Below are 134,957 nucleotides of genomic sequence, written 5' to 3' on the forward strand. Positions count from 1 at the left end.
CCACCACCATTTGCTGAAAATGCTATCTTTTTTCCATTGGATGGTTTTGGCTCCTTTGTCAAAAATCAAGTGACCATAGGTGTGTGGGTTCATTTCTGGGTCTTCAATTCTATTCCATTGGTCTATCTGTCTGTCTCTGTACCAATACCATGCAGTTTTTATCACTATTGCTCTGTAATACTGCTTGAGTTCAGGGATAGTGATTCCCCCTGAAGTCCTTTTATTGTTGAGGATAGCTTTAGCTATCCTGGGTTTTTTGTTATTCCAGATGAATTTGCAAATTGTTCTGTCTAATTCTTTGAAGAATTGGATTGGTATTTTGATGGGGATTGCATTGAATCTGTAGATTGCTTTTGGTAAAATGGCCATTTTTACTATATTAATCCTGCCAATCCATGAGCATGGGAGATCTTTCCATCTTCTGAGGTCTTCTTCAATTTCTTTCCTCAGTGTCTTGAAGTTCTTATTGTACAGATCTTTTACTTGCTTGGTTAAAGTCACACCGAGGTACTTTATATTATTTGGGTCTATTATGAAGGGTGTCGTTTCCCTAATTTCTTTCTCGGCTTGTTTCTCTTTTGTATAGAGGAAGGCAACTGATTTATTTGAGTTAATTTTATACCCAGCCACTTTGCTGAAGTTGTTTATCAGCTTTAGTAGTTCTCTGGTGGAACTTTTGGGATCACTTAAATATACTATCATGTCATCTGCAAATAGTGATATTTTGACCTCTTCTTTTCCGATCTGTATCCCTTTGATCTCCTTTTGTTGTCTGATTGCTCTGGCTAGAACTTCAAGAACTATATTGAATAAGTAGGGAGAGAGTGGGCAGCCTTGTCTAGTCCCTGATTTTAGTGGGATTGCTTCAAGTTTCTCTCCATTTAGTTTAATGTTAGCAACTGGTTTGCTGTATATGGCTTTTACTATGTTTAGGTATGGGCCTTGAATTCCTATTCTTTCCAGGACTTTTATCATGAAGGGGTGTTGAATTTTGTCAAATGCTTTCTCAGCATCTAATGAAATGATCATGTGGTTCTGTTCTTTCAGTTTGTTTATATAATGGATCACGTTGATGGTTTTCCGTATATTAAACCATCCCTGCATGCCTGGGATGAAGCCTACTTGATCATGGTGGATGATTGTTTTGATGTGCTCTTGAATTCGGTTTGCCAGAATTTTATTGAGTATTTTTGCGTCGATATTCATAAGGGAAATTGGTCTGAAGTTCTCTTTCTTTGTTGTGTCTTTGTGTGGTTTAGGTATAAGAGTAATTGTGGCTTCGTAGAAGGAATTCGGTAGGGCTCCATCTGTTTCAATTTTGTGGAATAGTTTGGATAATATTGGTATGAGGTCTTCTATGAAGGTTTGATAGAATTCTGCGCTAAACCCGTCTGGTCCTGGGCTCTTTTTGGTTGGGAGACCTTTAATGACTGCTTCTATTTCCTTAGGAGTTATGGGGTTGTTTAACTGGTTTATCTGTTCCTGATTTAACTTCGATACCTGGTATCTGTCTAGGAAATTGTCCATTTCCTGAAGATTTTCAAATTTTGTTGAATATAGATTTTTATAGTAAGATCTGATGATTTTTTGAATTTCCTCCGAATCTGTAGTTATGTCTCCCTTTTCATTTCTGATTTTGTTAATTTGGACGCACTCTCTGTGTCCTCTCGTTAGTCTGGCTAAGGGTTTATCTATCTTGTTGATTTTCTCAAAGAACCAACTTTTGGTTCTGTTGATTCTTTCTATGGTCCTTTTTGTTTCTACTTGGTTGATTTCAGCTCTGAGTTTGATTCTTTCCTGCCTTCTACTCCTCCTGGGTGTATTTGCTTCTTTTTGTTCTAGAGCTTTTAGGTGTGCTGTCAAGCTGCTGACATATGCTCTTTCCTGTTTCTTTCTGCAGGCACTCAGCGCTATGAATTTTCCTCTTAGCACAGCTTTCATTGTGTCCCATAAGTTTGAGTATGTTGTATCTTCATTTTCATTAAATTCTAAAAAGTTTTTAATTTCTTTCTTTATTTCTTCCTTGACCAGGTTATCATTGAGTAGAGCATTGTTCAATTTCCACGTATATGTGGGCATTCTTCCCTTATTGTTATTGAAGACCAGTTTTAGGCCGTGGTGGTCCGATAGCACGCATGGGATTATTTCTATCTTTCTGTACCTGTTGAGGCCCGTTTTTTGACCAATTATATGGTCAATTTTGGAGAAAGTACCATGAGGAGCTGAGAAGAAGGTATATCCTTTTGCTTTAGGATAGAATGTTCTATAAATATCCGTTAAGTCCATTTGGCTCATGACTTCTCTTAGTCTGTCGACATCACTGTTTAATTTCTGTTTCCATGATCTGTCCATTGATGAGAGTGGGGTGTTGAAATCTCCCACTATTATTGTGTGAGGTGCAATGTGTGTTTTGAGCTTTAGTAAGGTTTCTTTTACGTATGTAGGTGCCCTTGTATTTGGGGCATAGATATTTAGGATTGAGAGTTCATCTTGGTTGATTTTTCCTTTGATGAATATGAAGTGTCCTTCCTTATCTTTTTTGATGACTTTTAATTGAAAATTGATTTTATTTGATATTAGAATGGCTACTCCAGCTTGCTTCTTCTGACCATTTGCTTGGAAAGTTGTTTTCCAGCCTTTCACTCTGAGGTAGTGTCTGTCTTTGTCTCTGAGGTGTGTTTCCTGTAGGCAGCAGAATGCAGGGTCCTCGTTGCGTATCCAGTTTGTTAATCTATGTCTTTTTATTGGGGAGTTGAGGCCATTGATATTGAGAGATATTAAGGAATAGTGATTATTGCTTCCCGTTATATTCATATTTGGATGTGAGGTTATGTTTGTGTGCTTTCATTCTCTTTGTTTTGTTGCCAAGACGATTAGTTTCTTGCTTCTTCTAGGGTATAGCTTGCCTCCTTATGTTGGGCTTTACCATTTATTATCCTTTGTAGTGATGGATTTGTAGAAAGATATTGTGTAAATTTGGTTTTGTCATGGAATATCTTGGTTTCTCCATCAATGTTAATTGAGAGTTTTGCTGGATACAGTAACCTGGGCTGGCATTTGTGTTCTCTTAGGGTCTGTATAACATCAGTCCAGGATCTTCTGGCCTTCATAGTTTCTGGCGAGAAGTCTGGTGTGATTCTGATAGGTCTCCCTTTATATGTTACTTGACCTTTTTCCCTTACTGCTTTTAATATTCTTTCTTTATTTTGTGTGTTTGGTGTTTTGACAATTATGTGACGGGAGGTGTTTCTTTTCTGGTCCAATCTATTTGGAGTTCTGTAGGCTTCTTGTATGTCTATGGGTATCTCTTTTTTTAGGTTAGGGAAGTTTTCTTCTATGATTTTGTTGAAGATATTTACTGGTCCTTTGAGCTGGGAGTCTTCACTCTCTTCTATACCTATTATCCTTAGGTTTGATCTTCTCATTGAGTCCTGGATTTCCTGTATGTTTTGGACCAGTAGCTTTTTCCGCTTTACATTATCTTTGACAGTTGAGTCAATGATTTCTATGGAATCTTCTGCTCCTGAGATTCTCTCTTCCATCTCTTGTATTCTGTTGGTGAAGCTTGTATCTACAGCTCCTTGTCTCTTCTTTTGGTTTTCTATATCCAGGGTTGTTTCCATGTGTTCTTTCTTGATTGCTTCTATTTCCATTTTTAATTCCTTCAACTGTTTGATTGTGTTTTCCTGGAATTCTTTCAGGGATTTTTGCGATTCCTCTCTGTAGGCTTCTACTTGTTTATTAATGTTTTCCTGTGTTTCCCTAAGTGTGTTCATGTCTTTCTTGAAGTCCTCCAGCATCATGATCAAATATGATTTTGAAACTAGATCTTGCTTTTCTGGTGTGTTTGGATATTCCATGTTTGTTTTGGTGGGAGAATTGGGCTCCGATGATGGCATGTAGTCTTGGTTTCTGTTGCTTGGGTTCCTGCGCTTGCCTCTCGCCATCAGATTATCTCTAGTGTTACTTTGTTCTGCTATTTCTGACAGTGGCTAGACTGTCCTATAAGCCTGTGTGTCAGGAGTGCTGTAGACCTGTTTTCCTCTCTTTCAGTCAGTTATGGGGACAGAGTGTTCTGCTTTCGGGCGTGTAGTTTTTCCTCTCTACAGGTCTTCAGCTGTTCCTGTGGGCCTGTGTCTTGAGTTCACCAGGCAGCTTTCTTGCAGCAGAAAATTTGGTCTTACCTGTGGTCCCGAGGCTCAGGTTCGCTCGTGGGGTGCTGCCCAGGGGCTCTCTGCAGTGGCAGCAACCAGGAAGACCTGTGCCGCCCCTTCCGGGAGCTTCAGTGCACCAGGGTTCCAGATGGTCTTTGGCTTTTTCCTCTGGCATCCGAGATGTGTGTGCAGGGAGCAGTCTCTTCTGGTTTCCCAGGCTTGTCTGCCTCTCTGAAGGTTTAGCTCTCCCTCCCACGGGATTTGGGTGCAGAGAACTGTTTATCAGGTCTGTTTCTTGCAGGTTCCCGCGGTGTCTCAGGCAGGGGTCCTGCCGCTCCTGGTCCCTCCCCCACGGGAGCCCAGAGGCCTTATACAGTTTCCTCTTGGGCCAGGGATGTGGGCAGGGGTGAGCAGTGTTGGTGGTCTCTTCCGCTCTGCAGCCTCAGGAGTGCCCACCTGACCAGGCGGTTGGGTCTCTCTCTCACCGGGTCTGGGAGCAGAGAGCTGCTGCGGGCCTGCAACGTTCAATTTTTTGAGGAACCTCCAGACTGGTTTCCCGAGTGGTTGTACCAGTCTTCAATCCCACGAACAATGGAGGAGTGAAATTGAGTCCATTGATGTTAAGAGATATTAAGGAATAGTGATTGTTGTTTCCTGTTATTTTTGTTGTTGGAAGTGGAATTATGTTTGAGTGTATCTCTTCTTTTGGTTTTGTTGCAAGGAGATTACTTTCTTGCTTTTTCTAGGGTGTAGTTTCCTTCCTTGTGTTGGAGTTTTCCATCTATTATCCGTTGTAGGGCTGGATTTGTGTAAATTTGGTTTTGTCATGGAATATCTTGTTTTCTCCATCTATGTTAATTGAGAGTTTTGCTGGATATAGTAGCCTGGCCTGGCATTTGTATTCTCTTAGGGTCTGTATGACATCTGTCCAGGATCTTCTGATTTTCATAGTCTCTGATGAGAACTCTGGTATAATTCTCATAGGTCTGCCTTTATAAGTTATTTGACCTTTTTCCCTTACTGCTTTTAATATTCTTTCTTTGTCTTGTGCATTCGGGGTTTTGACTATTATGTGACAGGAGGAATTTCTTTTCTGGTCCAATCTATTTGGGGTTCTGTAGGCTTCCTGTATGTTTATGGGCATCTCTTTCTTTAGGTTAGGTAAGTTTTATTCTATAATATTGTTAAAGATATTTACTGGCCCTTTAAGTTAGGAGTTTTTACTCTCTTCTATACCTATTATCCTTAGGTTTGATCTTTTCATTGTGTCCTAGATTTCCTGGATGTTTGGGGCTAAGAGCTTTTTGTATTTTATATTATCTTTGATGGTTGTGTCAATGTTTTCTGTAGTATCTTCTGCCCCTGAGATTCTCTCTTCTATCTCTTGTATTCCATTGGTGATTCATGCATCTATGACTCCTGATCTCTTCCCTAGGTTTTCTATCTCCAGGGTTGTCTCCCTTTGTTATTTGTTCTTTGTTTATTGTTTCTATTTTCATTTTTAAATCCTGGATGGTTTTGTTCAATCTTTACCTGTTTGGTTGTGCTTTCCTGTAATTCTTTAAGGGATTTTTGTGTTTCCTCTTTAAGGGCTTCTACTTTTTTACTTGTGTTCTCCTTTATTTCTTTTTTTTTTTTTTGGTTCTTTTTTTTTTTTTCGGAGCTGGGGACCGAACCCAGGGCCTTGCGCTTCCTAGGCAAGCGCTCTACCAACTGAGCTAAATCCCCAACCCCTTCTCCTTTATTTCTTTAAGGGAGTTATTCATGTCCTCCTTAAGTCCCCCATCATCATCATAAAATGTGATTTTAAATCCAAATCTTGCTTTTCTGGTGTGTTTAGATATGCAGTATTTGCTGTTGTGAGAGAACTGGGCTTTGATGATGCCAGTAGCCTTGATTTCTGTTGCCTAGGTTCCTGCGCTTGCCTCTTCCCATCAGATTGTCTCTAGTGTTAACTTGTCTTGCTTTCTCTGGCAATGGCTTGACCCTCCTGTAGGCCTGTGTGTCAGCACTCCTGTAGACCTGTTTTCTTTCAGTCATATCCAGGAGCAGAGAGCTGTTTGTGTGACCTCAAGCCTCTAGGCAAGTTTCTTGGTGCAGAAGAGTTGGTCTTACCTCTGCTCTCAGGTGTGTAAATGCTCCTGGTGACTGGCTTTCAGCTCTTGGCACATGCAGAAACCTGAAGGGTCCTGCCCTTACTGCTCCTAGGTCTCTGTGCCCAGAGGGCACAGATGGCACTACGTGGTTTTCTCTTGGGTTAGAAATATCTGCAGAAAGTAGTTGTCTCCTCTGAGTTCTCAGGATTGTCTGCACTTCTGGGAGTTCAATTCTCTCCCTCACAGGATTTGAGTGCAGTGAACTGTGGGACTGGTTCAGTTCAGTTCTGGGCACAGGCAGAAGTTCTTGCTGCTGACTGCTCCTATATTACTGTATCCAGAGGTCACCATGAAGGTTCCTCTTGGGTTAGGAATGTGAGCAGAAGTGGGCAGAAGTGGTGGTCTGCCCTGAGGTCTCAGGATTGTCTGCACTTCTGGGAGTTCAGCTCTCTCCACCACGGGATTTGGGTGTCAAAAGATTTCTTTAGTGTAGGATAACATATGTAGCCTCTCCTATTTGCATGAAGTGCAGAAGAAGAACAGAAAACATTGTGGTCTGCCTCAAAAGATGGAAGGAAATGTCAGAGATGCCTGCCTGCTTCTGATCTTTCCTCAAATTCAGAGGTGCCATAAAAATACACACACACACACACACACACACACACACACACACACACACAATCCGATCCTAAATTTATAGTAGAACCTCAATTAAACACAGAGACATTGAAAAGGCCAAGGTCAACTACAAGTTAGAGGTCATTCCGGCCTACATTAGAGAGTTCCATATCAGCTTGTGTAAGATCCCATCTCACAGAAAACGCATAAAAGAAATGGAGAAACAGAAGCACAAAGTACATCCATCCCTTACCTCTGACCACTCTCAGTTCCCCAGTCTCTTATTAGTTCAAGGGACTCATGTGAGCAGCAGAAACTGATTGTATTATTACAATTAAAATATAACTGATGGCCCTTCTATTTAAACATGACAGTTTAAGAAGTATGTTTCTCTTCACTTCTCCCCAAATCCTATTAAAATGATGGTCACGCTTAAATTGTGGGAAGTGGGAGGTAGATGGCCTGTGACAAATGACCAGAAAAAGTTAAACCTTAAACTGATAGGAAAGGTGAATGTGTCACTGACTCCAGAAAATTTTAAGAATGAGAGTCATAAGCTGGGCGTAATGGTATGTACATACCTATAGTTCAAGCACTCAGAACTGTGTGAGAGGCAAAGAACTTTTAGTGATTCTGCAAAAGGAAGTGCCATCTTAAAGCCTAAGATCGTCCTGTGTGTCCTCAGCTTAAGATTGAGGAAATCACAAATCCCTTCAAAATCCTGATACTGACAGTCATGGTAGTTCAAATGCCACTTACTAACTAACAGTCTTTTCTTTCAATTAATTAATTAATTATGGATTTCTTGATCAAGGGTTTCTCTGTGCAGCCCTGAATTCGCTCCATAGACCAGGATGGCCTCAAACTCAGAGATCTGCCTGCCTCTGATTACTGAATGCTAGGATAAAGAGCATCACCGATTCCCAGCACCAGTCTTTTCAAAGCCAGCTCAAAGGAGCAGGACACCTCCTTCAACAGGGTGGGAATATCACCAGAACACAGCTCAAAGGAGCAGAACATCTCCCTTCAACAGTGTGGAGTCATCACCCGAACACAGCATAAAATCTATCAGGCACTCAGCATGGAAAGCAAATTCATAAAGCAAATTCCCAGGTCTCTAAATATGCTGTTCAACCTCAAATAAGGTCTGAAATTACACTCCCCATGCTTGATCTTAGTCAAAGAAAACACACACACACACACACACACACACACACACACACGGGGTGCCATGTAGCCCAAACTGGCCTTGAACTTGCTCTGTAGTGATGATGACCTTAAATTTCTGATTCTACTTCTTCAACCTACAGGGGATTGCAGCCTTGCTTTATGTGGTGCTAGCAATCAAAGCCAAGACTTCATATTCAATTGCTATGAAGAGACACCATGACCAAGGCAACTGATTAAAGGAAGCATTTAACTGGGGACTTGTTTACAGTTTCAGAGGGTAAGTCAATGATCATTATGGTAGGGAGGGTAGTGGCACACAGACAGACATGATACTAGAACAGTAGCTTAGAGTTCATATCTGGTAAACAGGTTGCAGGCAGAGAGATTGGTCTTGGTATAGGTTTTTGAAATTCAAGTGCATTCCTATTACCCACTTCCTCCAACAAAGCCATACCCACTTCAACAAAGCCATGACCCTGTGCCTTCCCAGACAGTCCACTAACTGGGGACAAAGTATTCAAATATATGAACCAATTGGGCCACTTTCATTAAAACCACCACAGGGTCAAAGCTAGCCTAGTTTCCAAGTTCTAGGATTAGAGGTAGGTACCACCACACCAGCAATTTTTGCTTCTGTTTCCTATGTCTAAAGACCTATGTCAGCCCAGACACCAGTTGAAGCATGAAGGTCCCTAAGGCCACCCTCACTCAAACACCTCATTATAAAAACAGCAATATTCACCATTATCCTTGAGTTCCATGGTCTCTAACCTACAACAGAACTCTGGAAAGCTCTTACAACCACTATTGTGCTAACACCAGGACTCTAATTAGAGTTGGCTGAGTCTGTGTGCAAAGCTCTGATCTCCAGAGACTCAAAACCCTAGTCACCCAGCATCAATGCAGCAACTCAGTGGACTTCTGTGAGGGGAATGATGGCCCAATTTTCAGTGTCCAGAGTTTTAGAGGTCTCATCATGCTAGAATGACTGCATCAGGGAATTGCACCATCCACCAACAGTGCCTGTCTTTCTGATTAGACGGATCCCCATTTGGTGTCATCTCATTAGCATGAACTATCAGGTCAAGTACGGAGAGAATAGACCACCTGCAACAGCAAAGACATTTCCTCCGAGGCAGAAACAGAGACAATGACCAGACCCTTTTTAAGGGAATTCTGATTCTCACTCCAATGAGTCTAGAGCATGGTTAAAAGATACAGGTCATTGGAAGCACATATGGACTCAGTTACACAGCCATTGGCTTTACACTAGGGCCTTGACGAATGACAGACGTGTATTCAGATGAAGTGGAGGGCTCCACTGCTTACGCAGGGTCTGGGGAAGGAAAGACAAATTGCTTAAGCAAATTATAAGCTGGACTTTTAAAAAAGGTGTCACAGCTAATCCTTCAGTACTGATCTAGCAGTTAGTGGAAAGTATGAGTGTGGCAAATGAGGTAAGTATTGTCTCCTTCGAACCAATGGTTGGCGGTGATACAACTAAGCGCCAATTTAAAAAAAAAAAAAACCTTCTAAAATATCCAAGGACATCATCTTCTATTCCTGAGGAGGGGGAGAGAGGACTCAAAAAGTATGAAGTATAAAAAAATCTAATTGCACACCCTGTATGGAAGCTGAAAAAAGATACCAATGTGTGCTCTGTGAAGTCGTGGAAAGTGCAATTTCACAGCTCGACCTCTGCCCAGGCGGAGGTCAGGCTCCCCCGAGGGCCATCTAAAATATCGCGCGCCATATAGCCCTCTCCCATCCGATGATTCCACAGAACGACAGTGGGAGGTCTTAACATGACAGATCCTCAACTTAGACATAGAATTGTTTTGTAAGAACTGAAGAGCTCTGAGAAATCTCCTCTAAAGATTTTAAAAGGTATACTTGTGTGTGTGTGATGTATGCACATGTGTTCATGACTCTGTGTGTGTGTGCATGTATGCACATGTGTTCATGACTCTGTGTGTGTGTGTGCATGTATGCACATGTGTTCATGACTCTGTGTGTGTGTGCATGTATGCACATGTGTTCATGACTCTGTGTGTGTGTGTGCATGTATGCACATGTGTTCATGACTCTGTGTGTGTGCATGTATGCACATGTGTTCATGACTCTGTGTGTGTGTGTGTGTGTGCGCACACGCACGCGCGTGTGTGTCCGGAGTGTATGTGCATGGGTGGGTATACATGTATCTGTGAGTATGTGTGTACACATGTGTTTGTCAGGATGTGTGTCTGTGTGTGTGTGTGTGTGTGTGTGTGTGTGTGTGTGTGTGTAAAGAAAAATTATGATGCCTTGTCCTGCTTCCTAATATCTGCTTCCTTTTCCTTTCTGTGATTTTTCTGAAATGTCAGCTCAACTAAATCAATATGATCTACTTAGAACTCTAAGAGAAGACTGAGGAAGGACTTTCATAGGACAACAAAACCTAGACTCCTTCTCTCGACAGTTTACAATCTATATCATGTTGTTTTAAAGTTGGTAACATAATGAATATCCTAGGAATCCCAGGTGAATGGAAACTGAGACTCAACTGAATCTAGAGAAAGGATGTGAAATTTAAGTTGAGTTAAAGAAAAAAAATCTATAGAAACTTTAGCCCATAGAGATTGGGAGAGGGAGAGACTTCTTATAGACAAGAGGGAAGACTCACATGTAAGAGAAAATGTTCACCAAGGGAGTTTGTAGGATGAAGGAAGTCTGGGTGAGGAGTATTAATCTATTTCGTGTTATAATGAAAAATGCTTGAGAGAAGCCATTTTAAAAATGGAGCTTGATCTCACGGTTTTGGAGGTTGAGGGCTGTCTTGCTGGCAGAATCTCATAGCAATGTAGAGAGTAGTGTAGCAATGACAAGAGACAGAGACTCAATACCAGCCACAGATCTATGTGATCGCTCTCTCTCTCTCTCAAAGTCCTTGAGGATTAAATTAAAGAAGCCCCTCCTATGATCCAAAGCTAAGCACTTTGCTTATCTTTACTTTCCTATCTTTGAAAACTACAGGCAGTTCACCCTCTTTCTACCTCACAAAGAGGTTTGAAGTTCCATATATGATGACTTGGAGACAACAAAAACCACAGCAAGTACAAAGCAAGGTCTACGTGTCTGAGAACATTTCCATAGCAGGTATGAACCATGGCCGGTGCCCCTGCATAGATGTCACAGATTTTAAAACTGTTCAGATAGACAAAGAGAATCTGATAAGAGTTGTGTTGTTGTAAAACTATTTTAAAAATTAAAAGGCTGTCTTTTACCCCCACTAGATCCATCACTGCAGTGCCCCAAGATATCTGGTAGATATCTTGCCAGAAACACACATCCCAATTCCATGGCAGCTTAGTGACTCTCGCTGCCACACACTCTCTTAAACGTAAATCACTACATGAAAGAACACACAACACAATAACCTCTAATCCAATGATAAGATATAATTGCCCACCTAAACATACAAAGCCCTGTACACATCCATCCCTTAAGAATATTCATAACAACCTATAAATACACAGAGTGGAATATTAACGTCAGCCTCCATGTTCTCTCCGCAGCTTCTCTTCCAGTCTCTTCCAGTCTCTTACTCTTCCCTCAAACCTTTCTCCTGCCCATCCTTCCTTCTTGTCCAATGATAGCCCTCATTCTATCCTGTACCCACCCTCACCTGTATGACATCCTACAGAGTTGTCTGGTTTCTAATGACAACCTCAAATGTTTAAATGATAGAAAAACAGAGGGTAAATATTTGAGTAGGTATCTGAATAGGACAGTGGCCTCTATTCTAGGATGAACAAAGTATTATTTCTTTCTCTTTTTTTAAAGATTTATTTATTATATGTAAGTACATTGTCGCTGTCTTCAGACACACCAGAAGAGGGCATCAGATCTCATTACAGATAGTTGTGAGCCACCATGTGGTTGCTGGGATTTGAACTCAGGACCTCTGGAAGAGCAGTCAGTGCTCTTAACCACTGAGCCATCTCTCCAGCCCCCCAAAGTATTGTTGCTTAGAGAAACTATATTACTTAATTATGTGGTGGTTCAGAAGGTACTTTTCTGACCCCATATTTCTTTCCGCGATCCATATCACTGGGTGAAATTCAAACATATAAGCAGATGTGCTAGGACACACCATCAGAAGCAAAATAGCCTGAAGAGAGAATTCAACTCTAACAAATGGAATTCTTCAAATTCCAGTCACACTGAGTACAGACTGATAATTTAAACTAACATTATTTTAATGTCACAAATCTGAGAGGGCTGGAAGATTCACTAGATAGACAGAATTGGTATTTACAGCAGAATGTAAGATTACATGATGCTTACAAGCTAAGACGATGTATTAAAACAAGAATAAGCCCAGTGTTCCAGTATAAGGTGTGGAACATGTAGCCTGGTATCATAAGAAGCAAGAACTAGAAATCGCAAATGTCCTTCCCCCACATAGAACAGAAGTAGATTTGGGCTGTGCTTAAAGAAATCACTGTCCACAGGTTGAGAAGGTAAAGTTAGGTCTTTTCTGCCCATCCTGTGGTGTTGCCACACACCCTAGATAAGAATATAAGCTTCCAGGGTGGGGACAAGGACAATCTACAGAGCTTAGCCTGAAAAACAGCAATGTAGGTATATAATGGTTAACTTCACGATGTGGAGGTCTTACCAAGCAGAGGGGTTGTGCTGCATGTAATTTTAAAGATCCACACTAGTTCCTGCTAGGCTCTGGGACTAGCAGTCGACCGCTGGCTAGTCAGCCCCATGCTAGCTTGGCCAATTTGCTCTGGTGTCTGCTTGTTCCTCCTGAGAATGACTGCTCACATTCCTCAGGCTGACTGTCCAGGTGGTTGGCCACACCGACTGCCCACCAATGACTGCGCCACAGTTTTGCCCTCTCTATGGCCCATCTAAATCATCACAAATTGAAAACACCAGACAGTCTTAATATTTAATACCAGCCAGATTTGTATAGGTAAATCTCCAACCCCAACATGCCCATACAAAGAACATACAATTCAGTTTATATTTATAAGCTGCATGCCTACATTGGGCAGATGAACTACTATACTACTCTATTCCTCAGCTATGAGATTCCTTGCAACTTGCAGCTCCTCCAAGCCATGTGGCTTTGCTCCACCTTCTCTCTTCTTCCTCCATCTTCCTCTCTCTTCATCTATCCATCTCATCATTTCTCCTTTGTCCTTCCTCTCTCCTCCCCTAAAACTTCCAGCCCCACCTTTTTCTTCCACTGCCTAATCACAAGCTTTATTTAACCAGTTAAAATAGGGAGCAGATTTACATGAAATCACCTATGTGATCTGCTCCTAGCCTGGGACAGGTTTAGTATCAAAATACAAACACACCAAGGCAATCCACAATAGGATTAGATTGATTTTATAACTTTGTAACTTCCAAACGTTCCAAATCCCAGAACATGCGATGTGACAAAGAACCTTTATGATATTTCAAAGTACATGAGGCAACCTATGATGTTTTGAACACCAAGAGAAACTTTCAGGACTCAGAAGCTTGGAAAATAATGTTTGAAATCCAATATGATGTTCTAGGAAATCTGGGTCTTAAATCAATAGAACATAATCAAAACAAATGAGTAGAAATGTGGAGATAACTTCCACCTCCATATAGGAAAAAATATTCCAAAAGAAAAAACAGAGGTTAGGCATAGAACAAATGCTGCTCCATGCTCGGCCTAGCAATATTAAACAGACATTTCTGCAATATTTATTGTGGATTTAATGTGTAACAACTACTATTCACCCATCAAGTCACTTGGAACATGAAGTAGAAGATGAACAAGGGAGCTGTATAATACCCAGGGTCAGAGGGGAAATGTTTAATAGAGATAATAAAAGTTTAAACTCAGAGTCTAGAGAGGAGATGGTACAGAGGGTGACACTTGTACTTTTCTCAGAATTGACTGCAGTAGAAATAATGAGATTCACTTGGAATAATTTTTTACAAGTACTAGAGGCATTGACAAAACGCAAGAAGGATATTGTAGTGGCCTAAGTCAGAAAAGAAGTAAAAACAACAACGACAATAGTGGGTGTATTTAACAGTCATTGTTTAATAATGTCAGAATAAACAAGTCTTAAATTTCAGAATACATAAGACTGTTGTTGGTGATAGTTGGATTTCCTTGACAGAGAAAATGCAATTTTGTTAATGATTAATTTGGTCCTAGACAAGAATTTAAGGAATGTGAAGAATAATCACATGGAGAAATCAAGAAGGCAACTGGATCTGACTTAGAGTTTCAGAGGTTTAGTCCATTATCATAAGGGAAGGAAGCATGTAGTCTGTAGGTAGACAGACATGATGCTGGGAAAGGAGCTGAGAGTTCTACATCCAGATCATCAGGCAGTAGGAAGAGACTTGAGATACACTTCCTCCAAGAACACCACGCCTACTCCAACAAGGCCACACCTAATAATAATGCCACTCCCTTTGGGCCTATGGGTACCATTTTTATTCAAAACACTACAGCGACCAAAAATTAATTTACATCATGACCTGACTGAATTTTAAGAATTCTGAAAATAAGGAAAAGATCCTTTCAAAAGACAAATATTAAAGAATTGCAAAAAGTAGCAAAAGTTTTTTTCAACAACAGCAACATTGTTCATGACAAGGCAAGCCCATAAGGCTATCCTCTGAGGAAATTACACCGAATTTATAATTTTATACCCAGCCAAACTGTATATTGAGAATAAAGGTAGATGTCCTAGTAAGATGGAGGACTAGATGCTGCCTATGAGTGACAAAGTGAAGAATCAAAATGTCAAAGGAAAAAATTGACTTCATTACCAAAAAAAGAGAGAGAAAGCCTCAGATAACCAGCAAATGGATGGTAGAACAACTGAAAATTGCAGAGAAACAGAAAAGCAAAAAGCAACAAAAAAAGAAAGAAAGGGAAGCCTTGCCCAACTCCACCATGGTGCCTGGAGGCAGAAGCCTCATCTGTAAGAAAACCTTTATGACAAGAAGTTGGCATTGCCACCCACAAGACAAGCCCATAGCTGGAACTGACTGTAGTCTCACTGAGTCTCCGGACTGTTCCAGCCAGCAATGGATCACTAGTAGAGAGATATTCCCTCAGCCCTGAGGGTAACTGCCAGGCACCATCTTGAGAGAGAGCCTGCTGTTTAACACTTGAGCTACCCTAGGGGCCTGAAAACTAGGAACACTGTAGTAAGAGAGCCAGAATTCAACCTGCCAAAACCCCAGGGTGAAAAACTGCCTTGGGAAATTAAAAACAAAAAGTCAGAAGCTAACAAGCCGGAGTAAAGGAAGCAAGAGATGTGACCCAGACAACAGTGTCCAGAGGGAATCAAGCCGACCTCTGGTGCATGGGAACAGTAGTCATCAGCTGGGAATAGTGCAACAATTCAATAGCCTTGAGCCTGAAATCAACAGGTGTATCAGCCTCCTGGACCCAACTGCCAGACAGGAAACTCACTGCTGTGGAGTCCATAAACTTGGAACCTTCTACAGCTCCATCTCTCCATTGATGTTCAGATCTCAGTACTGTGGTTGCTTTCCAAACCCCAGCTAGAACATTGGTCACGTTAGAGACTACAACCAGGGAAAGTGGGAGAGCCTGCATACTCTACAGAGAGGAAAAGAAGTGTGGCCAGTGGTGGTTCCCATTATAAGAGAAAGGAGTGGGGGAAGAATCTGCTAAAGATAACATCAGACACTTGTCCAGTTCAGTACAGGTTAATCAGGAGGAGCTGTAAACATTACATATAAAAGAATTAAAAATTCTCCAGGTCCTGTGAGAGAACTTGCTTACCAATGTTGTCTTTTGATCTCCACATACATGACATGGCATGTAGGCCTACAGACAGAGAGATGGGGCTGAAAAATAAATTCTTTTTTTTTTAAGATTTATTTATTTATATGTAAGTACACTGTAGCTGTCTTCAGACACACCAGAAGAGGGCATCGGATCCCATTACAGATGGTTGTGAGCCACCATGTGGTTGCTGGGAATTGAACTCAGGACCTCTGGAAGAGCAGTCAGTGCTCTTAACCACTGAGCCATCTCTCCAGCCCCAAAAAATAAATTCTTAAAAATGTTTAAAACCATCATTGATAAATGAGCTAAGGAATTGACTAGATAGGTATTGAAGGAAAAATATGTGAGTGGCTAATAAATATTTGGAAAAGTTATTCAACCTCCTAGCCATAAAAGAACAGCAAATTAAATCTATCTTGAAATTCCATCAGCCCGTCAGTATTGTTAGCACCAAGAGAAGAGAAGACAGCAAATGCCGGTGGTAACATGGGGAAGAAAACTCCTCACACAGCACTAGTGGGATGGAAAGCAAGCAGGTCAATATGGAGATTACTCAGTAACCTAGACATAAATTTTCATGGTATAGTTACACCACTCCCAAGTATTCACCCTCAAGGGTTCTCTGTCAGCACACAAAGAAGGTGTTCGCATGTCCATTGTAGTGCTCACCATAACAGCTGAGATACAAAACCAAGCAACACACAATCTGCACGTGGGTGTGTGTAAAGAGAATGTGGAACGCATACACAGTGGACTTTACTCATCTGTAAAGAAAGTCAAATGACAACCTTTACAGTGGATGAGACTAGAGATCACTCTGCTAAACGAAGTAAGCTGGACTCCGAAAAACAAATACCATGTTTTTCCTCCTAGACAACATGTGGCTGAAAATCATGTATGTTTATATATTTTATGACATCTACGACAGGAAAGTAGAAAGGATGCTACAAGAAGGAAGAAAGGTATTCTAAAGGGGAGAGCATGGAATATATGCACCAGAAAAGCAGACAGGGGTAGTTAGTACTGAGGAGGAGGGGTGAGGGGAGGAAGAGGGGAAGGGCAAAGGAGCCAAAAAGAACAGGGAGAAAGACATGTGCATGCAACTGTCACAGTGAGACCCATTCCTCGTACACTAACAAAAAAGGCGACATAAACATAAAAGAAGTGCCAGTTTCTTACATGCAAAACATTTTTAAATATATTCCCCATGTTTGCTTTCTCAGGAAACTTCTTGAAGATAAACTTCTAGAAGAAAACAAGAGTTACCGGAGAAGAAAAGGTAAGCGTAGGTGGTACTTAACAGGAGACTCAAGGCAAAAGAGCTAAAAAGGAAAGAGTGAGTCTCTGAGCAACAACTGCCACCATTTCCGTTTAGAGCACTATAGGGCCACCATTCCAGGTTAAAGCAGGACAGCAAAAGGCCCTGAGACAGAGGGTTCCAGAAAAAACAACAAAAATGATAGACCATATGGCAGGTTCATAGTGAAGAGGAATGGATTGTGAGACATTTTACAGAGTTATAAAGGAAGTAGAAAATTTTAGCTAGAGACTGGAAGAAAGCTAAATAAAATGTGTTAAGAGGCAAAAGGAACTTCTGTGAACTTCTGGAAAACCAAAAGGAGCATGATAGGGAAAACATAATGTAGTTCTGGGCTCTGCGTTGAACTAGTGTCAACATAGTTACTAACTACAAAAAGAATGAATATGCATCTCATCAAAGGCATGACAGAGACACAAGGGGTGAGACACGTGTGAGTTGATCGCATGTCATTTCACAAATCTATTTCTGTAACGCACCACTCCCAAACCGTGCATCAAAACACAGCAGTCTTACCTCTGCACAGCTTAGCTATTTACACTGGCCTCAGATGGGCAGGCCTTCAGTTATGGCTGCTACTACCTGGGGGACTCTGTAAAGAGAAACTGTATGGAATGGTTTCACATTCATATTGAGGACTGACTGGCTGGCAGCTGGCAGGCCTAATGGCCTCAGCGAGGGCATTGAGCTTCTGTGTCTCATGTGGGCTAACACACTATCAGGGAGAAGCCTGAGCTTATCTCTGAGAAAGCCTCAGGACAAGGGCAAGGGCGAAGGTGAAGGTTCTCTCCACCTAGTTTTAGAAATATCATTGTGGAAGAGAAACAAATCCTATCTCTTGATCAGGGCTGTTACAAGAATGGATGGGATGATTTGTTGCAGGCTTACATCACACCCTCTACTATAATGGCAGATAAGACTGTGTACTCCATAATGGGAAAGCAGTGGGAAACATAAAATGAAAAATCAGTAAACAATCACTTGGCAAGTAATGCAAATGACTATGGAGTCTAAGGTACTGACTCTGAAGAAATGGTGGAGTAGAGAAAGGCAGAGGAGGGCTGCTGTTCTGCAAGTCACTTACAGCACTCATACATTTAAAACTGGGCATGTGATTACTGTAGAAAGCAGAGATAGACATTACGTTAGCTGAATTAATCATTCTAAGTGTAACCTATATTCCAAACAATTGAAAACAGGGTCTTGAACAGACAAATATACCAATATTCATTTATCTCCATGTTAGTCAATATAGCCAAAGGCAGAAACCCAAGTATTCCAACCCAAACAAAGTGAGATATTTACGTACTGGAGAATAGAAGGTAAATCCCGACTGGTTCTACAGCACGGACAACCCTTGAAGACAATCTGCTGAGATAATGAGACCCTGAAGACCACTACTTCGTGAGTACACTTCATTCAAACCAGAGTGGATAGTCAAGTTCATAAGAACGAGAAAAAGATGCTGGGGCTGGGAGAAAGAAGGAGTTATTAAAATTTAATAAATATTGGTTTGGGCTTTGGAAAACATTTTAAAAATTGAAAATAGAAGCTGCTAATGGTTGCATGATAATACAGAAGCACACATAATGCCACTGAGTCAGGTGCCAAAAAGGTGAAATGATGTTTCTTATGTATTTACTACAACAGAAATGCAAATGTGATCCCGCTTCTTTCTCCAGAATAGATTTGTTTATGGAAGGATGGGAATCTCTGTCTTCGTTGGAGTTTCTATTGCTGCAATGAAATATAACGAACAAAAAGCAAGTTGGGAAGAAAGTGGTTTACTTGGCTTACACTTCCGTATTGGTGTTCACCATTGGAGGAAGTCAGGACAGGGACACAAACAGTAGAAACCCTGAGGCAGGAGCTGATTCTGAAGTCATGGAGGGGTGCTGCTTACTAGCTTGCTCCTCATGCCTTGTTCAGTCTGCTGTCTTATAGAACTTAGGACCAGCAGCCCAGGGATGGCACCACCCACAGTGGGCTGGGCCTTCCCAATCACTAAATAAGAAAATGCCCCACCAGCTTGCCCACAGCCTGATCGTATGGAGGCGTTTTCTTAGTTGAGCTCCCTTTCTCTCAAATAACTTTAGCTGGTGTCTGTTGGCATAAAACTAGCCAGAACAGACTCTTCCAGGAAGATATAATTCTTAGGACTGTCTGTTCGCTCTCCTTGTTTGTTTGTTTGTTTGTTTGTTTGTTTGTTTGTTTTACTTTTCTTTCTATGAAGAGAAGACTTGAGCACATTCAAAAGCTGAGCCAACTACTAGTACAGACCTGAAGTTCCTTAGGGCTGAGAGGAAGACTACCGGGGTGAGTATCTGCCAAAGATCTAAGAGGGAGTAAACCAAGCCTTCTCCCACAGATCTGATAAAAGACACAACAGGATTAGCCCCTCCCATCATGGGATTGCCAGAGATGACAGCAGCGCCTCCCTCCATTCCTGAAAAATCTGTGTACAGTCATACATGTCTCAAAAAACCCTACAAGGAAATACATCAACTGACAGGAGCATTTACCAAGCTCCTTTCTATTTATCACTCTCTCTGACTGGTGAACAAGTCAGGGGAAAGAATATGTTTTATACAGAATATCGGAATCAAAATTTCTGCATATTGTCAATGGCGTTTCTCTAAGAGGTGAGCTATAAATACTTTCCTGGTTTCAAGGGCAAAATTTGTTGACATCACAGAAGAGTTGGTCTCTCAGACAATGTGACTTGTGGTTGGTATTCAGGGTCCTCTAAGTCTACTAGGAATGAATGACAGGAGAACCCACCTCGGGGGTTAGAGAGGAACAGCCCAGAGCAGCCACACGAGAGAAGATCATCCTTGTCTTGCTTGGGGTTTCTGCTGTGAAGAAACACCATGACTGTGGCAACTATTATGAGGGGAAAAAAGTAACTGGGGCTGGCTTGCAGTTCAGAGGTTTAGTCCATTATCAGCACAACAGAAAGCATGCCAGCATACAAGCAGAAAGGGTCCTGGAGAAGGTGGTGAAAATCGGATCAGCAGGCAGCAGAAATGAATACTACTCTGGATGAGGCTCGAGTATCTAAGACTTCAAAGCCCACACCTTAGTGACACCTACTCCAACAAGGCCTTACCTCCTAATAGTGCACTCCCTGTGGACTTATGGGGGCCATTTTCTTTCAAACCACCCCATTCCAATACCAGTCCACACAGGCTTGTAATCAAAAACTAATGCAAAATGCATTTAGTCCAACTTCAAAAGTCCCCCCATAGTCTACAAGTCTGAATCTTGTTTAAAAGTCCAAAGTTCGAAGTCTCTTCTGGGACTCACTCACTACCTTAACTGTAACCCCTGTAAAATCAAAGTTAGAAGCAGATCACATACTCCAATATGCAATGGTGCAGAATATACATCACCATTCTGAAAGGGAGCATAGTTAGGAAATACTGGACCAAAGCAAGACCGAAAACCAGTTTGGCGAACTCCAAAAGCTGCATCTCTGTCTGATGTCTAAGCACTCAAATCTCCGACTCCTTTCAGCTTTATCGACCACAACCCACTTCTCTCTCTTGGGCTGGTTCCACTTCCTGTTAGCAGCTTTACTCAGCAGGAAACTCACAACTCTTTCATCTCCAACATCCGGGTCTACAAGGCAATCCAGGCTTCACCCTCACAACTTCACACAGTGGCCTCTCTTAGCTTCCAATGCAGTGACAGCACGGATACAACTGGCCACGGTGGCTTTTCTTGGTCTTGAGATTCCACAACCACTTTCCTCTATCTTTACCTCAAAAGCCAGAGCTATGTGGCTGAAGCTGCCAAGTTCTCCAGTGTGCTGGGGCTGGAACATGATTCCTGGTTCAGGTACATCTTCATCAGCTGTTTGGTTTTGATGGTTTTCTTCACTGGCTAAGCCTAGCTGTTCTGAAACTTGATCTGTTGTAGACTAGGCTGGCCTTTACCTCCGAGATCCACCTGCCTCTGCTTCTGGAGTGCTGGCATTAAAGGTTCTGAGCTTTTCCTTAACTTCTTTTCACAGGTTGGGATATGAGCTGGCTGGCATCTTGGCCTGGGGTCACCACGCCCTTATCCATTTAGCACCAGGTTTTTCTTTAGTCTGTTTATCTCCCTGAACACGGCATTTAGCTCCATCCCACTTCCTACGCCTCTTTTACCTTTAAACCATAAATTTTGTTTTTTTCACTGCTCAGCTTGCTCCTTCTCATCATAGATTTATATAAATGTGGCCACTAACAAACACACAACACAGTCAATACTAGGCTGTATTGGCATTTTCTCTGCCAACGCAACTAATTCAAAACTCCTTAAAATTCTTGGACAAGGGCAAAAAGCAGTATATTCTCTACCAAAATATAGCAAGAACAATCTCTAGGCCACATGTTAATCTTCTCTGAAACCTTTGAGCCAGGTTTCCACAGTTCAAGTAACCTTAAGCACCACCGGGTTCCATGCTCCTACTAGGATGGTTGATTAAGCCCTGCTTAAAATGTCCAATTAATTCCCTTTCTAGTCCAAAGTTCCAAATTGTTCCATATTCCTCCCAACAAGAGTCTGGTCAGGCCTATTGCAGCAATACTCCACTCCTAGTACCAAAGTCACCACACTGCCCAACAAGAAAGGTCAGGCGTTACATCCTGTCCAGTATTCGCCTAATAGGTTCATGCCTCCCACCCATGCAGGATGCCTCCAAAGGGAGAAGAAGCTCCCATATCAGAGAGGAAAAGAGTGACCTGGAGATGTACTCTGAGGCAGAATTAGCACCCTGCCAGCCAGGTTCAAATATTGGGATAATCTGAAATTAGCTCATTAAAATTTGACGGGCTATATAAAAGTGTAGCGTTAGTAATTTGGAAAAAAATGAAAAGAAGGTACTGGTACCCATATAACCACCTGAGGCAAAGGAATAGCTCAGGGGTGGCCCCCTTCTCTGGCCTGAGCTTTGTATTCTTTTGGAATAACAACTCAGCACATTTTATACAGGAAGGTTGGCAACATTTCTTCAAACTGTGACCATTCCTCAAAGACATGAACTTTATCAATTTATAAGTAAAGAACAGTAATAAAACACGTCTACTATTCTAATTTTCCAAGCCCTTACATTGACAGCTACATTCATCTATCTCCCTACAGGAGATGGTCTGAAATAGGAGCAGCAACTACTTAGACTCCATCCCTCCAGCCTTTCTCTATGGACACCAACCCAAGCCACAAAAGACTCTCTGCCCCCCCCCCAGACTCCCTCGCCCTGAAATTCCAGGGACAGTCTTAGCCTCTGATCCATCTGAGGTCTGATCTTAGATCATTTTGGCAGGTCTCAGGTTTTGGAATCTGTGTGTTTCCATGACAACTGTGCACCGTTATAGAATCTGTCTCTTCAGGCAGCATTTTATAGATTCTTTCTGGAGGAACTAGAAGCAGGGGAAGAGGGGGTGGGGATAGTGAAAGGGGGAAAGGGATAGGTGAGAAAATCAGAATCAAGAGGAAGGGGCTTTGGTGGGAAAGGAAGTGTCAATAGATAGGAAGCTAGAGAACCCCACAGCCTAAGGATATGAGCATCCACTGCTCAGGGTCTGAAAGACATTGAAATCTTCTAGTGGGGTTTATATTTTTCTCTGTCTTTCTCTCTCTTCCTCCCTCTGTTCCTCTCTCCTTTCTTCCCTTTCATCTCCCCCCTCCCCTCTTCCCCCTCCTCCCCTCTTCCCCCTCCTTCCCTCTCTTCCCCCTCCTTCCCTCTCTCTCTCCCTCTTTCTCCCTCTCTCTCCACTACCTCCCTCTCCTCCCCGGATGCGGAAACTCCCAACACCAAACTAGATTTCCTCAGTGTGTTTTGGGATTTTGATCAATAGGCACTCTGAAGTTTTCTCTCTTCCCTTTTGAATGTTTAATATACAAAAGTAAACAGGGTGTCAGCTTCTAGTGGTGAAGTCACTAATCACGACAACACTCAAATTGCAGACCCCTGGCATATGGGAAATTGATTTTTACCATGGCCAAGACTGTATGAGCTACAACCAGGACCTCACTCTGAAGGGGAGCACAGATAGCCACCATGCCACAAGCTTCCACCATGCCACATGAATTTTACGAAATTCATGAAGCTACAGTGATCTTCAAGGTGCTGAAGAGATAGCATATGGGTGTGCATCACACACACACACACACACACACACACACACACACACACACACTAAGTAGTCTCCCTATCACTTTATAACACCCACTCTTCCCACCTTTAATTTACTGAAAATGACACCAAAATGTTTCAAAGTTCTTCACTTTTTCTTACAAGTAATTACTTCGAAAACTGTTTTAAAAAATTACAATAAACATTGCTTGTTTTAGAGAATCCGCTACAACTCTTCTGGGGAAGGTCAGAAGGTAGGAGTATGAAATGCAGTGTCATCATTTTCTTCAGAAAACTCTGTGCTAATGGAGATGAGGAAACAAATAAACAAACAAACAAACAAACAAACAGTGCACCGTGTATTTTCTAACAATTAATATTCTCTGTAACGGCCTACTTCAATACCCAAAGAAACAACAACACAGTTTTGTCAGTGTACTTAGATTTGATTTTACAGAGAAATCTGAGTCTGTGCAATTCAATGATAAAACCAAAATTTTAAGACCAATCTTTCTGGTTGCTTTACACTTTAACCCACTGATTTTCTTAGCCATCCCAAAATGCTGAAAGGAATGTAAAGAAGACAAAGTTTCGGTGAATCTGCCCCACAGAGCTGTACTCGAGAGGAAGAAGATACCAGATTTTGTAGGACAACTATGAAATCAGTGGGAGACCAGAGTAAGGAAGAGGAAATAGACAAGACCGTTATAGCTCAGTGGTAGTAGCAGTTTCCAAACAGGGAATTTGGCAGACCAAATAGGTAGGGTTACTAGAGCAAAGCATCTGCATGACAAGTTAGTCATAATAACCTCCCAGAAGGAAGACATGATCACAAGGCGGTCATAACAGCGAGGTAGGGTTGAAAGATGGTTACTAACTTTGTTAAACAAAGACATGCTGCCATTCCTGAAACCAACAGTATAGAACCATTTGTAGTGAAGGCTACAGGTGAACATAGCCCAACCCTTAAGAATCAGAGGCTTAATCATAAACACATATAAACATAGTTGGTAGTTACAACGGCTTTTAGGCCTAAGATTGAGGCTGGCCGGCTCTTCACCAGGTTACTCTCATCTGAGATGACAGCCACCAGAGCCACCTTTCCTGAGTTCTTGGATGACTTGAGCCATCGCCCTGAGAATAAACTCATTACTACATGTGGACAGGACCTCACTGCAAGATAACAATTCAGGATTTTCCAGTCACCTCTTGCCTGTGTTTGTGGATATTTTATTTGCTTTATCTGTGGAACCAAATGAACCCCTGTAAAGTCTTGATAACAGTTGTCTTGCCACTTAAATCTTCCCCCTGATCCTATTTACCAGAGTTTGCAGGTCACAGTGCTGGGTGTTAAATTATGTTCTTACAACCATCACTAAATGCTGACTTTGGAAAGCAGTTATGTTGCAAAGAGGACAGTCCCTAGTAAGGGATAAGTAGAACCTGGTGGATAGGTAACACTTCCTTCTTTCTTCCACATGCTGTGTCTGCCCTTCTAGATACTTGCATGCACTGGGGGCTCTCCTGGGAGCTCGGCTTGGTAATTCTCTCAGTGGGTAGACAGGGAAATAGACAGCCAGAATCCTAAATTATGTCCCAGTCTTGATCTGACTAGCCAGGTGAGTTTGGCAAGTTCTTCAAGCTCCTTGGCTGTGACTCTCACAGCTGTGCATTAAGAGCAGTGTTTCTGCCTCTTCTGCACCAGTGTTGAGAAGGAAATATGATATAAGTACATATAAAAGGTCAGGTGGTGCACAAGGAGCCCCTACGTACAAAACTGGAGACAGGTAGATAGCTGAAGTCAAGTAAGAGACATCTTGAAGCTCCCAGATTCCTCTCGGTCCCCACCTGTAAAAAGGGTAGACATTTTACACAAGGAGCCAAAATTCTTCAAAATCAATTTAGTTATTTAGATTAAAAGGTACTAAGGAGGGCTAGAGAAATGGCTCAGCAGTTAAGAGCACTGACTGCTCTTCCAGAGGTCCTGAATTCAATTCCCAGCAACCACATGGTGGCTCACAAACATCTGTAATGGGATATGATGCCCTCTTCTGAGGTGTCTGAAGACAGCTACAGTGTACTCACATATATAAAGTAAATAAATCTTTTTTTAAGGTGCTAAGAAAATCTGGGGTCCAGCAAGGTAGCTCAGTGGGTAAAAGTGCTTGCCACCAAGTCTGAGTTTCATCCTCAAACCCTACATGTTTGAAGGCAAGAACCAACTCCCGCTGCCATCCTCCAACTACACACACACACACACACACACACACACACACACACACATCTTTTAAATCAAATACTAAGAAGCCAGTAGTGGTGGTGCTCGCCTTTAATCCCTGAATGTGGAAGACAGAGGCAGATGTATCCCTGTGAGTTTGAAGTCAGCCAGAGCTATGCAGAGAAACACTGCTCATCCCAGAAAAAAGAAAGAGAGAGAGGGGGGGGCAGAGAGACAGACAGAGAACAAACTAAACAATTCTAAGTGCTGTCTCTCTTGCAATCTTTGAGCCCATTTTGCAGCTCCAATTCCTCACTGTGTCCAAATCCCCCTAGTTCTGTGCATGACCCTATCTCTTGTTTTGGCTGGAGTCACCACAGGGAAATCCCAGGCGACTTGCAGGATAGGACAAGTCATTTTCTCATGGAGCCCTGTTCCTTAGAATCATGCCAAATGGCATCTCCAGCCAGTTGCTTTGCTACAAAAACAGAGGCCTATTAAGACAGTCGCCCTTGGGGAGAGCTCCTCATGCTATCTTTCCTGGGTCTCTCACCCTGTCCTGCTTTCAGAGATGGTGGTACACTCCATCCTGGTGCCCTTTTTAGGCATTTCCCCAATCGTGTATGTAGTATGAGATACTACACACATACAACACCATCGTGTATGTAGTATGAGATACTACACACATACAACACCATCGTGTATGTAGTATGAGATACTACACACATACAACACCATCGTGTATGTAGTATGAGATACTATACACATACAACACAATCGTGTATGTAGTATGAGATACTATACACATACAACACCATCGTGTATGTAGTATGAGATACTACACACATACAATACCATCGTGTATGTAGTATGAGATACTATACACATACAATACCATCGTGTATGTAGTATGAGATACTACACACATACAACACCATCGTGTATGTAGTATGAGATACTATACACATACAATACCATCGTGTATGTAGTATGAGATACTACACACATACAACACCATCGTGTATGTAGTATGAGATACTATACACATACGATACCATCGTGTATGTAGTATGAGATACTACACACATACAACACAATCGTGTATGTAGTATAAGATACTATACACATACAATACCATCGTGTATGTAGTATGAGATACTACACACATACAACACAATCGTGTATGTAGTATAAGATACTATACACATACAATACCATCGTGTATGTAGTATGAGATACTATACACATACAATACCATCGTGTATGTAGTATGAGATACTATACACATACAATACCATCGTGTATGTAGTATGAGATACTATACACATACAATACCATCGTGTATATAGTATGAGATACTATACACGTACAATACAATCATGTATGTAGTGTGAGATACTATACGCATACAATACAATCGTGTATGTAGTATTAGATACTATACACATACAACACAATTGTGTATGTAGTATCAGATACTATATACATACAACACAATTGTGTATGTAATATGAGATACTATATACATTTGGATGACTGAGTGTTTTGCCAGGTAAATGGATTTTAGTCCAAACTGCTGGATAAGATTTCAAAATTATCTGACCCAAATGCTAATTACTGATTTTTTAATTGTTAAGGTTGGAACATAGAGAGAACCACAAAAGTATGTGTGTGTGTGTGTGTGTACACATATATATGACATTGCAAGACCACACAAATTACTTAAAGCAAAATGCAAAGATCCCAATGAATGATAACTCATTAAATATGATGACTAATCTTTAATTTTTAAATTTTATTTATGTGTGTGTACGTATGTATGTGTGTGTGTGTATGTGTGTATGTGGCACCAGGATGTACCAAAAGAGGACATTAGATCTCCCTTGAGCAGAGATTACAGGAGGTTGTGAGCTGCTGAGCACAGGTGCTGGGAACCAAACTCAGGATTTCTGGAATCGAGGCAAGCATTCTCAGCCACAGAGCCACCTCACCAGCCTTAACGTCACATAAGATCAAACTTTTAAGGTCAGTAAATGGAAAATAAATAAATAATTACTGAGGATGTACTAGGTATACTGAGGTTACGGCAGGGACATTGGACACACTGTTATGTCGGATTCTAACTATCACAGTGACCCAGGAGGTCGGTAATATCGTGCTTATGTTGATTTGGGGGAGAGAGCACATGACTTGCCAAGGGTAACAAAGTTTATTAAAATGGTGAGATGTAAGAGGGTAGCAAGTATGTAGAACAAGGAGTGACAAGAAGATGCTATCATGAGCTCAGCCCGGGCACTAACCCACCCAAAAGATGGCTCTAAGAAATGTAATACGCTTGGAGGGTTGCCCTGCAAGCTTTTTCTCCTACTTTCACAGCACTGATGTGTCCATTCAGACTGTAAGCAATTAATGAATGCCTACTACATACACCCCAGGCAGCGTATCGTCTATTGCAAGTGGCGGTCAGTGTGGAAGACTGGATTCTGTTCTCCACAGGTGCAGAGCCCCGCAGCGGTAACCAGGCGAGCCCAGAATCCTGTTCCTTTAATATGAAGTGGATGGGTAGGCTTGATGAGAGGTATGCAGACGGAGCTCTGTGGCCATCTGTAGGGAAGAGAGAGGGATTTAGATGGTGAGGATTTAGGAAGGCTTCGTGAAGTAGACCACACAGCAGTGCGGCTATGTTTTAGACACAGAGAACAGGGAAAGCGAGTCTGAGTGGGAGATGCAGGGGCGATGGCAGACAGTACAGAGACTGCATGTGGAGGAAAGTGACTTCACTGTTAAAAGATAAAGAAGTATGACAGCTGTGGAGCTCCAGCACACTACCTTATGAATAAGGGCACCATGGCACATAAGATAATTCAAAATAAAGGCAAGCAAACCTGCGGCTATGGCGAGGCCCTTTTTAGGTTTGTTTGTTTTTATTTTGGTTTTTGTAAAAGTGTTTTGCCTCTATGCACATCTATGAACCACATGCACAAGTGTCTGTGGAGGCCAGAAGAGAATAACAGATCCCCAAGAAACGGAATTACAAAAGCCTGTGAGCTGCCAAGTGAGTGCTGGAAATTGAATCCCAGTCCTCTGGAACCAGTGCTGTTAGCTGCTAAGCCATTTTTCTAGCCCGTTTTCTGACTTCTTGAAGTAGATCATAGGCTGTCACATGGGAGGTACTCATCTGAAACCCAGAGGAAAGAAATCCGTCCTTTCCAAACACACAGGACACCAAAGAAATCTGAATACGCAGGCCTTTCCTTGGTCGGCTGTTCATCACGCTCCCTCTCACTCTGTCTCTCCACAACCTTCTGTTCTTTGTCGACACAGGGCTTTGGGCTTGCTTTCTGAACAAACTCTCTGAGGTATGGAAACCTTGTGTACACGTTTCCTTTTTTCCCCTGGCTTTTGTTATATAGATCCTTCAGTAGGTGGAGGAAAAGAATTTTTCCTTTCCTACAAAAGAAAAGGCAAAATAGGAAATGGAAAATGTAGCATGGGCCCAGTTCCGCCTAAGATCCAAACAAACCTGGTGATGGTGATGACAGTAAGTAAAACTCTTTTGGGATCTGAGTACAAAGTAAAGCCAATAGAATCCCACGTTTCAGGCTGGTTTTAACATTCAATGGGGTATTCAACACATAGCAGAGTCTGCACACCGGAAACGCTCTGTGATCATTTGAGGATGTTCTGGGATCTTTAGGAAGAAGTATTTTACATACACCTAGAAAATCAATTTGACACTGCACCACACATAAAGTTGCAAACTCATCTGTTCAGAGATCGATCGTCTCTAAGTTGTACAGCTGAGTAGAGACACAACTGGCCAGAGAGGGTGGAGCAGGGTGCACAGAGAACCTGTCCTTGAGGAACCTCTGTATGTAGGGCTCACAAAAGGAAGAGGAAAGCAGACACAAACAGTCGGGAAGCTAAAGGAGCCAGGAGAGGGACTGAAGTAGAAATGCAAGGGTTCTTCAGAAAGTTGTGTAGACGGTGTTCTGCTGGGCAAACATGTGAAGGAACATTTCTTTAAAGTGGACACAGGTGTGAAAGCTAAAGGAGACTCGTGAAGGAACGTTTCACCTAAGCAGACACAGAAGAGAGGATGAAGGATTCTTTGCTAACAACACTTGTGTGTTCGTCCACCTTACATTGCGTAGTTCAGCTGCATTTATCAAGACTCCATAGAGAGAAATGCACCAAAGCCTTCTGGTGGTGCGCTGCAGTTTCTTGCTGCTGATTGGATGCATATGCTGAGGCAAGGCACGTGGAGGACACACAATGTTTGGAGATTATCGATAGGACCCAATGGAGTGAAGGGGACTCGACGGCTTGCTGGTACAGCTAGCTGTGCAACACTTGTGGGTCTCGCATCTTCCCTAGTCTTCATTTCCCCCAGAGAGGAACAGCTGAGAACTTCTTCTGTGTCCCTCCAGGTCCCTCCTGCTGACTCCTACTGAGTCCTACAGGCCTGGCTGTTTCTGCTAGGTAGTGCCACCACTGTGGCTGACCTGACTCTACCAAACTGGACTGCTGGTGTATCCGTGAAGTGTTTGCAAGTGGATCGAACTGCTGCTGCCTGCCAACCTGTGAACTGAACTGCCTATTTCCAAAAAACACAGACAGTAGTTGCTCCAAAGAACCTTTCTAAACAAATCTACTTACCCTCTATCCTTTCTTTTCTACTACCTCTGGTGGGTGGTGGGTTACAAGGGAGGTTAAAGTGTTTAAGAGTCATCATTAAAAATAAGATTTGAAAAACTTCAAGTTTCAAGGTGCTGCTCTCATATCTAAGGGAACAAAGGAGATGCACAACCAGGGAAAAGGACTGGCTTAGGCAAAGATGACTCTGTATCTTCAGGAGCAAATCTATCAGTGCTGGGTAAATAATAGGAAAGCAAGAGGAAACCACGGGGAAGCTGATCTACCACTGATCAAAATAGGGATGCTAGGACACCAAAGTTACCTAGGCATCTTCCGGAACAGAGAGGGACATTTGAAAGTCTATGGGAAAGAGAAACTGGCCACCTTCACAAAATGACCAGCACATAATGAACTTAACAGGCAAGCCATCCTGTAACGTCAAGCGAGTGCTATGGTTTAGATCTTCACTGTACCTCCCAGACCTATGGGAAGACTTAGTTCTCCCAGACTGTGGTTCAACTGAGGGTTGGAGGTATAGCTTGAGGGAGAAACAGTCACTGGGGACACATCTTTGAAAGGGCTATTAAAGTCCCAGACTCCTCCTACTTCTCCCTACACTTCCCAGTTACCCAGACATAAACAATTTTGTTCAGCTACAGAGTCTCAGGACATGATGCTTGGCCTTGCCACAGATTCCAAAGTAACCGAAACAACCACCATACCATCTTACAAACACACACACACACACACACACACACACACACACACACACATACACACATACACACACACACACACACACACACACACACACACACACACACACAAAACCAGAGTCCTTCCGTGTACCCCTGGCTGGTCTGAAACCCACTCCATAGACTAGGCTCACCTGGAACCCAGGGATCCACCTGCCTCTGCTTCAGGGGTGCTGGGATTAGAGGTGAGTACCACAACAGCTCAGGAAGCAACCACTATCTTAATCCTCCAAAACAATGAGCCACCGTGTATCTTTCTCCCTTAAAAGTGGATCATCTCAGGCATTTTGTCATCATAATAACAAAATGACTACCACAAGTAATGGTTAACTTGAAAATATTAAATTTTCTGAGGAATGCATATTTCCTAACACAAATATGCCAACCCAGTAAGGTTTTAATATGGCAATACAGGGGTATCTTTGCAAACAACAACATATTTCCTAGCTCTTGTCTTGAGAACCTAGGGTCCTGAATAACTCAATCATCATCAAAGCCATTCCAGCCAGAGCTTCTTGTCTAGAAAATTTGAAGAATGAAATTTCTGGGAGGCAGAGTGAGTTTTAGAAAGAGGTTCATTTCAGATTCATAGGTGGGACTGAGAAAGAGAGAAAGACAGACAGACAGACAGACAGACAGACAGACAGAGACTGACATATAGAGAGAAAATAGAGCTCCCATAGACCAGGAGGAAAATAGGGTACCATTGAGATACTATTCTGCAAGCTTTTTAGAGACCATATGGAAGAAACTGGGGTGAGGTCTGAGGAGAGAGAAAAGCTGGGTCATCCCATAGAGCCAAACTCCAGATGTCCAGTTGCTTCCTTTTCAGTTGGGTCATGAGGTTACCTATACCCTCTAGGAGAGGCCGTCATTTAAGAAACAGAAAAGCACAGGAGCCAGCACTCTCTTTTGGCTCCCAGCCTCCAGCAAGGACATCCTCAGAACCGCCATGTGCTTCCCTAGCCTCAGCTAGACAGTTTGTGTTTCTTATTCTCATTAGTTTGATGTTTTAGCCACTGAAGGGCCACATATTGAGATGGTATAAGAAATCTCCATAGACAGAGTGGAGGAGACAGTAGGCCCTAAACAAGGCAGAGCACTCCTATCCTGTAAGCAGCTGTAGTAACTGGCCAGCACCTACGTATGTGCCTGTGTTGACTGTTTAATCATACACAAGTACAACAGAACAAGACTGACAGGGGACCAGCCAACTCAAAGGACCCTTTTTGTAAGAATATGTGACCATCCCATGATCATCAGAGGGTTTTTTTGAATGAAACTTTAAGTATCTCAATGAAAAAATAATAGTCTTTGCTGAGGTATCTGGAAGGTAAATCCGTATTCTTCATTAGAGAGAGACAAAGACAAAGCACACAGATGCTCCTGTTCAAACACCACCAATAACCTAATTGCTTTAATCTCATTGTGGCTCCACAAATGATCATCTTAAATGTGTGGGACTCCAAGTTTTATTAATTTAAACCCAGTGTTTTCATGTGGACATTTACTTTTAATCAACCTCGATAAAGAGCCTGATTACCTTGTGTATTAATAATAATAATCAATTTGCTAATGTCTTCTTTTCCCTCTAAGTTGCAGGATTAAGCATCACCATTTAATCATTCACATTAGCATTTTCTTCACTGGAGAAACTAAATAAAATGTTCCCTTTCTGGGTACATACACGCCGACCTGTCAACATATTTTCCTACTCTTCCCTGGGTTTCTTACTTTCAGCCCCAGGCTAGAAAGCCACTTACTTTACTCTTCAGATGAGCTGAACTCAAAATCAGATAATTACCATGAAGCCAGGGGTAGTGCCTGCCTACAGCACCAACTCTTGAGAGGCAGAGAAAGAGGGATTCATAGGGCCAGGCCAGCTTCAGCTATGTGGCAAGTCTGTGACCAGTATGGGCTTCATGAGACTGTGTCTCATAAAACAAAAACCAGGGCTGTGGAGATGGCTCAGTTGATAAAGTGCTTGGTATGCAACCATGAAGACCTGAGTTCAATTCCCAGAGCCACCTAAAGAAGCCATATATGATAACTGTATTCCAGTTCAGGGATTTGGAAACAAGTAAGGCCTGGGTCTAGCTAATCAGTTAAACCTGGTCCAGGTTACTGGTTCACTCTGTTTCAAAAAAACAAGGTGGACAGCACCTGAGGAATGATACCCAAGGTTCTCCTCTGCTTTTATACATACACAGAGATATGTGTACATGTTGGGGGGGGATGAGAATCATTGATGGAGCACTTTACCATAGTCACCGTTAGTTCTAACAACAGCTACAGGTGAGGAGTCAGGCTGGGCAGCACTTACACTCTCCGTATACATCTCTTTTAAAATCCTATGCGATTCATACTTCAGCACCTCACTTTCACGTAAGGAAGCTGAGACCTACAGTGGATAAGGAGTGAGCAGCTTTCGAGGTACCTAGCGCTGTTCAGAGCAGGCTACATTTAGAGTAAACCGAGGAAAATGAAAAGGCTACCTACCTACTGACCTGTGAACCAGTTTGCACACAGCTGATTTCCCAACAGGAACTATCTGCTTAAAGGGTCTTATTGTCATTCCCCGTGATCCCTCAAAGGCCAGGGGACACTTAGCTCCTATGTCAGGAGGGCGCCTTTCCTTTTCAGTGACAGCTTTACTGAGCCCCGATCTACCACAGACCTCACATTTGCAGAGTGCATATAATTTGATGAGGTTTAGTGTTTTCACTCCACATCCCACAACTATGCAATTCCAAAACACTTTATCACCCTAAAAAGAAACCCCGCAGCACACTCCCCACGTCTTCCTTCCTCTGCCCCTGCCATCCACTAATCTACCTTCTCTCTATATAAATTTGCCTATCTTAAACATTACTGCAAACAGGATAATTTCACATCCTAGCTTATCTCCCTAAATAACGTATTCAAGATTTACTGCCCACCGATACCCCATTTCATAGATATGCCACACACTGCTTTTACGTTCAGCGGCTGATGGGCACGTGGGTTGTTTCTGGTCTTAGCTCTTATGCACACACCGTTGGCGTGAGAACGCATGTGTAAGTCAGTCCCAGTTCTTTGGGCATTTACCTTTCTCCTGAATTATGCTCCTCACCAGCTGAATGAACCTACGATAAGCAATAGGTCTTCCCGAGGCTACCCTGGAGCTTTCCTCATTGTGTGCATCTGCAAGGGCTGGGTTCACGCTCTCCCCCTGGCCATCCTGTCTCTGAGCTTTCATAAGCTTAAATCACACATCTTGCTTTCTTTTTCTTGGAACTGACCTTCCCGGAAGCCATTCTGTACATGAGACCCCTGGCTATCCTCAAGTTTGGCATCTTTCTACAGCATCAGCTCCACACCATCCAGATTTTCCCCTAGTATCTGAATTGAAAGCCTTGACCCACTCATTTAACTCTATTCAATCTCATCCAACTAGAAGTCACTTGGTACATCTTTCTGCCATTTTATACCTCCCTTATCACACATCCACAAACATTGTTGAACTCCTGTGACACACCTCCACATGGTACTGGGCACTGGAGACACCAAGATAATTACAAAGTCTGTGGTCTTAAAGACTTCATGCTGGGGTCTGAGTCAGTGAGGAGAGCAGGGGGTAAATAGATACAGTCACAGAGCATAAAAAAGACAGTGTGTGTGCAGAAATGAGCTATTTGTCCAGTCCTGTGATGATTTGGAGTACTTTTTTTCTACTACAGATGAATTTTTTGATGAAGATTTTTTTAACCCAGGGTTTTTGGTAATAAATGTTGAAGCTTAGGTTTTTTTACACAAAGATTATAGAAAAATAAAGGGGGGAAACAAAATATTATACCCCACCACCACATACCACCACCACCACCACCCAGCCGCTTCTGAGACTGGAGAAGCACTCTCTGATAACCACTGATAGCCAAGCCTGCACATTAGCATTATCAGGATCACCATGACAATGACCCCAGGGCCCTTCCTCAGATAAGGCCTGCAAGCACACAGCTGACTTCAGCCAGATCCAACTTCCATGCCCTTGAGGTTTGTGGTCTAGTTAAAAAAAAATCAGAGAGATGGAAAAAAGGAGAGGCAGGGAACACACCAGAGAAGCAGCCATGGAAGTCTGTACAAGCTTGGAGTTACGCAGCTCAAATGTGAGGAGAACTCCCTTGACACGTGACTATCTTCATTTTTGAAGACTGAGGTAGAGCCACAAGACCAATTATGGGTATCTTAAGGTCTTAGCGTTCCCTAACTACTGACACAGGAGAGGGAGCCCATGAAGAAGAAAGTTACCTGCTTACTGCTGTTTCATATTCTGGACTATTCCAGTCAGACAATCTAACTAAGGCCAAGCCCTGCCAAACTGAGATGTCATTGAATTTAGTATTCAGAGACAACAGGCATTTCCTTCTGAACCCTCAGAGAAACCATCTAGGTTCCACACTGACACTGCAGACCAGTTCCTCTTTACAATAGTGCTTCACAGATGAGCACACAGAGATCCAGAACACGGAGGGACTAGAAACTCATCAGTTAGTGGTATCATTGTCAAAATACAAAAGCAAGGGAATACACAGTCAGATGACTCTTAAGTCCACCCAATACAAGGCATTCCGACACTTGGCCGAACCAACACAGCAACAGAAAAAAAAATCTGGATGAGAGCTCAGGTCTCCTCGATCCAATCCCGTTTGGGGACCTCAACAGGATTGTAAATTTTCAGTTCAGCTCTTCAACATCTGTCAAGCACCATGTGAGTGTGGCCTTTGTAGGTCTCACAGAGAGAGAAGAACTGGGCAGAGAGTTAGGAAAGGACAGGGCAAGAGGGCATGAGTTCCCCTTCACGGCTAACGTTTTCCTTAAAAGGTGAAAGTATGTACCATACGAACCAAATTCTGCCAGTTAAAGAAAGCCCAAATACCCTGTAATTAAGACAAGACCTTTTTCGCCAAGTGAATAACCACTTGTTAATGTGTTAATGTAGGCTATTTAGAGCTTTGAGTCAGTCTCCATGAAACAAGACCAAGACCAGCTCCAAAGAGCTGTATATTGTCTCCAAAATCCCTAAGGCCCAGCATCAGATTCTGACAACTGAGACTCCTTCCCTGAATGTTCACCTCCCACCCTAAGGAACTTCAGCCCTCTCCCAGTGACAAGCTCAGAGCCTCTGATAAGCTAGAACTTCAGATTTCTCTTTTCTTAAAGCAAAACTTCCAAATGCCGGATACTGACATAGCAGCAGAGGCCCCTGTCTCTGACACACAAAGCCACTCTTCTGTCCCCTAATCCCTGAGCAATCCCCTGCCTGCTGGGTCTTATTGCTTAAAAGCAACATAAGCTCCTCTGACATTGACCTGGACAAGCACCATACACAGAGTAAAAAGGAAATGCACAAAAGGCCTTGAAGTGTGTTCTTGCTCTGCTTCATTTATGCAGGCCACTCCAGTTGGCCTGACCCCTTCTCTGCAAGAGGGACCTTGAGACTCCCCAGTCTGGCAAAGCCCCAGCCCCTGGGAAGTGACAAACTCCAGGAACAAACTTTTCTTTCCAAAACTGTCGGACCCGCAGACTCACCTTGAGAACAAAAGACAAGAAATTGTTGAAATCGCTGTTTCTCTTTTCTTCCACTTCCCTGCTTATAGGGCCAGGACATGCATTTACCAATTGGGTATACGTGGTAGCTTTAAGCGGTTGACATACTGTTGGTTCTGTCATTTAAGGCTAACTGACTCCCAGCTATTTGGGTCTTCTCACTCGATCAAGGCCAAGTTCTTGAAAGGCTAAAGCAGAACCATTTCAGTACTTCCTTAACCCATAAAGGGTCTTGACAATACATCTCAGTAAATTTGTTACTGTTTATGCCTGAGAATTAAATGTATAGTGGGGCATGCAAAAGAAAATATAGTTTATTTTCATTAAATTAAACTAGTTTCCATTTGGGCATTGCTTCAGTCTCTCCAGAATATGAGACTTCTTATTCAAATGTTCAAACGTTAGGATTACACCTCTCTTCTCTATCATAATCTGTACTGACCATTTGATTCTCCCAGCCAGTGGTGAACCCTTAACATCCAACATCTGCTACAAGAAAAGGAAATTTTGTCATTGGAACGCAGGGCTTTAACTTCTCCTTCCTCCCCCTAAACTTTTGCTGTCAAGCTAGGCAAGGGATGTTCATATTGCTATATACAGATCATTGCCAGGCTTTCTCATTGTCCTCTCCCAGCCCTGGTGCCCATTTGTACTACTAAAGAAATGGCCTCTCCTCTCCACTTGCTGTTCTCAATAACCTCACTGGATCTGTTCAAATGAATACACCAATGTGACATGAGCTATGGCAGCCTACTGCTAGGGCCACAGGTGGGAAGTCTATTTGTTTGCTTAAAAGTTGTCCTCTCTACTTTGGGGCAACGAAGCAAAGAACCACAAGGGGAGGGTGGGTAGAAAACCTCATAGCCACTGGTTCTTTCTTTGCTTTATAAATTAAAAATGTCTGAAGAGATATATAGACAAAATAATTTGTTGGAAGGACAGAACTCTGGTTAATATCTTATTATTAAAGGGAGAATGATCGGCCTTCAAAAGGGACAAGAAAAGTGCAATTCTACTAATTCAATCAGGATCTCACAGAAGAAAGATGAATGAGTCTCTTGTAACAACCTTTATCACAAATCATTCCAGCAGACACAACTCCCAGGAGAAAACTGAGCGTCTAATTAGGGATTGAGCACCCCACCTACTCAGTAAAGACCAGGAGCTCTTTGAATGATAAGCTAACTAAATCCATTAATGAAGGGATAGAAACCCTCCTATCTGACCAAATGAAAAGGCAACAAGTAGGCAAAAGAAGCAGTGCCCATCAGGCTGACAGCACGGGAAGGGAACACCTTCAGACTCATGAATCACACCCAGAACTTAAAAGGACCATGAAGCACATGCAGATGCAAATGCTACAGCTGAGTGAAGAAAAACAAGTCAGCACTAAACAAATGCTAGCATCCTGGAGCCAGTGCAGAGGGAGGAGAGAGAGGACCAGACATACCCTGTGGGGCCAGGTTAATGGGAGAGAATTGTGGGGCTCTGGGACCTGGGGCTTTCCCATGGTGATCTCCCTCCTGGCTAGGTTCATGAGTCCGGCAAATGGGGAGAGAATTCAGGCAAGGAGGGGAAACAGCTTTTGCTGCCCCCGCTGCCAGTCCTTCTCTTTTCCTCCATGGCTGCTGGAGCTGGGCTAAGCAAGCAGGAGATTGGCTAGCGGGCAAGGGGTGCAGGGGAGCTTTCAGGAGAGCAGATCTCTTCCCCAAGCAGTTACAGCTCTTATGACAGAAGCTCTCAGACGATGGGGTAATTCCTGTACACTTTTAATCCTGAACAAGATTCTTAAATACAGTTTTTGGATGGGTCCGTGTCCAACAGCAGGTACTTCCTATTGGTTTGGCCTGAGAGCTTGGGAAGACCTCATTTACATATTCAGGGGCGTGGTCCTATTTCTACAACTGATCTGTCTTGAGCCTTTGTGACCTGTGGTCACATCCTCACCTGTGGACGAGGGGACTGGGGCATTGCCCTACGTGACTGGTCTGTTTCAAACCTCTCTACAGCGGTCTGTGGGGGCTGCAGCTAGTGAGGCCTTGATCTACCAGGAGACTGGGAATGAACTTGTCATCCCTTTTAGGGTCTCTGGGGAATTCAACCTATCTCAACCAAGACTCAGGGTACCTTTCATAGCCAGCCCCACAGAGAATGATTATGGGACAGATGACACTCGGAACTGTTTTCTTAGGGATAAATATTTTACCAGTTACCTTTAAAAGAGCAATTTGAAGTTTATTCAAGAATCTTATTCCCAAACCATATATCATTGTCCTACAAAAATACATTCAAGTTAACATTGTAGTAAAACATAAATAAACCTCTTAATAATGTATGATTTTAGTTCTCACTTTTTTTTTGTCTTTACAAAGTTCCCAATCACTATCAAACACTTACCCTTAGCTGGATAGCATTCCAGAAAAATACATTGCACATGATCAGTACCTCACTTCAGTTCTCAGTGGACCACACATAATGACAGGAATATAGGGTTTTTTTCCTAAGTAATTCTGTTAAGGTACCATTTGCCAAATGGCACACCAAAAATGAACTCTGATAAGGGGTTAAAAAAATACACTAGAGTTGTCTGAGTGGGCAGAAGTAAGAGACCATGGAGACAGATGATCAGGGCCATGATAAAGAAAGTGACCATGGAAATAAAACAAAATTAAAACAAAAACATGGAAGAGCTAAGTGACGTATCTTGCCCAGGAAGTAGCAATTATCAAGAACTCAGAAGTCACAGCCTGTGTTCCTCACCATAGCTCATCTCAAGCATATTTCAAAAATTGGTTTGTCAATGACAAGGATAAACTTCAGAAGGATCATGCTGAGCATAAGAAACCAAACGAAAGAGAGCACATGTCCCAAATGATTCAAACACTCTACAGCGACAGAAAAAACTCACTAACAAATCGGGGATGGTAACAGGGGTGTGGAGAGACCATGGCAGAGCTCCAAAAGGACAAAGGGGTGCTCTGGGAGCAATGGGCACATTGACTTTCTTGATTGTTAGGATGACCTCACATATGCAAATGTCAAATTTAACAGAATTATATTGCTTATTACTGCATAGCAGCTATGCCTTTATGCCTGATAAAGAGTTTTAAGTGGTAAAAAGAGTATGTTGTTCATTGAGCTTGAACATATACAAGAAGATCTCAGTCTCAGTGGTGATATATCAGTACTAGGTGAGAAGGACTGTGTATTGTAAGGTATCTGTCTCTAACCAATATTACCAACAGCACCACCAATGACAACCAAAGATGATGCCAGACACTACCAAATTTCCCTATGGTGAAGGAAGACTGGGAGAAAGCTCAGTTGGGAACCTGTCTGTACTGAGAGGGTTACATCCTGTGCTCTAGGAGAGGAGAGTTAAGCAAAGCAGGATTCAGGGAGAAAGGTGAGAAAGACTTGCTTCTCTACTTATTTCCCAGGCACATTCATTCATCCCACCTCAGTGAGATATATGTAAAATATCTCACTGTCCAGATGTGGAAACCAAGATCCAAGAGAGGCTCCCACAGTTGCTGCAGCCCTAGGTCTCCACTGTGAGCTCTGAATCTCACAGGTAGGAAGTTTTGCCCAAATAAAACTTCCAAGTAAAAGCTCCAGAGGACCAGAATAGAAGGTTCTTCATTTCCGTGGCAATCTAACAAGACAAGGTGCTATACGCTGAGGAACTGAGGGCATTCAGGTTGAGACAGTATACTAGCATGAGTCATGTCAGACACACAAGTGAGTGCGTTGAAGAATACGCTCTTCTGACACTTAAAGATGGAAGGAATTTGTTTCCCAAAATGACCCAAAGTACTAATATAGGACAGGGAGATAAACCGGAGGCCAGCTCCAGACCTGCAGTTCTCAGCATGAGAGAGACTTCAGAGAAACGGCAGCAACCATGTGAACCTCAGCCCCTTTAAAAAGCAAGGTTCCTGTGTAGCCAACATCCCTTCTCTGCACCTTTGTCCTCCTATAGAAAGGGATTGTCGGGGACTCAAGTGTGAAGGTCACAAAATCCTCTCCCCAAACAATGGGAGAGACCTGGCAAAGGGACCTTTAGAACCCAGATAGATGATGTCACCCAGTCCAGCCCCTTCCCAGCCCTAAGAAATCTAAACTAGTCCTCAATGAAGGCTGACCACCCAAAAACACACTTGAGACGCTTCAATCACAACATTCTGATTGGTACCTTAGGTATCAGAATTTTATGACCATCTGTATGTCGGGGAGAGAGACAGAGCCAGAGAGAGAGAGAGAGAGAGAGAGACAGAGACAGAGACAGAGACAGAGACAGAGACAGAGAGACAGAGAGAGAGACAGAGAGACAGAGAGACAGAGAGACAGAGAGACAGAGAGACAGAGAGACAGGCAGAGATAAAGAGGCAGAGAGAGAGAATTATGTGTGTGCATGTGCTTACAAGGCAATAATATTTTAATAACCAAGGCTTGCGTTTTTGAAGTGCCTTTCTCCTTTAGATCTCAAGAAATGTTCCATATGGGCCTTTAAATTTTGTAATTATATATTTTAACAACTTTATAGTGAATAATAAACAGAACCATCAAAGAGGGATAAAAGTTCCTTCCCATAAAACCTGAACTAGTGTCAGGACACCATGGCCTCTCTTGTCTCTCATGTTCTACAGACATAAATTTTCATAACTGCTATTAATATCCCCATATTACCTTAAAGTTTTACTTCACTTGACATTACATAATCTACATATGGTTTATATCCTAGCTCATTTACATCTTTTAAAGTGAGTGGAGATTCAAATTGTTAACAAAGTTGTCGAAAGGATTGTGCATTCACATTGGCGTTCACAGGAATATCACGGTTACCTTCTGACATTTTGTTTGTTTGCCTGCCTGCCTGCCTGCCTGCCTGCCTGCCTGCTGCCTGCCTGCCTGCCTGCCTGCCTGCCTGCTGTCTGCTGCCTGCTGCCTGCCTGCCTGCCTGCCTGCCTGCTGCCTGCCTGCCTGCCTGCCTGCCTGCTGTCTGCTGCCTGCTGTCTGCTGCCTGCTGCCTGCCTGCCTGCCTGCCTGCCTGCCTGCCTGCCTGTCTGCCTGCCTGCCTGCCTGCCTGCTGCCTGCCTGCCTGCCTGCCTGCTGCCTGCTTGCTTTTGAGAGTCTCACCATGTGATTGTGGCTGGCCTGTAGCTCACGATGGAAACCAGGCGGGACTTGAACTCACAGGTGGCCTCCACTGCCACCATCTTCCTGCTTCGTGTGCTAGAATAAAGGTATGCACTACCACACAAGGCTACTGGCTCATTCATATTTCCATTCATTCATTTTACCCACGTATTCAAGACGGATCAGAAAGATGGTGGCATTCTGAGTACTAGGAAGAGCACCACTGCTCACACTGACTGACCTGCCTGCTACCTGGACACTGTCTACATAAGCCATGACAGTGAAAGTCCTTCTTGCGGCCAAAAGCCACCCCTAGCTGCCGCCTTTGGACCCTCTTGGATCTCTGAGGGAGTACAGCCCTTGCTTAATGCACTAGGCCACCCAGGGCAGGCTGCATTTCTTCTCCTCTCCGGGCTCCTTTTAGGTCAGGTCCTGTTTTACATCATTTCTCCATCCCCTGTCCTCCCTTCAAACTCTCCCGCATGCTCCCTTTTTTCCCCATTAATTTATGTATTCATTCACTTTACATATGGATTGCAGCTCCACTCCTCTCAGTCCCCACCCATGTGGCCCATCCCCCACTCCTTTCTTCTCTTCACCTCTGAGAAGACAGTGGTTCCCTCTGGGTATCAACCTACCCTGGCACCTCAAGTCATTACAGGATTCCCACTGAAGCCAGCCAAGGCAACCCAGTTTGTGGAATAGGATCCACAGGCAGGCAATGGAGTCAGGGACAGCCCATGCTCCCGTTGTTGGGGGACTCGCATGAAGACCAGGCTGCACATCTGCTACGTATGATGTACGTACGTACGCAGGGGGCCTAGGTCCAGCCTGTGTATTCCTTTTGGTTGGTGGTTCAGTCTCTGGAGCCCCCAAGGGTTCAGATTAGTTGACTCTGTTGGTCTTGAGGAGTGGCCATCTCCTATGACCAGGCAAAACTCCCATTGGAGAGATAAAGACATCAACCCACCCACAAAACCTTTGACCCAAAATTTGCCCTGCCTACAAGAAATACAAGACAGAGATGGAGCAAAGACTGAGGGAATGGCCAACCAATGGCTGGCCCAAGTTGAGACCTACCCCACAGACAAGAACCAATCCCTGACACTATTAACGATACTCTGCCATGCTTGCAGACAGGAGCCTAGCAAACTGTCCTCTGAGAGGTTCCACCCAGCAGCTGACTGAAAAAGATGCAGAGACCCAAGCCAGGAGCTCAGGAGTCTTGTGGGAGAGTTAGGAGAAGGATCGAGGGACGCAAAGAAGAAGGGACTCCAGAGGTTCTTAAAGAGTCTCCCTTATCTGCACCCTCGCTCTCTCCCTCTGTACCTTCTGCCACCTGCTAAAGAAATCCTTAAAACTAATGACTGCAGCGCAGGGAGGCAGGGAGGCCTGTTCTCAGAGAGCACAGACTTTCTCTAGTTTGCCAAGTTTGCCTCCAGAATTTCCTGCCAGCCTGCTGGATTCTCTTCAGACTGCACTGGGGGCCAGGAAGTTTCTGCCCACTGTTCGTTCCCTCTGTGCATACGTCTCCTCTCAGTCTGAAGCCCTCTTTCCATTTTTACCTAACAAAGTCCTGTATAGGTGATGTTGTCTTGGCACATGTACCTTGAAGAACCCAGAGTAATACACAGCTGTGGGTAAAATAGTTTTCAAAAATGTTTGTAAAGTAATAAGTAGCAGTTGCCTCTAGAGGAGTAAAGCCTGAAGAGCAACACAAAGACACGCTAATACGCATTGGAATAATTTGACTAGAAGGTCCAAAAAGTCTTAGGGTTTTACAGAAAGTGGGGGAAATGTGGGCTGAATACACTGTTATTCCTTGAAAGCCTGTATAGATCAAATATTTCCTCTACAAAGTCCTCAATTCTGGAATCCCTTGGCTAAAGGATGTATTCATAACTCCCGACTCTGGGCGTAAATTACCACACTGATTTCCAGAAAACATTGGTCATTTTACATGCACAAGCAAATGAGCTTCACGATTATTTCTCTGTTTGTGGCTTCCTTTCCATGACTTCTTTCCTGGCTACTTTAGGAGTAAAGTCATATATAAGGTTTTCTTTAATTTCCACGTCTCTCACTCATAGTAGAATGAACCTGCCCTTGGGTTTTGCCTACTGCTCTTTCTGTTCCGTAAGTGAATGTTCTAAGCCCCTGATTGTGTCGTGCTCTCCCTGTGTGTCTCATGTCCCCTACAGCTCTCTGGATGCTGTCTTTAGTCTCTTTCCCTTCTCCATGGGTTTCTCCTACTACTCTAGTGAAGAATTTTATAGAGGACAACCTCTTCCCATGCCACAACAGTCACCTGAGACCTTTAAGGTGTGCATTTCCCAAATGGATGTCAAATGTCAGGCATAGATTCTCCCACAGTAGGTACCCCCAACTCAAACACTCAAGGAACTTCTCCACAGTGGTCATAAAAAGGCTGGTGAGGACCATGAAGTCTTAAGTTCCTTGCATCTGGGGACCATAAGGATTCTCAAGTTCCTTTCCATCGTTTCACTATTTCTTCTGTTCTGACCAGGGTAGACCGATGTCTCTTGGCTATCTTTCCAGGGACATGGCACCTTAGCTCTGCATTGCCACGCTGCATCCCGGGTCACTTCTGTCCCTCATGGCCACTCTCAACACTGCTGCCAAGAAGCTTGCACTGAATCCTTTTTTGCCAAGAACTCAAGCAGAAGTTCTGCATATTACAGTCAGTCAGCCTTAAGTCTCCATCACAGAACTATGTGCTGTTCCCAACTTCCTATTGAAGGAGCACCCTTTTGATTTAAAAAAAAAAAATAAAGCCTTACAAGCCCCAGGAAATAGAGGGCCTCTTTTCCACATTGCACAAGATGCCCAAAAAAACATGACTCAAAGCGATCAATTTTAGCAACATCAGGCAAAGAGATGCCGGCATGAAGCAAGCAGCCCCTGAGAGGATGAGAAGAGGGGGAGAGAAAGGGCTGCCACATCCTGCTCAGTAGCAGAGAGAAACATTTCTTATCACTTCCCCAAATTTTGTTCTGAATACATCTGAGCATGCCATAGGGTAGGGCTTTCTGGAGCCTCGGTGATGAGTGAGATGGAGCTTGCAGTGAAGATGGCTCCCTTCCTCTAGGACTGACTCCGGGGGCCTCCCAGTGTCAGCAGGTCCTCAAGGAGTAGACCATTCACATGAAAATATCATGGGCTCCGATTGATCAAGTTCTGTGGTATATTTTCATTTTCAAAAAGGAACCTGGAAAGGACAAGCTAAAACATTACATAATGAAGGAATATGTCGACCCTGAGGAATGGAAGGAAGAAGATTGACCCAAGGGACCTTCCTGTCCAAAAAGGACTTTCCTGCCCCAAAGGACCAAGTCCACACACCCGTGTGCCATGCAGATATTAATACTGCCAGGACACAGTTCTTTGTCATAAAATCAAGGTGTCAAAAAAAATGAACAAATCCATTTTTTGTATTCTCAAATCAGTTCTCCCAGAGTGTGGGAATACCACCCTTCCTTCTGCATATGGTCATGCTTTTAGCATCCAGGACCAAGAAATCCCATGATAAAGAAAGTTATTTAACTTTTCAAACTAAAATGTCTTGAGTTTTGATATCTTTCCCCTAAATACTGCAGATTAACAAGCGGAAAACTGTATAGTGGGGTCCACTGTGATTCCACATCCATTTCTTTAAATAAAGTCCTCTTTCTCTGTTAACGTTTATCAGCATTTCACACAGCTTCTTCTTCTCTTCTTGACTTTATCTAATATTTTGGCTTGAAACCGATCTTCTAAATCAAGGTCACAGTTTCGCTAGAAAGCCTTATCTGAAATCACAAGAATGTTTGCTGAATTGTTTTCTAAAGTGCAGCTTCCCTAAAACAAGACAACATGGTTCCCAGTGCAACATTTTTCATTCACTCATTCATTCATTCACCCACTCAACTTCCCAGCGGGGAGCGGCACAATGAGAAAAACTTCTAACCTAAAGAGGGGCAAGGGATGATGAATCCTACAACAGAGATAAGAACTAAGAAACTACTTCCCTGACATCTGGTAAAAGGGGGACAAAGTAGATCTTAAACAAAGCCCACAGTGAGGCTCATGGGGGAAGGGAGGTTTGGGGTTGCAGATGACAGGAATTCAATTTCAACAAGCTCAAGCAAAACAGCCAATGTAGTAGCTTATTACCTGGGAGGCCCAAGGATAAAGATGGTGTGTGGTGTGACCATGTTCATACAGAATGATCATCCCAAGGAGGAAGATGCTCTATCCATCAGAGTCCACCCACCCTGTTCTTCTCTCTGTTGTTCTGTACAGAGTTTAATCACTTCTAATGCACACATGAAGCAAGGCAGGTAACATTGCCCACTCCCATTCACATCCCTGCAGAATGACCAAAAGCAGGCTCCCTTTCCAGCCTTCTCTCCTTCAGAGAAGGCTTCTCCTCTCCCAGATGAGTCTTTACATCCCAATCTCCAACCCATCTTAGGACCAGGACCCAGGCACCTGTGGCCTAGAGCTTCTAGGAGTGGCCCTGCGTGTGGCACAACTATTCATATTTCTGATGTCATAGAGTGACATCAAGATGAAATTCCCAACATTTGGGGGTCCTGTTCTGCCTGACTTGCTTGGCTTTTGCTCCAGGTGCAAGGTGAACGGCTCAGGGCTATAGCTCCCTCCCTGGCTTGCCCTTTCTTCGTTCTGATCTATACTTTTCTTTTCATCTGAGGGAATACTGCTCTTTGCATGGGAGAAACAGCAGCCCTGATTAACAGAGTACATACTCAAGAATCAGAACGTTTCAACTGTGCTGGTTTCTGTTTCTTTCAATTAATATTACTTTGCAACTTCTCTAACCCCAAAAACTGTCAGCAAATGCTACCATTCTGATTGAGTGAGGTATAAAAAATAAGTATATAAACTCCACGGTCCTGTGACATTCCAAAAGCAAACTAAAGAAGCAACCCCTCCAGTGCAGCATACTAATTTTAAACACACATTCACCCATGACTGCTTTCATTGTACACACTGGGTTCCTTTGATAGCAAATCAAAGACCTGAGGATCCATTCAAAATCCTTAGGAAGAAGTATTTATTTATTTATTTATTTGGTTTGGCTTTATTTTATTGTATCCCAGGCTGATCTGGTACTCTCAGAAATCCTCCTGCCTCAGCTTCCCAGGTACCGGGTTACAGGCATATATCAGGCATCATATCCAGATGTTAATAAGGATTCTTGAGCTTCCCACGGCAAATTCAGTTCTAGATCTTAAGTTTCAGTGTTTCTCAAATTGTGCCCTGGGAATTTCCAATGTCTGCACCAAGTTGTCAAAGGGCAGACTCTGGGCCTCACTCACTTCTACTGACTTGGAACCTTTGGGGGAAAATCTTGGGAATCTTTGATTTTGAGCTTTGTAAGTGGCGGTTCTAGAACCTGAAATGTAAGAAGTTCTGTTCAGAAACTTTGGGGGGTTTTGCTGAGATTTTTCTTTCTTCTACATTATTTTGCCAGTAAAATGTAACCAGCCATCATATGGATTGTGCTGTTTGAGGTTTTTATAATAAATGTTGACATACCAAACCACAGAGGCCAGAAGCCCCTCAGATCTAAAATTAGCCTCTCCAAGGAGGTCACACATTAATGAAAGGTAAATTCCTCTGTAGCAAATTTTTGAGATTGCAATAAACAACTCAATCACTTGACTCTCTTGGATACATAGCATGAATTAACTGTGATAACATCCAACTGAAATTAATCATAGGCAAACTCTTTTTCTGATACTTTCTTCCATGTTAACAACTTTGCCTTTTGTAAATGGGATTTGTTCCCAAGACAAACTGTCAGGTCATAAGTACAGCGACACATTGGGAGTCCCTCACAAAGTTCATGCATTTTGAGGGGAAAATAGACCTTCATGGGGCGTGAATTCCAACCTTTCTCCTACAGAGGCCAAGTCACAATGCTGAACACAGAGCAGAAGAACTTCCCAGTGTCTCCATTTCCCAGTGCTTTTGCTACTGGAGTACACAGTGAGATCGCTTTTCCTAGAATGTCCACTGCTCCCAATGGGGAGTCGATATATGCTCTAGGACACGCACACACAAAGTGGGAGTAGGAGATAGATATGACACAGATACAGATTAGATATAGATGATAAGCTATGGAATAAAACTAAAAGCCACACTTAAAACACTTAAATGAAATAAATGCCATTCAGCCACTGTTAGTTCCTCATTTACTCTTTCTGCCTTCAAGGTAGAAAAGTTTGAAAGCCTTTACCATCACTACCAAAATCTGGCAAAGCCAAAAGTGGAGACACAACATAACCCCAAGGTATATCTGAGCAGTCACTCGGTACTTATGTAGATAGATAGAGGGTGGCTCGGGACAAGCCAGATAATGCTGAGACGCTCTTGACTTGTGACTCAGAGTATCTGCTCCATTACTGAGCCTGGATTTCACTATTCACTTCATTGTTCAGCAGATACGTATGGAGCAACACCTACAAACTAGAAGCTATGCGGCGCCTCTCAATACTAAGGTTCACTGACAGGGGAAAGCAAAATCCTGTCCTTCTGTGCCATTTTAAGTTACAAGCTTCAGAACCCGGGCCTAGTGAGCTAAGGCTCCCATGGAAGGGGCAGCAGTCTGCCTTGAAATACAAGCAGAAGCTTACCCAGTGGAATACCAGAAAAGGAAGGCAGGATCATGCAAGCCTTGGGAAGTGTGCACAAGGACACGAAAATGTAAATCAGCAAAGATCACATCCCGCAAAATGTGGGCAAAGCTGGGTGATTTCAAAATAAGAGCAATAAAATAATAAGCATCTACCTTACATGGTTAGGCAAACGACTACAAACTGGTGACTGCGGAAGCTGCCCTTGAGAGTGGACTTCAGAAGGAGAACTCTCCCCTGCTTTCTATCTTGGAAGCTTTAGATGTCTTCTCAGTGCTCCAAGTCCACCTCCTCCAGAAAAAAAAAAAAAAGAAATTACTCATATTTCTAGAGTCCAAAATTAGTTCTTGGGAGGAACAGTGCCTAGTGACCACAGTGGAGGGGAAATGACCCATTCCCTGCATTGCTGTAAGATCGGGTCTTCTTCCCATGGGATTTAGAATCACAGATTCTATAGCAGAGGTTTTCCACTAGTGAGAGACAGGTGGGTGACAGGTCAAACAGGAGTCAAACAGGACTTTCATTAGCAAGTTGGGAGATCAGAGAAATTGAGTTCCTGCTGCAAACGCTTTACAACACTGATGCGGTGCTTAGACGTGATGTGCATGTACAGCAAGGCGTCTGTTGCAGTCTTAAAGCGCTGTGAACACCGTTGAGGTCGGATGCTCAATAATACAGTCAAGTCGCCTGTTTACATAGCAAACCTTTGTTAACTAAAGAAAGAATGCAAAGCAAATCCAAATTGAATTTTGCTCTCAGGGGCCTCACAGTGTAGAGGGGATACAGAGGACAGACCCAAATAGCTATGCTGAGGAGAACAGGTACCACCAAGAAAAGCAGAGTGATCAGTGGGGAAGCAGACGGGGAGAGATTACTTGTCAAGTATGGAGGAGCAGAGCCTAGAGCTAAGTGAGACACAGCAGGCCTGGCGTTCCCTCTTCTGATGTGGATAAGGACAGAGACCTCGTAGAACCAAGACAGGTTTCATGGGGACCTTGGCAGTGCATAGTTCAAAGCCTCACTCTAAGCGCTAACCACACATGACTTTATTCTAACCCTCAGTTCATTTGCAGGTTTAGAGTAGAGGATGGGTCGTGGGGAAACAGCAAAGGGGTGGCTGGCCACAATTCCAGGTCAAGGAAAGCAGGGACTCGCGGGGGTGGGGGGCGGAGAGAGGGAAGGGCTGGAGCAGGAGGGGGCCGGAGGGCGGGAAGGCAGGCCGAGGGGCGGGCAGAGGGTGCTGGCAGCCCCCAGGCGGTCCAGCATACTGGCTCAACCTCGGGAGCTCACACTCAGGCTGGCGGGCCATGGGGCGGCGAGTCCCAGCTCTGAGACAGCTGCTGGTGCTGGCAGTGCTGCTGCTGAAGCCTTCACAGCTGCAGTCCCGAGAGCTGTCAGGGTCGCGCTGCCCCGAGCCCTGCGACTGCGCACCGGATGGCGCCCTGCGCTGTCCTGGCCCTCGAGCCGGCCTCGCCAGACTGTGAGTACAGGGTGCCCCAGGTGCCTGCCATTTGTTACTCGGTGTTGGGTCCCTTTGCTGGAAAGCAGGGCGAAAGGCTGCACCTGGTCAGCTCCTCACCCTTACCAATGATGAGGACCCAGAGCCTGAGGCTGTCTTTGCTTACAGCCCAGACCTGCACTTTCCCAGACCTGACTGAGGCAGGTGACTTAAAACTGCCCCCAAACTGCAGGAGGCCTCTCTTTCTGCAACTGCCTAAAGGTTTGGTGAATTAGGTACCCGTCCTTCACTAGTGGTTCTGAGCCTTGGCCAGCCAGGTCTAGGAAGGCTGCTTGGGTTCCAAGCTGTGATGTCTAAGAGCAAAGTACTCAGGCCCAAGGCCTAATTTGTCAGCAGGAATGCCCGCAATCTGGCTTCCGGCCACCAGGTGAGCTCTTGTGTCTGCAACAATGTACTTGCCTCAACCTGACAAGCAGCAGAAGAAACGCCTGTTCTCTAGCTGCTGCTGTTCCACTCACAGACACGATAAAGGCACTGCAAGCATCCGCAAGCAGGGAAATGCCCACTGCCTCCTGACGCCGTGGGATAAAGGCAAGAGGAAACCATTAGTGCTAAAATTCCAGCGGTCCTTCCATGTAGAAAAGGGTTCCTCAGGTTGAATGATCCTGGTTTATGGACGTGGCCAGATGGCCAGAGGAATGGATGGCAGGTAGATTAGTAATCTCTGGGCTTGAGCAAGGGTAAGCAGCAGTGGGTGTCTGCTAATAGTGTTAAGGTTAGGAGTGATGGATTTTTCTAAAATCGGACTGAAGTAATGGTTTCACATAAGGAAACTAAAACCATGGCATTGTATGTTTGAAATGGTGACTTTCCTGTTAAACGACTTAAATCTCAATAGAACCAAAGGGAGTAGGAGGTACCACAAATGGCCCAAGCTGGTGGAGATCTGCCCTGTGCTTTATCTAATCTGATGCTATTTCCCCTTGGGAGGCCAGCATCCTGTCTGTGCCAGCTTCTTGGAGGAATTTTCCTTCCCTGAGTACTTGGTCTGTTCCCTGTGGGCAAGTTAATGGCCTTCTAGGAATAGCTGTGGTAGAGAGAAGCAGTTAAGGGTTGAGGGGTTTCTATTAATTAGCTTCCATTAATTATCTTGTCAGTTCTAGTCCCTGAAGGCGATGATCATGCTGATAGAATTTGTTTCAATCAATCAGCAAATCCATGAAACCTGCCTCCCAAGTCCTGGCCTTGCCTTCTGAGTTGCTCGTGTATGACTGCGTCACTAGCAGCCCTCCTTGTAAAGTTTAGCGGACTCTGAGAGCTAAAATCTTTGGGACTAGATGGAATCACTTGCTCCAGGTCCCTCATTAGCCTATTATGTTGCTAAGGAAAATGTTATCCACTTCCTTCCTGCAGCTGCTTGGCTTTCTAAGAAAATTTCTTTTAATTAAAAAACTTCTCCCAACATCTTCAACTTTGGACCTGGCTGGAAAGTGCCTGTAGCCAAGGAAGAATAGACGAGCAAAGTTCTGTCCCCTTTGATGCTAAGCTGTTCTCGTGTTGCCTCAGGGGGAGACCCCTGACAGGCCCCTTTCCTGAAGAAGCTAAAGTGAAAATATAAGACACTACCTCATTGCCCTAAGGCACAGTTTAAACAAGGCTTCAAAATGGTTGCAGTGCTCACTATGGCTGGGGACTGGGGGAGGGGGGTGGAAACAATAAAATTACAGCTAGAAATTCTAGTTCTTAGGAATGGTTCTGAAGCCTTAGAAGCCCTTCGTTATCCAGGAAATCCTCAACATCCTCTACAAATGGTACCATAGCATCCATCACTGAGACCATGCTCTCCTAGACATTGTCTCCTAGACACGTTCCACACCAAGCACGGCAACTCTTACAAATCATGCTTCCTAAAATCAGATGGCTGAGAGGTGACCTTGCTCTTCAGGCGAGAGCTCAGGGAAGGTAGAGCCATTGTAAGAACAGTACAGAGAAGGCAACATTCATGTAAAAACAGAGCTGCCCATGAGAAGATAGAAAGGCTGTCACACAGAAACAACGTTTCTCCAAGTGTGAATTTCCGCCAGCAGCAGGGGCATCTCCAGGCCAGACTTGGATCTCAGGCTCTGCCCATCATCAGAAATGCTGAGAAATCCCCAGGGAACACTGAGGTTGAAAGCTAGTGTGTTGCTCTTCCTCCAGCTACAAGTGCCCTTCTCCACCCCCTTCGTTCCCATGCCTACTTATAAGAAGAAGAAAGCATAAAATTAAAAAGCCCAAACTCAGAGACAGATGGGGGCCAATAAGGACAATGGACGGGTTTTTGTTTTGTTTTTCTTTAAAAAACAAAAAAGGAGAAGAGGAATAGAGGAAGGATTTCATAGAGAATGACAGAGGACACCAGGGATGAGGGGGACATAGGTGTCAGAATGAGCTCTTGACTGGAGTAGGAGGGAAGCAGTAATCTAAGAACTCACAGGAAGAGCTAGTCTTAGCATCAGGGCGGTCTGCGTGTTGAAGACAGGGGTGAGTAGCAAGGGTGGAAGTCAACGTTGAAGCAAAGGATGGGCAAGTGGAGGGCCACAGGCTGGCATCCCTATCATAAATTTATCATTTGTGATGAGAAATGAATAAGGCAATGGAAAAACCATCCCAGGGCGGAAGAGTGGATAATGAATTCTCAGAAGTTAATAAACCAAAAGGAGCTGAGGTTTTGGAGGAAGACTTCCAGAAGGGAACTGTGGTCTGGCATGAACATGAATGGCAGGGACAGGCTTTGCAGAGGGAGGGAGACACCCAGGCTGTGGAGGTTAAAGGGAGGGAAGACCTTAGAGTGCCTGAGATTTCATCGGCATCCCTCGGTAGATACAATTGAGCTTCAGACATTTCAGATGCTGGAAATCCTGCCTTCTAAGACCTTTGTCTGGAGTTCACTGCTTGGTTTAAAAAGAACAAAAAGTGCACGAGCGATAATCGCTTATCACTGACAACGTGATGCTGGCAATTTTTCAAAGTGGCATTGTTCAAATTATTCATATTTTTCTTCCCCTTCCATTTCTCATTAAAGACATAAGTGTTTAAAACCTAAACTATGACACAAGAAACAGCCTCCTACATTTTCACTTGTTTTAATGGAGGGGGGATAAATAGAAAAAAATGATTTAAATTTCCCTTTTTTCTTATTAGCTCTAGGCAACTGGTAAGAGGGGGGAGAAATCTCACCTTGCAAGTAGTTATATAAAGATCTTAGTCTCTATGACAACAGAAAGGTTGATCTGCTTGATATGGAAACAGTTTCTGAAAACCTGCAAGTAAGTAAATGCTAAGAATAATTGTGGCAATTTATTTTTTGCGTGTTGTGCCTACTTAACAGAGATTAAACTTCTAGATGTTCGCTTATGGCACGATCCGGAGACTCTGTGAGGAGAAACCCTAAGAGCCCAGCAATGCAGGATACCTGAAGCTGAGCATCTGACACTCCATTGTCTCTTGTCACCTGTCCAGCAGGGGTCAGGTCTAGTACAGCATCAGCACAGTGACACCAGACACACGTGGAGAATGCAGTCTACTCTGAGGATCCATCTGAGGAGAGACGAACTCGCCTAGGAGATGAGTGTAGGAGGAGAGGGCGGGCATAAGGCTCAAGGAACTTAGAGATCCAATGAATCCTGAGGGACTGAGTTCTCCAGAGGAAAACTTTGTGGGCCACGGGAGAGGAAGCTGAACCTTGAAATAAAGAAAGAGCAAACATGCAGGAACTGCAGGGGCCACCAGAGGGGCCTGGCAGGAAAGCAAAGAACAAACCAAATGAGTTCTTCCCTCGCTCAGACCCTTCGGAGAAAAACAAATTAAGGGAAGATGGAAAGTCATGGGAAATCTTTGATTAATTACCCAGAGAACTGTACAAAAAATTGTACAGTTGAGTAATTCAAATCATTGTTTGGCACTTGCATGCAAAGAGAAAAGTGCAAACCATGATTAGGAATCCCTTCTCCTTGAAGCATTCACCATGCTAGCTACACACACACACACACACACACACACACACACACACACACACACACAACCTACCCCAGCCTCTCCACATACTTGACTTGATAGCCTGTAGTCACATCTTTCTTCCATATTTTATCAGTTGTTTAAGTGTTCTCTAGTGCAGCAGGTGTTTGAACCCCAGTACCTTGACATTAGGGGGAAGAAGTGGTTTGTTGTGGACTACTGACCGGTATCCCTGACCACTGTCCTCTAGAGGCCAATAGTACTATTTTTCCAAATTTATGACAAACCAAAATAGAGAAGCCTTCTGAGGGCAAATCTTCCATCTGTTTTCGACTTCCAATCAGTGTGCTAGACTGAGAACTATTTGAAGAAATCTGATTTAACATAGCCTTTCATGGGCCTTATGATGATCAGTAATGAGCTATAGATGACTGAATTGAGTAGACAGGCTGGGTGTGCATGTTTACAACCCCAGCATTCAGGAAGCCAGGAAGAGTGTCCTAGGTCCAGGAATGCAAGGTCAACCTTGTTTACAGAGTGAATGCAAAACCAGCCTGGGAAAGCAGAGTGTAGCTGACCAGAAAAATAAACCAACATGAAAACGGAGTGCATGCTGTAACTCATTCCACCACTTGACATCGCTTTCTAAATCTCCATCTACCCAAGAGCAGGAGCAGTGAGGGTTCTTGGGTAGTCAAGGGGTCCTTTGTATCTTTGTGTTGTGTTAGCATCCGGATCCTGCCCTCTGCTGGCTCTCAGTTTGTCCTTTAAATGGTAAATAACAGTTGCATTTCCAGAGAGGCAAGGCCAGGCTGGGAAGGTACATCAGTGACAGTGCTTGCCTGGCAGGCACGAGAACCTGAGATCCAGGGTTGCAATCTGCAACTGTCAATCAACCAATCAATAAAACAAGGGATGATACTCCAGCAGGACACTAAAACACAAACCGCTCCTAAAATCTCAGTGAAAAGCGTGGACTCCAACTGGATCACATAAATAAGAATTCCTTTGGCTTTGGTTGTAGATCCTCTCTAGGAAACAATAATTCCGTGGTTTGTCTGGGGTTTTCATTGTTTAACACCCAAATCTGTGAATTTGGGGCTCATTTCTGCTCATTCACCTGCCACTCTCGGCTTCTCAAGCCCACTAGTCAGACTTCGTTTGTTTTTTCTCTTTTACATTATTTATTTAGGGCTGAAGAGATAACCCCACACACACTGCTCTTGCAAAGGACCCAAGTTTGCTTCCCAGTACCCATAACGGGTGGCTTACAACCGTCTATAACTCTAGTACCAGAGTTCTGACACCCGCCAGCCTCTGTGAGCACTTGCATGCACGTGGTACACATAAATTCATACACACACTCACACACACACACACACACACACACACACACACATACACACACACACAGACATGCACCCAGAGAGAGGGGGAATTAAATAAACATTTTTAAAAGAATACTTTTGTTTTGTATATATAAGTGTTTGTCTGCATGTATGTATGTGGGCCACACAGGTGTCTGGTGCCCAATGAAAGCAGAAGAAAGTGTCAGACGCCTGGAATTGAAACTGCAGATGGTTGGCTGTGAGCGGTCACCAGGATGCTAAGAATCAAACTCGGGTCCCCTGCAAGAGCAGCAAGTGGTCTTCAGTACTGATTCATCTCTCTCTAGCCCAGCCTCCATTTCTTAAAATAAAGTCACAAAACCTCTTTCCAAAATGCTATCTTCCAGAGCGGCAGCCAAGGTGCCTTAACCGTGTGTAATCTGACTGTCCACGAGGTTTGGCAGTTGAGTCAAGATCATAGCGAGAAGCCTTCTTACTCAGTTCCGAAAGGGCGATGGCTCCTTAGAACAGGTGTTCACTGTGCCCGTACTTTCTCTTGGTTGGAGAAAACTGCAGATTCTAATGAAGTTTAGCAAATTTCCTCCCAGATATTTTTTTTAGAATAAAACTAAAATACCATTCACTAGGCTTTGCTTCCACGAGACCCCTCCCAGTCAGCAAACTGCTCCCAGCTGCTCTCTGTGTACATGGCCCGGAACCACAGCCCTTTAATAACACCTGAGCCAAATTTGGAAAAGCTCAGTTCACAAACAAAATGGTATGCACAAGGAAGGCCTTGCCCTTTGTTGCTGTTATAGATGCCCTTGACTCAGATTCCTTGAGGTTAGTCCTGGGTCCCCAACTTCTCCTAATATCATCAGCAGTAGCATCTTTGAGCCCTGGGATAGGGATGCTATGCTGTGATACAGCAGAATCTGCCACAGCCCCTACGTGGTCTGAATAGATCAGGACGACATCCTGGGCAGTCTAGTTTCTAACAGAGGCCCACTTCTCTAATTTTCACTGTGGTTTGGCCTAACAATAAAACTCCGGGCCTTGTATGAAGAGAATGTGGCTCTTGTCTCTGCCTGGGGCTTGGGACAGAAAGAGCAGCAGAGCCAAGAGGATAGAAAAATCAAGGTTTCACATCATGACAAAGTATCACCACAACAAACTGACGACTCAGGAAGACTGAACAGCTCACACCCCAGATACAAAGCTGCACAGCAAAGATCTGTCCTCTAACAGCCAAGCCTGCCCACACAGTAGTGTGCCTAGGAGGGGTTCATTAAGGAACGTAGCCACTGCTTCTACTCAACCTGGGAGGTCAATGAGTCAAAACCTCAAAACACAGAGTTCATTATTGCCTGGAGTCTAATATTCTGACCACCCTGCCGGAGCTGCCTCTGTGAGATGCCTCCCCCAGGGCTAAGCTGACTTCAGACTCAGCTGCCCTGTAGGACAGCCAGGCCCCCTTTGAGTACTTTTCTTTCCTCATTTCCCATCCCAGGGCTTCAACCAGCCACAGAAAACATTCAGGTCAGACGTGCTGACCACTCAATCTGTACACTGAACTGTAGGAGTCAGAGACCCCCATGCCCTACCCTGCAAGGAACTCTCAACCTTCCAGTCAGATGAGAGAAAGGACCAATGCTCAGATGACTGAAGAAAATCCAGGTGGTTACAAACCACATGAATATCATAAACATGGTGGAGTTTAGAGATAGGAACCATCTTAACCAAAGGGACAAAGAAGCTTTCACAAATGGCTAGTTCACAGAGTTAGATTTTGTAATTTCAGGTACTTCAATTCCATTCCCAGATTAATTAACAGAATATCAGCTGCAGCCAGTATGTACATGTTCAGTTCCAAAGAAAATGAGGGGGAAAGACATTTTGAAGTGTTGGGACCAAGAAGCTTGTAATAAATGATGGAGCTTCCTGAAGCATATCCACAGGGTCACTGCCCTGACAACATAATATTCTCTACCTCTGAGAAATATTGTTGAGAAACCATTACAGATGACACAGACATTCCCTGGGGAGAATCCAACATGTTGTTTCATTTGCCAGAGTTATTCTTGTCATGTTATATTATTGCTGGAAGAATTCTAGTTTAGAGGGCAGGTTGAGTTATTTTGCTGTGTGTCTTTAGAAAACTTTAAATGGATTTTGAGTGAGGGCTTAGATGTGTTTACCATTTTCCTCTGAGGCTTTATATTTTTAATTTAGTTGTTGCACAAATGACTTGGAAAAGCCATTATCTACAGAATCTTCTTAACATCTTCATTTACATGGTATTTCATAAACTCCTTGAAGGAGCTTCTTGGGTTCTCTAGAAATGGCAAGTCACTCAAACTACATTTCCCACTGGGGAAGTTCCAACTGGCCGGAATTTTTTAAATCAATGAGCAAATTCAAACTCTTAAAGTGGCTCCCTAGAGTCAAAACATTTCACAGAAAGTTGTTCTATGACATCTCCCTAAAAGGCTATCAAGTGGAGCTTGTGAGAGCTGAGTCCAAGAGAAAAGTACCAAGTTGGATTGCCCATTCTCCCACTTGGTTGTCCTCCCCTAACCAGTGGAGAGGCAAACGGAAGAATGATACACATGTATAGAACTTTATTGACCCAGGACAAACAGAAGACTACTCCATATCATTGAACTTGTCCATACTAGACCCTGCCAAGAAGTTGCCATGTTATATATAGCTTCATTGGTTCATAGTAAGAAGCTGTAAATAAATGCAGATGTGAGTTCTTTTCTTGTGCTAAGTATTGGATTAGTATTATATAAGATTTTTAAATATAATATTTTATCAATTATTTGAGAATTACATATAATATGTCCTAATCGTATTTGCCCCAACTCCTCTCACATCTACCTCATCATACTCCTTGCCAGCTTCACAACTTCACTTTAAGAAAAAAACCTAATAAGTGAAATCTGAACTGCCCGCATACTCATCCACTGGAAAGTGATAAACCCAGTGGGGATCATACCTCTAAAGAAAACTGACTTCCCCTCCTCCAGAAGCCATCAATTGACAGTAGCACCTCAGGAGTGGGGTATAATGACCCTCCCTCCTCAAAATTCTACAATATTGGCAGGCTAGACCTTGTGCAGATTTTGTGCAGACTATCACAGCTGGTATGAGTTCATAAGTATAGCAATCTTTGCTTTTTTTTTTCTTCTTTTTTTTTTTCGGAGCTGGGGACCGAACCCAGGGCCTCGCACCTGTTAGGCAAGCGCTCTACCACTGAGCTAAATCCCCAACCCCAAGTATAGCAATCTTGTTATGTCCAAAAGACACTATGGTTCTCCCCAATCTCTGGTACCTACAATATTTCCTCTCCCTCTTCTGCAATAGTCCTTTAGCCTTGATGTGGAGAGGAGGAATATACAGATGTCCCGTTTCTGTCTGAACATTCCATGACACTTATTCTCTGTCCTTTGGTCAGTTACGAGTTTCTGCATTCACTACCATTAGACAAAGAAACTTCACTGATACCTAAGAGCTGCACCAGTGTATCGGCATTGAGATAGGAGTTTTTGAGAGCATTTGATACTATGTTAATTTAGGAAATTAATAGTACTATACTCACCTTAAGGACCTGTGAGATCCCCAACCATGTGTCCTCAGCCAAATTGGTAATATTAAATGTGCATTTCCTCCTGTGAAGTGGGCCTTAAATACAACCAGCAAGCAGTTGATGACCTCCTAGCATTCATGCCATTATTGCGCCTTTGTCATATCTTGCCACACCAGTCATTATTGTAATTCATAGATTTTACAGTTAAGGAAGACTGTAGATTACTTTCGTTTACTGCTAGCGGCCTACATAACACCTTCCAGTACTATGAAATCTAGCCAACAGAAAGGAAATCAACTCAGTTAGCACCAACTCAATTTCCCCATGTTCTACAACCAGAGAATATAGTATCTTCAGCAACAGGGTCTTTTGTGGGCAACTAAGAGCAGTGACGATAGCCTGTATTAGTTTGGGGTTCTTCATGACACCCCTGATGAACAACTTGAGGGTTGTATCCCACACCTGACATTGGGTTTTTCATTTAACAAACTAGAGCTTCTGGGAAAGACATTATATTAGTCACTGTTGTATTGTCATGAAGGGACACCATGACCAAAGAAACTTAGAAAGAAAGCATTTAGTTGGGGATTTGCTTGCAGTTTCAGAGGATTAGCACATTGTGATCATTGCAGAAAGCATGGGCATGTGGGCAGGCACTGGAGCAGTAGGTGAGAGTGTTACTAATCTTCAAACGGAGAGACAAAAAAAGAGACTGGGCCAGGAACAGGTGTTTGAAACCTCAAAGCCTCCTCCCAGTGTCACATTTCCTCCAAAACAGCCCACCTACTTCAACAAGACCACACTACTAATCCTTCTAATCCTTTCAAATAATTACACTCCAAGATGACTAAGCCATTCTTATTCAAACCACCATAGACATTATCTCTCTCTCCTGTGTAAGATAATTTGAATTAAACTCTATTATATTTATATATATATATATATGAAGCTTATAAAGTACTAGATTTCCAGAAGACACTTTCAAACATCCTTAATGTTGATTATCTCTTCCCCCACCCACCCTTTATATTGGTATTTTTAAATTTTGTATCAAACCTGTGGATCTTACAGGTGATATGCATTCTATTGATCTGAAACAAATCTATAAATTGAAGCTGAGTTCTTTGGTTCCAGTACAAGTCCCATGCATTTCATACTGCTCATAGACGAAAGCATACAGTTACAAGGGAAGGTACATTCCTTTGAGTGCATAGTCTGAGACCTACAAGTAAGGGTAGAATTTAGTCGGTGAAGCAGACTGTAGATATGCCAGATGGTAGAAACAATATGAATGATGTCAGGGATACATGAGGCAAGTTCAAGAAGCACAAACAATCATATCTGTCTAAGAAGACATTATCCAAAAGGAAGATGTGAGCCACAGGCATAATTTAAATTTTTCTAACAGTCACATGCAAGAAGTTTTCTGAAGGTAAATGAGTTTTAATAAACTATTTAATTTAGTATATGTAAAATGTTATCATCTCAATTAGCAAGCAATTCAAAACTTATCGAGCTATTTTACAGTTTTTCTTCTAAGTCTTCAATGATTATTATATTTCTGAGACTTGCAAGCCATTACAATTCACACACATTTCTAGCCAATTCAAGACCAGTCACATGTGGGCTAGTGACTGTCATATTGGACAGTACATGTTTATGTATAAGTACAGTCCATCTAAGACATTTGTGGATTGTTAAGTTGCCCAAGGGCCATCACAGAAGATGCTTGAGCACTAGAGTGGTTTAATGGGAGCTATCAGGAAGAGAAATTGACAGGACATGAAGAAATCCAAGTGCAATGGAGAAAGAACCTTTTAGGACACTCCAAAATGTTCAATGTAAATAACATCCAGGAGTAGTGATTAGGGAACAAAGAGACTGGAAGACAAGACTAGGCAGAAGCCAGCAGAAACTAGCTGTTAATGATGGAAGGGAAGAAGTGTTTATAAAAGAAGTGAAGTCAGTTGGCCCAGAACAGGACAGAAAAAAGGAGAGAAACCCATTCCCATGGGCTCTAAGTTTCAGCTACACCTTTAAATTAAAGACTGTGAGTGTGCCCTCAAAAACACCAAGGGCAATAGCAAGGGCATCTCACAGATGGTGAGATTTTCACAGGAAATGCAAAAGACAGTATAGTTGTGTGACTGGAGAGTACTGCATTGGACCACAGATGTGGTGACCATACTTGAGATCTGTCCTTGAATTACCACATGCTTCAGGAAGTCACTGCTCATTTTTTTAGCATGAGTTTGCCTCTGTGTAGTAAGAAGTTGAGACAAATAACCTGTAAGGGAGGCCCTCACTCTGGCTAACAGACATAACACAGCAAACATCTCCAGCAACCATCAGATCACTGAAGTAATCACGTAGCCACTGTTCACGAGGGCCCTCCAAAGTTTCCTGCTGTAAAGCATAGCCAGCAGATGCCCCACCTATACCTACCTCTCGTGGAGTTAGCATGTAAGCCTCAGCTCGCTCCAGGTAAAATCTAAAGCCTAGAGAACACAATGGAGCTATCCCCAGTGATGACATCACCTTAACAGTGCCATTCCTTGGAAGGTTTAACATGTAAATCATTTAAATGGAGAAAAACTATTTCCATGTCATTCTAAACAAAAGCAAGTGTTGTTGTAATTACTAAGAAGGTACAAAAAGAGCAGGGAAATCTGTGTCTGTTAACTGTAGAATAAAACCTTATTTAATAAACACGAGAGCATTAATGTTCTTTGAATTTAAATACACATGCCCACTTTTCAACAAGTTTATCTATGAAAAGTTTAAAAAATCAAAATCTTTGACCTCTGAGCTCTCCCTTTTAAAATTCAAGCTGCAGCTCTAGCAATAAGCTAATGGTCTGTAGAAAATATATGTGTGTTTATAGCTAGCTTGACTGAATAATGTGGGTAGCATTCTTACACAGTTAGAAGGTGGCTAATAATATTATTTCTCTCCTGCTCCACACTGGGCAGAAGGAGCAGTAAGAGCTCCCAAAAGATGACCTAAGACTCTACCCAGACTTTGGGGACTTCAGATGAATGCTGGATTTCTCCTTGGAGCCTGCCCTGCTCTGGTGTAGCTCTGCCTAGGGCTCTCAGAAGCTCTGCCTAGGGCTTTCAGAAGGCAGGGCTGCCTGGGGAAGCAGCCTGCACTCTGAGAAACCTCAGGGAGGTGAGAACCCTATAGCTATCATTTGCTTTATGCAACCAGAACCTGTCTTTTTAAAAGACTGTCAATTGAAGTCTATTTTTTTCATTCACCTAGAGAGTTTGCTATTTAAAGGAACCATGTGGTGAATCCTTCTGTAGAACAAAGACCCTTTGATAATTCAAATGTATCTCAATTGATAGGTTTTCTTAACCAAGAATTTCTAAATCTATCTCCTTCCTTAAAGGCAGGGCACTGGAGGCTCCCTGAAGTTCTCCAAACTAACCTTACTTTGAGAGCTGACTTAGCAAGCTGGTGAAGAGAACAAACTAGCTCCTCCCACGACTGTCAAACTCAAAACAAAGAAAGAGGAACCTAAGCCCCTCTCTGAGGGTCCAAGAGACATCAGAACCACTAGGGCGGCACAGTAACCCACCTTGTTTTCTTCAAGGGAATTGGGTTTATCTGAATGACAAGAACTTTGAGTTGCTTAACTCTGCCACATGGTGCGCTCAGAGCTTGGCAATTGGGGTAAGTTAAAATCAGGGTACAGTTAGTAGCCCAGGTTTTTAAAAGGGCTGTCGTAGCCTGAGCTTTGGGTATAGAATGGTCCTTCTGAAATGCCCACCACAAGAAAGGAGTGGTGCCTTCCTCTACAACCCCCAAGAGAAGAGTGAGGTATAATGGTAGGATGAGGGCCTATGCCCTGAAGCACCATTCCATGGATGTCACAGATAGAGAATGAGCCTATGTCTTAAAGGATAATTTTGACAGCCCACCAGAACATTCTAGAACATTTACTGAAAGAACTAACTGCACGGCAGAAGACAGCCCAATACAGGGTCCCCATCTGTGCCCAGAGGCCTACTTTGACCACCAGACCTCAACAGTATGAGCTACTGAGTTACACAGAGAGCTGAGAAACTGTGCTGGGGCAGCAGTGTTCCCTCAAGAATGCAGATCCGGTGTTCATGATAACAGGACTCGATGGGGTCTAAGGTTAACAAGCAGACTCCAGGATAAGGAAATTGAGTAAAACCAGCACCAAAATGGCATGGACATGGGCACTAGGGGGCAACCCTGCATCCAGAGATGGCTGTGCCACACTTCAAACAGATGCAGAGTGCATCTGGTCCTCTCTAGCTTATATACTGTACAGTGGGCATCATGGAGTTCTAGGACTGTGTCTGCTTGGGTGAGTGAGTGACGTCACTGGATGCTGGTTATCAGGGGCAGCCTTGGGGGTAGTGGGGATCTGACTATGCTGCTTTTACATGTCTAAAAGGTATGTTTTTACTATTATATTACACTCTGACAGTTCCCATTTTGATTCTTCATCATGGCAGCTGCCTGGTAGCCCCAGAAGTCATCTAGGAATGAGGCCCTATCTGCTGCTGGTGTTCCTTGTCCCCACTCCTGCGTCCCTCTCCCCTAGGGATAGATATATAGTTAGGGGTGTCATCCACTTGCTTTGACAGAACATAGCTTCTCTGCTATGTGCATAGTATCCGTTCTTATCTAGATGCTGCCCTTAGGAGCTGCTGTCCTAGCCTCACTCTGGACTCTTGCCCCCTTTCTCCTAGAACTCTGCCCTATATTAACTTTTCTACAGGGGTTATTTTGGAATGAAAGCACGTCTAACCGCAAAATACAAATGAATGGGAAGGAAAAGAATGGAAACAGATTTTTCTTCTTTTATTCCTCAGGTACAAGGACTGAATTGAGCGTATTTCTTCACTGTGATAACATGATCATTGATCAACTAGTCTGGTTTGAGTTAACTTTTAAGTCCCTTTCTGTGGTTTCTGCTCTTCTTTATTCAGCATTGATAATAATCCTAAGGTATGCTCATGTGTTCAGTGTTTGTGAGAGTAAGATTGTTAGACTTGTTTGCAAAATTGTTCCTATTTCTAAAAATTCCTGGCACCAAGGAATGAATAATCGAGACATCCCATCAAAAGAGGAGGCTTTCAAATGGCTTTCAACAAACCCCAGCCAGATTGGAGGAGTAACTCCAACAACAGTGTCAGTCAGGAAGGGACTCAAAGGGAGGCTGTCCGAATGGGTACTAACAAACCGTGGGTGGACAGGAAGAGGAATTCCACCCTCCTACAACAGGGTAGGTTAACTATCGTGACAAGTAATTGACTGCTTCGCAATAGCAAGGAGAGAGGATTTTGAACGCTTCCCAGTTTCCAGCACAAAGAAACGCCTGCCGAGGTGGTGGTTGTACCAATTACTCCATCTGCCCGTTACACGTTGTATCTTTTCAGGAAAATGTCACCGTGCCCCTTAAAACTATTGGTCAATATATTTTTTTAAATTGTTGGTCACTTGTGAAAGCCACTTGAGTGCACAGAAACAGCTGTCACTTGAAGGCAAATCAGAAAAGAAGACATAACATTTGGAATGGAATGTGTGGCAGTGGGAAACCATTTTGAATCTGTTTTGGAGCCACAGGACCGAGCTCCTCATGCTGCTTCCTAGGAGTACATCTGTTGTGAGAGCACCAGGCACCTCCTTGCTTCAGCTCTCTCTTTATCCTCTGGCCCCAGGCCTCTCTCTTGACCTCGTCACAGCCACAAAGCCACCGGCTATTCTCTCCTTCTGGTGGTGGGGACTCCATATTCTCTTCTCAGCTGCCTCTCCTGCTCCACAGAACCCACATCAACTGGAAAATTTCATCTTGCACTTGGGACAGCCAGTGCATGATCTACAGCTCTCTCACTTCAGCCCAACCTTTGCCCCTCAGCCCTCAGCCCTCCATCAATCAAGAGTTCAGGCAACCTCCCTGGTCAAATCTAAACCAAACTGCTCCTGTGGGAACCACAGCGTGCAGCTCCTGTTTGGAAGAGGATGCTGTCTACCCAGAGACTTGGGCTGTGAGCTCCATTTGCATGAATAAACAGCTCTGAAGGGTTCGGCTGAAGCTTTTACGGAAACACTCTCCAAAACATGTTCTGCACTGCATTATCCGCAGCAATAAAGATTCTGGAATCAGAATTTGGCTGTCAGTTTTATTGATGCTGCATGGAGTACAGTAGAATATGGCTTTCTCTTTCGGAAATTTATTGGCATGGCAGTGCAGAGAGCAATAAAACTGTGTTTTTAATCAGTAAGCCAAGCAGACATGATTCCAGGAGAAATATAGGAAGCAAACACACCACAGCAAAAAGCCCTCTCCCTCCACTGCCCCCTGGGTTTCCAAGAGCTCTGATTAAATAATGGTGGGGAAAGGTGCTTGCTGGGATTGTCCTCAAAAATAGAACCAGAGAACCTTGTTTGCATTACTCCTTCTGCGTGCTCTCTAAGAAACTGTTGAGTTAAAGCATTGTTCAGCAATGAAGTTTCTGAAATTCCTCTACCTTACCTGCAAGAAATGAACTGCTGGCGGGTGGCTTTGTGAGAAGAATAGAGAGGGTAGCGTTTTCTCCAAAAGAAGCGAGGTGTGCTGCCCTGCTTCCCAACACAGGGCTGAGGATTCCAAGGCCCACTTCCGGGCAATATTGGCCAGAGGAAAAGGCATTCTAGGTCAGTTGGCTTGGTTGTTGCTGTGGTTGATTTACTCCATCTCTTTGTGACCCAGTGTCTTTTGTTGCCAAAAGGAAGTACTCATAGCACTCCATTGTCCTTCTGTCATGTAGAATAATTAAAGTCACAGGTGGCTCTGTGTAACTCTCACAGCCACTTGTGAAAGCAGCGAGTCCCCTCTGTCACCTGCTGACTGAAGTCTGCTCTCAGAGAGAAGGTGTGTTTTCTTCCTGGTGGCAAGGGCAATTCCTTCTATTCAGAAGACTATATTTCTCACATGAATGCGTTCACTGGATGTGATGGATTGTATATGCTTGGCCAAGAGAGTGGCACTATAAGAAAGTGTGGCCCTGTTGGAGTAGGTGTGTCACTGTGGTGTGGGCTTTAAGACCCTCATCCTAGCTGCCTGGAAGTCAGTATTCTGCTAGCAGCCTTCAGATGAAGGTGTAGACCTCTCAGCTCCTCCTGAACCATGCCTGCCTGGATGGTGCGATGGACTGAACCTCTGAACCTATAAGCCAGTCCCAGTTAAACATTGTCCTTATAAGAGTTGCCTTGGTCATGGTGTCTGTTCACGGCAGTAAAACCTAAACTAAGATACCTATAATGTCCTGATTCACTTCCTTCAGAGCCTTTGGTCCAGAAGTCTTGAGTCATTGTGAGTACTCAACCAATGTTGAGTATTGACTCTTTCCTTGAAGAAGCATGTCCTAAGCTATCTCAATGCTCACACACCACTTGGCACTGGTTTTGCTATGGCTGACTGTTACTCTTTTCTCAATTCTTAAGTCCTACAAGTTTTTGGGACAACTGTAAGAATACTTACGTAGTGGCTTTGAGTGTCTGAAGGAAACCCTCTCATAAATACTCCCTCAAACAACATGAAATGGCCATGAATTAATCATAGGAGGAAAATGATTAGTTCAGACACTGGAATCAGCTACATGCAGAAAGTGACGACAATTAAGAAAGATCTTCTGAGTGACATGGAAACACTATCATTCAGTATCATTCAGCTTTCTCTCTCCTCACATGCTTTCTGACTGGCATTTGCCAACTTATTTTCTCACAACTCCCAATAGCTTCTTGCTCATTTTCAAAACCAAGCCAAGATCACTTCAGAACTATTGGTAACTATTTACTTGGTGTCCTGCCCTAGCTTGATGAAATCTCTCTAGAACATTTGAGAGAATTGTTATTCCAGTTGTATTAATGAAGAAAACTGAAACAGAGCTGGGGGAAGAATTGAGGGCCCAAAGGGCATAGGAACTCTACAGGAAGACCAACAGTGTCAACTCACCTGGACCCTTGGGCTCTCAGAGACTGAACCACCAACCAAAGAGCATGCCGTAACCGGACCTAGACCCCCTGGACATGTGTAGAAGATGTGCATCTAGGTCTTCATGTGGGTCCCCTAACAACTGGAGCAGGGGCTGTCCATAGAGCTGTTGTCTATCTTTAGAGTACGGTCCCCTAACTGGGCTGCCTTGTCTGGCCTCAATGGGAGAGGATGTGCCTATCCCTGATGTGCCAGGGTGGGGGATACCCAGGGAGGGGCTTCCAACCTCTCAGAGGACAAGGGGAGGGAGGTGGGGAATAGGAGCTGTGTAAAGGGGAAGACTTGGAGGGGTCAGCAATTGGGATGTAAAATGAATAAATAAGTTAATTAATTAAAAAAGAATGACACCTGAATAAATAACTTAATTAATTAAAAAAGAATGATACCTGGCATAATCTCCTACTGATATAAGTTCTATTAAACCAGAATCTAGTTATTAATCTTATAGTGGCGAGCACACACAAATGCACACACAAAAAATACAATACACACACATACAAACTACACACAAAATACACACTACATGCACACACTGCACACCCATTCTACACTCACACATCATACACACACTACATACGCATACCATACACACACACTATAAACACATATACACTACATGCACATACCATACACATACAACACATACACTTACACACTGTACACATATAACACACACATATACATTATACATATGTATACTATACATACAATACACACAACATGCACATACTAAACATACATACACTATACACACACTGCACACACATACATACTACACACACTGCACACACATACATACTACACACACTACACACACATACTACATGCATACACTACACACACATACTACATGCATACACTACACACACACTACACACACATACTACATGCATATACTACACACACACTACACACACATACTACATGCATACACTACACACACACTACACACACATACTACATGCATACACTACACACACACTACACACACATACTACATGCATACACTACACACACACACACACACACACACACACACACACACATTCATGAACTTGGAAAACAGCCAGTCCTAACCCTTAAGCTTTTACCTTTTCCTTTTTCTTTTCCAGATCTCTCACCTATCTCCCTGTCAAAGTAATTCCATCACAAGCTTTCAGGGGACTTAATGAGGTCGTAAAAATGTAAGTAAGATACTTCATATCAAAAGCCATTTATAATTGAAACAATGAATTTTTTTCTAAGAGAAAATGTAGTTGCAAGGGGATAATTTTTTTAGGAGAGAAACTGTGTTTAGAAAATCCAACTATCTTTATCTTTATAATACAAATAATATCTAGCAGCCTTGGAAGAAATGGTATGATTTTCAAGAGTCATTAAAATCCAGATAATTAACCTTGCTTCAAAGAATTGAATACGTTTTGATAAGTGATGATATTCTTTTTAAGTAGAAAAGAGATAGATTTCAATCATAAAAGTTCCTCTCTGCTACAGCAGCTATTCCCTAATGTCACTCCTTTTTGATAATTCCCGCATTGATGAAAACATGTTAGAAGTTTATTGTGCATCATAAGATAATCATTGTATCTAAAATAGAGTACGTGCAGGACAAAAGCACAGTATTTCTAGCTGTGCTGATGAAAAGCATGAACCAAAAGCAGGAAGCGGCCCCATGATGCTTTATGATCTCCTGTTCCTCTGAGGGCCTCTTGTTCCTGGGTCTCAGCTTCTAGAGCCTCAGAGACCTCATATTCAGAGAGAAGCCTCTCTAGGAAAGAGAATGCTGTCTCATCCCCATTAACATTAGCCTGAGCCAAACTGGCTCAGCTGCTGGCTTATTCTTCCCCAACAGCCATCACTAAACTATCCCAAGTGATGGTTAGAGCAAATTCATATGCCCTAGAAAGACTGTATTGACCGCCTTGGCTCTGCAGGGAACGTCTGCTGTTGCTTAAGGTATTAGCAAGCGATGATAGCATTGAAAATATTATTAGTATCAAGAGAACTTCCTGCTCTGGCTGAGGAGTGGAGTTCAGTTCCCAGCATCCACGTTCTGTGACTGCCTGTAACTCCAGCTCCAGGGAGTCGGGGGTGGGGGACCCGATGCCATCTTCTGGCCGCTGAGGGTATCATCACACACATTCACAGAGAGAAATACACATGCCACATAAAATAAATCTTAAAAACTCTAAGTGTTGAATAACAGCATGGTTACAGGAAACTCACTGTGGGTTTGTGTGTGAGCTCTTCTGCTTTGAAATCTAGATGTTGAGGGTTTGTAACTTTCAATGCATTGAGAGCTCCTACCAAAGGCAGGCGCAGTTAAATAAGCAAACTATGAGGTACGGATGAGATGAAACAGCCCAGGAGCTATCCAGTAGAATGTCGTTGCCTTAGGCACTGCCTTCTGTGAGCTAAAGCTCTCGTGGAGTCTGAGCATTAACCTTAGGAATACCCAAACCCACACTTGTGGGTTGGAGACTTTTTTTCTCAGCTGCCAGCAAATGGCAGCTATTGTGGGGATTTTGACATTACCACCATGCCTGGGCTCGATCTAGGCCAAAACCAATTCATTTGCTTTTGTGCCTTTCTTAAGAAATAAATTAAACCAGTAGTTCACTTGCACCCTTCTTCATTCAATCTGTAGCTATGTGCCGGGCAATATGAAGCCACTAGGTACTCAGATGAGAATAGAAGGGATTCCTAGTCATAACTTTGTTGACAGACTGTGACACTAGAGGAAAAGGATGCTCAGAATCTATAGCGTGATTCGACCATCCGTGCTATAACTACCTTGAAAGAGCTCAGAAATGGGTTTTGAGAAATCAAGAGTTAAATTATAGAACAGCTAATTCAATCCAAATTAAAGCCTCACTGAAGTGATGCGTGGGTACCTCAGAGATCTCAACTGTAGCCTGGCACTGTCACGTAATTAGCATATTGCTTTCCAGAGCTGTCAAGCAAGGGAACCTGAGCAGACATTTTTTAAAGGTCCTATGCACTTCCAACAGCGGATGGTTCAGAGTCAGACAAGCAAGAGAACAGGCTTTTATATAAATGGGGGAAGGGAACTTATATTTCAATTGCATTGGAGTTATAGATATCATATATAATATATATAATATATATATTATATATATATATATATCTCCTACAGAGAAACAGAGAAACATTAGCCTTTAATGATGTAGGGATAAATTCTGCAATTCTGGTTTTTCTCAGAGGACACAGAGTCTCTCTCTCTCTCTCTCTCTCTCTCTCTCTCTCTCTCTCTCTCTCACACACACACACACACACACACACACAGAGAGAGAGAGAGAGAGAGAGAGAGATCATTATCACAAGGACATGTTTGTGTCTCTCATTTGTACTTTTTTTCCTCTTCCCTAGTGAAATCTCTCAGAGTGATTCCCTGGAAAGGATAGAAGCTAATGCCTTTGACAACCTCCTCAATTTGTCTGAACTGTAAGCATCAGCTAACGGATAGCTTATTGCTGTACACTATTACCCTGGCTGCTGGGAGCCCACTTGGTATTTGTGTTCAAGCATCCAATGCTAGGAATCCAAGAGGCAAAGACTACAACAATTACTAGGTCTGGGCAGGCACTAATCTCTCTCACTGCAGTGGCCTGAAAGTTGCCATGGTGACAACTGCTTCTCCCTAGGAACTGTGTAAACTCTGAAACATCAACAACACAATGCTGGAAATTAAAATTGACATTGTGAAGTCCTACCAAGTAGCTCTTGCCTCATGGGGGTTGGGGGAGGGGTATAGAATACTTGGAGTAGGTGGGAAGTTAAAAGGAGTTTAGAGATCTTAAGTTGGCTCATTGGGATCTGTTCAGGCGCAGTCATTCTTTTAAGTAAGTGCTTCGTTAATAGTAACCATGACAAGCCTTGTGTTAAGCCTGTGAACATTGGGCTAATTAGGTTTTATTAGTGTTATTATTGTTAGAGTTAGTCTTAAAAGTACACATTTCCAATGATCATACACAGACATGCCCAACTCAAAAAGAGATGAGAGATGAATGGCTCAGTTCAGCTTCCAAGTGATAAACCTATATTAAGTCACTTGCCCGATATCCTACAGCAGGCTAGTTTCAGAGCTGGACTAGACACTAGGTCACATGACTTACACACCAGGCTTCTTATGCTACCACAGAGGGCTCCCACCAGGGCTTCCTGCAGGACCCTCAAATTCCCCTGTAGGCAAGTCAAAAGGAAGGGAAGGGACATACATCAATATTTGTACACTCTTGTGCTTGGCATTTCCTCTAGGTTGTATCACTACTGCCATGGCTGCCCAGAATAGTTAGACAGTTACCATTTTGTCCAGAGAATGGAATGGAAAGTATGTGGATACTTTAGACGCATACTTGTCTGGGTTGGGACTGAACTCCAGCGCCGTCTTTCTCCAAAATTTGTGTGTTTTCCATTACACCAGAAGGACTCCATCAATGGTCCAGTGAGTAACTATCTAAGCAGATTAATTGATAAGCACACAAGCACCTACTCTATTGCCTGCCTTGGCCTAAGAGCTGCTAGAGCACAGAGAGGCTGAATACAAATATCCACAAGGACATGACAGCACAGCCAGAGAATTGAGAGCAATCCATCAAACAAACATAGAAAAAGCCAAGCAATGGATATCTAAATTCCAAAGAAATTGTCTGGACTTACTGTGTCTTGTGCATAGGGTTCATCCTTTGGTGGATGGCTGTACAATCCCAGACCTGAAATTCTGCAGCATTAACAGGCTTCCCAGATAGTGCTGCAGCAGTATCAGGACAGCAAGTGATAAACAAAGTAAGACGTCAACTGAAAGAAAAATGACACCTTCTCCCAGGGAAGTTTGTGCGCTTCTAAACGAGGCCCTGAGACTTGCATGCTGGCTTCATGCAGTCTCTGTGCTTTGTTCACGGTGGTACCCTGCATAGCTAGGGCAGTGCTTGACAGGAATAGACAATAAATATTGATAGAATGTGTGACTGTATGAGTAAATGTTCTATGGTTAGACCTCAAGGGATTTTTATGAGGGGACAATCCCTGCCCCTCGCTTGTCTGATGCATGCTTGATTCAGTTATTAGAAGAATCAATACCGCAGAATAACTCATATCTAAAGATTACAACCGTATGTCCATGGTCCAGGTGTCAACAGTCACTGTAGTATGGTAGAATGAACATTATTCTTGGAATCAGAAAAACTAGATCCTGTTCAAGCCCTGTTACTCTTCAACTGAATGATGAGAAAAGCCATTCACCATTAACATTGGCAGAGACTTTAGTGTAAACCAGTCACATTTATTCCCCAGAACACTATTCATGGATTATTATAAAGGAAACCAGAAGGGAGAAAAATAAACCAGTGGAGGGTTGTAAGAGTAATGTGGGAGGGTATCACCACCCCCCTCCCACCACCCACCAGTCACCACCCACCACCCACCACCCACCACCCACCACCCACCACCCACCACCCACCACCCACCACTACCATCATCTAAGAAGGGCACACTAACTCAGGGAAGCTAGGAGGATGGGAATCGTACATAGATAATCATCTATAGAATGTGCATAAGATTCCAGAAATCTGAATCCCAAGGCATATGTCCTGTGCTACTCTGGATGTGTGTCTATCTGGATAACTTCCCAGTATGCTTACCAACTCAGTATGAACTGACCTGATTTGCCTCCGACGGGCTGTATCTATTTGTTCATTCTCCTGGGAACATCACTTCCTATCATGCCCAGTGTGCAGGCTCCATAGCGGGCAAGCTCTACTTGGCCAGGAGCCCTGGACCTTGGTGTTATCTGGTGTGTAGGAGCAGAAGTAGAGATACGCACAGATAAACTCCCAGCTAAGATGCCTACACCTGTCGTTTTGGAAGGGAGGACACAGCTTCTTGGAAATAGCTGGCAGGAGCCTCAGGACACCCCAGAATTCCAGGAACTTGTGTTAGGCATTGAAAGTACTTGATGTCATTGGTGGGATTTTAGTCAAGAATGCCTGGTGGCCAGTGTCATGCATCCCAACATCTACTAAACTACTGCCCATTCCCCCTTCTCTCTTCACAGACTGATCCAGAACACCAAAAACCTGCTATACATTGAACCTGGTGCTTTTACAAACCTCCCTCGGTTAAAATACCTGTGAGAAAATGTTCCTTTATAAACATGGGGAAAATGGGTTATCTATGAAGTTGAAAGTGATCGAAATGTCAAAAGACATTTGGGGAGTTTGTTTTTAAGATCTTGCTTCAACTTTTTATTCTGTGTAATATGTGTGTCTGAGTGTGGGTTTGTACACAAGTGGAGTGTCCACGATGGGCACAGAGGACATAGGATGCTCTGAAGCTTGAATTACAGGCAGTTGTGAGCTGCTGTGTGGGTGCTGGGAACTAAACTCTGGTCACCTGGAAGAACAGCGGGCATTATTAACGACTCTCCACTGAGCCATCTCTACAGCGCCCTGAACAAGGTTTTTGACCAATAGCCAACTTCTGGTTTAAATTTAGTCAGTATTTCTTGTATTTACTATTCTGGGAGTTTTTACACACATATAAGGGGCTCCCCACATTCCCTCTGCCCAGGACACCAGAGGAGAGCATTTCTCCTTTGCAGTGAGTTTCAGAATTGTAAATGGGAATGGGGGATTCACAACATGTCAGAAAGGACCAAGGAGAACTTCTAAGGTGAGTGGTAGCGAGCAAAGCTGGGGAAGCAATTCCGATTTGGTTTCCCCCACTGCACAAGAGAGTCTCCTCTCTTTCTTCTCATCAGTTCATTCATTCATCAAGGGAAAACTTTCTAGGTGGTGCCTGAGGTAGGCACTGTACCATGTAAACTCAATCTTTATTTTCTGTTTCCCATTAATTCCTACCAAGGCTACTGGCTAGCACAACAAATCATGTCCCACCATAATCCAACAGCAACCCGTCCTAGCAGCAGTGCAAGATACCCAAAATTCCCTACAGTCTTCGCTGTGTTGGTGATGGATCTTCCCCCATAACAAGTCACCCCTACCACACAAAAAAGTTTACATCCTCCTAACAGAGTCTCTCTTCTCTCTACTTCATAATAAACTGCGTTTCAGGAGTCCCCAGGGGAGTACCACCTCCACCACTATCCAAATGAAAAACCAAAGGAAAGCAGAGGATGAGGAAGGGGCCTGTCTGTTATGACGCACACAGTCAGTCTTGTTCCAAGGAGCCATACAGAAGCTGTAGATAGATGTGGTGTAGTTCTCTCTATGAATAGTTGTAAACCCAAGGTATTTCCCAACCTCCAAGGTTGGGCACATAAGCATCTACCACTTTAGAAGTCATTATGGATAACCCAGGCCCAAATTTGACCAGCACAGCCTCTTATTAGCCCATTGACTTTCTTTTTTTCTTTTTTTTTTTTTTTTTTTGCCCATTGACTTTCTTAACTAGCACTTTAGCCAAAAATGTAGGATTCCCCAATTCAAGTCCACACTACAGTCTGAATCTCCTGCTAACCCTAGTGTAGACAAGGCATGAATTTACTCCGAATGCCTTTATCCCTGTAGCATATTCATTCATATGAATTAATAGAAACATGGAAATGAAAGGGATGGAGAGAAGCCCGCTGGGTGTCATTGTCATCAGAGGGCCAAGCAGCTCCTATCAGTTGTCTGGAGCCCATGTCTACTGGGCTTAAAACTCCACTGGTAGAAGTCCAGATGCCTGCATGCCTCTGAAGGAGTCTCATTTTTATAATGAAGTATCCTTCAATTTCATCTGTCTTGTGAGCTGCTCTCTTCTTTAGAGGTTAAGTAAAAAGCAGGAGCCTTGAGTGTCTCCAACCACAAAAGGAATGTTCAATGGTTTCAATGAGATACTAGGAAGAACTTCCTGAACCACAAGTAGCTAAGTAAAGTTTCTAATAATGAAGGGTATAGGTTTCTCAAAATGTTAATCTTCCTGCAAAGTTCAAGTTAAAGCCTGCTCCAAAAGGAGAAGGTTCCTTTCTGGAACTATCAATAATATGGATCTAGTACAGTAGTTATCAGGAGAAAATGGGCTGCAATCCAACAGGAAAATGCAGTGGTTTTAAAGGAAAGATGAGCTGGAAATGCAAAGGCAAAAGACCCAGACCATGGTCTCATCCCTAAATGTCTAAACAGGAACCCTTATGGGAACTTCTCCTAGCAATGGAGCCTTTTCAAGTCTGACAGTCTTCCTCACCTAAAAGTGTAACTCATAAAGTCAAACTCAATATTTTAAAGTTTAATGTGAAAGCGGTGTTTGCAGAGCGCCTTCCTCCTCGCTTTCATATTTATAACATAACGATAATTGCTTATACTCTCTGCCCACATCACCACCCTGCCCTGAATCAAAGGAGCATCTGTAACACAGGCATCCGAACCCTTCCAGATGTTACGAAGATCTCCTCCTCTGAATTTAATTTCATTCTGTAAGTATCAGGCTGATTGCTATGCATAACCATTTCCTATTTGCAGCTAAAATTTAGAAAGTAAATATTTCTCATTTCTTTCCCCTAGGGAAATCTGTGATAACTTACACATAACCACCATACCCGGGAATGCTTTCCAAGGGATGAATAACGAGTCTGTCACACTGTGAGTACAGCCTCTGGAGTCCTGCTCAGCCACACAGCCTGCTGCAACCCTCACTGCTAGTCTGAGGTCAGCGCTAGGCTCTGTGTTTCACTGCATCCCTTAGTCTCTGAGCATTTACCCTAGACTGCCAACTGAGGAAGGAGTTGTATGGGACAGCTGCAGGGCCATATGCTAACATAGCAACAGACTGCTGGGTCCTGAGGGTGGGCAGCATTGACCTCCTGTGGGTGATATTCTTCCGGCACCAGGCTAATTCTTTGAGGCTGGACCTTTATTCAAAGATTAAAACTCTCAGCAATTTCGACGTAAACATAATCAGGAACTGAGAGTTACCGCTCATAAGTATGCAAGTATGATGGAGATGGAGTCAAACAGGAGCGGGAGGGTGGAGACGTTCAAGACGTGATGGGACAGTCCCTGGGGAGCCGTGAGCTCCCAGAACATTCCCACAGAACAGCATTCTGCGAGTATGCAAAACAGCTGCATAGTATTGGTTCCGCAGAGCCATTACCTGATGTTGGCTGTGATTTTAAGAGGAACAGTGCACACGGCTGGGGTGTAATTGCCCCTCCTCTGAAGCTAATGGGGACTCCTGGGATCCATTCCTCCCAGAGTGCCCGTGAGCCATTGTGCTCCATGTCCCTCCCTGTTCTTGGCCCTTCATCTCAAAGGGGTGTGATTAGTCATTTGCCCGGCACTTGTTCTCCGTTGAATGGACCCTTGTGTAAGTGAAGGGTCATGTGGAGCACCCCGCTGGACAAAAGGTATTACACTTGCTGAGGAAAGCCTTATTTTCCCAGCTATAAAGTTCAACTGCTTAATTAGAAAATAATGAAAGCAAGCCTTCTCTTTTCATTAGTAGCTGGATTTGTGATTTTGCTCTTGATGGAACCGGTCTGGCCCACCCCCACCCAAATCTTTACCAACCGTGAGCTCATTTAGTGAAAACAAAACGCTTCACATGGTACAGGAAAAGCTCTGAGGGGCTAAGGTTCAAACTATGCATTACGTGCGTATGTCCCTTCACAGCCACTGTGGCTTTTCATTAGGTCTCAAGAGGCCACCCCATCATGTTCCAACCCACCCAACCCGCCCCCAGTGAGCAGAAATTAGCTGTGCAACTTTGTAAATATTCTGGATGATGATGGATTCAGCCAATCACACAAAACAAACAACAAACAACCTTGATCGCCACTTGAACTCCTCGGGTCAGGGGAAGGTCATGCCAATTGCCTTTCCTAAGACCCTGTAAAATGTGACAAGATTTATGGCTGCACCTACGACAAACCACAGTGTAAAGGCAAGTAGGTATGGTGCCTCAAGGTTAGTCCCAGCTCCAAATATAGCCAACAAAACCATGTCAGTCTGGTTAGGCTTCCAAAGCCTGGGTCCCGTGTCTGTTCAGTGGGATTACTGATGCCTCTTTTCACAGATCTAATCACGCTCGCACTGTGTCAACCACATAGTTATCACAATTGCCGCAATTACCCACAATTAACAACTAAAACTAACAACCCAGAGCAAGTCAGTTGGTGAGAGCATCCCCAACAGTTCACCACATTTTAAATGTTTGGGTTTTGTTAATGCTGTTCTAGTTTGATTTTCTGTTGCTGTGATAAAGCACTCTGAACAAAAGCAATTTGGGGAAGAAAGGTTTATTTTCTTACACTTCTGGGTCTCAATCAATTACTAAGGAAACTCAGAGCAGGATCAGAAACCATGGAGGAGTGCAGTGTGCTGGCTTTTCTCTGGTTCACTCCCAGGCCTGTGCCCCACTAGCTTTCTTATAGCCCAGGCCTAGGGATGGTGCTGCCAAAGATGGGCTTTGCCCTACCATATCAATCATCAGTCAAGACAATGCCCATAAACATGCTCGCCAACAGATCTGATCTAGACAATTCCTCAGTTGAGTTTTTTCCCTTCCTGGGTATTCCATTTTTCCTTCTACTGCTGTGAAGACCAGAACTCAGGAAGGAAGAAGTTTGACTTATCCCAATCACAGTCAATCTATGAGGAAGTCAGGGCAGAAACTCAACCAGGAATAGAGGCAGCAACCCGGAAGAAATAGACTATTTTTTTTTTAGCTTAGAATTTTGTTTATGCACTCCTCTCCCACTCCTCCTCTCCTCCCTGGGAGGTCCCTCTGTTTTGTTCTGTTCTGTTCTACTCTGGATCCCTCAAGAAGTTCAGGCGAGCTGTCTGAATTCATCTGCCTGCTTTGCTGTGACTAGAGTCAGCCCAAATATTGCCACAGGAGCACTGAGAGGGCCCTGTTATAAACCAAGCAGTACATCTCGTCACACTGTCTCCTGGCCACTGCGTAAGGATGGGTCTATCACATGCACTTTCTCCCTGATCTTCCCAAGTCAACTGTGTTGGGATTCTTGGGTTGTGACATGCCATTGGCCAAACCTTTCAGTACCTGTTGCTTCTTAAGAATTACAAAGAGAATTACACAATGATTATTTGTACATGCCCTCATTTTCCTATACTTACTAAACAACATTTCTATTTTTAAAGGGACTCCTTTGCTGCCGTCTTTTCTCCTGAATGCTCTCTCTTGTTCTCTCTGTCTGTTTTTGAGTATTACTTGGAATGTGGATTTCTCAAAACTGTATCTGCCACATTAGAATCCATTACTGTCATCTTTCTTTATGAAACCTGCCATTTTCTTTAACATGGCATATGGTAAAGTCACGTAAGTTGACATGCACTTGACTGCGGTAGGGGCACATGCAAACAGCTCAGGCCTGCTGAAAGACTGGCAGCTCAGGCAGCTCAGAGCCTGGGAGCCCCATAGAAACTGAGGACCCAGATTATTCAAATCAGGTTCACAGCAGCACATATGAGTCAGACGGCAGCAGTTACCCACACAGCCCCTGCCAGGATGTGTGCTTTGCCCACAGTGACTTATTTAGCTAAAAGAACACAGGCCATGTAAGAGACAAAGGGTAAGTGTGGTGTCCCTCTTCTGTAGGATGCTCTTCCGATGCTCACTTAGTTTAATAGAAAGGCAGTAGGGAGAGAAGGAGGAAGACAGAAAGAAAAAAGAAAGCGCTGTGTTCATGTCTTCCACTGGCAAGCAAAGACCTAAATTGCCAGACATTGTTTTTCCACAAACATAATCTCTCCTCTTTGAAATCAACCAAAAGCTAGGTGGCTACATGATCCAAGAGAATGTCTAACATTGTTAATACAAGCCCAGAAGCACTGTGCAGAACCCCAGAATTATTCAAAGGGAAGGCAACATTCAAAAGTACAGTATCATCTGTGATTAATGTCTAACTCCTGAATCTTGCTTGGAATGAAAAGATGTCATCCTCTCTGTTTGATTTGCAATTACGGATATCTAAACAGAGAATCTAGACAATGCCTTCAATTGTGGGTCTGCAGCTCTGACAGAGAAGCAAGGGGACCTTTGTCTCATCTCTGTGCCAAAGAAGCCCCCCTCCTTTCGTTCTGACACCATGAGTTTTGGGAGGGAAGACAATATCTGAAGTAACACTCCAGATGTTTTCAAAGGCTTTGAAGGGGCTATGTGAGCCTGACAGCATGAGGCCTCCCCCTCATGTCCACAAATTCTCCAAACCAAGGGAGATCTTCTTTTATTCAGGGCAAGACAGCATTCTCCATTGTGTACTGCTGAACACAGTACACTGAGAACAGAGCATTTGCCTCTGAAAGGGAAGCAGGGAGCTACTGTCCAGAAAATTCCAACAAGCGTGACCCAGACTATTCAAATATAAAAACAAGAGATGTAAGACAGCAGCTCCAACAGAGGGGCACTACGGCCAATGCAGCCGGTGCCCAGGCCGCTGACCAGGCCTGCTCTGCAGAACCAGAACCAGAAAGGCCCCACTACAATGGAGGGAAGTAACAACTCATTTAAACATGGGCCTAGAATTCAGAGAAATCCTGTCCAACTCTTGTGAAGGGAGCCCTTTCTTTCTCTCCATTCAGGGAGCTGGAGACCACAGCATTGGTTGAGTTTCAGAGTCTACTTCTAAGTGATTGATACATGTTTACTCATGACAGCTTAAAAAGGATGATACTGTTATTACCATCCCGATTGTTGGATGAAGAAACTGAGGCATGAAAGGTTAAATAACTTATCCAAAGTAATTCAGCCTTAAAGAAGCAGAGTGGTATTGGAGCCCACGAAGCCACATGTACAGCACTGGCTTTATGAGGCCAGAAAGAAGGGACACTATCCTAACATAAGCGCAGAAGCACTGTGCAGCACCCCAGAATTATTCAAAGGGGACGGCAACATTCGGAAGTACAGTATCATCTGCAGTTAATTTCTCACCCCTGAATCTTACTTGGAATTAAATCAACTGTAGCAACAGTGAAAGCACAAGCTGCAGAGCTGGCCCAGCAGTTGAGGCTGCCCTTCCAGAAGACCAGGGTTCGTTTCTTAGCACTTACATGGCAGCTCACAAACTGTCTGCAACTCTAGTTCCAGGGAATCTGATGCCCTCTTCTGGACTCTGTGGGTACCAGGCACATAGTGTTGTACATAGACAAAATAAAATAATAGAAAAATAAAAATGCTAAAGCTAGGGTCAAGGTAGCAAACAGAGCAAAGAGGAAAGGGTTTCCAGGCAAGTACAAACAGCTTTCTTTGCTAACCCCCTGGGCAGGAATGTTTGTCCTAACCCGCCAGAGGTCTAGCTCTACCACTCTGAGTAGAGGAAATGGTGGGAGGACGATACTGTGGACAACATGGTTGACACCAGGGAAAAGGCCCATCACATGTTGATGCACCCTAGGGCAGGGGTTCCCAGTCAGGCAAAGCAGGACTGGGTTACAGGAGCAGTGGGACTGAGTCTGAAGCCACACGTACAGCACTGGCTCATGTGAATCAAGTTCACGTGATTCTGTTTAGGTGGATGGCGACCCATGCTTGGACAATGCTGGTCCAGACTCTGAAAACTCAGATTTCAGAACTACTCAGAGGAAACAGAGCTGTGACTCTTTCACTGTACAGCGATATCTGTAAGAACCCCCGCCATGACAGGAGGTTGACAAAGAGCAGTATTCTAAGTATAACACCTTTTAAAAGGTCTTGAGGGATTTAGCTGCCAACAAGGTGAGAGAGCTGTATGTAATTACCCAAAATGACAGGTCTGAAATAGACCTCCCTATCCCTTCATGTTTTACACTAGAAAATAATAGGGGGAACTACTGGAAAATGGCATCCAACAATCTAATATGGGTCACAGGAGTTCCTGCATGCAACTGTACACAGAAAAGAATCCCGGAAGTCGGGGAAGGCTCTCTTCACCATGGATGCCAAAGCTGGTGGTTTTTATGGTTTAGCTCTTAGCATTCAAGGCTCCTAGTTTGGTGGGAGTTAGTTAACTACAGTATGGTGGGGTTGGGGGTGGGAGTTTGTTAACTACGGTACATTCATTGTACAGGTTATGGAGCATGGCTCGACATTACAATAATGTGCACAATATATACCAATCAGATCAGCGTGATCAGAGTTTCTATTTTATCATTGTTTCTGTGTCAGGGGCCTGTGTGCTCCTTCTTTCCAGTTCTTCATAAAGTGTATAGCAGGGGTTTGACTGTCGGGCTCCTCAGATCTCGCTGAACTCGATCTAATGCGCAGGGATTAGATCTAATGCGCAAGTAATCACAGGGATTACTTGTAATCTCTAATTTAGATGGCCTGAGTTTCCCACTTACTGCATCATACTTCTGCCTGAGCGCCACCTCTGCTGATTGTCAAAGGCTTGCTGGGAAGAAACAACACATCCACATGCTACAGACATGCACGTGAAGCAGGAAGGCAGACATCTATGTTGCCCTGAATCAGCAGAGACTAGAGAAACCTTAGAGACACTGGAGTGTGTCTGAACCATCTTTCCTTGGGCTTCTTTCTGGCTCTGGCATTTTCTAGCCTGGCTGAAGGGAACAGGCCTCTTATGTCTGTTTGAGCAATGTGTGTGAGTGTGTGAGTGTGTGTGTGTGTGTGTGTGTGTGTGTGTGTGTGTAAGAGAGAGAGAGAGAGAAAGAGAGAGAGAGAAAGCAAAAGAGAGAGAGATTACATGTGAGTGTGTATTTATGTGTGTGTGAGTTTATGTATATGTGTATATGAGTGTATATATGTGTGAGTTTATGTGTGTGTGAGTTTGTGTGTGTGTGTGTGTGTGTGTTTCATGTACGGGGGCTGTTTTATAGATGCATATATTTTTATGTAAAATGACAGAACACAAGTTAATAACCATTCATACCCTAAGTGTAGGCCGTATCCTCCAACTCATCCCGCTGGCTCTACTCCACTTCACTCTTTTAAATGCTGGTTGCTCTCAACTGCATTGCTTCCTCTACCTGCTAATGGGGCTTAAAAAACTGTTTGCAGACATTTCGGTTTTGGGGACTATGGAGCCAGTTTGGCATCAACAAAACCATGAGCACACAAACAGAAATAGAGGGTGAGCGGTGACCCAGTGCTGCAGCTTTGCAACCCTTCGAGCCCACAGGACCAGGGATCTACAGAGTGCCTCTGAGCCAGCCTGGCAGCTCAGCCTAGAGCCAGGCCTGCCACCCCCAGCCCACCCCACTGCTCCCAACCCCTACCCTCCATCCCCACCCCCTGCCCTCACCCTGCCCCCAGAAACCATAAACCCGACAATACCAACAGTTGCCTTTCTTATCATAATAATGTAACAGCCATAAGAAGTAAATCAGAACATGGGCGTGTCAGAGCCAGTCAATCACCCAGCACCTAGTAAACATTTTAGAAACTGGTGGTGGTGATGATGGAGGAGCAGTAAGAACAGCTTCATCCCACGCGCCTCCAGAGTCCAGAACGGTGGAGAGACAGCTAGCTGTTGTGAATGCCAGTGGTTATCTTAGCAATAAATGTCACAGGAGGAGAGCGTCTGCTTCCAAAGTGCATTTCTGTCAGCTCCTTCCCATCCCTAAGCCCTCTCTCCTCCCTCCTCCAGAAAACTGTATGGAAATGGATTTGAAGAAGTACAAAGCCATGCATTCAATGGGACGACTCTAATCTCGCTGTAAGTATATGCTGATTTCCCTGGCTCATGAATAACAATGAAGCAGTACTCTGGCTACCAGATCACATTCAATCTTCAGCAACTAACTCTGGGCAAAAATAAACTTTCAAGTGGCTAGTCCTGGGAGTTGCATGCATGTTGCTAGGCAACCGGCTGGCTGGAAACCCCAGAGAACCCTGATTTCAAAGAGGAAGCAGCCTCCTCACATTGAAGTTGACGGTTTGCTGAAATATTCAACACTCTACTTTGTGCCTCATCCACCTTGCAGCTCCCTTCTCGAGCCTGCTCTCACAGGTTGATGGTGTGTTAGAGACAGACTATTTCAGAAAGAGACTCTTCCCCAGACCCCACCGAAGGGAACAGGGTAACACCATTTACCAGCCTAGTCAGCCACTGCTGCACTGCACCTCCCTCCTGCGGGCAGGGAAGAAGGGGAGAAGCACTTCTCCAGAGGAGAGGGAACTCTGGTTATTCCCCCAATTCAGTCCAGCCTCCAGCTGCCCACCCCCACCCCACCCCACCCCACACATCCAATAAAACGCCTTTAATTCAGGGACTCATCCTAAGGATGGCTCCTTCCATCGCTGTCAATCTCCTCTCCCCACAGCCATCCTCAGGAACAGTGGTAAGTAAGTTCACGTATTTATTTGGATGCAGAGATGCATGTGGTCCATGACAACATAGGATGAGGTTCTAAATGCTCATCATGACCAGCAATACCTAAAAGCACCTGAAAAGTTAAACTGAAGATAAAGTTAATAAACACAATCAGAAAGGTCTTTAAAATAAACAGGTTAGTAGCCAGTGAGGTGGCAGCGTTTAAAGAAACTTGTCCCCAAGCAAGCAATCTTGGAGAAAGAACTGACCTCCAAAGAGTTGTCCTGTGAGCTATACAAATACACACACACACACACACACACACACACACACACACACACACACACACACCATGACATGGACACATTTTCTTTCACACACAAATAATGTAACAAAAAAATTTTAATAAAATGTCTGAAGCAAGATCCACACCAATGACCACGCTTTATGGAAAAGCCAGTAAGAGTCACCGCTGCTCACAGCTTCCTGAGCTGACGTTCTTTGTCTTGGTGGAGCTCAAAGGGGCTAAGAATTTAAACTTTTAAGAAGCTCCCAGAAGACCCTCATATGTCAAGGTCTGAGGCTATGTATCTCAGGTCTAAATAATATACTAATGATTTTTAACTATAGATCTTAAACCAAGATGCCCACTGTGATGATACCATGCTGTGTAGTTTAGCAGATGAGAGCCAAGGCCTAAGGTTCACTGTCTATCAACTTGTATCACCTTGAACAAGTTAACCTGCCCAAGTCACAGCATCCTCATTCATAAGCAAGGCTGCCAGTAGAGGATTATTTATTTTGAGCATCGATCCAGCAAGAGAATAGGTCGGCTTCATACCCTTAGTGCTTAACATGATGCATGAGTAAGTGCCCATTGATTAAGTTTATCCCATGATTCCTGTGAATGAGTGGATGAAGATTTGTATGCACTCAGCTCAGGGTGTAGAGCCTACCACGTATTGAAGAAGTATAAGCATTGTCCTTATGGAGGGGATTTAGAAATTGTTTTGTTGGCTTGACAGCTGCATAAACAGTTCATTAATAAGAACCCCAAGATGAGGGGAGAAGCATCACTCTCAGATGCCCCTTTCTATTATTAATTCAACAAACCACAGCTCTACTGAAGGGGCACACTGTATTCCACCAGAGATGAAAAGGAGTAAGCCGTAAGCTGTAGGGTTTACCCACAGGGATTCACAGCACCGGAAAAGGCAATTCCAAATGGTGTGTGAACTGTACCTGAGGGGCAACTCAAACACAAGGCCATGTGTTCTGCTTGCCAGAGAGCAAGCGAGTCCTCCAGGATTTCAGAGGCAGGGGAAAGTATTAAATAACAGTGGGGAGTGGAGATGCAGACTCTGAGCCAGACTAATGTGGACAGACAAAGGCAGAAGGAAAATGTGTGCCCGGCAGAAGCCAGCCAGAGGAATGGCCACAGAAGGGATGGCGGACAAATAGAGCTTTTCAGAACATTGGGAATGTGGAGGCCAAAGAAAGAAGGCTTAGATAGCATGGGAGGAAATCAGAGTGTTCCTCTGTTAAGAGACAGGACAGAGGTTGGAGGAGCAGGATAAGGATCCTGCGGTCTTTCCAACAGACTTCAGCCACCTAGACAGGGGCTGTGAGTGCTCCCAGTGCATACCTACTGAGAATGCACATCGAAGGGATCAGATTACACTATGAGAAGAACCACTTGGAAGCCTAACTCTTTGTTTGGTTTGTGGCTTTTGACAAATTCTGAGGCCTCCAAGGTCACAAAACTCAGAATAATAAGGAGCTCGCTACACGTTAGCCTTGGACATGCCAAGGAGTCATTTGAGTCCTCCCCAAGCTCCTTGGTAGGAAGTTCTTACAAATCCAACTGAGAGGCCAAATCTGTCAAATTGTGGCACAAAGGGTTTTACCAAACGACAGGAAAAGATAGGTGTCGCCAAATACACAGTGTCTTAGGGTTTTACTGCTGTGAACAGACACCATGACCAAGGCAACTCGTATAAAGACAACATTTAATTGGGGCTGGCTTACACGTTCAGAGGTTCAGTCCAGTGTCATCAAGGCAGGAACATGGCAGCATCCAGGCAGGCATGGAGCTGAGAGTTCTATGTCTTGTTCTGAAAGCAAACAGAAGTCTGGCTTCCAGGGACCTAACATGAGGGTCTTAAAGCCCACACCCACAGTGACACACCTACTCCAACAAGGCCACACCTCCTAATAGTCCCACTCCCTGGCCCAAGTATATACAAACCATCATATATGCACTAATAATTCCACAGTTTCACCAAAGACTCCTGTCTTTCTTCCCGTTTGTCTACCCCTTTCCCTCCCCCTCTGCCCCACCACCCCGTGCAGGCAGCCTAGTATGGGCATATGCACACACAACTGTGAAGGTTGGCGTGAAATGCAAGCATGACTAAGGAAACTGTCTTTCCTCACAGGGAGCTAAAAGAAAACATCTACCTGGAGAAGATGCACAGTGGAGCCTTCCAGGGGGCCACGGGGCCCAGCATCCTGTGAGTACAATGGTACAGCCTCCTTTCCCCACAGCTGTCCAGTCATATCACTGCCAGCCTGGCTTACAATCTGTAACTGTCAGGGCTGTCCTACCGACATGAACCCCATGTGGGGTCTCCGACAGAGCCCCACATTTCCAGGGGCTGCACTCTGGTGCCTCTGAGGGAAGGTTGTACTCAACCTTTCTCTCACCTGCTGAGCATCCCTCTGTTTGTGCAGCACAACTTCAGTCTCCAAGTGTTGTTGCTATTGCCGTTGAGTGCGTTTGTGTGTCTATCTCCCCTAGTAATTCACTCTCTCTGGTTTTATTAGGAGACAGGCATCGTAGCTTATGGCTTAGCATGATGGCCTCACTTGGTCTCAGTAAAGAGCCTGTGTCCAAATAAGATACTTTGAGCTCCTAGCAAAAAAGATTTGAACATGTGAATTTGAGGGGCCATAAGTCAATCAGTAATGCCAAACATAGGGTGCAATGTGGAGGGTAGCTCCCGACTTGGAACTCACTCAGAGAATCCATTCTGACCTGAAAAACCCCTAGCATTTGGATGGCCATGGCTGAGATGTTGCAGGTGGGTTCTCCCTACCATCGTGTGAGTAGTGAACCTCGAATCCTCCATGGGTTGGGCTTGTACAAAGAAAAGCTTCTCCAGCCAGTCTCGGGACTTTGAGAAAACGCACAAACATTTAAAAGGCAATGCAGTATGTGGGCAGTTAGCAGAATCCCAGTAGTAGGTCTATTCCAGGGCTGATGGCTTCCCAGTCATGTGAGGCTACTCAGAAACTGTTTAACTGTGTAACTGTTTGTCTGGCTGACCTAAAGACCCACTCAGGTTTTGCATGAATTTTCAGAGCTGTTATGTCTAACTACACACACACACACACACACACACACACACACACACACACACACACGTCACATCCTCTCAGTCCTCAGATCTTTACAGATGAACAGACACAACTTTCACACACATACAAAATGCAGCATGTGTGGGGACCTAAGCCAGTAGTCGACAGAGGCAGGAGAATCAGGAAGTGGTCACTGAGCTCCGTGAGACCCTATTTAAAAACAAAAAAACAAAAAACAAAAAACACCCTCCATAATAAAACTAGGGCTGGAGAGATGGATGGCTTAGTGGTTAGGAGCAAATCCTGGTTCTGAGGAGGTGGGGTGAGGACCTGAGTTCAGTTTCAGTTCCAGTTCCAGGGGGTCTGACACCCTCCTCTGGCCTCTAAAGGTTTGTGCATTCAAGTGCACAGACACACATACACAGAGACACACCTATATACATAATTTTTAAAAAACAAAAAATCTTGGGCTGGAAAGATGGCTTACCCTTAAGAACATGTTCTCAGGACCTGAGTTCAATTTTCATCAGGTGGCTCACAACCAGTTGTAACTCCAAGTTCAGGGGATCCAACACCCCTGTACACCAACAACCTCCTCCATGTCTGGGAAACGTCAGCAGGCAGCCTGATCTACCAATCTATACAAAGACTCCAAAGCAGAACAGAGCACTGGTTTCCTAAAGCAGCAAGTGCCAGGGGCTGGAGGGGCCTAGAGCCCTTGGGACACGGTTTCCTGTCTGCACTGTTCTTCAGGAATCAGGACCCTGGCACATTCCCGGTCCCACTCCTGTCCTTCCCACCACTGCTGTCGCTCCTTCCTTGTGCCAGGAGCCTCCCATGGGGACAGACTGTCAAGGAGGGTGGGCTGCTGAGAAAGGGTTGGCATTAGCCACTTAGAATACAAGCCGGATTTGAAAACTAGATTTCCTACCAAACCCCCTCTTCCTGGAATGTTGTACATTTGGGGTTTCCTTAGAGTCTGCCTGGAGTCAAACCAAGAAGCTTAGTTTAAAAGCCCTGAGCTTCTGCACAGCTATGCTAGCTCAGCGTGGTGTTTGCTGGCTTTGGATGGACACACCTAACTAGTTATTAGAGCACATGTGCTCTGCTTCCTGGGTGGATGATAGCGACTGCCACATGAAGCTCTTGATAGGGTGGTCCTTCCGCCCTTTATGAAAACCTCCCCTGCAGAGCTTGATCAATCAGATACAGATGCATCGTAGCCCTGAATATTTCCCCCTTGGGCCAGAACACAAAAGCTGGTGTCACCTATACCCTATATGTGTTAGAAAGCAAGCAGTTGGTTTTTGTAAAATAGGGAGAGGGCAGGAGGGAGGCAGGGGTAGAAGGTAGACATAAGGAGGGAGAGGTATAGGGAGGGAGTCAGGGATACAGAGGAATCGGGAGACTGTAGAGAAAAATTCTAATGGTCATATGGAAGGTCCCCGGAGCCACAGGCAAACTGAAAAGAACAGTGGGTGTCTGTAAGATGGAGACCCCACCACAGTTCTTTGGAATCAGCTCGTGATGAAAGAAACGAAGAATTATAAGAAAAGCAAAATGGAGGAGAGATTTCTTGGACCCTAGGGGAGGACTTTGGAGTAAAAAGTGTAAAATCAGTCAATAAAGGGCGTCTCTCCCCTTTGCGGTTCAGGGATATTTCTTCCACCAAATTGCAGGCCCTGCCGAGCCACGGGCTGGAGTCCATTCAGACGCTCATCGCCCTGTCTTCCTACTCACTGAAAACACTGCCCTCCAAAGAAAAATTCACGAGCCTCCTGGTCGCCACGCTGACCTACCCCAGCCACTGCTGCGCCTTCAGGAATTTGCCGAAGAAAGAGTAAGTGAGCAGGAGAGGGGACTGTGTTGTGGCAGAGAAGCTCAGATTCAGTCCCGTGGTCCAAGGTGCCCTGGCCTTTACCGGCTCCAGCCAACTCGGCAGTTGCGCAGTTGCTTTCAGAGAGACAAAACCAAGTTGAGCTGTTCCTCATCCTGACGTCTCCGTGTGCCGGGCCCTGCGCCTCACAAACCTACCGAATGCTTGAAGCACCCCTGCAGCACCTTTGCAAAACGTGGTGTCCAAGACCCAGCCCACTCTCTTCAGCAGAAAATATTTTACCCAATTAATCTTGAATTTTAAATTGTCAGAGTACTGCTTGGTTTGGTTTGGGGTTGTTTGTTTGGGGTTTGAGGTTTTGTTTTGTTTTTGTTTGTTTGTTTTGTTTTGTTTTTAAGCTATTTGTCTTCCACAGAAAGCAACTTCCATTTCTGAACAGAAACCCATCTACTACAGATGGGTTAGGGAGCGGTATGAAAAGGAAGGGAGCGCCTAGCGCTCTGCCTGCAGCAGAGGGCGTCTGTCCGGTCCCCTGCGCTCCAGGCTGAGAGTGGGGTGGGTGGAGGTGAGGGTGGCAGCAGTTAAGGGGCAGGATTTCATTCCTTATGGCATTGTTTCTCCTCCGGAGTTTTCTCGCTGAGAGGCACCACTCTGCGTCCGAACCTAGCATTGCATAAAAGAAAGAAAAAGCGACAGCTAGTTTTGCAAAGGTGTGGTGCAGTCACGTGACACTTCCTGCACTCCCGCTCCTCTGTCTCAAGCTTGTTTGTTTTTCGCTGCAGGCCTTGATGCGCTCTGTTGTTCTCATTGCCCAATACACTGCTCCCAGTGGGAAAATGCAATGCTCTGAAGAGTCATTACTGCAGCCTGCAGAGAGGTGCTCAATCAATTCATTAGATAAGGCAACTGCACAAGATGCCAGGCTGCCGCTGCCTTTGTTTGGAATTAACCATTTATAGCTGATCAACTAGGCTGTAGTGTGTGTGCGTGCACGTGTACCTGTGTGTGTGTGTGTGTGTGTGTGTGTGTGTGTGTGTGTGTGTGTGTGTGTGCCTGCCTTGAGTAAGTAGACTCGGTGTTACCTGAATATTTGGAACAGCTGAGAAGACAGAAGCACTTGCTGTGTTTAAAGCTCTACACACACACACACACACACACACACACACACACACACACACACTTACACACCTTTGAGGGGGTGAGATAGGACCTCACTGTATAGCCCTAGCTGTCCTGGAACTCGCTCTGCAGACCAGACAGGCCTTGAACACACGGAGATACGCTTGACCCCACCTGCAGAACACTGGGATTAAGGGCCTTGGCCACCGAATCCAGCTCAAGTTCTCCATCATTAACTGAGCTTCAGATGGTGACTTGAGCGCTAGCCAGGTTTGAAAACAGAAAAGATGGGCGGTCGTCTCCGCCCTCACAGAGTGGACAGGCAATATAAAGGAGCACCAAGGGCTGTGTCAGTGCATGCTGTGACAGAACAGAGAGCGGGACAAAATGCCCGAGGCTCTAGAGGGCTGTCTAGGGCTCCTGGGAGACTTCTAGGAGAGATGACTTTAGCTGAGCTTTGCACAGAAGGCTTGGGGGAGGGTATGCCAAGATGAAAGGCTCATGTGAAGCACGCGGTAAGAGACACTGGGTGTATCTGAAAGCAAGCACAGGAAGACTGTGGGTAACAAAGGGGATGACTCAAAGAAGCCGCCCAAGGCTTGGGAGGCCAAGGCGGGCTGAGTACCAGCCCAGGGGAGCTAAAGGAGGTGGAGCTTCAAAGACTTTAACTTGAGATTATGCAAATTTGCCTTTATGAAATCAGAAGAAAAGGTGGGCTGAAGGTGGCAAAGCTGGTAAGAGACAGACAGACAGACAGAGACAGACAGACAGACAGGGACATGGTGGTTTAGGGTAAGGTTGGTTCTGGTTACCCACTTACACTCCTGTTGAAATCACAGACATGTGTTGACTTCAGTCTTTTGTTCTGGAAGGTAAAAGAGACTACCTGTAGGTGTAAGGGGGACGGGGGGGGGGGTTACAGACTACAACTATCTGAGCTAGGAGTGAACGCCATCACACACATTGTCCTGAGTGAGCCTGGAAATGTCTACTCAGTCTTAGAGGTCAGTGAGGATGAAGAGTTGAAGTGGAGTCTGGGATTTGGGTGCTGACTGAGGTGCCCTACAGATAACACACCTAGCTGCCTCGGCACAGCTCTCTAAGGCACTCTTGGTAACTGTGGAGATGGAACAGGTATCGTTCATGTTATCGTTTGGAGGCAAAGTTCCTGTTAAGTGTGGACCCGTCTGCATACGGTATCTCTGTCAAATACTGAGCCAGAACTACTCTCCCCTCACTACACTTGAGGCAGGTAGAGACTGGGACAGGGACAGAGACTCAGTCCAAGTTTGCAAACAGTAGTACCCAGAATAGCAAGAGGATTAGTCTTTGAAAGACTGTGTGGTCAAATCCCCACCTGTCTGCATTTGCACACAACCTTTACTACAGGGCCCTGTTTCCCTGATGCTGGGTGATAGCCAGCAGAGCAATGTCCACTTTGGGCTGCCTCATCTCCCCATCCTCACCATCATTCCTTATTTCTGAGGCTCCTGTAGGTGTGGTTGCCGTGCACCAGCCTTCTATCTCCTTGTTACATCCCCTTTTTCCAAGCCAAACTTCCCAGAGGGGAAGACAGAAGAGAAGGGAACATCAATGTTTGGTTTCACACAAAGGCTGAAGGCCTTAATACACAACAGCAGCACACCCAGCCCCACAGAATTCTGACAGAAAGACTTCCAGTTACAATTCAAGGCCATAAATGCCAAGTAGTTAGTCAAGGCTGCTGGAGGGAGAAAAGTTGGTGAGGAGCAAACTTGAGTGCACCACAAAAGGAGCTTTTAATAAGCATTGAAAAACTCATGACTCAATACAACAAATTTACATGGTTTTCCCCCACTCTCCCGAACCCACACAAAACACTTAGCATTCAGAAGCATTTTCTCTAAGCTGGAGACTCTAAGAACAATGCAGGAGGGTATGTATGCTCTCCTCAGGAAGCATTTCAGTCAGGACAATGGCGCAGAACTCACCGGGAGTAGACTGGCTAAGGAATGTGTATGAGTAATGCAGATCGGGTTAAAGGATCAGAAGCTCAATGGCTTGTTTTTCTCTTTTTCTACCTCTTCTCTTTCAGACAGAATTTTTCATTTTCCATTTTTGAAAACTTCTCCAAACAATGCGAAAGCACAGTTAGAAAAGCAGATAACGAGACGCTGTAAGTATTCACACACGCAGACTCGGGAAAGGTTCAGCCTGCAGTCTGTGGGCTCCGCATTGTTATTTGCTGCGACGATTTTCTTTTGATAAAAGTCTCGGTGAGAGGATGTTTGCGAGGTGTTTTCCTATAGTTTCAAACGGGAATGTTTTCCCCTTTGCAAGTGCCAGCTGGGTGTACGTGTTATCTTAGCTGTTTAAAAGAAAAGCAAAACGAAATGAAAAAAAGTCTAAGAATGTAAGGGAGTTGTTGCCATAAACATTAATGTGCATGAATGACAGTTTGGTTTTTCAGGCATTTGGGTGTCACTGAGGGCTACTCTAAATGATGGCTTCGTCCAAAGTAACTGTCACTGGTCGTGCTCCACAAACTAATTGCAGACATGGCTTCCAAAGGCACCTACTTCCTGTCAGAGACCATACTCCAGAGTGTGGTGTTACTCTTTCACGAGTGTGTTCTAGTGTGTGTGCGTGCACATGCATGTGCTTGCATGGGAGGCCAGAGGTCACCTTGGATGTCCTTTTTCAGGAGCCATCTACTTGGTGTTTTTGAGACAAAATCTCTCCCTGAGACCCGGAGCTCACCACTAAGGTTAAGCTGACTGGCCTGTAAGCTGAGGGATCCTCAGCTCCACTTTCCCAGTGCCGGCTCCTCCGTGTGCACAGCAAGCGCTTCACCGATAACACCACCTCTCCAGCTTTCACAGTAATCTTAATGTCATCATTACCATACACTGGACGGCAGCTACATGTCCGTTCTACTTACTGACACCTAACATTTTTCTTGTTTTAAATGCTGACTGCCCTGGCATTTCACTTACCTTCCATTGTAAAAGAGCAGGCCTCAAAAGACAACCCTGTGTCCCTAAGACACACTTATTATTCTTCCCATGTGCCCTGGAGGACTGCAAATCCAGATGTCCCTCTCAGATACTCTGCAAGTCTCTATTCTCTCTTCTCCTCTCAATCTCGGAGTGCTATGGAGATGATGATGGGAAGACTTTGGACCTGGAGGTATTTCGAAGTTGGATGTGACCTGGGTAGTAATATTCTTGCAGCACAGAGCTGGACATGTACCTTCTGGGGAGAGGAGTTCTGGACAGCACTTGTGCTTTCGGAGACATCTTTCCTCTCAGTGGAGAGCAACAGAAGTGAGACTTGACTTTCCGAACCAGCTTGAAGGGCATCATGGAGCAACACCTAGGATGGGTGTCAGCCTCTCCCCTCCCTTTCTTTCCTTTGAGTCACTACTGTCTACCCTGTAATAGTCTTTCCCTGTGCATCCCTCTTTGTGTCTCTCAGTCTCCTTTCACATGATTCCTCAGCAGCCATGTTGCTTTCTACTTACACCCAGAAAACCATTTGTAAGTACAGTCAGCTGTGGCACCAAGGGGTGGTTATGGGAAGAGACTTTAATCCACCCTCAGTAACCATCATCAGCCCAGGCCCAGCCTTTCCAAATGAACAAAGCCTTTGAGCTCACTATGCTAAGAGGTTGCAAAGTCTACCTCACATGCTTCAAACTACCTGAAATTGATGAATAATCTAAGTTACATTGCTTCTGGTGGAGTATCTGTTTTTGAAATATAGGTATTCCCATAGCTTAGGTTGGCCTCAAACTCACTATGCAGTCAAAAATCACCTTGAATCTCTGATCCGCCTGCTTCTGGCCCCTGTATTCTGGGAGTGTGGACATGCGCTCTCATACCCAGTTCATCTGGAGCTGCATCCTGAGTCCAGGGCCCCATGCACACTGTGTGAGCACTCTACAACCTGAGCTATGCCACCAGCCCCTCAAAGAACTTTTTCGATAAATGCAAAGTTCCACCAGACAGCCATTTTCCGGCCACCCCAAGCCTCACCTGTTCTTCACAAGAAAACACAATGTTTTCACCACTGTAGCTGACCCACCCCCACCCGCTGTCCTCCTAAAACACCCCACCCTCAACACAGGTCTTTCTTTCTCAGCTGTCACCGGAGCACTGGTGTGACGGCTTCTGCCTCCTAAACCAACGTTCCTAAGTCTCTGAGTCCATTTACACTCCCTGAACCACCAGAATCTTTGTCAGTGGACAATGCTACTGCCCTTGGGGGAGCCAGCCCAGGGGAAGATCTGCCAGACATAAGCCTAGCACGTCAAAGAGACCAAGGAGGGATGGAGGAAGGATCACATGGCCCCTTACTTACATTCATTAAGGAATCTTAAATTGGTCCCTCAGACAGGTGAGATGATTTGATAGGGCAAAGAATGGAAGAAATCAAGGCCGCAATGGTTGGGATATTCGTATCCAGTTTTGCGTTACTATTTTGTATGAAGCATCTGCAGAACCTACTTGAAGAGCAGATTTACGGTCTCTGTGTCTCTACGTTTTGATCTGCATTTTTAACAAACACCCTGGTGGTTCACATAGACATTGATCCACACTTTGGAACCCACTGACTGAATGATGATCTGGGCTGAGAATGTGAAGGGGAAACCCTAACACTGTCCCCTAAGGGTCCTTGGGCACATCTCTACCTTCTTTTATTATTGGATATTTTCTTTATCTACATTTCAAATATTATCCCCTTTCCCAGTTTCCCCTCCAGAAACCCCCTATCCCATCCCTCCACCCCCTGCCTCCATGAGGGTGCTCTCCCATCCACCCACCCACCCACTTCATCCAGCCTCCCAGCCCTGACATTCCCCTACACTGGGACATTGAGCCTTCCAAGGACCATGGGCCTCTCCTCCCAATGATGCCCAACAAGGCCATCCTCTGCTACATATGCTGCTGGAGCCATAGGTCACTCCATGTGAACTCTTTGGTCTGTGGTTTAGTCCCTGGGAGCCCTAGGGGTTCTGGTTGGTTGATACTGTTCTTCCTATGGAGTTACAAACCCCCTGTTATCCTCAGTCCTTTCTCTAACTCCTCCATTAGAGACCCCATTCTAAGTCCAATGGTTGGCTGCAAGCATCTGCCTCTGTATTTGTCAGGCTCTGGCAGAGATTCTCAAGAGATAGCTACATCAGGTTCCTGTCAGCATGCACCTCTTGGCATCCCCAATAGTGACTGGGTTTGATGACTGAATGTAGGATGGGTTCCCAAGTGTGGTAGTCTCTGGATGGCCTTTTCTTCAGTCTCTGCTCCAAACTCTGTCTCCATATTTCCTCCTGTAAACATTGTGTTCCCCTTCTAAGAAGGACTGAAACATCTACACTTTGGTCTTCCTTTTTCTTGAGTTTCACGTGGTCTGTGGATTGTATCAGGGATATTCTAAGCTTTGGACTAATATCCAATTATCAGTGAGTGCATAACATGTGTGTCTTGTGTGATTGGCTTACCTCATTCAGGATGATATTTTCTAGTTCCATCCATTTACCTAAGTATTTGATGAAATCATTATTTTTAATAGCTGAGTAGTACTCCATTGTATAAATGTACCATGCTTTCTGCATCCATTCCTCTGTTGAAGGGCATCTGGGTTGTTTCCAGCTTCTGGCTATTATAAATAAGGCTGCTGTGAACATAGTGGAGCATGTTTCCTTGTTATATGGTGGAGCATCTTTTGGGTACATGCCCAGGAATGGTATAGCTGGGTCCTCAGGTAGTAAGTACTATGTCCAATTTTCTGAGGAACCTCCAGACTGACTTCCAGAATGGTTTTACCAGTCTGCAATGCCACCAACAATGGAGGAGTGTTCCTCTTTCTCCACATCCTCACCAGCATCTGTTGTCACCTGAGTTTTTGATCTCAGCCATTCTGACTGGTGTGAAGTGGAATCTCAGTGTTGTTTTGATTTGCATTTCTCTGATGACTAAGGAGGTTGAACATTTCTTTAGGTACTTCTCAGCCATTTGATATTCCTCAGCTGAGAATTCTTTGTTTAGCTCTGTACCCCATTTTTAATAGGGTTATTTGGCTCTCTGGAGTCTAACTTCTTGAGTACTTTGTATATTTTGGATATTAGACCTCTATCAGATGTAGGATTGAGAAAGATCTTTTCCAAATCTGTTGGTTGTTGTTTTGTCCTATTGACAGTGTCCTTTGCCTTACAGAAGCTTTGCAATTTTATGAGATCCCATTTGTCGATTCTTGATCTAAGAGCATAAGCCTTTGGTGTTCTGTTCAGGAGTGCCCATGTGTTCAAGGCTCTTCCCTATGTTCTCTTTTATTAGTTTCAGTTTATCTTGTTTTATGTGGAGGTTGATGATCCACTTGGACTTAAGCTTTGTACAGGGCTATAAAAATGGATCGATCTGCATTCTTCTACATGCTGACCTCCAGTTGAACCAGCACCATTTGTTGAAAATGCTATCTTTTTTTCATTGGGTGATTTTAACTCCTTTCTCAAAGATCAAGTGACTATAGGTGTGTGGATTCATTTCCAGGTCTTCAATTCTATTCCACTGATCTACCTGTCTGTCTCTGTACCAGTACCATACAGTTTTTATCACTATTGCTTTGAAGTACTACTGAATGGAGATTCCCCCAGAAGTACTTTTATTGTTGAGGATACTTTTTTCTATCCTGTTGTTTTTGGGTTTTTTTTGTTTTTGTTTTTTTTATTCCAAATGAATTTGCAAATTGCTCTTTCCATCTCTATGAAGAATTGAGTTGGAATTTTGATGGGGATTGCATTCAATCTGTAGATTGCTTTTGGCAAAAATGGCCATTTTTACTATATTAATCCTGCCAATCCATGAGCATGGGAGGTCTTTCCATCTTCTGAGATCTTCAATTTCTTTCTTCAGAGGCTTGAAGTTCTTGTCATACAGATCTTTCCCTTACTTGGTTAGAGTCACACCAAAGTATTTTATATTACTTGTTACAACTGTGAAGGGTGTAATTTCCCTAATTTATTTCTCAGCCTGTTTATCCTTTCAGCAGAGGAAGGCTACTGATTTGTTTGAGTTAACTTTATATCCAGCCACTTTGCTGAAGTTGGTTATCAGCTTTAGTAGTTCTCTGGTGGAATTTTTGGTGTCTCTTAAGTATACTATCATATCATCTGCAAATAGTGATATTTTGACTTCTTTCTGTCCAATTTGTATCCCTTTGATCTCCTTTTGTTGTCTGATTGCTCTGGCTAGAACTTCAAGAACTATATTGAATAAGTAGGGATAGAGTGGGCAGCCTTGTCTAGTCCCTGATTTTAGTGGGATTGTTTCAAGTTTCTCTCCATTTAGTTTGATGTTGGCTACTGGTTTGTTGTATATTGCTTTTACTGTGTTTAGGTATGGGCCTTGGATTCCTGATCTTTCCTGGACTTTTACCATGAAGGGGTGTTGAATTTTGACAAATGCTTTCTCAGCATCAAATGAAATGATTATGTGGTATTTTTCTTTGAGTTTGTTTATATAGTAGGTTATGTTGATGAATTTCCATGTATTGAACCATTCTTGCATCCCTGGGATGAAGCCTACTTGATCCTGATGGATGATCCTTTTGATGTGCTCTTGGATTCAGTTTGCAAGAATTTTACTGAGTATTTTTTTGTGGATATTCATAAGGGAAATTGGTCTGAAGTTCTCTTTCTTTGTTGGGTCTTTGTGTGGTTTAGGTATAAGCATAATTGTGGCTTCAAAGAATTAATTGGGTAGTGTTCCTTCTGTTTCTATTTTGTGGAATAGTTTACAGAGTATTAGTATTAGGTCTTCTTTGAAAGTCCAATAGCTTTTGCACTAAACCCATCTGTTCCTGGGCTTCTTTTTGGTTGAGAGACCTTTAATAACTGCTTCTATTTCATTAGAAGTTATGGGACTGTTTAGATGGCTTATCTGATCCTGATTTATCTTTGGTACCTGGTATCTGTCTGGAAAATTGTCCATTTCATCCAGATTTTCCATTTTTGTTGAGTATAGACTTTTCTATAGTAGTATCTGATAAGTTTTTTAATTTCCTTAGATTCTGTTGTATCTCCCTTTTCATTTCGGATTTGGTAATTTGGATACTCTCTCTATGCCCTTTGGTTAATCTGACTCAGGGTTTATCTGTCTTATTGATTTTCTCAAAGAACCAGCTTCTGGTTTTGTTGGTTCTTTGTATAGGTCTTTTTGTTTTTACTTGGTTAATTTCGGCCCTGAGTTAAATTATTTTCTGCCAGTCTACTGCTCTTGGGTGTATTTGCTTCTTTTTGTTCTAGAGCTTTTAGGTGTGCTGTCAAGTTGCTAGTGTATGCTCTTTCCAGTTTCTTTTTGGAGGAACTCAGAGCTATGAATTTTCCTCTTAGCACAGCTTTCATTGTGTCCCATAAGTTTGGGTATTTTGAGCCTTCGTTTTCATTAAATTTTGAAAAGTATTTAATTTCTTCATCTCTTCCTTGACAAAGTTATCATTGAGTAGAGAGTTATTGAGCTTCCATGTGTATGTGGGCTTCCTGGGTGTGTTTTGTTTTTTTTGTTTTTTTGTTTTTTTTTTTGTTTTTTTTGTTTTTTTTTTTTTGTTTTGTTTTTTTGGCTGTTGTTGTTATTGAAGACCAGTCTTCAATATTAACCAGATCTGATAGACTGCAAGGGATTATTTCAATCTTCTTATATCTGTTGAGGCCTTTTTTGGGACCAATTATATGGGCAATTTTGGAGAAGGTGCCATGAGTTGCTGAGAAGAAGGAATATATATTATTTTAGGATGAAATGTTCTATAGATATCTGTTAACAGCGTTTGGTTCATGACTTCTGTTAGGTTCACTGTGTCTCTGTTTAGTTTCTATTTCCATGATCTGCCCATTGATGACAGTGGGGTGCTGAAGTTTCCATTGTGTGAGGTGCAATGTGTGCTTTGAGCTTTATTTAGTAAAGCTACTTTTATGAATGTGGGTGCCCTTGCATTCGGAGCATAGATATTCAGAATTGAGAGTTCATCTTGGTAAAATTTTTCTTTAATGAGTATTAAGTGTCCTTCCTTATCTTTTTGATAACTTTTGGTTGAAAGTCTATTTTATTTGATATAACAATGTCCACCCCAGCTTGTTTCTTGGGACCATTTGCTTGGAAAATTTTTTCCAAGCCTTTTACTCTAAATAAGTGTCTGTCTTTGTCACTGAGGTGCATTTCCTGTATGCAGCAAAATGTTGGGTCCTGTTTACATATCCAGTCTGTTAGCCTATGTAATTTTATTGGGGAATTGAGTCCATTGATGTTAAGAGACATTAAAGAAAAATGATTGTTGTTTCCTGTTCTATTTGTTGTTAGAGGTGGAATTATATTTGTGTGGCTCTCTTCTTTGCGTTTGTTAAAAGAAGATTACTTTCTTGCTTTTTCTAGGTTGTAGTTACCCTCCTTGTGTTACAGTTTTCCCTTTATTATCCTTTCTAGAGCTGGATTTATGTGAAGATATTGTGTAAATTTGTTTTTGTCATGGAATACTTGGTTTCTCCATCTATGTTAATTGAGTTTTGCTGGATATAGTATCCTGGGCTGGCATTTGTGTTCTCTTAGGGTCTGTATGACATCTGGCCAGGATATGACTTTCATAGTCTCTGGTGAGAAGTCTGGTGTAATTCTGATAGGTCTGCCTTTATATGTTGCTTGACCTTTTCCCTTACTGCTTTTAATATTCTTTGTTTTGTGCATTTGGTGTTTTATTGTGTGACGGAAGGAGTTTCTTTTCTGGTCCAATCTATTTGAAGTTCTGTAGGCTTCTTGTATATTTTTTTTTATTAACTTGAGTATTTCTTATATACATTTCGAGTGTTATTCCCTTTCCCGGTTTCTGGACAAACATCCCCCTCCCCCCTCCCCTTCCTTATGGGTGTTCCCCTCCCAACCCTCCCCCCATTGCCGCCCTCCCCCCATAGACTAGTTCACTGGGGATTCAGTCTTAGCAGGACCCAGGGCTTCCCCTTCCACTGGTGCTCTTACTAGGATATTCATTGCTACCTATGGGGTCAGAGTCCAGGGTCAGTCCATGTATAGTCTTTAGGTAGTGGCTTAGTCCCTGGAAGCTCTGGTTGCTTGGCATTGTTGTACTTTTGGGGTCTCGAGCCCCTTCAAGCTCTTCCAGTTCTTTCTCTGATTCCTTCAATAGGGGACCTATTCTCAGTTCAGTGGTTTGCTGCTGGCATTCGCCTCTGTATTTGCTGTATTCTGGCTGTGTCTCTCAGGAGAGATCTACATCCGGCTGCTGTCCGTCTGCACTTCTTTGCTTCATCCATCTTGTCTAATTGGGTGGCTGTATATGTATGGGCCACATGTGGGGCAGGCTCTGAAAGGGTGTTCCTTCAGTCTCTGTTTTAATCTTTGCCTCTCCCTTCCCTGCCAAGGGTATTCTTTTTCCTCATTTAAAGAAGGAGTGAAGCATTCACATTTTGATCATCCGTCTTGAGTTTCATTTGTTCTAGGCATCTAGGGTAATTCAAGCATTTGGGCTAATAGCCACTTATCAATGAGTGCATACCATGTATGTCTTTCTGTGATTGGGTTAGCTCACTCAGGATGATATTTTCCAGTTCCCACCATTGGCCTACGAATTTCATAAACTCGTTGTTTTTGATAGCTGAGTAATATTCCATTGTGTAGATGTACCACATTTTCTGTATCCATTCCTCTGTTGAAGGGCATCTGGGTTCTTTCCAGCTTCTGGCTATTATAAATAAGGCTGCGATGAACATAGTGGAGCACGTGTCTCTTTTATATGTTGAGGCATCTTTTGGGTATATGCCCAAGAGAGGTATAGCTGGATCCTCAGGCAGTTCAATGTCCAATTTTCTGAGGAACCTCCAGACTGATTTCCAGAATGGTTTTACCAGTCTGCAATCCCACCAACAATGGAGGAGTGTTCCTCTTTCTCCACATCCTCGCCAGCATCTGCTGTCACCTGAGTTTTTGATCTTAGCCATTCTCACTGGTGTGAGGTGAAATCTCAGGGTTGTTTTGATTTGCATTTCCCTTATGACTAAAGATGTTGAACATTTCTTTAGGTGTTTCTCAGCCATTCGGCATTCCTCAGCTGTGAATTCTTTGTTTAGCTCTGAACCCCATTTTTAAATAGGGTTATTTGTTTCCCTGCGGTCTAACTTCTTGAGTTCTTTGTATATTTTGGATATAAGGCCTCTATCTGTTGTAGGATTGGTAAAGATCTTTTCCCAATCTGTTGGTTGCCGTTTTGTCCTAACCACAGTGTCCTTTGCCTTACAGAAGCTTTGCAGTTTTATGAGATCCCATTTGTCGATTCTTGATCTTAGAGCATAAGCCATTGGTGTTTTGTTCAGGAAATGTTTTCCAGTGCCCATGTGTTCCAAGAAGCTTCCCTAGTTTTTCTTCTATTAGTTTGAGTGTGTCTGGTTTGATGTGGAGGTCCTTGATCCACTTGGACTTAAGCTTTGTACAGGGTGATAAGCATGGATCGATCTGCATTCTTCTACATGTTGCCCTCCAGTTGAACCAGCACCATTTGCTGAAAATGCTATCTTTTTTCCATTGGATGGTTTTGGCTCCTTTGTCAAAAATCAAGTGACCATAGGTGTGTGGGTTCATTTCTGGGTCTTCAATTCTATTCCATTGGTCTATCTGTCTGTCTCTGTACCAATACCATGCAGTTTTTATCACTATTGCTCTGTAATACTGCTTGAGTTCAGGGATAGTGATTCCCCCTGAAGTCCTTTTATTGTTGAGGATAGCTTTAGCTATCCTGGGGTTTTGTTATTCCAGATGAATTTGCAAATTGTTCTGTCTAACTCTTTGAAGAATTGGATTGGTATTTTGATGGGGATTGCATTGAATCTGTAGATTGCTTTTGGTAAAATGGCCATTTTTACTATATTAATCCTGCCAATCCATGAGCATGGGAGATCTTTCCATCTTCTGAGGTCTTCTTCAATTTCTTTCCTCAGTGTCTTGAAGTTCTTATTGTACAGATCTTTTACTTGCTTGGTTAAAGTCACACCGAGGTGCTTTATATTATTTGGGTCTATTATGAAGGGTGTCGTTTCCCTAATTTCTTTCTCGGCTTGTTTCTCTTTTGTGTAGAGGAAGGCTACTGATTTATTTGAGTTAATTTTATACCCAGCCACTTTGCTGAAGTTGTTTATCAGCTTTAGTAGTTCTCTGGTGGAACTTTTGGGATCACTTAAATATACTATCATGTCATCTGCAAATAGTGATATTTTGACCTCTTCTTTTCCGATCTGTATCCCCTTGATCTCCTTTTGTTGTCTGATTGCTCTGGCTAGAACTTCAAGAACTATATTGAATAAGTAGGGAGAGAGTGGGCAGCCTTGTCTAGTCCCTGATTTTAGTGGGATTGCTTCAAGTATCTCTCCATTTAGTTTAATGTTAGCAACTGGTTTGCTGTATATGGCTTTTACTATGTTTAGGTATGGGCCTTGAATTCCTATTCTTTCCAGGACTTTTATCATGAAGGGGTGTTGAATTTGTCAAATGCTTTCTCAGCATCTAATGAAATGATCATGTGGTTCTGTTCTTTCAGTTTGTTTATATAATGGATAACGTTGATGGTTTTCCGTATATTAAACCATCCCTGCATGCCTGGGATGAAGCCTACTTGATCATGGTGGATGATTGTTTTGATGTGCTCTTGAATTCGGTTTGCCAGAATTTTATTGAGTAATTTTGCGTCGATATTCATAAGGGTTAAATTGGTCTGAAGTTCTCTTTCTTTGTTGTGTCTTTGTGTGGTTTAGGTATAAGAGTAATTGTGGCTTCGTAGAAGGAATTCGGTAGGGCTCCATCTGTTTCAATTTTGTGGAATAGTTTGGATAATATTGGTATGAGGTCTTCTATGAAGGTTTGATAGAATTCTGCACTAAACCCGTCTGGACCTGGGCTCTTTTTGGTTGGGAGACCTTTAATGACTGCTTCTATTTCCTTAGGAGTTATGGGGTTGTTTAACTGGTTTATCTGTTCCTGATTTAACTTCGATACCTGGTATCTGTCTAGGAAATTGTCCATTTCCTGAAGATTTTCAAATTTTGTTGAATATAGGTTTTTATAGTAAGATCTGATGATTTTTTGAATTTCCTCTGAATCTGTAGTTATGTCTCCCTTTTCATTTCTGATTTTGTTAATTTGGACGCACTCTCTGTGTCCTCTCGTTAGTCTGGCTAAGGGTTTATCTATCTTGTTGATTTTCTCAAAGAACCAACTTTTGGTTCTGTTGATTCTTTCTATGGTCCTTTTTGTTTCTACTTGGTTGATTTCAGCTCTGAGTTTGATTATTTCCTGCCTTCTACTCCTCCTGGGTGTATTTGCTTCTTTTTGTTCTAGAGCTTTTAGGTGTGCTGTCAAGCTGCTGACATATGCTCTTTCCTGTTTCTTTCTGCAGGCACTCAGCGCTATGAGTTTTCCTCTTAGCACAGCTTGCATTGTGTCCCATAAGTTTGAGTATGTTGTATCTTCATTTTCATTAAATTCTAAAAAGTTTTTAATTTCTTTCTTTATTTCTTCCTTGACCAGGTTATCATTGAGTAGAGCATTGTTCAATTTCCACGTATATGTGGGCATTCTTCCCTTATTGTTATTGAAGACCAGTTTTAGGCCGTGGTGGTCCGATAGCACGCATGGGATTATTTCTATCTTTCTGTACCTGTTGAGGCCCGTTTTTTGACCAATTATATGGTCAATTTTGGAGAAAGTACCATGAGGAGCTGAGAAGAAGGTATATCCTTTTGCTTTAGGATAGAATGTTCTATAAATATCCATTAAGTCCATTTGGCTCATGACTTCTCTTAGTCTGTCGACATCACTGTTTAATTTCTGTTTCCATGATCTGTCCATTGATGAGAGTGGGGTGTTGAAATCTCCTACTATTATTGTGTGAGGTGCAATGTGTGTTTTGAGCTTTAGTAAGGTTTCTTTTACGTATGTAGGTGCCCTTGTATTTGGGGTTTAGATATTTAGGATTGAGAGTTCATCTTGGTGGATTTTTCCTTTGATGAATATGAAGTGTCCTTCCTTATCTTTTTTGATGACTTTTAGTTGGAAATTGATTTTATTTGATATTAGAATGGCTACTCCAGCTTTCTTCTTCTGACCATTTGCTTGGAAAGTTGTTTTCCAGCCTTTCACTCTGAGGTAGTGTCTGTCTTTGTCTCTGAGGTGTGTTTCCTGTAGGCAGCAGAATGCAGGGTCCTCGTTGCGTATCCAGTTTGTTAATCTATGTCTTTTTATTGGGGAGTTGAGGCCATTGATATTGAGAGATATTAAGGAATAGTGATTATTGTTTCCCTTTATATTCATATTTGGATGTGAGGTTATGTTTGTGTGCTTTCATTCTCTTTGTTTTGTTGCCAAGACGATTAGTTTCTTGCTTCTTCTAGGGTATAGCTTGCCTCCTTATGTTGGGCTTTACCATTTATTATCCTTTGTAGTGCTGGATTTGTGGAAAGATATTGTGTAAATTTGGTTTTGTCCTGGAATGTCTTGGTTTCTCCATCAATGTTAATTGAGAGTTTTGCTGGATACAGTAACCTGGGCTGGCATTTGTGTTCTCTTAGGGTCTGTATGACATCAGTCCAGGATCTTCTGGCCTTCATAGTTTCTGGCGAGAAGTCTGGTGTGATTCTGATAGGTCTCCCTTTATATGTTACTTGACCTTTTTCCCTTACTGCTTTTAATATTCTTTCTTTATTTTGTGCGTTTGGTGTTTTGACAATTATGTGATGGGAGGTGTTTCTTTTCTGGTCCAATCTATTTGGAGTTCTGTAGGCTTCTTGTATGCCTATGGGTATCTCTTTTTTTAGATTAGGGAAGTTTTCTTCTATGATTTTGTTGAAGATATTTACTGGTCCTTTGAGCTGGGAGTCTTCACTCTCTTCTATACCTATTATCCTTAGGTTTGATCTTCTCATTTAGTCCTGGATTTCCTGTAAGTTTTGGACCAGTAGCTTTTTCCGCTTTACATTATCTTTGACAGTTGAATCAATGATTTCTATGGAATCTTCTGCTCCTGAGATTCTTTCTTCCATCTCTTGTATTCTGTTGGTGAAGCTCGTATCTACAGCTCCTTGTCTCTTCTTTTGGTTTTCTATATCCAGGGTTGTTTCCACGTGTTCTTTCTTGATTGCTTCTATTTCCATTTTTAATTCCTTCAACTGTTTGATTGTGTTTTCCTGGAATTCTTTCAGGGATTTTTGTGACTCTTCTCTATGGGCTTCTACTTGTTTATTTATGTTTCCTGGAATTCTTTCAGGGATTTTTGCAATTCCTCTCTGTAGGCTTCTACTTGTTTATTAATGTTTTCCTGTGTTTCTCTAAGGGAGTTCTTCATGTCTTTCTTGAAGTCCTCCAGCATCCTGATCAAATATGATTTTGAAACTAGATCTTTCTTTTCTGGTGTGTTTGGATATTCCATGTTCGCTTTGGTTGGAGAATTGGGCTCCGATGATGCCAGGTAGTCTTGGTTTCTGTTGCTTGGGTTCCTGCGCTTGCCTCTCGCCATCAGATTGTCTGTAGTGTTACTTTGTTCTGCTATTTCTGATAGTGGCTAGACTGTCCTATAAGCCTGTGTGTCAGGAGTGCTGCAGACCTGTTTTCCTGTTTTCTTTCAGCCAGTTATGGGGACAGAGTGTTCTGCTTTCGGGCATGTAGTTTTTCTTATCTACAGGTCTTCAGCTGTTCCTGTGGGCCTGTGTCTTGAGTTCACCAGGCAGCTTTCTTGCAGCAGAAAAGTTGGTCTTACCTGTGGTCCCGAGGCTCAAGTTCGCTCGTGGGGTGCTACCCACGGGCTCTCTGCAGCAGCAGCAACCAGGAAGACCTGTGCCGCCGTTTCCGGGAGCTTCAGTGCACCAGGGTTCCAGATGGTCTTTGGCTTTTTCCTCTGGCGTCCGAGATGTGTGTGCAGAGAGCAGTCTCTTCTGGTTTCCCAGGCTTGTCTGCCTCTCTGAAGGTTCAGCTCTCCCTCCCACGGGATTTGGGTGCAGAGAACTGTTTATCCGGTCTGTTTCCTTCTGGTTCTGGTGGTGTCTCAGGCGCAGGGGTCCTGCCGCTCCTGGGCCCTCCCCCACGGGAGCCCAGAGGCCTTATACAGTTTCCTCTTGGGCCAGGGATGTGGGCAGGGGTGAGCAGTGTTGGTGGTCTCTTCCGCTCTGCAGCCTCAGGAGTGCCCACCTGACCAGGCGGTTGGGTCTCTCTCTCACCGGGTCTGGGAGCAGAGAGCTGCTGCGGGCCGGGATCCGCGGGTGTGGGACTTCCCGCTTCTTGTATATTTATGGGCATCTCTTTCTTTAGGTTAGGGAAGTTTTCTTCTGTAATTCTGTTGAAGATATTTACTGGCCCTTTAAGTTGGGAGTCTTCTCTTTCTTCTATACCTATTATCCTTAGGTTTGGTCCTCTCATTGTGTCCTGGATTTCCTGTATGTTTTGGGTTAGGAGATTTTCGCATTTTGCATTTTCTTTGACTGTTATGTCAATATTTTCTTTGGTATCTTTTGCCTCTGAGATTCTCTCCTCTATCTCTTGTATTTTCTTGGTGATGCTTGCATCTATAGCTCCTAATCTCTTTCCTAAGTTTTCTATCTCCAAGGTTGTCTCCCTTTGTGATTTTTTTTTTACTGTTTCTATTTCCATTTTTAGATCCTGGATGCTTTTGCTCAATTCCTTCATCTGTTTGGTTGTGTTTTCCTGTAATTTTTTTAAAAAGATTTTTGTTTTTTCTCTTTAAGGGCTTCTACCTGTTTACCTGTGTTCTCCTGTATTTCTTGAAGAGAATTATTTATGTCCTTCTTAAAGTCCTCATCATCATCATGAGATATGATTTTAAATACAAATCTTGCTTTTCTGGTGTGATGGGGTATCCAGGACTTGCTATAGTGGGAGAACTGGGTTCTGATGATGCCAAGTAGCTTTGTTTCTGTTTCTTATTTCTCGTGCTTGCCTTTCACCATTGGTTATCTCTAGTGCTACCTGTCCCTGATGTTTCTGACTGGTGCCTGTTCCTCCTGGGATCCGGTTGTGTCAGAACTCCTCAGAGTCCAGCTATCTTTGGGATCCTATCATTCTGGGATCCTGGGATCCTGAGATCCTGGGAGTGTCAGAGCTCCTGGGAGTCTAGCTGCCTCTGGGATCCTGAAATCCTGGTGTGACTAAGCTCCTGAGATCCTGTTCTGTCAGAGTTTCTGGGAGTCAAGCCTTTTCAGGGTTTTGCAGGAGTAGGTAGGGAGCCAGAGCCCTGGGTTTGCTCTGGGCACAGTGAAAGCTGGAAGGAACCTGTGCCTCTGGCTGGGTGGGGGTTTGGGTTTCACTGGTTCCTGTGGAGGTCCCAGTTACGCTGGGTGTTGGGAAAGATGTTATGGCCTCAACTGTGATCTCGAGTCTGCCAGAGGGCCAGTGCTCCTGGTTGTGTCCAATGTCTTGAGAGTCAAGCTTCCTCTGTGATCCTGTGATCCTGTGATCCTGTGATCCTGGGCATTTTAGAGCACCTGGGAGTCAGGCTTCCTCTGGGTGTTGTGGGAGTGGGTGCAGAGCCAGCACCCAAGGTCTGCTCAGGGCACTAGTTCAGACAGGAAGGAACCCATGCCACTGGCTGGGCAGGAGTTCCTGTGTCCCTGGATCCTGTGAGACCCAGTTACTCCAGGTGTTGGGGCAGATGTTGTGGCCTCTCCTGTGATCCTAGTTAGGGTCTTATTGCTGTGGACAGACACCATGACCAATGCAAGTTTTATAAGGACAATGGTTAATTCAGGCTGGCTTACAGGTTCAGAGGTTCAGTCCATTATCATCAAGGCAGAAGCAAGGCAGTGTCCAGGCAGGCATGGTGCAGGAGGAGCTGAGAGTTGTACATCTTCATATGATGGAAGCCAGGAACAGACTCTATCTCTACCTACTTTAATCTTGGTTCCCTTTCTAACCGTACAAGGTTAGAATCAGATGATCTATAAGCACTAATATTAAGGAGGATTCATTTCCTTATTAATTTTTTATAACTACCATCTTCTGGAAAACAAACAATATGACAGTATATTCATGTAAATAAGACTAATAAGTGTGTTGCTTAAAGTTGTTTAATAGTAGAACAGATGAGGTTTCTCTGCCGTCATCTGTGGGGACACAGCTCTTCACAGATCTGAATCCTGCTACAGGATTTTCACATTGTTCTTCCTCTAGTACTGAAGGCCTCAGATATTTTCTCTTCATCAATTCAGAGAATAGGTACAACTTCCTAGTATAGAACATGAAAGGTTTTGAGAGTAGGGAAAGATACTTTTTAAAATACATTTTTATTAACTCTTTGGGAATTTCTTATATCATATTCACCCACACACACACAGCAAAACCTTCTTATATTTACCTCCTATCTTCCCACCCCTCCTAACCTCATGTCTTCTTCTATTTTTAAATAACTCACTGAGTACAATATGCCCTGCCCACAAACTCAAAAGTGTGGAGCTAACCACTGAGAGTATGATTGGCCTACCAGGAGCCACTCTCAAGAAAAGGGACTCTCCCTTCCAGAGAAGCCTCTAACTGTCAATAGATCATCAGGAGTCTGGACTTGTGAGCTTTTCCCACTTCGTACTGGCATGTTGGTTGGCTTGATCTTGTGCACATCTTAAGCAGAGACTGCAGCTGCTATAAGTTTATGAGTGTAGCAGCGAACATAGTCTTGTGGAGAGGGGTAGATAGATCAACGTTTTATGGCTAAGCCTACCACTAACTAACACTTATTCTCTGACTTTTGACCAATTGTAAACTTCTGCATTAATTGTCATTCACTGCACAAAGCAATTTCTTTAATCAAGACTGAGAGCTGCACTAAATGGGCATAGAGATTGAATTTAAATGATACTTGGACACTATGTCCATTTAGAAAAATAATGGTAGTAGTTCACACCACAATATAAATGTTCCACATATATATGGCACCACAATCATATGTTCTAGCCAGATTTATAGTACCTGGCATGCATTTCCTTATAGAGTGTGTCTAAATTCTATCAGAAGTTGGTTACCCCTCTAACATTTGAACCACTATTGCATCTGTGGGTATATCTTTCCAAACAGGTCATTATTATAATTCACAGGGTTCACAGATGAGTAAGACTATTAATGGCTTGTTTTTTCCCATCAGCCTACAAAGCACCTTCCTGAAAGCTGACCAGTATTAAGGAAGCTACCCTCATCATTCCTGGAAGGGAAAGATATTTTAATGAAAGAAATTCTATGGTTAAAAATATACTTGAAATGGCCTTTCCAGAAAATTATCCCATTTATCCAACTTACAAAATTTCATATTAACAGTTATCAGGGTTTATTTTTTATTATCAGTTTTGACAAAGTCAAAACTTACTGGTCCCATGTTCATCATCAAATATATGCTCAATATTGCCATGCACTATAAATGCCTTCCAGATGCAGGGCTTCCCTATAGTCTGGATTTACTCACTCCACAAAGACTTATTGAATAGAACCAAAACTTTGCTAAGTGCCATGACTTCAGAAATAAGATCTTGATCTTGGTAGAGTTCTTGTCTTGCAAACGTGAATACCTGAGCTTGATTTCCAGGACCCACATTAAAAAAAACCAGACAGATGTAGTCAATAATCTTGTAGTCCCAGTGATAGATAGTCAGAGACAGGCCAGCCAGCCTAGCCTCCTTGGTAACCTCCAGGTGAATAAGAGATCCCACCTCAAGTAACAAAGGTTGAAAGTTGCCTGAGGAATGGCATGCATCATTCTCCTCTGTCCTACATGAACACTCATGCGCATACACAAACACACACACACACACACACACACACACACACACGCACGCACGCACGCATGCACGCACGCACGCACGCACGCGCGCACATCCCACAATTAAGAATCAGCCAAACATGAGGATTCATATCTATAATCTAACACTTGGGAGACAGGATCAAGAGTTTAAGGTCAGCCTTGGCTGTGTAGCAAGTTTAAGGTCAGCCTGGGCTGTATGGGATCCTGTCTCAAAACTAAGATAACATTCAACAAAACAAACATATCTATTGGTAAAATTGTGTTGATCACTAAGTGTGACTCTAACAGAGAAAAGAGATAATAAAGAAAGAATAACTTTCTTGAGGAACATGTCTTTCAGGGTGAGGGAGAATTTACCAGAGAGATTGAGAGAGAGAGAGAGAGAGAGAGAGAGAGAGAGAGAGAGAGAGAGAGAGAGAGAGAGAGAGAGAGAAACATTCCGGAAGTAGGCAGAACTCAGACTAAGCAAAGCCTTGAGGCTCATCAAAAGAAATGTGAATTTTATCACATAGGCATGGAGAATGGTTGAGTTGGATAAGCAGAATTCAGAATTCTGTTCTGGAAAAACATTTCCAGGAGGTTGGAAGGGAAGAGAACTAAAATCGGATAGAGGCTGTCAAGGAAAAAAAAATCAATAGATGTGCCCCTAAGAGAGTATTGGATGCAGAGCCAGGAACAGACTCGCACCCTAAGGAGTATGGAGTTCATCCTTTTGTCTGCTGTCCCTGTTCCTCTCCCTCATCTGCTGTTGTTTCCTAGTTCCCATTTGGAACACTGAATTAGCCAGGGACTTCAGGGCAAACAAATCCCCACCAGTTGATGATTCTCAATGCTGCAAACCATCCAATCCCACTGTGTGCTACTGCAATCAGCTTGGTAGCAGTCTGGTTGGTAACTAAATAAGATAAATAGCTAAGAAAACGCCAAGAAAGGATTTTTTAAGTTTAGCATGTATATATTATGTCTCTAAACTTGTTCTTCTAAGAAAATCATTCTTTGTAAACAGCTTCATTAAGTCTTTGCGTCCGTGTGTTAAGTAGATATATTTTATAGTGTCTAGATAGCTTTTCATTTTCTTTTGAAGAAATTACATCAAATGAGATAATTTAACAAGTAGATGTAAGGCTAAGGCCATCATGGCTTTGTTTTCTTTTGTTTCTTAGGCTTTAAAAGCCCACTAAGGATTCTTGAATTTCTTTTAATACTTAGAGTCGTGGGAACCTCTTATGTCTCCCTCAAGCCAATGTTTGTCTTACAGTTATTCCGCCATCTTTGAGGAGAATGAACTCAGTGGCTGGGATTATGATTATGGCTTCTGTTCACCCAAGACACTCCAATGTGCTCCAGAACCAGATGCTTTCAACCCCTGTGAAGATATTATGGGCTATGCCTTCCTTAGGGTCCTGATTTGGCTGATTAATATACTAGCCATCTTTGGCAACCTGACAGTCCTCTTTGTTCTCCTGACCAGTCGTTATAAACTGACAGTGCCCCGCTTCCTCATGTGTAATCTCTCCTTTGCAGACTTTTGCATGGGGCTCTACCTGCTGCTCATTGCCTCCGTGGACTCCCAAACAAAAGGCCAGTACTATAACCACGCCATAGACTGGCAGACAGGGAGTGGCTGCGGTGCAGCTGGCTTCTTTACTGTGTTTGCCAGTGAACTCTCTGTCTACACCCTGACGGTTATCACCCTGGAAAGGTGGCACACCATCACCTATGCTGTACAGCTAGACCAAAAGCTAAGACTGAGGCATGCCATCCCAATTATGCTCGGAGGATGGCTCTTTTCTACGCTGATCGCCACGATGCCCCTTGTGGGTATCAGCAATTACATGAAGGTCAGCATCTGCCTCCCCATGGATGTGGAATCCACTCTGTCCCAAGTCTACATATTATCCATCTTAATCCTCAACGTGGTGGCCTTCGTCGTCATCTGTGCTTGCTACATTAGGATCTACTTTGCAGTTCAAAATCCAGAGCTGACAGCTCCTAACAAGGACACAAAAATTGCTAAGAAGATGGCCATCCTCATCTTCACAGACTTCACGTGCATGGCGCCCATCTCTTTCTTTGCCATCTCGGCTGCCTTCAAAGTGCCCCTTATCACTGTCACCAACTCGAAAATCTTACTGGTCCTTTTTTATCCTGTCAATTCTTGTGCCAATCCATTTCTGTATGCGATCTTCACGAAGGCGTTTCAGAGAGATTTCCTTCTGCTGCTGAGCCGATTCGGCTGCTGTAAACGCCGGGCGGAGCTTTACAGAAGGAAGGAATTTTCTGCATATACTTCCAACTGCAAAAATGGCTTCCCAGGAGCAAGTAAGCCGTCCCAGGCTACCCTGAAGTTGTCCACAGTGCACTGTCAACAGCCCATACCACCGAGAGCGTTAACTCACTAGCATTACAAAATTGTGCCTAAATATGTTTTTTAAAAAGTGTTTTAGAAAAATATTTATCCTTAGGCACTTCAGGAGAATTGTACCTGCTTCAGAGGACGGCCTATAACACTTGGTCACATAAGTTTCAGGAAGGTTTAGAAATTTTTATAGTAATTTAGGCAGAATAATTTTTTGTTGAATCTAATACTAAGGAAATCTAAGTTGTCATTTTTCACGTCTCTGACATTTTTCATTTCAATCTTGTGATTTACATTGTAATCTCCAAATATATTACTTCATAGCAGATTGAAAATTTAAACTGGTCTTTGTCCTCAGATAGTTTGATAAATATATTCAAGAGATGCACTGTGCAGTGTGACTGCTAGCCTTGCATGGTAAATAGAAGTTTCTTAGCCATATTCCAAGTGCTTCACATGTCACACTAGGAGGCACAGATGCAAACTGTTTACATCAGTGCAAGGAATTCTATTAGCCAGCTCTATTCTAGAGACTTCTATTTCCCATTGACACTCTGCTTAACTTTCCATCTGAAGGCACATGCTGCATATTTGTTTGGCTTACAGATCATGAGTACCTCATGGCCAGGAGCCCATCTCAGCCCATCTTGTTCCTCGTCTATCTCAGGATCTTGGAAATGCTACACAGCAAGCATGCCTAGCCAGTTAAACTCCCTAAATCTACACAGGAAAATATTTCTACCACCTTAGCATATTGTTTTCGATGATTACATGCTTTCTGTATTTTGCCCTCCTCCTAGTATCCCTTCCCAGAGTTCTTCACCCCACGCCCCCTCCTCTTTGCCTCTGAGAGGGTACCCCTCCCCCGGGAATATCCCCTTCCCTGGGGCATCAAGTCTCTGTAAGATTAGGCACATCTCCTCCCACTGAGACCAGACAGGGCAGTCCTCTGCTCTATGTGCTGGGGGCCTCGGACCAGCCCATGTGTGCTCTTTGGTTGATGGCTTCGTCTCTGGGAGCTCCCAGGTGTCAGGGTTAGTTGACACTGTTGGTCTTCCTGTGGGGTTGCCATCCCTTGAGTTCCTTCAGTCCTTCCCCTAACTCTCCCATGGGGTGCTATTCGCTCACATTATTCTGTCCTTTGCAGTTTATTGGGAAATACAGCCAGTGTTTGCCAGAAGCACTTGTTCCTACAGTTGACTCCTGAAGGACAAGCAGCCGATGGGTCTAATTGCAGAGCTCTCCTTGGCTCCTTTGCCTTTTTGATTGAAAGTTCATTACATATGCAGCATCTCAGTGAGTGTATTACATAATCTCACCAACTGAATCTCAGAAAACCCTACAGTTCAGATGTCATCAATCTTATATAAGAAAAAACCCATCACCGTTTTTGAAAGTACTGAAAACTAGTAAAAGATTCACTCTCAGACCTCACTCACAAAGCCTAGCCTCTTTAATGATTCTCATACTGAAAAAAAAATTCTTTTCTGAGTTACTTTGGATTGAAATACACCAAAAATAGACTACACTGATACTCAAACAAATAATTATTGGAGAGGTAGGTTTTGTTATTTAAAAGCTTATATACATTCAATGTTCCTTAAGTTTTTCCAATATTTTATTATGAACATTTTCAAATATACAGAAATGTTGAAGAAACTATGTAGTGAACACCTATATATCACCACTTACAGCAAGCAATATTTTATTATATTGACTTTCATATATTACTATGCAATTATCTGTTATTTATGTTGATCAATATGTCTTATATTTTGATATTTTAAAGTAATTTACAGGTATAGGTCTTACACAAGTGTATAGACTGTATGTGCCCATGTATATGAACTTTAGTACTCATATTCACCAAGTATAATATATAATATTTATTTACATTTTAGGTATAATTTACATGAAAAGGAATGAGCAAATCTTAAATGTGCCACTTGAGTTTTGAGAACAGCATGCACCTATGTGAGCCACACTGTGTCAGGATTTAGTACAGTTACAGTTAGAGAGCTTCTCATTGCTCATGATGGCTGGTATTCTTCACAGACTAGAGTTTCCTGTCCTAGATGGCATAAGTGCCCACTCCTAAGCTAGCACTGAGAGAACTGTAGAATCTGTCCTCAGACCTACTCATTCATTCTTCTGCTAGTTTCTTCATGAAGCAAATGGACTCAGTGACCCTTCTCAAAGCCATTCCTTTCCACTGCCATGATGGCGCCCTTCTCTAATGGATTACACTTCTTAAGAGATCTCTTCTGTGTGAAATAAAGAACATTGTAGGGCTCTGGCGCCTGGTGCTCTTCACAGAGATCTCTGGTCGGGCTAGGAGCTCAGGTTCGGGGGAGGGGGGAAGAACTCAGGGAGAGGGGACTGCTTCTGCTGCCCCCCCTACCGGTACTTTTCCTTTGTGCCGCTGCCACTTGGGTTGCTTGGCGAGGTCTGAGCCAGCAGGGGACTAACAAGCTGGCCAAGGGTATAGGGGAGCTTCTGGCAGCAATTTCGGGAGAGCAGATCTCTTCCTGAAGCGGTGGTGTTACAGCTCTTATGACAGAAGCTCTCAGACGATGGAATATTCCCTGCGCACCTTTAATTCTGAACATAATAGTTAAATAGGTTTTTGGATGGGTCAGTGTCCGACAGCAGGTATTCCTATTGGTTTGGCCTGAGAGCTTAGGAAGACCTCATCTACATATTCAGGGCGTGGACCTTTCTCTATGACTGATCTGTCTTGAGCCTATGTGACCTGTGGTCACATCCTCACCTGTGGAGGAGGGGCTTGGGGCACTGCTTTTATGAGACTGGTCTGTCTCAAAACCTCTCTACAGGGGTTTGTGGGGGGCTACAGCTAGTGACACCCTGATCTGAGAGGCTGGGAATGTGCCTGCCATCCCTTTTAGGGTCCCCCAGGGATTCAACCTGTCTCGACCAGGAATCAGGGTACCTTTCACTGCCTGTCACCCCACAGAATATGATAAATGTGTAACCTACCACAGACTCTCTTTACAGACCTCTTTAGCCTGCACATCTGTGTGCTGCATGTGTACTACATGCATGATGCCTGGAGCCCACAGATGCCCTGGAATTGGAAAGTTGTGAGCACTGTGTGCGAGTGCTAGAAATCAAACCGTGCTCCTTCGGGAGAGTAATTGGTGCTCTTAACCACGGAGCAATTTCCGCATCTCCTTTAGACTTCTTGAGCATTTTTCTATACCACTTTTTCCCTTTTCTAGAAAAGAAATAGGGATATTAGTTAGCAATACAAACCCATTCTTATTTCACCTATGTTAGGAAGATAGACAATTTTCTTTTAACACATCTGTTTTTCAACCTGCTTCATTTTTATAACTGAAATATAAAACTGCCTTTGTTAAGAAGTATTTCATGTTCAAAATATCTAGAATGTGTGTTACTATTCTGTATAATCTCTAATGGCTAAATCATAAATGCTAAATAAATCCAAATCTCTTTCTTGTATTTTCTCACCATGTTAGATAGTATTGTAAGTCAACTGCAAAATGCCTTAAAAAGATTAATCAACCTGGAATAAATCCTCTAAACTTATAAAAAATAACTTTAAACATTGGTTTTTGGTTCTTGGCTTACCACATTTGTTATAAAGGGCTTGCTTTTACTTTTCTTAATGTACTAAGTCCAAATATAAATTAAGAACCTTTCCCACAAAGTTTTTCAATTACTAGGCTCATATAAGAAATAATCTTTTCTGGCCTGGGGAGATGACTCAGTTGATAAAGTGCTTGCCATACCAGCATGAGGACCTGAGTTCAGAACTCCAGCACCCACATAAAAACAGGAAGTAGAAATGTGCATCTGTAATCCCAGCATTGATTAAGAGATGTGGACAGAGACAAATTTCTCTAGCTCATTGATCCACCAGCCTAGCAGAATCGATAAACTCCAGATTCAATGAGAGACCTTGCTTCAGAAACTAAGGTGAGAGAAATCAAGGAAGACACTCAATGCTAACATCTGACTTCCATTCAGGCACTTGTATATATGCTCAGCTGTTCTTCCCTCCCCCCACTCTCTCTGTCTCTCTCATATATACCATATGCATGAAAATTTTCGTCAAAATGGGTGGTCAATTACCTACGGTCAACCAGCCTTAAAATATTAGATGAAAAACCTCCAGAAATAAGCAATTGTCACAGTTTTGGTTGACTACTTTCCTGCATGGTACAATAAAATCATATCACCACAATCAGTCACACGAGGACTCAACCATGGTTTTATCCAGCGTATCTATACTGTACTATCTATCACTAAGCAGTTGCCTTGGTTATCAGTTTCTCTGTCACAATATCACATCCAAATGACCTTCGTTTTACTTAGTGCCAAGACAACGTGTAACTCTGCTGGTGCAAAAGTGGCTCTAACACAGCAGTGAACTCCTCCTCTGTGTAGTATTGAACACATGTAGAGAGAGGCACTGTCATGACTTCAAGCACACACCGTGGTCTTGAGATGCAGTATCCCTGAATAAGGATGACTTACTGCATTTCCAAGTAATATTTTTCCCTGTGAGTTATAGTATATAGGCTTCCTGTTTGTAGTTTGGATTTCTAGTTATAAATCACGGTGTTCCCAGTTGACCTAGAAAATATTTACATGGGAAACTGTGTGACATTAACCTGCTGGAGTATGAGTTAAAATAAAAGTCCTGCTGAATCCCCCCCCAATACCATAGCTGGCTGTTGCTCTTCTCTCCAAACTTCCCAGTTCCTTCACAGAACTTAAATGGCAAACTGAGATGTCAGTTAAGATTAGAAATCTGGTGCTCTATAAAGTCTGTGCTGTGCAAAGGACTGTTTGCTCGTCTTCAGCACCAATGCAGGCCCTCTGTACACTGACTAAAACAAGCAAAAGAAGACCAGGCAAGGTCAGTTACTTGGTCCCTAAGAGACTAATTCTGTGCAATTTCAACAAGATCTTGGCTCTCAGGGAAGTAAACAGTGCATTTGATAGCACTATCAGACATGAGCAGAAGAAAGGTTTGCAAAGTTCTCCAAGTAAACTGGCACCAAAGATGTAGAATACTCCCACAGACATCCAACACCGCAAACGCACAAGAGACACTTTCTCCATTATAAAAGGGCAGATGACAACATCTATTAAGGTATTGTCCATAGACTTAAAAACTCACATTATGGTACTTTGCTACAAAATGCAGTAAGAAATATGTACTTGACTATGTGGCATAAGGAGTTAAAGGGGAATACCTGAGCAGGGAGGATGGGAATTGGAGATGGGAGGACAGAGAAAGAGGAAAGACGAACAGAGGGGAGAAATAACAGGAGCAACCTTTTAAAAGTCATATAGACACTTACTGTTGTAGAAGCTTTACTAAAATATATGTATACACATATATAAAAAGAGTGTAAATGGAATGACCCTGTAATGGGATAACCATAGCCCCTACTAGATGTCACACACTAACAAAAAGTCAAGGGTCAGGAACAGTTTCTTGAGTCATTGGCCAGTAAGGACCCTTAAGCTCCCAAGAATTATGGACTATTGTTAAAAATTTTGGTTACCCTTCAGAACATAACAGTCAGACCCTAGTACTAAGGATAGCACACACTTGAGACATATAACATTTCCATCAAGCTGATACTGGTCTGGAAAGTTCAACTACTGGCTAGCCTACAGAGTGATGAAAACTGATATTGTCACTACTAGAAGAGAAAGGTAACCATCAATATTACCCTTTGAATCCTGAGAACTACACCCAACCTGCCACAACATGGCCAACGGCTGTGTAGTGGTACCAATGTCATGCAAGTAAGAACCTACTTTCTGGTTGAATTTAAGGCCTAATCCACAGGTTGAAACCCATACCTGGTACCATTAATAGGGCCAAGAACCTATAGGGAGACAGGCAATTGTAAAAGTTTGGTCCAGTTCTACCTCCCAGCCCCATGGTACAGTAATAAGACTCAGAGTCAAAATATATTTACAAGAACCTTAGCCATATATGTAGGCTCTTCTCTGACTAGATCCTAACTTATTATAACCCATTTACTCTAGGCTACCTTCTGCCACATGGCTAATTACCTATGTTCAGGTACCATGCATCTGTCTCATCACATCTTCCCTACGTGAATCACCTGCCTGGCTCTCTCCCAGAATTCTTTCTGCTTCCCAGATGTTGCACTTCCTATTTCTTGCTTAAGCCATAGGACATCACAGGTGCCACATCCATACAGATACAAGATATTCTCTTTACAATTCTGCTTTTTTAGTCTAATAAAAACTCTTTCTTTCAAATATAAATTGAATACAGTAATAACAATTGTGAGAGAATTAAGAAAAGTATTAGGTGAGATTTACAGTTATAATACCCACTCCATTATACATGGCAATTAAAAGTATTCTATCATCTATCCCATCTTGGTGAGTGTAGAGTTCTGTACATAAATCATTTTCTATCCTAACGTGTATTACCAACATCAAAGCATTTTCTTAAACCTAGAAAAACTCCTTAAATCCTAAAAAACTTAAGCTTATAGTAAAACTATGGCTATCTAGGCTTCAATGCCATCAGAGACCTGAGAAGGGATAAGTATTGCCTGAATATGCAGGAAGTTCAGGAACATAGGTAGGCAACTCATTTAGAACCACAAGGTTTAGTTCCAGTTCTTTTAATAACTGTTATTATAAACTCTTTAGAATAATTAAATAATGCAAGTTAATAGTCATGCCAGCAAAACTCTCAATTACCATGAATGGAGAAACCAAGATATTCCATGACAAAACCAAATTTACACAAGACCTTTCAACAAATCCAGCCCTACAAAGGATAATAGAAGAAAAACTCCAACACAGGAGGGAAACTACACCCTAGAAAAAGCAAGAAAGTAATCTTGCAACAAACCCAAAAGAAGAGAACCACACAAACATAATTTCACCTCTAACAACAAAAATAACAGAAAACAACAATCACTATTCCTTAATATCTCTTAACATCAATAGACTCAATTCCCCAATAAAAAGACATAGACTAAAAGACTGGATATGGAAAAAGGACGCAGCATTTTGCTGCATACAGGAAACACACCTTAGTGACAAAGACAGACACTACCTAAAAGTAAAACGCTAGAAAAAAAATTTCCAAGCAAATGATTCCAAGAAACAAGTGGGAGAAGTCATTCTAATACTGAATAAAATTGACTTTCAATCAAAAGTTATCAAAAAGATAAGGAAGGGCACTTCATATTCATCAAAGGAAAATTCCACCAGAATGAAATCTCAATCCTGAATATCTATGCTCCAAATGCAAGGATACCTACATTCATAAAAGAAACCTTACTAATGCTCAAAGCACACATTGCATCTCACACAATAATAGTGGGAGACTTCAACACCCCCTCTCATAAATGACAGATCGTGGAAATAGAAACTCAACAGAGACATAGAGAAACTAACTGAGGTTATAAACCAAATGAATTTAGCAGATATTTATAGAACATTTCATCATAAAACAAAAGAATATACTTTCTCAGCACATTATGGTACCTTCTCCAAAACTGACCATATAGTTCGTCACGAAACAGGCCTCAACAGATACAAGGAGATTGAAATAATTCCATGCATCCTATCAGATCACCACGCACTAAGGCTGCTCTTCAATAACAACAATAAAGACAGAAAGCCCACATATACAAGGAAATTGGAAAACACTCTACTCAATGATAACTTGGTCAAGGAAGAAATAAAGAAATTAATGACATTTTAGAATTTAATGAAAATGAATGAACAACATACCCAAACTTATGGGACACAATGAGAGCAGTGCTAAAAGGAAAGCTCATAGCCCCGAGTGCCTCCATAAAAGGACCTGAAAAGAGCATACACTACCGACTTGACAGCAGACCTAAAAGCTCTAGAACAAAAAGAAGCAAAGACCCTCAAGAGGAGTAGATGGCAGGAAATAATCAAACTCAGGGCCTAAATCAACTAAGTAGAAAGAAAAAGAATTATACAAAGAATCAACAAAACCAGGAGCTGGTTCTTTGACAAAATCAACAAGATAGATAAACCCTGAGCCAGACTAACCAGCGTGCACAGGGAGTACCCAAATAAAAATCAAAAATTAAGAGGGAGAAACAATAGAATCTGAGGAAATTCAAAAAATAATCAGATCCTATTACAAAAGCCTACATGCAACAAAACTGAAAATCTGGATGAAATAGAAAATTTTCCAGACAGACACCAGGTACCAAGTTAAATCAGGATCAGATAAACTATCTAAAGAGTCCCATAACTCCTAAAAAAGATAGAAGCAATTATTAAAAGTCTCCTGATGAAAAAAAGCCCAGGACCAGATGAACCCATTCAGAATTTTATCAGTCCTTCATAGAAGACCTAATACCAATACTGTCCAAACTATTCCATGAATTAGAAACAAAAGGAGCGTTACCCAATTCCCTTTATGAAGCCACAATATGATTATACCTAAACCACACAAAGACTCTACAAAGAAAGAGAACTTCAGACCAATTTCCCTTATGAATATCCATACAAAAATACTCAGTAAAATTCTCACAAATTGAATCAAAGAACACATGAAAAGGATCATCTATCATGATCAAGTAGGCTTCATCCAAGGGATGCAGAGATGGTTCAATATATAGAAATCCATCAATGTAATCCACTATATAAATAAACTCAAAGAAAAAAACACACACAATTAGATGCTGAAGAAGCATTTGACAAAATTCAACATCCCTTCATGCTAAAAGTCTTGGACAGACCAGGAATTCAAGGCCCATAACTTAACATAGTAAAGGCAATATACAGCAAACCAGTAGCCAACATCAAACTAACTGGAGTCAAACTTGAAGCAATCCCACTAAAATCAGGCACCAGACAAGGCTGCCCACTCTCTCACTAATTATTCTATATGTACTTGAAGTCATAGCCAGAGCAATCAGATGACAAAAGGAGGTCAAAGGGATACAAATTAGAAAGGAAGAAGTCAAAATATCACTATTGGCAGATGATATGATAGTACATTTAAGTGACCCCAAAATTTCTACCAGAAAACTACTAAGCCTGAAAAACAACTTCAGCAAAGTGGCTGAATATATAAAATTAACTCAAACAGATCAGTAGCCTTTCTCTATTCAAAAGATAAACAGGCTGAGAAAGAAATTAGGGAAATGAAACCCTTTACAATAGTCACAAACAATATAACAAACTTTGGTGTGGCTCTAACCAAGCCAGTAAAAGAACTTCATGTCTCTGAAGAAAGAAATTGAAGATCTCAGATGATAGAAAGCCCTCCCGTGCTCATGGATTGGCAGGACTAATATTGTAAAAAATAGCCATCTTGCCAAGAGTAATCTACAGAGTCAATGCAATCCCCATCAAAATTCCAACTCAAATCTTCACAGAGTTGGAAAGAACAATTTGCAAATTCATTTGAAATAACAAAAGACCCAGGAGAGCAAAAACTATCCTCAACAATAAAAGAACTTCTAGGGGAATCACCATCCCTGAACTCAAAGTATACTACTGAACAATAATGATAAAAATTGCCTGGTATTGGCATAGAGACAGACAGGTAGATCAGTGGAATAGAATTGAAGACCCAGAAATGAGCCCAGACACCCATGGTCACTTGATCTTTGACAAAGGAACTAAAACCATCTAGTGGATAAAAGATAGCACTTTAAACAAATGGTGCTGGTTCAACTGGAGGTCAACACGTAGAAGAATGCAAATCAATCCATTCTTATCACCCTGTACAAGCCTCAAGTCCACTTGGATCAACGGCCTTCACATAAAACAGATAAACTGAAACAAATATAACAGAAAGTGGGGAAGAGCCTTGAACACATGGGCACGGGGAAAACTTTCCTGAACAGAACACCAATGGCTTATGCTCTAAGATCGAGAATTGATAAATGGGACCTCATAAAATTGCAAAGCTTCTGTAAGAAGAGACTGCACCCTGCACACATCTCTGACGCCAGAGGAAAACACCAAAAGCCATCTGGAACCCTGGTGCACAGAAGTTCCCGGAAAGGGCGGCACAGATCTTCCTGGTTGCTGCCGCCGCGGAGAGCTCGTAGGCAGTACCCCACGAGCAAACTTGGGCCTCAGGACCACAGGTAAGACCAACTTTTCTGCTGCAAGAGACCTGCCTGGTGAACTCAGGACACACGGAGGCAAAATTCCTCTAGGACCGGGCACTTCCGGTGTTTACCAGGAGTCCCAAACCCGCGGATCCCGGCCCGCAGCAGCTCACTGCTCCCAAACCCCATGGGAGAGAGACCTCACTGCCTGGTCAGGTGGGCACTCCTGAGGCTGCAGAGCAGAAGAGACCACCAACACTGCCCAACCCTGCCCACATCCCTGGCCCAAGAGGAAACTGTATACGGCCTCTGGGTTCCCGCAGAGGAGGGCCCAGGAGCGGCAGGACCCCTGTGCCTGAGACACCACCAGAACCAGAAGGAAACAGACCGGATAAACAGTTCTCTGCACCCAAATCCCGTGGGAGGGAGAGCTGAACCTTCAGAGAGGCAGACAAGCCTGGGAAACCAGAAGAGACTGCTCTCTGCACACACATCTCGGACGCCAGAGGAAAAAGCCAAAGACCATCTGGAACCCTGGTGCACTGAAGCTCCCGGAAACGGCGGCACAGGTCTTCCTGGTTGCTGCTGCTGCAGAGAGCCCGTGGGTAGCACCCCACGAGCGAACTTGAGCCTCGGGACCACAGGTAAGACCAACTTTTCTGCTGCAAGAAAGCTGCCTGGTGAACTCAAGACACAGGCCCACAGGAACAGCTGAAGACCTGTAGATAAGAAAAACTACATGCCCTAAAGCAGAACACTCTATCCCCATAACTGGCTGAAAGAAAACAGGAAAACAGGTCTACAGCACTCCTGACACACAGGCTTATAGGACAGTATAGCCACTGTCAGAAATAGCAGAACAAAGTAACACTAGAGATAATCTATGGCGAGAGGCAAGCGCAGGAACCCAAGCAACAGAAACCAAGACTACCTGGCATCATTGGAGCCCAATTCTCCCACCAAAGCAAACACGGAATATCCAAACACACCAGAAAAGAAAGATCTAGTTTCAAAATCATATTTGATCAGGATGCTGGAGGACTTCAAGAAAGACGTGAAGAACGTTAGAGAAACACAGGAAAACATTAATAAACAAGTAGAAGCCTACAGAGAGGAATCGAAAAAATCCCTGAAAGAATTCCAGGAAAACATAAATAAACAAGTAGAAGCCCATAGAGAGGAGTCACAAAAATCCCTGAAAGAATTTCAGGAAAACACAATCAAACAGTTGAAGGAATTAAAAATGGAAATAGAAGCAATCAAGAAAGAACACATGGAAACAATCCTGGATATAGAAAACCAAAAGAAGAGACAAGGAGCTGTAGATACGAGCTTCACCAACAGAATACAAGAGATGGAAGAGAGAATCTCAGGAGCAGAAGATTCCATAGAAATCATTGACTCAACTGTCAAAGATAATGTAAAGCGGAAAAAGCTACTGGTCCAAAACATACAGGAAATCCAGGACTCAATGAGAAGATCAAACCTAAGGATAATAGGTATAGAAGAGAGTGAAGACTCCCAGCTCAAAGGACCAGTAAATATCTTCAACAAAATCATAGAAGAAAACTTCCCTAATCTAAAAAAAGAGATACCCATAGGCATACAAGAAGCCTACAGAACTCCAAATAGATTTGACCAGAAAAGAAACACCTCCCGTCACATAATAGTCAAAACACCAAACACACAAAATAAAGAAAGAATATTAAAAGCAGTAAGGGAAAAAGGTCAAGTAACATATAAAGGCAGACCTATCAGAATCACACCAGACTTTTCGCCAGAAACTATGAAAGCCAGAAGATCCTGGACAGATGTCATACAGACCCTAAGAGAACACAAATGCCAGCCCAGGTTACTGTATCCTGCAAAACTCTCAAGTAACATAGATGGAGAAACCAAGATATTCCATGACAAAACCAAATTTACACAATATCTTTCTACAAATCCAGCACTACAAAGGATAATAAATGGTAAAGCCCAACATAAGGAGGCAAGCTATACCCTAGAAGAAGCAAGAAACTAATCGTCTCGGCAACAAAACAATGAGAAGAAAAGCACACAAACATAACCTCATCTCCAAATATGAATATAACAGGAAGCAATAATCACTATTCCTTAATATCTATCAACATCAATGGCCTCAACTCCCCAATAAAAAGACATAGATTAACAAACTGGATACGCAACGAGGACCCTGCATTCTGCTGCCTACAGGAAACACACCTCAGAGACAAAGACAGACACTACCTCAGAGTGAAAGGCTGGAAAACAACTTTCCAAGCAAATGGTCAGAAGAAGCAAGCTGGAGTAGCCATTCTAATATCAAATAAAATCAATTTCCAACTAAAAGTCATCAAAAAAGATAAGGAAGGACACTTCATATTCATCAAAGGAAAAATCCACCAAGATGAACTCTCAATCCTAAATATCTAAACCCCAAATACAAGGGCACCTACATACGTAAAAGAAACCTTACTAAAGCTCAAAACACACATTGCACCTCACACAATAATAGTAGGAGATTTCAACACCCCACTCTCATCAATGGACAGATCATGGAAACAGAAATTAAACAGTGATGTCGACAGACTAAGAGAAGTCATGAGCCAAATGGACTTAATGGATATTTATAGAACATTCTATCCTAAAGCAAAAGGATATACCTTCTTCTCAGCTCCTCATGGTACTTTCTCCAAAATTGACCATATAATTGGTCAAAAAACGGGCCTCAACAGGTACAGAAAGATAGAAATAATCCCATGCGTGCTATCGGACCACCACGGCCTAAAACTGGTCTTCAATAACAATAAGGGAAGAATGCCCACATATACGTGGAAATTGAACAATGCTCTACTCAATGATAACCTGGTCAAGGAAGAAATAAAGAAAGAAATTAAAAACTTTTTAGAATTTAATGAAAATGAAGATACAACATACTCAAACTTATGGGACACAATGAAAGCTGTGCTAAGAGGAAAACTCATAGCGCTGAGTGCCTGCAGAAAGAAACAGGAAAGAGCGTATGTCAGCAGCTTGACAGCACACCTAAAAGCTCTAGAACAAAAAGAAGCAAATACACCCAGGAGGAGTAGAAGGCAGGAAATAATCAAACTCAGAGCTGAAATCAACCAAGTAGAAACAAAAAGGACCACAGAAAGAATCAACAGAACCAAAAGTTGGTTCTTTGAGAAAATCAACAAGATAGATTAAACCCTTAGCCAGACTAACGAGAGGACACAGAGAGTGTGTCCAAATTAACAAAATCAGAAATGAAAAGGGAGACATAACTACAGATTCAGAGGAAATTTAAAAAATCATCAGATCTAACTATAAAAGCCTATATTCAACAAAACTTGAAAATCTGCAGGAAATGGACAATTTCCTAGACAGATACCAGGTACCGAAGTTAAATCAGGAACAGATAAACCAGTTAAACAACCCCATAACTCCTAAGGAAATAGACGCAGTCATTAAAGGTCTCCCAACCGGGGGCTGGGGATTTAGCTCAGTGGTAGAGCGCTTACCTAGGAAGTGCAAGGCCCTGGGTTCGGTCCCCAGCTCCGAAAAAAAGAACCAAAAAAAAAAAAAAAAAAAAAAAGGTCTCCCAACCAAAAAGAGCCTAGGTCCAGATGGGTTTAGTGCAGAATTCTATCAAACCTTCATAGAATACCTCATACCAATATTATCCAAACTATTCCACAAAATTGAAACAGATGGAGCACTACTGAATTCCTTCTATGAAGCCACAATTGCTCTTACACCTAAACCACACAAAGACCCAACAAAGAAAGAGAACTTCAGACCAATTTCCCTTATGAATATCAATGCAAAAATACTCAATAAAATTCTGGCAAACCGAATCCAAGAGCACATCAAAACAATCATCCACCATGATCAAGTAGGCTTCATCCCAGGCAGGCAGGGATGGTTTAATATACGGAAAACCATCAACGTGATCCATTATATAAACAAACTGAAAGAACAAAACCACATGATCATTTCATTAGATGCTGAGAAAGCATTTGACAAAATTCAACACCCTTCATGATAAAAGTCCCAGAAAGAATAGGAATTCAAGCCCCATACCTAAACATAGTAAAAGCCATATACAGCAAACCAGCTGCTAACATTAAACTAAATGGAGAGAAACTACAAGCAATCCCACTAAAATCAGAGACTAGACAAGGCTGCCCAATCTCTCCCTACTTATTCAATATAGTTCTTGAAGTTCTAGCCAGAGCAATCAGACAACAAAAGGAGGTCAAGGGGATACAGATCGGAAAAGAGGAAGTCAAAATATCACTATTTGCAGATGATATGATAGTATATTTAAGTGATCCCAAAAGTTCCACCAGAGAACTACTAAACCTGACAAACGACTTTAGCAAAGTGGCTGGGTATAAAATTAACTCAAATAAATCAGTAGCCTTCCTCTACACACAAGAGAAACAAGCCAAGAAAGAAATTAGGGAAACGACACTCTTCATAATAGACCCAAATAATATAAAGTACCTCAGTGTGACTTTAACCAAGCAAGTAAAAGATTTGTACAATAAGAACTTCAAGACTCTGAAGAAAGAAATTGAAGAAGACCTCAGAAGATGGAAAGATCTCCCATGCTCACGGATTGGCAGGATTAATATAGTAAAAATGGCCATTCTACCAAAAGCGATCTACAGATTCAATGCAATCCCCATCAAAATACCAATCCAATTCTTCAAAGAGTTAGACAGAACAATTTGCAAATTCATCTGGAATAACAAAAAACCCAGGATAGCTAAAACTATCCTCAACAATAAAAGGACTTCAGGGGGAATCACTATTCCTGAACTCAAGCAGTATTACAGAGCAATAGTGATAAAAAACTGCATGGTATTGGTACAGAGACAGACAGATAGACCAATGGAACAGAATTGAAGACCCAGAAATGAACCCACACACCTATGGGCACTTGATTTTTGACAAAGGAGCCAAAACCATCCAATGGAAAAAAGATAGCATTTTCGGCAAATGGTGCTGGTTCAACTGGAGGGCAACATGTAGAAGAATGCAGATCGATCCATGCTTATCACCCTGTACAAAGCTTAAGTCCAAGTGGATCAAGGACCTCCACATCAAACCAGATACACTCAAACTAATAGAAGAAAAACTGGGGAAGCATCTGGAACACATGGGCACTGGAAAAAATTTCCTGAACAAAACCCCAATGGCTTATGCTCTAAGATCAAGAATCGACAAATGGGATCTCAAACTGCAAAGCTTCTGTAAGGCAAAGGACACTGTGGTTAGGACAAAACGGCAACCAACAGATTGGGAAAAGATCTTTACCAATCCTACAACAGATAGAGACCTTATATCCAAAATATACAAAGAAGTCAAGAAGTTAGACCGCAGGGAGACAAATAACCCTATTAAAAAATGGGGTTCAGAGCTAAACAAAGAATTCACAGCTGAGGAATGCCGAATGGCTGAGAAACACCTAAAGAAATGTTCAACATCTTTAGTCATAAGGGAAATGCAAATCAAAACAACCCTGAGATTTCACCTCACACCAGTGAGAATGGCTAAGACCAAAAACTCAGGTGACAGCAGATGCTGGCGAGGATGTGGAGAAAGAGGAACACTCCTCCATTGTTGGTGGGATTGCAGACTGGTACAACCATTCTGGAAATCAGTCTGGAGGTTCCTCAGAAAATTGGACATTGAACTGCCTGAGGATCCAGCTATACCTCTCTTGGGTATATACCCAAAAGATGCCCCAACATATAAAAAAGACACGTGCTCCACTATGTTCATAGCAGCCTTATTTATAATAGCCAGAAGCTGGAAAGAACCCAGATGCCCTTCAACAGAGGAATGGATACAGAAAATGTGGTACATCTACACAATGGAATATTACTCAGCTATCAAAAACAATGACTTTATGAAATTCGTAGGCAAATGGTTGGAACTGGAAAATATAATCCTGAGTGAGGTAACCCAATCACAGAAAAACACACATGGTATGCACTCATTGATAAGTGGCTAGTAGTCCAAATGCTTGAATTACCCTAGATGCCTAGAACAAATGAAACTCAAGACGGATGATCAAAATGTGAATGCTTCACTCCTCCTTTAAAAGGAGAACAAGAATACCCTTGGCAGGGAATAGAGAGGCAAAGATTAAAACAGACACAGAAGGAACACCCATTCAGAGCCTGCCCCACATGTGGCCCATACATATACAGCCACCCAATTAGACAAGATGGATGAAGCAAAGAAGTGCAGACCGACAGTTGCCGGAGGTAGATCGCTCCTGAGAGACACAGCCAGAATACAGCAAACACAGAGGCGTATGCCAGCAGCAAACCACTGAACTGAGAATAGGACCCCCGCTGAAGGAATCAGAGGAAGAACTGGAAGAGCTTGAAGGGGCTCGAGACCCCAAAAGTACAACAATGCCAAGCAACCAGAGCTTCCAGGGACTAAGCCACTACCTAAAGACTATACATGGACTGACCCTGGACTCTGACCTCATAGGTAGCAATGAATACCCTAGTAAGAGCACCTGTAGAAGGGGAAGCCCTGGGTCCTGCTAAGACTGAACCCCCAGTGAACTAGATTGTTGGGGGGAGGGTGGGGAGGGGAACACCTATAAAGAAAGGGAGGGAGGAGGGAGATGTTTGCCCGGAAACCGGGAAAGGGAATAACACTCGAAATGTATATAAGAAATACTCAAGTTAATAAAAAAAATGCAAAGCTTCTGTAAGGCAAAGGACACTGTCAATAGGACAAAATGGCAACCAACAGATTGGGTAAAGATCTTTACCAATCCTACATCTGATAGAGGGCTAATATCCAATATATACAAAGAACTCATGAAGCTAATCTCCAGAGAGTTAAATAACCCTATTAAAAATGGCCTACAGAGCTAAACAAAGAATTCTCAGCTGAGGAATATTGAATGGCTGAGAAGCACCTAAATGTTTAATATCCTTACTCATCAGGGAAATACAAATCAAAAGAATCCTGAGATTCCTCCTCACACCAGTCAGAATGGCTAAGATCAAAAACTCTGGTGACAACAGATGCTGGCAATGGTGTGGAGAAAGGAGAACACTCCTCAATTGTTGGTGTGATTGAAAGCTGGTACAACCACTCTCAGTCTGGAGGTTCCTCAGAAAATTGAACATAGTACTACCTGAGGACCCAGTTATACCACTCCTGAGCATATACACAAATGATGCTCCAACATAAAACAAAGACACATGCTCTACTATGTTCATAGCAGCCTTATTTATAATAGCCAAAAGCTGGAAAGAACCCAGATGTCCTTCAACAGAGGAATGGATACAAAAAATGTGGTACATCTACACAATGGAGTACTACTCAGCTATCAAAAACAATGACTTCATGAAACTCATGGGCAAATGGATGGAACTAGAAAATATCATCCTGAGTGAGGTAACCCAATCATAAAAAAACCACAAACGGTATGCACTCACTGATAAGTGGATATTTTCCCAAAAACTCGAATTACCCAAGATAAAATCCATAGACCACATGAAATTCAAGAAGGAAGACCAAAGTGTGAATGCTTCAGTCCTTCTTAAAGGGGGCAACAAAAATATTCACAGCAGGAGATATGGAGACAAAGTTTGGAGCAGAGACTGAAGGAACAGCCACTCAGAGTCTGTCCCACCTGGGGACCCAGCTGATATACATACAACCATCAAACCCAGACAACAATGCTGAAGCCAAGAAGTGCTTGCTGACAGGAGCCTGCTATAGCTGTCTCCTGAGAGGCTCTACCTAGCATGACAAATACAGAGGTGAATCCTAGCAGCCAACCATTAAACTGAGAATGGAGTCCTCATTTGGAGGAGTTAGAAAAAGAATTGAAGGAGCCAGCCAAAGGGGCTTGCAACCCCATAAGAACAACAATACCAACCAACCAGGGCTCCCAGGGACTAAACCACTATCCAAAGAGTATACATGAACAGACCCATGGCTCCAGCTGCATATGTAGCAGAGGATGGCCTTGTTGGACACAAATGGGAGGAGATGCCCTTGGTCCTGCCAAGGCTGGACCCCCCAGTGTAGTGGAATGTCAGGTTGGGGGGGCAGGAAGGGAGGTTTTGGGAGAGGGGGAATACACTCATAGAAGGAGGGGTGATGAGATGGGAGTTTATGGACAGGAAACCGGGAAAGGGGATAACATTTGACATGTAAATAAAAAATTCCAATTAAAAAACAAAAAGCTGGAACTAAGTCTTGTGTTCCTTAATGTATAGGCATAATATGTATCTAAAATGAAGGTACAGTATATATTATGTTAACAAAATTTGTATCAATATAAAAAGATGTATGCCAATGAAAACCTCAAACCTGTATTAATATATAATAATCCATAGCATTGTAAACAAAATTAACTTTATTTGAGAATAGCAATAGCACTCAGTTGAATAGTAGATTCTATAATCTATCCTTTTATTCTGTTACTTCTATATGGTAATTTTATATTCCCTCCCTTTTCTTCTCAACTGTCTTCCCTTTATCTAAGAAAGAAAGGAAGGTAGAGAAAAGGAAAGGAATTATAGAAATCCTTGAGTCTAAGCGATTTTGTTTCCTCCCTGTTCAAGACCAGTTATTTGTAAATCATCCTCTAAATTGACAACATATGTTTAACTCATAAAATGACCAAAACCATCCACCCCAACTGGGACTGGGACAACGACCTTCTTACAATTGCTTCCTGATGACTTGGGGCCCAAAGGAAATTGGGAAAATGGTTAAGTCAAAGGAAAGCAGCTGGCATCATTTGTTGTCCAGTTTCTGTATGCTGAGGAGGTTCAGGCCTAAGTGAGGTTCTGACTGGATCAGTCTGTAAGACTGGATGAATTAAGATCATCTGGGGTCAACACCTTTCTGAAGCTATTCTGGAATCAAGTCTCCTGAGGAATGGTATCAAAGCAGTCTGAGGCAGGATCAGGCATCCCAACATCCTCCAGGATGGATCTTATTAGGGGTGCTGCTTTGAGGTCATTGTCTGAAAACATAGTTCCTTACAAGTAATACATAGTTAAGTGCTAACAATGTATGGAATGTGCAAGGTGCACAATTCAGCCAAAGATGACTTTCTGTTCTTCAGTGAAGCAGATAAAAGACATCTGTCTTTCCTTAAAAATTAGTTTGGATTTTATATCAGATTGTAGTATCAATTTTTATCTATCCCATTTAAAGGAGTGGTATGAAAGTCTTGAATATTTTGTAGTCAACAAGAGCTATTGACTAACAAACTTTTTTAATATCCCAGACAATCTCCAAGCTGTTCTTAAGTAGCAGAGTCAGCTCATACATTACCTGTCTTGTTGAACTTGCCATTCTCCCTCTTTTTGTCTGTAACCAAGAGCTTCAGGGAGTCTTTCCTTGGTCAAATCTTATTTTCAACGATGTAGATGGAAGACATAGCTTTTCTTTTCCTGCTGGAAAAGTGTAAAATCTCCCCAACATAATTTGTTTTCTTCCATTTTGGAATTAGGATATCTATAGACTGATCTAACTCAGCAATCCTTTCTAAAACATAGCATACCTTAAAAGTTGTGCTATTTGTTTCAAATCATCTTTAGGAGATATCATATCCCCCTTCTATGAGCATTTCCTTCAAAGTCCTCATAAGTCATTTTTATAATGGCTTGACCTGAAGGACTATAAGCTATATCCTAATAGACTTCATGCAATAATGACCATAAAATGCTTGTATATGTCTAAGCATCATCAGTTTTAATCTGTAAAAGCATCTCCAAGATAGTCATCATCTCTAATAAATGTGTACTCTCAAAATTGTCCTCCTCAGAACTCAAGGCAAAAGTCATTTGGAAGTCCAAAGTGTATCAATTGTATGATGTATCAACATATGTACATATTCCTATTCTCCAAACTCTGTAAAATGAAATATACAATCTGTTGTGTGGCGTTGCTTTAAGTTAGCATCAATACGTCCCAGTTTTCATCTGAGTCAGAGAGGATCCTGGCCTCTAGCTCTTCATCTACTCTCCCCATACCCAGAGGCAGCTTGACTCTTAGGAGCTCTGACACACCCAGGCTCTCAGGACTACAGGATCACAGGAGCACAAAAACAGCTGGACTCGCAGGAATTCAGACACAACCAGGATCATAGGCTCACAGGAGGGACAGGCTCCAGTCAGAGAAAGCAAGGTCAGTTAACACCAGAGATAACCAGATGACAAGAGGCAAGCACAAGAATATAAGCAACAAACACCAATGCTACATGGCAACATCAGAACCCAGTTCTCACATCACAGCAAGCTCTGGATACCCCCAACATACCTGAAAGGCAAGATTGAGATCTAAAATCCCATCTCATGAAGATGATAGAGGACTTTCAGAAGGACATAAATAACTCCATTAAAGAAATACAGGAAAACACAGGTTAAAAGTAGAAGCCCTTAAAGAGGAAACACATAAATAGCTTAAAAAAATATAGGAAAACACAATCAAACAGGTGAAGGAATTGAAAAAAACAAGCCAGGATACAAAAATGGAAATAGAAACATTAAAGAAAACACAAAGGGAGACAACCCTAGAGATGGAAAATCTAGGAGAGAGATCGGGAGTCACAGACAAAAGCATCACCAACAGAATACAAGAGATAGAAGAGAGACTCTCAGGCATAGAAGATACCATAAAAGACATTGAAACAAAAGTCAAAGAAAATACAAAAAGGAAAAAGCTCCTAACTCAAAACATTCAGGAAACCCAGGACACAATGAAAAGACCAAACTTAAGAATAACAGGTATAGAAGAGAGCAGAGTCCTGCTTCAAAAGGCCAGTAAACATCTCACAAACTGAATCCAAGACACTTCAAAATGATCGTTCACCATGACCAAGTAGGCTTCATCCCAGGGATGCAGGGATGGTTCAATATACAGAAATCCATCCATGTAATCCAATATATAAACAAACTCAAAATAAAAACTATATTAATCATATCATCTCATTAGATGCTGGGAAAAAAGCCTTTGAAAAAATACAACAACCCTTCCTGTTACGTATTGGAGAAACCAGGAATCCAAGCTCCATACCTAAACATAATAAAAGCAATATACAGCAAACCAATAGCCAACACCAAACTAAACGGAAACTTGAAGGAGTCCCACTAAAATCAGGATCAAGACAAGGCTGCCCCCTCTCCCACTATCTATTCACTATAGTACTTGAAGTTCTAGCCAGAGTAATTAGTCAATAAAAGTAGATCAAAGGAATACAAATTGGAAACGGGGAAATCAAGATACCACTATTTGCAGATGACAGGATAGTATATATAAGCAACCCAAACAATTCCACCAGAGAACTCCTTCAGCTGATAAACAACTTCAGCAAAGTGGCTGGATATAAAATTAACTCAAACAAATCAGTAGCCTTCCTCTACTCAAAGGATAAACAGGCTGAGAAAGAAATTAGGGAAATGATACCCTTCACAATAGTCACAAATAATATAAAATATCTTGGTGTGGCTCTAACCAAGCAAGTGAAAGATCTGTATGGCAAGAACTTCAAGTCTCTGAAGAAAGAAATTGAAGAAAATTCAGAAGATGGAAAGATGCTCATGGATCAGCAGGATTAATATAGTAAAAATGGCCATCTTATCAAAAGCAATCTACAGATTCAATGCAATCCCCATCAAAACTCCAACTTAATTCTTCACAGAGATACAAAGAGCAATCCTCAAATTCATCTGGAATAACAACAAAAAAAAAAAAAACCTAAGATATCAAAAACCATTCTCAACAATAAAAGAACTTGTGGGGGAATCCCCATCCCTGACCTCAAGCTGTTCTACAGAGCAATAGTGATAAAAACTGTATGGTATTGGTACAGAGACAGATGAGTAGACCGGTGAAATAAAATTGAAGACCCAGCAATAAACCCACACACCTATGGTCACTTGATATTTGACAAAAAAGCCAAAACCATCCAGTGGAAAAAAGACGGCATTTTCAGCAAGTGGTGCTGGTTCAACTAGCAGTCAACCTGAAAAAGAATGCAAATTTATCCATTCTTATCTCCTAGTACAAAGTTCAAGTCCAAGTGGATTAAGGTCCTCCACATCAAACCGGATGTGCCAAATCTAATAGAAGAGAAAGTGGCAAAGAACCTCAAACACATTGGCACAGGGGGAAATTTTCCCGAACAGAACACCTATGGCTCATGCTACAAGATCAACAATAGACAAACAGAAGCTCATGAAACTGAAAAGCTTATGTAAGGCAAAGGACACTGTTAATAGGACAAAATGGCAGATTGGGAAAAGGTTTCACCAAGCTTTTACCTGACAAAGAGCTAATATCCAAAGTATACAAAGAACTCAAGAAGCCAAAACACCAAATAACTCCATTAAAAATGGGCTACAGAGCTAAACAGGGAATTCTCAATACAGGAATCGTGAATGACTGAGAAGCACTTAAAGAAAGGTTCAACATCCTTATTCATCAGGGAAATGCAAATTGAAATGACCCTGAGATTCCACCTCACACCAATCAGAATGGCTAAGATTAAAAACTCAGGTGACAGCAGATGTTGTCAAGGATGTGGAGAAAGAGCAACACTCCTCCATTACTGGTCGGACTCCAAGCAGGCAAAACCAGCCTGGAAATCAATCTGGCAATTGCTCAGAAAATTAGAAATAGTTCTACCTAAAGACCCAGCAATACCACTCCTGAGCATATACCCAAATGATGCTTCAACATATAACAAGAACACATGCTCCACTATGTCTATAGCAGCCTTATTTATAATAGCTAGAAGTTGGAAACAACCCGATGTCCCTCATCAGAAAAATGGATAGAGAAATTGTGGAACATTTACACAATGCAGTACTATTAAAAATAATGACTTCAGGGGTTGGGGATTTAGCTCAGTGGTAGAGCGCTTGCCTAGGAAGCGCAAGGCCCTGGGTTCAGTCCCCAGCTCCGAAAAAAAGAACCAAAAATAAATAAATAAATAAATAAATAAATAAATAAATAAATAAATAAATACTTCATGAAATTCACAGGCAAATGGATGGAACTAGAAAATATCATCCTGAGTGAGGTAACCCAATCACAAAAGAACACAAATGGTATGTACTCACTTATAAGTGGATTTTAGCCTAAAAGCTCAGAAAACCCACAATACAACCCACAACCCATATATGTAGCTTAAGAAAAAGGAAGACCAAAGTGTAGATGCTTCAATCCTAATAGAAGGGGAACAAAATAATCACAGGAAGTAGAGGGAGGGGAGTGGGAGGGAGAGGGGAGGGGGAGGGGGAGGGAAAGGGGGCAGGATCAGGTACTAGAAGGGACAGGAGAGAACAACAGAGGGTTGGGAAATTGAATAAAAACATGTAGCAGTGAGGTATGGGGAACTGGGGGTAGCCACTAGAAAGTCCCAGACTCCAGGGAAGCGAGA

The 134,957-nt window shown here is 42.9% G+C and overlaps 1 protein-coding gene across 4 annotated transcripts; it reads left to right on the forward strand.

Moving 5' to 3' along the window:
- Nucleotides 1-49,501: 49,501 nt before the first annotated feature.
- On the forward strand, nucleotides 49,502-114,975 carry Lhcgr (luteinizing hormone/choriogonadotropin receptor). 4 transcript variants are annotated; one of them, XM_039111807.2, is made up of 12 exons: nucleotides 59,631-63,008; nucleotides 63,520-63,655; nucleotides 67,796-67,867; nucleotides 70,074-70,148; nucleotides 72,757-72,831; nucleotides 75,043-75,117; nucleotides 75,206-75,283; nucleotides 82,246-82,314; nucleotides 85,350-85,424; nucleotides 87,926-88,111; nucleotides 91,302-91,382; nucleotides 110,298-114,975. In XM_039111807.2, exons 2-12 carry the CDS (start codon nucleotides 63,561-63,563, stop codon nucleotides 111,439-111,441), a joined length of 2,025 nt encoding a protein of 674 aa, XP_038967735.1. In that variant the 5' UTR covers nucleotides 59,631-63,008; nucleotides 63,520-63,560; the 3' UTR covers nucleotides 111,442-114,975. The 4 variants fall into 4 exon arrangements, with proteins under 4 accessions (XP_063117632.1, NP_037110.1, XP_038967735.1 ...); XM_063261562.1 differs by lacking the exons at nucleotides 59,631-63,008; nucleotides 63,520-63,655 and adding an exon at nucleotides 49,502-49,771 and having other exon boundaries at nucleotides 110,564-114,975; NM_012978.2 differs by lacking the exons at nucleotides 59,631-63,008; nucleotides 63,520-63,655 and adding an exon at nucleotides 49,556-49,771 and having other exon boundaries at nucleotides 110,298-112,202.
- Nucleotides 114,976-134,957: the final 19,982 nt, after the last annotated feature.

This window comes from Rattus norvegicus, chromosome 6 (assembly GCF_036323735.1).
Source record: "Rattus norvegicus strain BN/NHsdMcwi chromosome 6, GRCr8, whole genome shotgun sequence".
Taxonomy (NCBI): domain Eukaryota; kingdom Metazoa; phylum Chordata; class Mammalia; order Rodentia; family Muridae; genus Rattus; species Rattus norvegicus.

Excerpts from the sequence above, each read along its gene's own strand:
- Lhcgr (NM_012978.2), top strand. The coding sequence starts at position 49,599 with ATGGGGCGGCGAGTCCCAGCTCTGAGACAGCTGCTGGTGCTGGCAGTG. Across the intron at positions 72,832-75,042 it reads CTCCCTCGGTTAAAATACCT|GAGCATCTGTAACACAGGCA; the intron begins GTGAGAAAATGT and ends CCTGAATCAAAG. Across the intron at positions 85,425-87,925 it reads GCCACGGGGCCCAGCATCCT|GGATATTTCTTCCACCAAAT; the intron begins GTGAGTACAATG and ends TTTGCGGTTCAG.